This window comes from Haliotis cracherodii, unplaced genomic scaffold (assembly GCF_022045235.1).
Source record: "Haliotis cracherodii isolate W230 unplaced genomic scaffold, xgHalCrac1.p SCAF_8, whole genome shotgun sequence".
NCBI lineage: Eukaryota > Metazoa > Mollusca > Gastropoda > Lepetellida > Haliotidae > Haliotis > Haliotis cracherodii.
Genome location: NW_027266341.1, coordinates 46,153,369 through 46,297,547, shown reverse-complemented (window position 1 = coordinate 46,297,547; position 144,179 = coordinate 46,153,369). Strand labels below are relative to the sequence as shown.

At 40.4% G+C, this 144,179-nt stretch overlaps 2 protein-coding genes, 2 long non-coding RNA genes and 1 pseudogene across 4 annotated transcripts; 3 read left to right on the top strand and 2 right to left on the bottom strand.

The window, feature by feature from the left end:
- Positions 1–41,141: 41,141 nt before the first annotated feature.
- On the bottom strand, positions 41,142–46,161 carry LOC139450031 (uncharacterized). The gene is made up of 4 exons (XM_071231659.1): positions 46,113–46,161; positions 44,992–45,109; positions 43,971–44,140; positions 41,142–41,326 (listed from the first exon to the last, which is right to left on the bottom strand). The coding sequence occupies exons 1-4, from the start codon at positions 46,159–46,161 to the stop codon at positions 41,142–41,144; spliced, it is 522 nt and encodes a 173-aa protein (XP_071087760.1).
- Positions 46,162–53,971: 7,810 nt separating this feature from the next.
- Positions 53,972–115,512, top strand: LOC139449549 (uncharacterized). Its single transcript, XM_071230999.1, has 54 exons — positions 53,972–53,979; positions 60,461–60,565; positions 88,225–88,314; positions 88,587–88,657; positions 88,967–89,137; positions 89,316–89,456; positions 89,881–89,994; positions 90,184–90,435; positions 90,822–90,957; positions 91,864–92,068; positions 92,175–92,321; positions 92,620–92,968; positions 93,168–93,474; positions 93,704–93,830; positions 93,995–94,231; positions 94,351–94,560; positions 94,655–94,929; positions 95,016–95,175; positions 95,407–95,628; positions 96,056–96,200; positions 96,292–96,575; positions 98,232–98,429; positions 98,925–99,060; positions 99,467–99,501; positions 100,231–100,354; positions 100,721–100,953; positions 101,039–101,212; positions 101,315–101,486; positions 101,603–101,848; positions 101,947–102,167; positions 102,773–102,878; positions 103,108–103,224; positions 103,463–103,595; positions 104,429–104,603; positions 104,838–105,114; positions 105,195–105,384; positions 105,523–105,737; positions 105,835–106,064; positions 106,580–106,733; positions 107,167–107,345; positions 107,499–107,639; positions 107,726–107,891; positions 108,147–108,288; positions 108,405–108,526; positions 108,698–108,834; positions 108,935–109,082; positions 109,226–109,420; positions 109,799–110,002; positions 110,090–110,848; positions 111,200–111,415; positions 111,584–111,679; positions 113,982–114,310; positions 114,412–114,628; positions 114,897–115,512. The coding sequence occupies exons 1-54, from the start codon at positions 53,972–53,974 to the stop codon at positions 115,172–115,174; spliced, it is 10,221 nt and encodes a 3,406-aa protein (XP_071087100.1). The 3' UTR covers positions 115,175–115,512.
- Positions 70,114–72,363, bottom strand: LOC139450622 (uncharacterized). Its single transcript, XR_011652239.1, has 3 exons — positions 72,246–72,363; positions 71,375–71,465; positions 70,114–70,690 (listed from the first exon to the last, which is right to left on the bottom strand). It is a non-coding gene; the product is annotated as an uncharacterized lncRNA (long non-coding RNA).
- On the top strand, positions 72,731–79,565 carry LOC139450662 (uncharacterized). Its single transcript, XR_011652240.1, has 3 exons — positions 72,731–72,857; positions 73,155–73,238; positions 79,212–79,565. It is a non-coding gene; the product is annotated as an uncharacterized lncRNA (long non-coding RNA).
- Positions 115,513–118,106: 2,594 nt separating the features above from the next.
- On the top strand, positions 118,107–122,835 carry LOC139451012 (uncharacterized; annotated as a pseudogene).
- Positions 122,836–144,179: the final 21,344 nt, after the last annotated feature.

Below are 144,179 nucleotides of genomic sequence, written 5' to 3'. Positions count from 1 at the left end.
CCAACATCAGTCGGAGGCAATTTGTAGAGCTATTCGAACGTCAATTTTCGGATTTGTTTTACCCTGACAATATAATGATTGTGCAATGATTGATACTGGCGTTGGAAGGATGGATGAAGTTTGCTTAAACGTTATAAGGGTAACGGTCAAATTCCCCGGTGTATTCGATCTGTAATCTGTCGCGTGTGTACTGAATGAAAACGCTGTTCATCGAAACTTATCAGCAGTCTGTTCATGAGGTACTCACTAAATCACGTGAGTCGTCAGAACTATACCGACACATTCCGTCGCCACGTTTGTTTATGTTAATATGCAAATTAGTCATGACATCACATAGCAACTTGAATGATAATGGAATGTCGTTGGGCACAATGAGGGTATGATTCAATTACAATGACCCATACTTTGGCCACTTTTAGGTAACTCTGTCCATATTAGCTATACTGTCTATTTATTTATGCAATACCACATTTATCTGAATCTATGATAACAATCTCGTGACTTTGAAAAGTTGACACTCATGATTGCAATACTCATGATCATGAAAATAACACTCCATAACATTAACACGTTTTCCCTATATTTTTAAACTGGAAACCCATTGTGAAAAGTGTTCATGGCTTATAAATTCCTGGCAAATGTTAACTTAAAGTCAAATTGGGTGACTTCGACTTTACACTGTCCTATTGTTTTCTGGTATTGATATTTGAAGCGTGAACGACTGCATGGAACTCAATATACACAATGGGTAAAGAATATGTCTTTCGGTCCATTTTTCTGTTGCTTGGAAAGCGCATTCGTTTTTACAAAATTATCAGCACTTGCATCCCCATCCCAATCTCCCCCACCCGACTTCCTGCCAAAATCTCATTTTCACGTCTCCATCTCAGCCAGTCCCCCTCACCTGCACCTATCATCATCCCAATTTCCATCCCCAACACCTTCACCCGCATTACCCACACCTATCCCATTTCCTCATCCTAATCACCATCTCCCCCTACACGCTTTACCATAATTCACATCTCCATCTCCCCCCTCCCACAATCCTTATCTGCACCTATCACATTCCCCCCATCCCGTTCACCATCTCCACTACCCGTCTCACCTATACCTATCACATTTCCCCCATTCCTATCTCCCCCACCCGCCTCACCAATACCTGTCACATTCCCCCCACCCCCCACCCCCATTCCCATCTCCCAAACCCGCCTCACCTACACCTATCACCCCCTCCCCCCCTACCCCCCACCCCCATTCCCATCATCCTCATCGTCTCACCTGCACCTATCACACTTCATCTTTGTCACATACTTACTTGTGATCCATGTAGATCGGTGCTGTTCCAGTTACTGTGGCCGCAGTCTCCAGGACATTCACATCTTAACTTGGACGGCAGGTAACGCATACATCGCCCCTCACCTAATCTTGAGCACCGCGGGACACACATCTGATAGCCGTATGGCTCATATGTTCGATGCGTTGCCGAAGACAATACAGCATTACGAAGGTAATTCAACAAAATAAGCAGGTGAACCTTCTTCAAGCACACACGTGAAACCATGTTGGTCAGCTTGAACATACGCTCGTCACTCTGATTTTAATGTTCTCAAAGGATTATTTCATCCGGGGCCTTGATCCCTTTAACTTAATATTGAATGGTCCGTTCACGTTTCGCCTGATGAAATTACACGTAAGTAGCAGATACCCCATTTTAAATGCAGTCGATTGTTTTCTTTTATTGGTTAAGTGGATAGTAAAGAGGATTGAAGTCGTGTCTGTAGAGACGTTAACGAATAGAAGAGTTTTTACTGAATAGAATTTCAGATTTTAAGTATTTTCCCATTATGAGATACATTAACACAGCACCATATTTATTTCATCTGTAATTTTATATGATGGGATAAGTGACATGTTAATTGCAAAAAGTTTGCATCTCAAATTGGTTGAAAGAAACAAGATCAGGTAATAAGATAGGCAATCATTTGTTCTGTATTGTTTGTGTCAGACAATTCTGTACACTTCAGCTTTATTTTTCTATTTTCTTCAACGAGAAATTCAAGTCAAGTTTTTGTAATTTGTTGTTAAAAAAAGCACACAATATAAAAGTATAATTTCCTGAAGAAAGTGATTAAATACACTCACTCAAAATGAAACCAAAATGTTAAATGTTTCAGTATACATGGGGGTAGGTTAATATTCCCCTGGACCCTAAGATCCGGGTTAGAAATGGTCTTCAGCAACTCGTGTTTGTCGTAATCTGAAATGTTTGATAAATAGTTTCAAAAGTAATGAGAACCCCATTCCGACTTTCTTCTTACAACAAGTTTCACATTCTCCTTTCCCTCCCACTAATCAGATTGTGCACGATTCAGTTTTATGTGATACATTGTGAAACATGAATACTTTATTCCAACTGCAATCTCACATACACACGATTACATGTACATGTATACAAGAACCAGAGTTGATTACAGTAGTCATGGGAAGTGCTGATGCATCGTGTGATACTTCGTGTGTTGCATCCAGATAACAGGCGCAGTGAACCGGCAATGCTCATTGGTACCATTCCTTTGACTGTCAGCAATGTGATACTTTGCAACTGGACACTGACTTCAGTACTATAAGTGCTGACTACAGTGATCAACATATAGGTCTTTTCTGTGAGATCCACCATATCTGCCTTTGATAACATCACAATGTCGACTGTCACACTGACATAAGCATCTGACCCAACAAGCACGATCGGCAATAACTGCCTAAACTTCAAGTTTCGAAAGGTAGCGATTTTAATGTGAGTGTTTTGTTCATAGATGTATATATTTCCATTTACATCAACCAAAATAGAAACTTTTATAATACCCCTTAAGTTATGGGAATCCTTAAAACGGCTCAGGTCTTCCCTTGAATATCGGAATTTGTTTATACGTTTACCCGTTTGGTAAAATTCAATTCAAATGCAGTATTTGCTTCTCGCTGTATCCTCTCTAGTGTAGGCTATTTTTCTATTCTTACACAAAGCAAATCCCAACATCGGAACGAACCGTTTAAATTCTTGAATCTTGAAACGAAGTGTCAAGACACAAGTTTGGTTCCTTTTAGTTACAGGCTTTGTTGTCATTGCCCCATTGTCTTTTATAACCTTGTGCTGTGACCTAAGTCTCTTCCTATCTGAGTCTTTTCTTCTCCTTAAACGACCGTTTGAATTCACAGAGCATTGTCCAGACAAAGATGTTCTGTCAAACGCCATGGGCAAACCTTAAACAGAAGGCATTGCTGTGTCATTACAGATAATTGGACATTAAAAGAAAAGAACAAATACAGCTCGTACTTTCACTTTGAAATTCTTTGTGTTCATTCTGCCATATGTCATGCGAATAATTCAGGTTATTATGACATATTTGATCTTGAAGACAGATAATTACAATTGCAAACAATAACAAATAGAATGTTGAGCTTAAGACTTGTTGTCTTTAAGACTCAATTAATAATAGTCCATCATTATGGCTGTTAGCAAAATCTCATATTTCTTAGGATTTTTGTATGTTTGTTGTTTAACACCTCACAGCATTATTTCAGCTCCATGACGGTGGTCTGTAAATAATCGAATCTTGACCAGACAATCCAGCGATTGACATCATGATCATCAATCCACTCAATAGGGATACGATGCATTGTCAGGAAGCTGTGCTTCAATGATCAGGGGTGTCATTAAAAAAATGAAGTAATAATGAAAACGTGGTAATAGTTTCACAGGTTTATTAATAACAACTAATGTACCAATAGATGACAATAAAAAGATCAAATACGCTCAATCTGAGCTGACAAAGATCACCGATTAATTACATCACAGTAATAATAAAGTACATGCATTACAATAATGAAATTAGAGCCGCCAAAACAACACTTTGACAAGCTAAAGACAGGAAGCCTCGACAGTCAATTAACCAATTAACACCTGAGTTATAATTAATTAGCCCAATTAGCCCACCTCGGCTGAGTTTAATGACTGGAACTAAACACAAAGAGCCTGTCCCTGAAATAAGTCACTTGGTTAATAAAATAGACGAGAACGTCTGAATATCAAACTAGTCTATTTGACTAAAGAATCAGTCACTTTGACTAAGCAAGGAAATACTAATCACGGGAGGGTTTCTTATCCTCGGATTACTAAGAAAACTGAGTATTGGAAACCCCAATTCTTAAGTTTAGCTCAATACATCCAGAGAAATTAAGTACCAGATCAACAGTGCCCCGTAATCACTTACTAACGAAACCTGAGTTTCGAGCGACCACACTGTAGCAAGCCGACCCGTAAAACGGCCTAACGAATCTTGGGGGTAAAGACACAAAATTCTGAGAGAAGTACATATTCACTGTGCGCGGTCCTCAGGGAGGGCAATCTCCCCTGGACGACCAGGGAACACGATAGTTTAAGGCGCTTGGCTAAACTGTGTTTTTCAACATTGGGAAAACACGAATAGCAAACTAACTACTGTATCCATACTGAAGATATATCAGAAATAAAGCGCTGAACATAAGCTTTCCAACGGTATCATTAAAGTTTACAACAAGCTATGTACAATTATTGAGGAGGCAAATATGATACTTATTACATGAAAAATATCTGACTGTCCGTATAAACTCCCTTAATGTTTGAAAATGAATGTTACAAAAACATTTTCAATACATGAATAAGGTAGCAAACATATAGAAAACAACAAACGTCAAGTCAATACATGGTATGAGCCAGCCATTAAATCACAAGAGGATGAAATAGTCCGGTCACTAATTATAATTCTCTCAATTAGAATGCAATGAAACTGAACAACGACGACCGTCGGACTTTGCCAAGCGGTGTCGGGAATACAGCGGGGGAGCGGTGAGGTCACTTGACCGTTAAAAGCGTCGATTAACCACCCGGTGACAGGATCAACAAAGTAAGCGAGTCTGACCAACGGATCCCGTCAGTCACCTCTTACCATAAGCATAGTAGCATTTAATGGCAATTGATTGCTGAAGACCCGTAATTTCTTGGGTGTTCTTGAGATTTACTTCCATTTACTGTTGTAACCAAATAATACACAACCGATTGTCTGACAGAGGTAACTGTGCTTACCTGTGGATGTATATCTGATCTCAATAAACACGGTTTGGCGTACTTGAAATTCCAATGATAGATTATAAGTGACTTATCAGCATATCTCGCTGCACTGCACACGTCAGATACGAGGGAAAAGCATTCCACCGCAGCCAGAAATACACCTAATGCTTCCTACATCACGGAGGTTCTCGAAGTCCGCATGTTTTTAGGGTTATGAACAAATAACATTCAATTATGTGACGTTCTGTTTCCTTTCTTCAAAACCGCTCTTTTATTAAATCAAGTGCAATTTAGTAACTTATTCATTTCAGTAGAATTAAGTCTGTATAATTTTGACATATATTCGGTTCATATCGGTTTCCCAAACTTAGTTGATATCTAGTATACACAACAAAACTAAGTTTTGAAACAATTCATTAATAGGAATTCTATGTGTCTATTGAAACTTTAAGATCATCCACCACGTGTGTTTACCCGTGCACGGTAATGACAGCATACTTACGTCTGATGTTAACTTTTCCACACGAAAGGGACAGCGTCACCACCTTGGACTCCATTGCTTGGGGAAGTCTATGTCCGCGCCATGAATGATCAGCAGGGATACAGCGCCAAATCCCTTTTCTTGTCATCACAGAAACTTCCTGTTCCAAACAGACTCTATCTTGTATTACCTGTAAGGACGCAATTACACCGTTCAAGCTACTTCGTATTCAAAACCTCAATTCAATTAACATTCCCATTCCCATTTCCCCCACCGGCCTCACCTGCCCCTGTCACAATGCCTCAATTCCCATCTCCCCCACCCGCCTCACCTGCCACACCCGACCATTTCCATCTTCCCCACCGGCCTCACCGGCCCCTGTCACAATGCCCCCATTCCCATCTTCCCCACCCGCCTCACCTGCCATATCCCCCCATTCCCATCTTCTCCACCCGTCTCACCTGCCACATCCCCCCATTCCCATCTCCCTCGCCTGCCTCACCTGCCACATACCCCCATTCCCATCTCCCCCCACCCGCCTCACCTGCGCCTGTCACAATGCCCCCATTCCTATCTTCCCCACCCGCCACGCCTGCACCTGTCACAATGCCCCCATTCCCATCTTCCCCACCCGCCTCACCTGCCACATCCCCCCATTCCCATCTCCCCCACCCGCCTCACCTGCACCTGTCACAATGCCCAATTCCCTTTTTCCTCACCCGCCTCGCCTGCACCTGTCACAATGCCCCCATTCCTATCTTCCCCACCCGCCACGCCTGCACCTATCACAATGCCCCAATTCCCATCTCCCCCACCCGCCTCACCTGCCACATCCTCCCATTCCGATCTCCCCGACCCACCTCACCTGCACCTATCACATTCCCCCATCCCCATCTCCACGACCCGCCTCCCCTGCACCTGTCACAATGCCCCCATTCTTCCTCACCCGCCTGCACCTATCACATTCCACCATTCCCATCTCACCCACCCGCCTCGCCTGCACCTGTCACTGCAAACACGAAAACGTCGTTTTTTCCCGTATATGGTCACTGGACGGAAAAACGACGTTATTTGGACGTTTTCAAACCATCGTTTTTCCGTCCAAATAACGTCGTTATTTGACATCGGAATTTACTGGGAGAGAACGATACCGTTAAGCTGCTCCCTTTCTTGATTGACATTGTCAATCAAGCAACAGCGTCTACCGGTATTTCTACCTTCTCTGATTCCATTGGTCAGTCCCCGCGTGTTAAATTACAGGCCCGCGTTTGACGCTGCACTCGAAGCGCTGAGCGGAAGTACTGAAATCAATCGTTCTGCGCATGCGGATTACTAAATCCCTTGCCCAAATTTTCCGTTCTGTGCATGCGCGATTTCGCATATTGTTTCCTTGATTTAATGTCACCACTATTTGACAATGATTCATAAATTCAGTCTCGTGAAGGTTCGGAATCGTAACAAGTAACTCCATTTAAATTGAAGAGGAGCCCCAGTGATATGGGAGATTCCGAGATGAAACTATTCTATGGGTATCTAGGCTGCCACCCAAACCGATCTAAACGGGACCCGAAAGCTTATTGTATGCTATATAGTCCATGATATGGAAAAGAATGATTTTAACAACAAGTTTTTATGGATGTGAATTACATTCCCCCACTGATGCCACTATTGCTAATCTAGGACTTTGGAGCATGGTTGGCTATATAGATAAATGTAGACTACAGCTGCTGGGGCGTCTCTGCAATAACTCATGTGTCTCAATTTGTAAAACTGTTTTCTGTGCATCAACTTCACTCTATTTCTTTCATAACAATGATTTACACAGTTTATGTGGAGTGTTGCTTTCAACAGCCAAGAAATATAACCTACTTCATCATGTATTTCACTACGTTCGAACAGGGGAATTCCCCGCGAAGACTAAGTGGAGAAAGATTGTGTTAAATGAAATATCTACCCACGAGGAAGAAGTATGGAAATATAAACTCTCATGTAGAGCTGACCTATCTCGATATTCTAAAATTCACACAACACTTACTCCTCATGTGTTATACAGCATTGTCATGTTATATCCAGAATGGAGAGAAAAAATACAGTATGTAATAAGGATTGGTTCCAGAAGCAAAATATCAAAAGAATGTACAAAATGTAATACTTTTGCTCATGATTCTTATCACCATGTCATCTTAAACTGTGAATGTCTACTTTCAGAGAGAGATTTATTCTTTTCAACTCTAATTGATAATCTTGATGTTGAAATGTATGTTAAAATAGAGATGATGGAAGACCACGATATGTTAGCATTCTTTCTTGGTGCAGACAACAATGACATTGATGAAAAAACGTGGCATTTCACAATTATTGAATTTTCAAAATATTTATATCAAATTAAACATATTCTAAACAACGTGTGGTAACCTTACCAATATTTTTCACTGTTTATAGCCTGTAAATATGCGGGACATTGATATGTATATATATATGTGTATATATGTTTGATTATTGTGCTATTTGATTATTTAATTACATAATCTTGATGTTTTGAGAATCTTCGGATTTATCTGGAGGAAATAAAGACATTCATTCATTCATTCATTCATATGGAAGTGGACAAAAATTATACATTGTATTCCGGCCGATTGTGTTCTTGCATTTACTTATAAGTCAGGAAAAATTACTTAAAAGGGGAGCTGTTGAATGAAATTATTTTAATTATTAAATGTTGCCTACACACTAATCTGGAGGTACTACTCATTGATTTATGTCATCCTATATATATATATATATATATATATATATATATATATATATATATATATATATATATATATATATATATATATATATATATATATATAGTATGTTACCGTTCTAAAGACATCCTCTCATATAACATTATGTTGTTCATAGTATCAAAGTTTAATCAACAATATCAAGAGCAGCGATTTAAACCACTGAAACACCCAAACACAAGGCTGTTATCAAGCGCTAGTGCAGACGTGATACATCGTAAAAACTGTATCGTGATCTCTTCAGAAGTACAATATCGCTAATACAGATATAACGTTTCTGAATGTTAATACTAAAGACAAACACTCATTATTTTTGCAGTGGCGATATAACACTTACATGTATACACGTTTATTGGTAACTTTCATCAGTTTTGCTCTTCATTTTAATAACTTGGTTTTCACATATACATGTTGCAATACCCGACAAGCATGTCATACATAATTATGGGGCAGTTTTCAATTTTGTCCTGACTTATTCTGGTGTTAATGAACGAAGTTTATTGGCTTGTGTGTAAAACCCCGTTTTTCTGGTAATCCTATTATTACTTAGTTTATTTCAATCTAATGACACCCTGTTCTCTGGATCATGGCTCCGTGACTATCCATAACAATTAAGATGAACATTCAGTTCAAGTAAATGAATGAGTTTGTTTTGACGCCACAATCAGTCAAAAACCAATGCTGCTAGGTTTGATTACACACTTCTACCAGGTCGAACATCGTGAGTCCGCATTTTCTACCTTAAGAGAATCATAGTTCATATGCTATACCATCTGCGAATACCGTCCCACTCAAGATGACCTTACTTGTTGCTAAATCTATCATCTATCCCCCCACTCTCACCCCCACGCCCCCCCACGCCCCCCCCCCCCCCCCCCCAGCCCCACCCCACGTGTTCATTAATGACAATTAAGATGAACATTCAATTTCCGATACAAGTAAATGAATAAGTGTGTTTTACGTCACAATCAGTCAAAAACCAACGTTGTCTGGTCTGATGACACACAATCTACCAGGTAGAACATTGTATACACCCTAACCCCATTGAAGTCTCCACTGTGGGTATTCCTGGTGACGAAAAGGCCCCATGTACCTAGGAATCTCATTAATACATTCATGCGCGGCATTCTCTACCTCAAGAAGATCATATAGTTAACATGCTAATCCAACTCGAACTACCATCCCGCTCAAGATGAATATTTTATGTAAATTCCAACAGGCCGACATTTACACACGCACGCACGCACGCACGCACGCACGCACGCACGCACGCACGCGCACACACGCACACATTTTGATTTACCAATCCCTGAATTTAGAAGACGTGCGTTACGAAACTCTTCCAAGTCATCATCAATATCCGTAAATGCCTGTGATATTATTACCCATCCAAAGCCGAATATACATTTATTGTGCTTTCTTGCCAACAAATGTTATAATTGGAATAACACTTTCTGAGTAAAGTACAGATTCTCGTACTGTTTTGGGTTGAGTCCCGTCCGGGGTTTGAACCCACTCTGTGAGTGAGGCACCCAATCGCCAGCACACAAAGTCAGCGATCTAACCCAGCCACCGAACCAAAAATGTTAGTCCAGATGACATACTTTGTGTACTCCTCTGACAAGTGAAAAATGGCACGGCTTCTATGGCCGAAAGCTTTGAAAGCCACAATGCCATTAAGAAGTGGTCGACAGTAACACATATTATATTTGGATAACACTTTCTCAGTAAACTACATATTCTCGTTCTTTTAAGGGTTGAGATAATAGACGTTGATGGTTGATTATCGATGGACAAATTAAAGCCAAAACTTAACTTATGAATGATTTGTAATGGGAAATCGACAATGGGCAAACGGGAGGCGGGGTAATCAGCCCCAGTTATCTGTTGACTTCCCTTGTTGCGTTTCCTTCTTTGCTATCGTTTTACTTTTGTTGTTCTTACAGGTACATATATATGTTCTCTGCCTCATAGCATTTAATAATATTCGCCTGATGAAGGAGTAAGTATATACTCCGAAACGCTGTGTTCCTCCGTTGAAATCCATAAATATTTTTCCTTATGTGTATCAGTTCTTAATGCCCTTCAAAGCTTCAAATCTAGCTTTGTTTTTAAATGAGGTGATATTTGCGTAGAATATAATATGGTCATGCCTATATACATTTGGGTCTTTGTCTACATGAACATTTAGACATAAAATTTTGAGCTAAGGACCTTGCTAATTCTGCAGGAATGCAGTACACGCCATAGCAAGCTGTGATCTTTATTCATACTTTAGATATTCGTAATGGAGATCTGTAAGTGAAGTTTATCGTTATCTTCCGCAACTCTCACCACCTGACCAGTTGACCTTCTTAGTGCATTCTGATGCCATTGTAAAATTCCAGGCTGCCCCTCTTTCTGTGATGTTTTGACGGATGAAATCTATTGCGTTATAATAATCTCTGTTTGCTGATATTTAATATGTACATGTTGTAAAATATTTACGATATTTAAACGTGTAATTCGATGCATATGCAATGCAATGTGAACATAAGAGCGGATGCACGAAAGCGGTTGTAGCCATAGGTATAGTGCGATGGATGTAGGGGAATGGTAGGAGGGTGTATTTGTGTAAGCACGAATACCGACACATGACGGCGGATATAGTTACAGTTCGATGAATGGTGGGAGGATGGATTATGTAGAATAGAATATAATAGAATTTTTATTGTACTGAACACCCTCATAGGGCAGGGTACAGACTATCTACATATGAACATGTATATAATTATAGATATGACAGGTATATGTATATGATGTACATTATGTATAGAGGCATTATTTCATTTACATCATATAAACATTTATGTATATTAGGTTATTGCTGGCAGCGTACACTTAATTGAATTGAATATAATAGAATTTTCTTATGGCCTCAGCTTGAACATGTGGTATATAGTCCGGGCAACAAGACTTGACCATTCTTTTGGTGGATTCATAAAGTGTTTTAAGAGGTTGGTTTTATCGGTCTGGGAAGGGACGCCTATTTCTACCAGTGCCATCAGATTTCTCCTAAGGTCTGTATGTATGAAGGCATGCGCATGGATCCATGATGGCTGACGTAGACATAATGGTGGGGAAAGAAGAATGTGATGTGTGTGTGCGTGCGTGCATGCGTGCATGCGTGCATGCGTGCATGCGTTTTGATACGAGGGTTGGCGAACATGTTGTGAGATGAATGTGTGAGTAAGTTAAGTGGTTGAGGATGTGGCAGGTATGAGTATTGATACATGCAGACTTTGGGTTGGGCAAAGACGTATATAGAATATTCGTCCGTGGGTTGGGGGATTGGGTGTGCATGTACTGAGGTCTCACTCACTTATAGTGTTTTCTTTCACTCAAATACTGTTTCACTCATTTGAAACTGTAAACTGTAGTGACTCAAAGGTCGGGCATTCTACATATCTACCAGAACTACGTAGCCATTTTTAGGCTGTACAATTCTTCTTCTTCCTCACACAAGCACACACACACACACACACACACACACACACACACACACACACACACACACACACACACACACACACACACACACACACACACACACACACACACACACACACACACACACACACACACACACACAGAAACTAGAAACAACTGCCTTTGTTCTGTAAACCTCACCAAGTTTCAGCTTTCGCCTCTTCCTTTGTGGAGTAAGGTTTCATATTCGTAAACCGATCTCTCTTATCTGTCTGTACCATCAACTTAACTGACCTCACCCCCTTCAGTTTTCCCGTCCCATATTGCCAAGCAGGTGACCCACAAGGAGGAATACCGCCCTCCCTCAGTCCAGTTATACTGTGCCTAGCACAATATGTTAGGAATATGTAAGTGCTATATGAACAGCAAATATAATTCAGTTTTATTTCAACAAAAAAGGAAAAAATCGGATCCCACTTATTTTGTGGATACCATAACAATAAACCAAACCAATAGATCGTTTGAGCCAGCATGAATATAAAAAAATAATTAGCAAGTCGATAGTCATAATTCCCTCCGTTGGTCCCACGTGAAATGTTCTTCATGAATAGAATAGATGGCTGATAGACGTTCGACCGAATAATATCATTTGCTAACTTCAACTGTTCATCTAATTTCCATTAATGTATGTTACACAGTTAATATGTTCATGGGGTTCTTCACTGAATGTATAGTGTGGAGGACTACTTCACTTGAGGATAAGTAACATAAATAATGATGATAATTATGATAGTATTGCTATTATTATTCCTTCAGATTATTAAAAAAAAGTTATTATGTTTTCATAATAAACAGAGAGAAAGGGGTATGGAGATTGTGAGATTATTCTTAGCATCGGAAATGTTAACATAATTCTTAAAGATATTAGGTTTTGTTTGCTTGTTGTTTAATGCCGCACTCAGCAGCGTAAGGATATTACAACATACATACATTTAGGTTCAGTTGTATTTTTAAATTTGTATCATTTTGCAAATGTTACAGAGACCTGATAAGGGATATAATAATGTATAGTCGCTATTCTTAAAAGTAAGAATATGTTAGATTTATCAACCAGAAATATTGCACACCAAAGGATAATCATATTTCATGACACTATTCTACGTCGAAGTCATCGATATTCGTGTATGTTATTGCTACATGACTGGTTATGACACGGAAACGTCATGATAAAGCAATGAGAAATTGACATTTGATGATATAAGATAGCTACGCGATAAATCGCAAAGAACAAAGAAGGAAGCGATATTTATTTCACGATAAAACATTGTTCTATCATGACGTCATTTATGGAGATTCGAACATGCACTCGCATGTACAGATAATCGACGAGAAAATTGTGAGAATATGCGGGAAAAACCAAACTCAAATCCTAAAATGGATTTATCTAGCATAGCCGCTGTCGGATTCTATTCAAGGAGTCATCATTATTTAAGTACGGGTAAATATTTTTAAGCGTGTATTTTTTCCTAATTTAACACCCTCAAAGAGGCTGTAAGTAATGTTGATATTTCATATAGAAATAAACGAGTCGTGGTCGTTGTTTATCGTACAATAAACAACTCTCACTCGTCGTTTGTTTCTTAATTACCTGACCATATACACTAACATTATATCTTTTCATGTTTATCAGTCAACAAAAGCGACATTAGCATTTCCATTATCATGAGAAACCCTTGCCAAAAGTAGCGCCAACTGCACGATTACGACAACATCAGGAGCATGTTTCATGATTCATCATAATAAATGATCACACTTGGTGCTCGCAAAAACGCGAGCTCATTCCGATCCACTAGTGGCACCCGCCACAAACACATGCAAAGGCAAGCCAATTGTTCACCCGAAAAGGCAGATAATTGCATCAGACATCATTTTGGTCATTGATACGTCAAACCTGGAAATGCCGTCTACACGTCCAACGCAAAGCCCAAGCCAGGACCCAAATCCTTTAAACCCGGCCAAAGTTCTGTTAATTACATACATTTCCCCCTAACCTTAGGTAATCTATACTAGTTCTGAAGTAAATCGTATTTACACCGTATGAATCGTCTTATGTTATTTATTGCCGATAAACAGAATATGCACACTTTCTGAAAGTACTGTGTTATAAGTCACGCACCAAACATATACTCTCGATATACATGTTGCTCTTACTTAAAAAAGACTATTGGGTTAACAAGATACGTATATTAAAGTGCCATGCTTTCCTGATGTGCTATCATTCTAATTTGAAATAATGATATAAATAGTTACCCCTCATCTTTCAATATTTTTCAAGGTTGGGTTAATCACAAACACATTTGAAAATATACAACAGCTAGACTTACTTATCTTTATACTTAAAGGCATCAGGTTTGTCTGTCATACAGACCCCGAAACAAATATGTCCAATACAGCCCAATATTTGGCAAAATGAAGAAAGTCTCTTGGCTCCTTGTTATTATATTTTATAACTATTGTTTAACAACTGTTTTTTTTCTGTAAAATATGTTCATTTCAGAAATTAGATGTTATTCTAGCATCAGGTCTGTGGTACGTTCACTGCATCAGCATTACATTAAAACGATATTTTCATATATAAATACATACAGAGGAAATGCTTAGCATTTCTCTTTTAAGGAAGAGTGCAGGACGACTTGCTTTATACATATATATGTGGACATATATGTATGGACATTTGGATGATAGATATACCTCCTTAAAGATAGTGTTCGTAGATGACTGTAGAAAATGGAATAATTATTTGAGTAATCGGGTTAATACCACGTTTAGCAATATTCAGCCATATTGCGATATTGGTTTCCAACATACAAGACAGACCATGAAATTATGACTTGAATTTGGACCTTGCTTTCTGGTGTGATGTAACACCCCAGAATCTCCGGTAGAAAAAGAGCTTAAAGCACGAATAAAAATGACGAGATGATACTGATGTATACATCTGGACATATATTTGCGTAGTATTACTACGTTAATTCATCAGTATATATGTATTTTGCATAAAAGGATATTGTAGGAACGACGCTGAACTGCGCATATAACCTATTCACCAGTGCTGTAATATTTAATTCATTTCTTTTGACACATATCGACACGAGAAACTATATCTAAATTTAAAAGGAGCCCAAGTGGGATGGAAATTTCAGCCTGAACCTGTTGAACATCTAGGCTTGTTTCATTTTTGGCTATAGCATTGCCGTGTAAGGCCTGGCCGGAAGGGAACACCTGTTTGCACCCATCAGATACCAATCACAACTTCTCTCTCCAAACAAAAACAAAATACGAAAAATGTCGGCAGTGTATCCTTCTAATTTTCTATTTAGATACATGTTTTAACTTTAAAGTAATTATATGGATCTCATGTATTATTGGTATCTGTGATGCTGGTACCGTTTTGTCGCCATTGTGTAGCTTTTGTGGAGTTATTATGAATATCAAATACATGTCTTGAAATATGGACTTGTGAAAGAACTCATCATTGAACCATATGCAGTCTAACCCATTTAATTGGCGTGTATGGACATATCATCCATCTACTAATACACACTTATTATGGACATATACAGAATTTTATTGTACCTTATTATTAAAAAAAATACCCGTGAAGATCCGGGTTAGAATAGGCCTTCAACAACCCATGCTTGTACGAAGGCGACTAACATGATCAGGTGGTTAGGCTCGCTGACTTGGTTGATGCATGTCATCGTATCCCAATTGCGTAGATCGGTGCTCGTGGTGATAATAACTGGATTGTCTGGTCCAGACTGGATTATTTACGAACCACCATCATATAGCTGGTATATTGCTGAGTGCGGCGTTAAACAACAACAATGAAACAAAAACTATTATTGAACACCTTCCAACAATGAGAAATTAAACTTATATTTTCTATATATTCTGTTATATTTATAACATAATTTGATTCATAATTTAATTATTACATTGTAGTTCTCATTTTTTTTGGATAATTCAAAAAGCAACATAGAAAATATATATGCTACCATGACGAAAGAATACAGAGTATACATAACTCGCAATTCTCCAAAAGAGATTTCAAATAACAATAATATATCTGATATAAAGAGAGGTGGTAATGATTTAATCTCTACATTGTGCCCTTGTTCATGAGCCCTTGACTATTCAGCAAACAGCCCCAAACCGAAACTCCACAACATATCCGATTACACTGATTAAGGCTGTCCCAGTTCTCCATGCGATACTGACGCCCGTTCGTCTCCCAGACCATAGAGAATAAATTTAAAAGGAATCCAGCTCAAATCTAGAACGATTTGGCAAGCCTAGATTGCCTCATTTCTATCCATGAAAGTAAGCATTAATAAAAAAAATATTGTTCTTGTCTGCTTCAGATTATATTTTTTGTACATACATATTTTTAACCAGGAAAATTGTACTGACACCGGCGCTGTCCCTATTGAAACTATTAATAAGAATTTCGAATTGTCGTCCATTGTTCGATGTCAATACATCGATGACAAGTGAGGATATCATAAAGTAATCGTTGATGCCGCGCTACACTATAATAAAAATTATAATCAAGTTGACTGGTGTGTACATTACTATAGTGAACATGTACATGATCCTGCTCTATTAATCAAATGCCGTAATGTCAAATACTAATATATTATTCTGTGATGAATTTAACTGGATCAGTGGTAACATGTGATATTAATATTCCATCAATATCTTTCCTGGTTGGTCCATCCATGTCTCCAAAATAAAAATAATATATATAAAATGGAGCATAGAACAATTCTTAATTTCAGGCTAGAGCTGTGGAAATCTAGACTTTCCCAATCATTATAGACTTGAGTTAGTCTCATTTTTTACATTATTCTCTTGGGTCAACGTCACAGCTCATACCATACACTAACAAGACCAGTTTGCCCCCCGCCGGAGCTCCTGGATTTTGGTTATATCATCTAACATGGGCAACTCTGCTCTTAAGTAAACAAAAAACTAATCACGAGGGGTCCTTTATCATCCCTATGTGACTGCTTATAAAAATCTGATATCTCTTCCCAAAGACCTGGTTAATAATATATTTTCTGCTGAATATTCGAAACAGAGTGAGTGAGTTGGTACTACATATGTATACGGTTCTATTTTAGATGACTGCAGCGCTCCACTATGAAAACAAATTGTTTTAACGCCGCTCTCAGCAGTATTCCAGTGATATATGACGGCGGTCTGTTGTATATGAAATAAATGCAAATTGAATCTTGAATCTTGAAAGTTGTAACATTTCCGCAAATAGGTATCACATGCAGTATACAGTATATCAACTGCAATATACTGTATACAACATTCTGCATACAGTGTGTCGCGAGCTCTGCGCTGGGCTGGAGCACACATTTCCTACCCCTCTCCCTTCGGCAAACACCTCATGAGGTTTGCAACGAGGTCACAGGTCAGGCGTGCACTCGTCAGTTGTCTCATACGGTCAAGAGTAAGATCTTCCGGAAGACCGCTGCACTAGAGGTATGTGGATTGTTGATGAGGTACTACGTGTTTGGAACTGGGAGTTGAACACTAAGCACTTTTAGAGAAGAGCTCACAATAAAACGTTATGGACTCGCGGGCGGACTTGTGTTTTCATTTCAAGAAGTACATGTATCAGGTTGAACTTCTACGACAGATGTAACTTGGTTACCGCTTCCTAACTGTAACATTAACTGAACTTTACGCCTTTAATACACACTTGTGGGGCGACAATGCGACATATTTTGACCTTGAAATTGTCGCGTTACGGCATCGTCGCCCTTTTGTAAAATATAGAAAAGGATTATTCAAAGAGCGACAATGTGATCACGCGACAATGCGACAAATGGCCAATTGTCGCGCTTTTGTTAATTTTGACACGTTTTGCTTGTTTTTGTAAGGGTTTCAATGCGTCAATGCGAGAAAGCATATTCAATTATCCAATTGATTTGAATAGAATATAATCGCGTCAGTGTATTTTTTAACGCCCCAAACCGTAATTTAAACACATATATTAACAGATCATATACACGCATGGTGCCTTGACTTACTACTAGCTTTAATAGGCCATCCCGGAATAAAATAGTTCCCCCAAAGCGAGGAACATATGTTTTAGTATGTTTACAAGAAATATATTCCAAACAATATCCTCATTAGATGAGAAGATCTTTTACAGAATTACCTCAGTAAGTCAATTACAATGACAGGGCGTCGTAATTCATTTACATCAAAAGTACAATACGTCAAAATGGCCGACACGATAAACGTGTTAATTAACCTGTGGCTATTTCAAGCCTTTGTCATCACTGATCAATTGGCCGATCGTTGAAAGGTGATTATAAGATGTGTCAAAAAGATTCTCAGGTAAATTCATAGATTGCTGTAGATTGTCACTACGATAGTTTGGATTTTTTTTCCGTTTTTTTTTCTCTGGGATGGGTTGTAGCGAGGGTATCCTTAAACGGGCATGCAACCACGCTTCTGTATGAATTCGTACCAGGGAATTCCAAGGGTTTTCCCCAGGAATGTTGAAGTAGTCAGTGTTTACGCCATTTCAAGAATACAGTCACGTGAAGAACGTCATGTGACCGACCTCTCGTCCAAGCCGTATATCTTGTAAACTTCACATTAAAAAATTAGTTATTGTTATAACCAAATGAAACACAACCCATTATCCGATAGGGGTAACTGTTCATAGCCGAGGGATATGTTACCACAATAAACTTGGTAACATTGTTTGGTTTGACTTCTTGGCGCGTGTCTGAATTCCATTAACATGTTACATATCCTAAAACTGGCTTATCTGCAAATCTCGCTGCACTGCGCGCGACAGATACTAGAGCAAGGCATGCCAGAACTACGAAACCTAAAGCTTCCGAAAGGAAGCCTTAGGAATCACGTGCGTCGGGGGACCAGCGCCATCTGATTGGCCGTTAACAGTTGTACAAGGCGGAGCAAAAAGCATCGTTTTTCCATCCATTTTACGCTTGAAAAACTCGACCCTTTTCTGGACACTTTCTAGACGCTCACCAATTAATCAATTTTAATGAATATTTAGTCGTTTTTCCGTCCAATGACCATATACGGAAAAAACGACGTTTTCGTGTTTGCAGTGTGTCACAATGCCCCCATTCCCATCTTCCCCACCCGCCTCACCTGCCACATCCCCCCATTCCCATCTCCCTCACATGCCTTACCTGCACCTATCACCACCCCACCCCCCTTTCCCATCTTCCCCACCCGCCTCGCCCGCACCTATCACATTTCCATCTTCCCCACCCGCCTCACCTGCCACATCCTCCCATTCCCATCTCCCCGACCCGCCTCACCTGCACCTATCACATTCCCCCATTCCCATCGCCCCCACCCGCCTCGCCTTCACCTATCGCATTAGCCCCAACTATCACATTTCCATCTTCCCCACCCGCCTCACCTGCCACATCCTCCCATTCCCATCTCCCCGACCCGCCTCACCTGCACCTATCACATCCCCCCATTCCCATCTTCCCCACCCGCCTCACCTGCCACATCCCCCCATTTCCATCTCCCTCTTATGCCTTACCTGCACCTATCACATTCCCTCATCCCTTTCTTCCCCACCCGCCTCGCCTGCACCTATCACAATCCCCCCCTTTCCCATCTTCCCCACCCGCCTCACCTGCCACATCCCCCCATTCCCATCTTCCCCACCCGCCTTACCTGCACCTATCACAATCCCCCCCCTTTCCCATCTTCCCCACCCGCCTTACCTACACCTATCACATCCCCCCATTCCCATCTCCCCAACCCGCCTCACCTGCCACATCCCCCCATTCCCATCTCCCTCACATACCTTACCTGCACCTATCACAATCCCCCCCCTTTCCCATCTTCCCCATCCGCCTCGCCTGCACCTATCACATTTCCATCTTCCCCACCCGTCTCTCCTGCCACATCCTCCCATTCCCATCTCCCCGACCCGCCTCACCTGCACCTATCACATTCCCCCATTCCCATCTCCCCCAACCGTCTCATCAATACCTGTCACATTCCCCCCATTACTATCTCCCAAACCCGCCTCACCTACACCTATCACGCCCCCCCCCCCCCCCCCCTCATCCCCCACCCCCATTCCCATCATCCTCGCCGCCTCACCTGCACCTTTCACACTTCATCTTTGTCACATACTTACTTGTGATCCATGTAGATCGGCGCTGTTCCAGTTACTGTGGCCGCAGTCTCCAGGACATTCACATCTTAACTTGGACGGCAGGTAACGCATACATCGCCCCTTACCTAATCTTGAGCACCGCAGGAAACACATCTGATAGCCGTATGGCTCATATGTTCGATGCGTTGCCGAAGACAATACAGCATTATCAACGTAATTCAACAAAATAAGCAGATGAACCATCTTAAAGCACAGACGTGGAACCATGTTGGTCAGCTTGAACATACGCCCGTCACTCTGATCTTTATGTTCTCAAAATAATGGTTTCATCCGGGGCCTTGATCCTTTTAACTTTACTTTCTGTTAAAAATGGTCAATTCGCATTTTGCCTGATGAAATTACACGTAAGTAGCAGATACCCCATTTTAAATGCAGTCGATTGTTTTTTATATTGCTTTAAGTGGACAGTAAAGAGAATTGAAGTCGTGCCCATAGAGACTTTATATTTATAACGAATAGAAGAGCTTTACTGAAAAGAATTTCAGATTAAGAAGTATTTTCGTATTATCTGAGACATTAACACAGCACCATGTTTATTTCATCTGTAATTTTATATGATGGGATAAGTGATGTTAATTGCAGATCGTTTTTATCTCAAATTCGTTGAAAAAATCAAGATCATGTGAATAGGCAATAATCTATTCTGTGAAGTTTGTGTCAGACAATTCCGTAAACGTTTTATTATTCTATTATCTTCAGTTTAGAATATCTTCAACGAGAAATTCTAGTATTTTTTTGTAATTTCTTGTTGAAAAAAACTACACAAAATAAATGTGTCAAATTTCCCGAAGAAAAAGATAAAAATCATTCACTCAAAATGAAACCAAAACGTTGCGTGTTTCAGCTTACGCGCTTGTTGGTTAATATTCTCCTGGACCCCCCAAGATCCAGGTTAGAATTGATCTTCAGCAACCCATGTTTGTCTTAGGAGGCAACTTTGCTTGTCGTTAGAGGCGAACCAATCGGATAGGATGGTCAGGCTCACTAACTTGGTGGATGCATGTCAGCGTATCCCAGTTGCGTAGATCGATGCTCATGATGTCAATCATTGGATTGTCTGGTCCAGACTCGATAGTTGACTGGTGTGTACATTACTACAGTGAACATGTACATGATCCTGCTCTATTAATCAAATGCCGTAATGTCAAATACTAATATATTATTCTGTGATGAATTTAACTGGATCAGTGGTAACATGTGATATTAATATTCCATCAATATCTTTCCTGGTTGGTCCATCCATGTCTCCAAAATAAAAATAATATATATAAAATGGAGCATAGAACAATTCTTAATTTCAGGCTAGAGCTGTGGAAATCTAGACTTTCCCAATCATTATAGACTTGAGTTAGTCTCATTTTTTACATTATTCTCTTGGGTCAACGTCACAGCTCATACCATACACTAACAAGACCAGTTTGCCCCCCGCCGGAGCTCCTGGATTTTGGTTATATCATCTAACATGGGCAACTCTGCTCTTAAGTAAACAAAAAACTAATCACGAGGGGTCCTTTATCATCCCTATGTGACTGCTTATAAAAATCTGATATCTCTTCCCAAAGACCTGGTTAATAATATATTTTCTGCTGAATATTCGAAACAGAGTGAGTGAGTTGGTACTACATATGTATACGGTTCTATTTTAGATGACTGCAGCGCTCCACTATGAAAACAAATTGTTTTAACGCCGCTCTCAGCAGTATTCCAGTGATATATGACGGCGGTCTGTTGTATATGAAATAAATGCAAATTGAATCTTGAATCTTGAAAGTTGTAACATTTCCGCAAATAGGTATCACATGCAGTATACAGTATATCAACTGCAATATACTGTATACAACATTCTGCATACAGTGTGTCGCGAGCTCTGCGCTGGGCTGGAGCACACATTTCCTACCCCTCTCCCTTCGGCAAACACCTCATGAGGTTTGCAACGAGGTCACAGGTCAGGCGTGCACTCGTCAGTTGTCTCATACGGTCAAGAGTAAGATCTTCCGGAAGACCGCTGCACTAGAGGTATGTGGATTGTTGATGAGGTACTACGTGTTTGGAACTGGGAGTTGAACACTAAGCACTTTTAGAGAAGAGCTCACAATAAAACGTTATGGACTCGCGGGCGGACTTGTGTTTTCATTTCAAGAAGTACATGTATCAGGTTGAACTTCTACGACAGATGTAACTTGGTTACCGCTTCCTAACTGTAACATTAACTGAACTTTACGCCTTTAATACACATTTGTGGGGCGACAATGCGACATATTTTGACCTTGAAATTGTCGCGTTACGGCATCGTCGCCCTTTTGTAAAATAAAGAAAAGGATTATTCAAAGAGCGACAATGTGATCACGCGACAATGCGACAAATGGCCAATTGTCGCGCTTTTGTTAATTTTGACACGTTTTGCTTGTTTTTGTAAGGGTTTCAATGCGTCAATGCGAGAAAGCATATTCAATTATCCAATTGATTTGAATAGAATATAATCGCGTCAGTGTATTTTTTAACGCCCCAAACCGTAATTTAAACACATATATTAACAGATCATATACACGCATGGTGCCTTGACTTACTACTAGCTTTAATAGGCCATCCCGGAATAAAATAGTTCCCCCAAAGCGAGGAACATATGTTTTAGTATGTTTACAAGAAATATATTCCAAACAATATCCTCATTAGATGAGAAGATCTTTTACAGAATTACCTCAGTAAGTCAATTACAATGACAGGGCGTCGTAATACATTTACATCAAAAGTACAATACGTCAAAATGGCCGACACGATAAACGTGTTAATTAACCTGTGGCTATTTCAAGCCTTTGTCATCACTGATCAATTGGCCGATCGTTGAAAGGTGATTATAAGATGTGTCAAAAAGATTCTCAGGTAAATTCATAGATTGCTGTAGATTGTCACTACGATAGTTTGGATTTTTTTCCGTTTTTTTTTTTTCTCTGGGATGGGTTGTAGCGAGGGTATCCTTAAACGGGCATGCAACCACGCTTCTGTATGAATTCGTACCAGGGAATTCCAAGGGTTTTCCCCAGGAATGTTGAAGTAGTCAGTGTTTACGCCATTTCAAGAATACAGTCACGTGAAGAACGTCATGTGACCGACCTCTCGTCCAAGCCGTATATCTTGTAAACTTCACATTAAAAAATTAGTTATTGTTATAACCAAATGAAACACAACCCATTATCCGATAGGGGTAACTGTTCATAGCCGAGGGATATGTTACCACAATAAACTTGGTAACATTGTTTGGTTTGACTTCTTGGCGCGTGTCTGAATTCCATTAACATGTTACATATCCTAAAACTGGCTTATCTGCAAATCTCGCTGCACTGCGCGCGACAGATACTAGAGCAAGGCATGCCAGAACTACGAAACCTAAAGCTTCCGAAAGGAAGCCTTAGGAATCACGTGCGTCGGGGGACCAGCGCCATCTGATTGGCCGTTAACAGTTGTACAAGGCGGAGCAAAAAGCATCGTTTTTCCATCCATTTTACGCTTGAAAAACTCGACCCTTTTCTGGACACTTTCTAGACGCTCACCAATTAATCAATTTTAATGAATATTTAGTCGTTTTTCCGTCCAATGACCATATACGGAAAAAACGACGTTTTCGTGTTTGCAGTGTGTCACAATGCCCCCATTCCCATCTTCCCCACCCGCCTCACCTGCCACATCCCCCCATTCCCATCTCCCTCACATGCCTTACCTGCACCTATCACCACCCCCCCCCCCCTTTCCCATCTTCCCCATCCGCCTCGCCCGCACCTATCACATTTCCATCTTCCCCACCCGCCTCACCTGCCACATCCTCCCATTCCCATCTCCCCGACCCGCCTCACCTGCACCTATCACATTCCCCCATTCCCATCGCCCCCACCCGCCTCGCCTTCACCTATCGCATTAGCCCCAACTATCACATTTCCATCTTCCCCACCCGCCTCACCTGCCACATCCTCCCATTCCCATCTCCCCGACCCGCCTCACCTGCACCTATCACATCCCCCCATTCCCATCTTCCCCACCCGCCTCACCTGCCACATCCCCCCATTTCCATCTCCCTCTTATGCCTTACCTGCACCTATCACATTCCCTCATCCCTTTCTTCCCCACCCGCCTCGCCTGCACCTATCACAATCCCCCCCTTTCCCATCTTCCCCACCCGCCTCACCTGCCACATCCCCCCATTCCCATCTTCCCCACCCGCCTTACCTGCACCTATCACAATCCCCCCCCCTTTCCCATCTTCCCAAACCCGCCTTACCTACACCTATCACATCCCCCCATTCCCATCTCCCCAACCCGCCTCACCTGCCACATCCCCCCATTCCCATCTCCCTCACATACCTTACCTGCACCTATCACAATCCCCCCCTTTCCCATCTTCCCCATCCGCCTCGCCTGCACCTATCACATTTCCATCTTCCCCACCCGTCTCTCCTGCCACATCCTCCCATTCCCATCTCCCCGACCCGCCTCACCTGCACCTATCACATTCCCCCATTCCCATCTCCCCCACCCGCCTCGCCTGCACCTATCGCATTAGCCCCATTCCCAACTCCCCAACCCTCCTCACCTGCAAATTCCCCCATTCCCATCTCCCCCACCCGCCTCACCTATACCTATCATATTCCCCCATTCCCATCTCCAACACCCGCCTCACCTATACCTATCATATTCCCCCATTCTTATCTCCCCCACCCGCCTCACCTATACCTATCATATTCCCCCATTGCTATCTCCCCCACCCGCCTCACCTATACCTATCATATTCCCCCATTCCCATCTCCAACACCCGCCTCACCTATACCTATCATATTCCCCCATTCTTATCTCCCCCACCCGCCTCACCTATACCTATCATATTCCCCCATTGCTATCTCCCCCACCCGCCTCACCTATACCTATCATATTCCCCCATTACCATCTCCCCCAACCGTCTCATCAATACCTGTCACATTCCCCCCATTACTATCTCCCAAACCCGCCTCACCTACACCTATCACGCCCCCCCCCCCCCCCCCCCCCCCTCATCCCCCACCCCCATTCCCATCATCCTCGCCGCCTCACCTGCACCTTTCACACTTCATCTTTGTCACATACTTACTTGTGATCCATGTAGATCGGCGCTGTTCCAGTTACTGTGGCCGCAGTCTCCAGGACATTCACATCTTAACTTGGACGGCAGGTAACGCATACATCGCCCCTTACCTAATCTTGAGCACCGCAGGAAACACATCTGATAGCCGTATGGCTCATATGTTCGATGCGTTGCCGAAGACAATACAGCATTATCAACGTAATTCAACAAAATAAGCAGATGAACCATCTTAAAGCACAGACGTGGAACCATGTTGGTCAGCTTGAACATACGCCCGTCACTCTGATCTTTATGTTCTCAAAATAATGGTTTCATCCGGGGCCTTGATCCTTTTAACTTTACTTTCTGTTAAAAATGGTCAATTCGCATTTTGCCTGATGAAATTACACGTAAGTAGCAGATACCCCATTTTAAATGCAGTCGATTGTTTTTTATATTGCTTTAAGTGGACAGTAAAGAGAATTGAAGTCGTGCCCATAGAGACTTTATATTTATAACGAATAGAAGAGCTTTACTGAAAAGAATTTCAGATTAAGAAGTATTTTCGTATTATCTGAGACATTAACACAGCACCATGTTTATTTCATCTGTAATTTTATATGATGGGATAAGTGATGTTAATTGCAGATCGTTTTTATCTCAAATTCGTTGAAAAAATCAAGATCATGTGAATAGGCAATAATCTATTCTGTGAAGTTTGTGTCAGACAATTCCGTAAACGTTTTATTATTCTATTATCTTCAGTTTAGAATATCTTCAACGAGAAATTCTAGTATTTTTTTGTAATTTCTTGTTGAAAAAAACTACACAAAATAAATGTGTCAAATTTCCCGAAGAAAAAGATAAAAATCATTCACTCAAAATGAAACTAAAACGTTGCGTGTTTCAGCTTACGCGCTTGTTGGTTAATATTCTCCTGGACCCCCCAAGATCCAGGTTAGAATTGATCTTCAGCAACCCATGTTTGTCTTAGGAGGCAACTTTGCTTGTCGTTAGAGGCGAACCAATCGGATAGGATGGTCAGGCTCACTAACTTGGTGGATGCATGTCAGCGTATCCCAGTTGCGTAGATCGATGCTCATGATGTCAATCATTGGATTGTCTGGTCCAGACTCGATTGTTTACAGACCAGTCATATAGCTGGAATACTGATGGATGTAATTGTGGCGTTAAACAACACAAAACCTTGAACTGATTGTCTTGATTAGCCACGAGTAATACTATGGGTTTTTTTATACCTTATTTAACCTTTTTCTATCATATAATTGATCTAATTTTGACAAACCATATCGTATCAATATCTCGATGTTGCTCCACGCTTGACTATAATCAATTCATAAATGATGGTTATTCGTTGCCCTATATTTAAGGACGATGCCACATTGCACTGTTTCGCTGTCACATGGTTTAGGCGCTGGACTGTACGGGAGTTTGCTCGTTTCACAACTTAAAATCCTTGCTAATAGATGCTATCATTTGGCACACGTAGGCAACAATTGGTCAAAAGGCGTATCCTCAACACAACAGGGTCATCAGAAAAATCAATATGTCTTCATAATTGCAAAGTTCATTTTGCAAAAGTACACCATAATATGGTGAGTTATTATCAAATGTATTTGAGACTGAACCTGTTTAAGAGATTGTCACATATTGTATGCGTCTATTCATGAATGTCCTAAGTTTCTTCATTGTAAGTGCCGTTGGCAAATACCATTGTTCCGTGTACAAGCACATACGGTACAGTATCTACCAGATGGTTGATGGAGCTTTCCTATTATATATATTTGTATACTTTAGTGGCCCAACTGACCGCCCTCCATGGTCGAATGGTAGAGCGTCCGCCCAGTGGGGCGGAAGATCCTAGGTTCGAATTCCGGCCGCGTCATTCCAAAAGACGTTTAAAGATGGTGCTTGTTGTTACCCTGCCTGCCGCTCGGCATTAAGGGGCTAAAACAAGGACTGCGCGGAGTCAGTATTCTGTGTGTGAGCAGGGTATTCATGTTAAACTGCGGCATGGTGTAAAATTGAGATAAGTCCGGACTTGTACAATCAGCCACATACACAATATACACATACACACATACACACACAAGCACGAATGTCATTATATATAAGTTCAATAATCTTGGCCAAGACGTTATTAAACCCCATTTCATCCCACCTCAGCGGTCCAGCCAGATGTGTCCCTTGATATTTGTTAGAAAAGGCTAGATTCACTCGATTGCTTGCCGCAAGAATCGACTAATTTGGATGGGGTGACTCTCCTCCATGACGTGCTATCGTACACCTGGCGTGGGACGTTGCTCGTAATACGAACCACTAGTTTGTCAGAATCAGTCTCACTTATAATTAGTCACAAGTCGCTTCAACAAGTTCGCCTCAGCGAAATATTTCTGATCTAGTCCTAAACTATAACAAAAATTAAAATAAACCTTGGTGATAATGGTAAATTTTTAAACTTATCCTATCTCACACTATGCATCTCTCTTTCTCCTTTCGATTCTGAGTGGAAACGTATCTGAAATAAAAGTTTCCAGCTTCTAAAGTTAATTAACCCTGTCATACCTCACATCGTCACGGTCATCTCCCAGATCTGGGTCATGCGCGCTATGCATGCTGGTTGACCTTCTTGCACTGATCACGTGTCTATTCCAGTCAACTCATTCTCTTTCAAATCGCCACGCAGTGGTGACGTGTTGTTATTACAGGAATCCATTTTGGGTTTTTCTTTTCGCTTGCAAGCGATCTACATATTTTTGTCGTCTAATTGCCTGCAATTTTACTTATATCCCTGTTTGGGATAGTTATTCATCATAATGGACGAGCAGTCCACACGGAGACCTGTCTGCACTTTGTGCCGACGTGTTTTCTCTCCGTCTGACCCTCATGCCCAATGTTCGGATTGTCGTGGATTTTGCAGTTTTTTAGAGCGTTGCGAGCTCTGCTCCGATCTACCAGATGAATCCTTCAAACTGTACCTGCATAAATGTCCGCGTCGGGTGTCAGATCGTCTCTCTAAGACTGCAGAAAAATCCACGAAAGCCAAGAAAACACCGGTCAAGAAAGCGAGATCGGCCCGATCACCCTCACAGGCGGGCCAGAATACTAGGGATCAAACTGGTCCCATGATCTCGTTAGACGATGAGGGGGTCTCTGACTCTTTTCTCACAGACGACATGTCTAAGGTATCCACGAATCCACCTTCAAAGCCGAACCTACCCTCCACATCCCGAGACTCGGACATTCGACGAGTCCTCTCGTTAGACACGAGTTTGGATGACCGGCTTACGTCAGCCAACGTATCCAACCCGACCGAGGTTCGTACTTTCGACTCGTCGTGTTCTACGACTAACATGGAGCTCGCTCCTGTTTTACCTTCGGAGGGTACACATGGTACTGGTACCTCGGTCGACCCTATAAGTTTGGTCCGTCGTTCGAAATCTCCCATACGACGATCTTCGCAGGATCGATCCTCTCAAGACCAGGAGTCGTATGACGACTCATTGGATCAAGGTTCACGAACCTCCCATTCCCGAGAGGATTCACAAGACGATAGACATTCGTCCCGGGATCGACTAGCATCGACAGTCAGTGCACTTTATTCAGTGCAATCATCGGGGGATCGGCATTCAGACTGGGACCAACGGACTTCTCACTCTCGACACCGAGATGATTCACCGAACATCCCACCATCTAAGGTTCCTCGTACTTCCGAACCTCGAACCTCCGAACACCGAACCTCCGAACACCGAACCTCCGAACACCGAACCTCCGAACACCGAACCTCCGAACTTGGACCCCCGAACCTACGAACCTCCGAACCTCGAACCTCCGAACCTCGAACCTCCGAACCTCATCGAACCTCCGAACATAACCGACCCTACGAACCTCGTCAAACATCCGAACCTCGTCGAACATTCGAACATCGTCGAACCTCCGAACGTCGCTGTACTCCCGAGGTGCGACAGTCACGTTCGAATCGTACATCTTCGGACAAACAAAAGAGATTCGAGCCTCGTCGAACCTCTGAGGTTCAACGAACATCATCGAACCGAACTTCGAAGGACATACAGACTCCTAAGTATCGACACACTTCAAAGGAGGTTCAACGGGACACGAGAGTTCATAAAACCTCCAAGGAACGGAGACATTCGAGAGACTCGAATATGCGACGTTCACCTACAGATCGTTACTCGTCTTATGACAGGCGAGCGGATTATCGCTCATCCCCTTATCATGTCTCACGAAGAGACTATTCAGACCCATCACGTCTAGGCTCGGAGGATGAACGCTACAACGAGTCTATTAGCCATTCATCCTACATGTCTCGATCTTCTCCTTCACTCACCCATCCGGAGTTTCGACTAAGAGATTACCCTCACACTTTTGATTTTCATCAACGTGGTGATTACCCATGGAACACTACTTCATATAGTGCCTACGCACATGAGTTGGAACGACACCCACACTACAGGGATCCCCACCCTCCATGGCATGGGTATCCTCATGACCCGGATTACAGACCTTATCGGTCAAGCTACATTTCCTCTTCTCGTCATGAGGATTCTCCTCGGCGACATAGAGATAGACCACTCAGATCAGCTATAGTTAGTAGATGTCCTTCACCTAAAGATAGGCAGAGACTTCACCTACTCGTCGTACCGGCTCCCCATCGCCACCTCCGGTTCGACGCCCTCCTGTTTCCTCTGAATCACAGACTCCTGCAACATCACAAGCTCCATCTCAAGCTATCCCTACATCATGGATCCCTAGCGAACTTTCTGCTATTCCAGCAGAACAGATTCGTTCTCTGTTACAGGCTGTAACAGCAGTATGTCTTCCCCAACAGGCACCTGCTGTACCAACTACGGTACCTCTATCTGCATCGACACCCACTACATCCCTTTCAGTGGATCAACCACCAGAATCAGAGTCATCAGACCACTATACCTCCCCAGCTTCGTCTTCTGGGAGCTTCGACATAGCGGATCCGATCACTGTTCTTATCTGGATAGCAGATAAGTTACAATTGTTAAAAAGCACTTCAACGGAGGACACTTTATCATCATTTGTTGTGCCTTCAGCCTCGTCGCCGAACATCACACTCCCTCCGAGACCAGTCCTACAGGATATGGCCACCAATTTAGACAAAGCATTTGGATCCTTTCGCCGTCTTCGTGATCGGCTTCAATCTCCACGCTTTGTATTGGCGGATGCAGGGACTCATGGCTTGTCCACGATTTCTCCCGAACTAGATGATGACATTGCAACATTAGCTCCTAAGCGTCCGTACTCAGCTTCTTCAGTGGATGACAGGGACCTCGTTCACCTCGACACCACTGTTCGAAGGACCCTCCCGTTGGTCTCCACTATTTTATCAGCAACTGAAGCACTTTCGTCGGCTCTAGCTCATGCATCTTCCTCAGAAGAATCCTGTATTCGAGGTGCTGTGACCCTCATCCAGGATAAAACGACAGCTATACTAGACCTCCTTGCCCACCATGCGGGATCTATCACTTCTCTTCGTAGACGGGGGGTGTTACAACATTGCTCATGGGATGATCAATTTAAGAACAGGCTGTACCAAATGCCATGGTCAACACCCTCCCTTTTTGCTGGGCGCATACAGGAGGTCGCCCATGAAGTCCAAAGAGGCACTTCCCTGCAAGTCACTGTTGACTTACTTCGTCTCCAGAAAAATCAACTGGAAGAACAAAGGAAAGACCGAAGACGACCAACCTTTACTCCTTCTCAACAAGACCTTAGAGAAGTTTTGAGTAATAGGTCTGCTTCTTTTCGTGGCCGTGGCCGAGCACGCCAACATCAGCGAGGAGGGAAATCAGGCGGACGCACCGTCTCCTTTTCAGGGACTAAAGGAAACACTAACTCTCCTAAGCCAGGAGACACTAACCACAAATGACTCACTACAACAGCAGGACGACTGGGACCTTCCGACTCCAGCCATTCCGATTTTCTCGTCTCCCGTAGGCGGAAGACTAGGCACGTTCGCTTTCAACTGGACCATCCTAGACGACACATATGTGTCTCGTCTCCTACAAACAGGTTATCCTCTACCTCTTGCCACCACACCTCCGACGACGTGCAAACCGCCTCAACATCTGTATCCAGCCAAACAACTTCCAGTTCTCAAAGACACCATAAACACGTTACTTGTAAAGAACGCAATAGAGTGTCTGGGCACTCTGCCAATGACACCAGGGTTCTATTCTCCAACTTTTCTGGTTCCCAAGAAAAACAGTCCTCAACTACGTCTCATCTTCAACATGAAAACCTTCAACAAACTATACCTAGAGACTCCTCCACACTTTCACATGACATCAATCGCTCTACTACGAACGATTATTCATCCCGGCGACTTCATGATCAGCCTAGATATACAAGACGCGTACTTACACGTCCCTATCCTGCCAGAGCACCGCCATTTTCTTCGGTTTGTGTTCCTAGGCCAACACTACCAATGGCGAGTGCTCCCAATTGGAATTTCTTCGGCCCCGTGGCTATTTACTCGCCTCACAAAACCCATCGTCAAGTTCCTACACACTCGAGGCATCGTCTTCGAAACGTTCATCGACGACTGCATTCAAGCCAACAAGGATTCGAACACTCTACTTCATCACCTCGATTTCTCTCAACGCCTACTTCATCAACTAGGTTGGATCATCAACCCAAAAAAGTCCGAAACTATTCCAACACAACGTCTCCAGTTCATCGGAGCCCTCTTCGACACGAGTATGGGCAAGATGTTTGTACCCCAAGATCGTTGGGAGAAAATCCAACGCCTCGTTCCATTGGCACTCAAACAGCCAATTTCCTTACTTCTCGGTCTCCTAACATCAGCACAAGCCCTCACCAAGAGAAGTCAACTTCACTTACGGCCAATCCAGTGCTTCCTCAAGCCCTTCCTTCAGGACGACGATTGTCAGGTTCTAATATCTCTTCCAAACCATCTACACCCACACCTCAAATGGTGGTTAACTCCATCAAATGTCTGCGAAGGAGTCTCCTTGCAACCATTCAGCCCGACCCTCCACCTGTTCGGCGACGCCTCAACCGTCGGATGGGGAGCTCATTGCCAAGACCTACAAGTGGCAGGGCGGTGGTCATTAAAAGAAAGCCAGCTTCACATCAACAATCTAGAATTCAAAGCAGGGATTCTGGCAGTGTCTCATTGGTCAACACGCCTTCAGTCCTCCACACTAATGATTCAGTCAGACAACCTATCGGTCGTGTGGTACATAAACAAGATGGGATCCACCAAGTCAACGTCACTTCTATCTCTAGCACTCGACTTCTTCAAACTGATCGACTCACTCAACATTCAAGTTCGAGCGAGACATATTCCCGGCATCGCCAATGTCATAGCCGACTCCCTGTCCCGACCCGACAAACCATCTCCCACGGAATGGCGTCTACATCCCGTGATTTTTCAGTGGATTTGCCAGTTATTTCCGTGCCCAGACGTCGACCTCTTCGCAACCCGCTTCAATACTCAGCTATCCCGGTTCGTATCTCCTATCCCAGACCCCCTAGCCTGGGACCACGATGCGTTAGCAATCCCATGGGAAGGACTACATGCTTACGCCTTTCCCCCAACCGACATTCTACATCGGGTTCTACAGAAGATATCAACGACCAATCGCCTCACTCTACTTTTGGTCGCGCCCTTCTGGCCAACACGCAGTTGGTTCATAACGCTCATTCGCCTCGCAGACAGAAAGTTTTACCATCTACCTCTAAGGGACGATCTTCTGCATCAACCACACTCTCAGCTCCGTCATCCGTCGCCAACAACCCTCAATCTATGCGTTTGGCGCATTTACAGAAATCATTGATAGCTAAGGGCTATTCTGAACGAGTGGCCAAGACCATTGCGGGGGCGCACAGGTCATCTACTAAAGCACTATATGACCATAAATGGAAGGCATTTGAATCGTATTGTCATTCACATGACATTTCCACACCTGCCACGGCATCCCTGCAACCAATTACTGAATACCTTCACTATCTTCGATCATCTCGTAAACTAAAAGGTTCGACGCTAGCTACCTATTTAGCTGCGATCAATTCTGTCATCGCAACTACAACGGGCACTAAGATTTCAACAATCGCCGAATTACAATCATTGATCAGATCGTACAAGTTGGCGGACCAAACATCACGTTTTCGACCACCAACTTAGGATCTAAACATCATACTTCGCCATCTAACGTCGGCCGAGTACGAACCTCTCGCCGAGAAAGATTTCGAACACATTTCTTTGAAGACAGTTTTCCTTCTGGCCCTTGCAACGGCGGCTCGAGTGAGTGAAATTCATGCTTTAGACGTCAACAGAGTGCGTTTCGAACGAACTGCACATGGGAAAGTATTTTTGGGACTACGATGGGATTTCATCGCCAAAAATGAACTCCCTGGTCAACCCGATCGACTATTCAGTATCCCACCATTGACCGCCCTCTTAAACCCTGACGAAGACATATCGTTGTGTCCGGTACGTGCACTTCAAATCTATCTGGAAGCGGCGAAACCACTTCGTCGATTTCGTAAGAGGTTATTCATCCCGCTCTCTGCGGCAGCTACCACGCGTACGGAGGTATCCTGTACCACAATCTCGTTTTGGATACGCTCAGTGATCCTTCGAGCCTACACCTTCGCTGGCCTACCTGCTCCAGTCGCATCTAATCCTCACGAAACCCGTGCTGTCGCTACCACCATTGCACTTCACAGTAATTGCTCCTTGACCGCAATTATGGAGGGATGTTTTTGGAAATCCGATACCGTGTTCGCATCCCATTACCTCCGAGACATCTCAGTGACGGACGTTCAAGGCCTTCACCAGTTTGGACCCTTGGTACTCGCACAACAGATCTCCAAGACACACCTGCGCAGATAGGGAGATGTATAACCAGATTTTCATTACATTACATCCATCTCTATTTATAATAAACATTTGTCATGATTATTGGTGTTTATTGTATTCATTCGGGCTTCCCAGACTGAGTATCCGGTTGGAGGGTATAATCACTCGTCTGTAGAGACCTTGGTCTTCAACTTGAAGTCGTCATTAGACGCGGCCGATTTCGGTGTCCCGATCCCTTATTTCAAACACCTCTACTTTAGGTATGTGTGTTGAGTAACGGATCGATGATCCTTTTCTGGATATTGTTGATCGTTTCCTCTTCTCGTTTTTTACCCATCGATTCAATCACTGACATGATTGACGGTTTGACGAAGCGATAAAAGAGATGCCGAGCGGGTCCAACCTATCGTCCTCTGGAGATAGGAATACCCCGTCTTGTAGATTCGACGACTGGATGTATACTCTCTCGAATATAAGTCGTACTCGTTCGTTTTAGACATGCGATTACGCTTGATTACGTTTGAAAATGTTACACATGTTGTACCCGACTTATTGTGTTTCAGTTGTTCACGTATCAGGATCTCAACATTCTTTGAGAGTGTTCCTCTTATCCTGTCTACGAGTTGTTGTTTTTGTGTTGTTTTTTTTGTTTTTTTTGTTTTTTGTCTTACGACACTTAACTGTGTTACTGTATTAAGTATTGTACCACTGTTAAGTTCCAGCTTCCTCGTAAATATCCTACGGTTGTGATCTATAGACATGTGAGTTGCGCCCCACCATCCAACCGTGGGATAAAATGCATAGTGTGAGATAGGATAAGTTTAAAAATTTGAAAATTTTATTATAAATTGTATATTTATATACTTATCCTATCTCACACGTTATATGCCCACCCGTCCATCCCCACATCGCAATTCCTTAGTCTATATGCTCTTGAAAGAGAATGAGTTGACTGGGATAGACACGTCATCAGTGCAAGAAGGTCAACCAGCATGCATAGCGCGCATGACCCAGATCTGGGAGATGACCGTGACGATGTGAGGTATGACAGGGTTAATTAACTTTAGAAGCTGGAAACTTTTATTTCAGATACGTTTCCACTTAGAATCGAAAGAAGAAAGAGAGATGCATAGTGTGAGATAGGATAAGTATATAAATATACAATTTATAATAAAATTTTCAATATTCTCAAACCTTGCGGCTGGATCCAGTCGCGAGTTGTGTAACTTAGGCAAGTCAGGATCCGTGGATTCTAGGTTAGAATCACCTGCTTAGTACACTTGGTTTCACCAAGGTGGTTAACCTTTTCCATAGTTACCGGACACACAGTATTAAGTATACTGTATTTTTTAAAGAGACACACATTCCCAGGAAGCCCATGTACTTAGTGTCATGTACTCTGGAACACTTTTACATGACCAATTAGAAGTCTGAATCTTATTTTATAAACAATTAACACTTGGAACTGTGTATTTATTGGTGAAAATGATGTGTTATCCTTAGAATTATAGTGATGTCACACAAACTTTATGCTGAGTTAGACTCATTTTGATTTGAGTTAGTGTGTCCTAATTGTCTGAACAAAGCGGCACTCCATTGGGATGTACATTCTCTTAGAGTGGGTATGTAAAATGGTTCACGAATTGAGAGGTCCACTTATATATGCTGACGAAGGTTGATAATGCCGGTTCCTTTCAGTCTCACTGGCGAGAAATACGACTGTCATCGCAATCTAAGTGTTTGGTTGTGAACAAGGTTTGATTCCCCACGAGGCTGTGAAGAAACAATCGATATACCAATTGACAGTGTGGCAGTCCATGGCAGGCAGAAAAGGTAATACGACTTCACAAAGCCCAGCGCCTCGCGATATTGCTCTGATTGAAAGAGGGCTTATCAGCATCATCAATAATGCCATCATGACTAGTTCGTCAATAACAAGGAATAATTCAGTAATAGTCACTCACCACACACAACACCCTGTGATATATCTAAACGCAGTAGTATTACCTTATAGTAAGCTTACTCTGAACTATAGTCTAATACGAATACAAGATTACGGTAAGGAATAAATTAAGCCCTGCTGATTTTAGTAGGTTACACCTGACATCATTTGTTTGAAGTATATTGTATTAGTCACCGTTCTACCATGAATTGGGAAATTACTCGATTCTGATTGGTCAATCAGAGGCTATTAAATCACAATATACCCCCTCTGATTGAAGCAGCTGTATCACCTAATATTGATGAAAATAGTACTTTTTTCAGTCTTGTCGGTAGGCATACTTATATAATTTATAAATTATATTTTCAATTATAGGTTACAAGATGCGAAGTTGCGGTTACAACAATTTTCAAAGGATGTGTAGCAATACATTTCATGCAAAACAACACGACATAAACCTACAAAGAGAATGTATTTTACGTTTTGGGAACAACAGACAGCTTGACATTTGAGGCGTTTCTATATACGACTGTGACATCGTTTTGCGTCTCAATATGCCGTCATAATGGTGACGTGCGGTGTATAACGAAAGCGTTGCAAATTTGCTTAGTTTTCGTTAGGTGTGCCCACCTCATCTTAGTTTCCAAGTTGCCATGCTTATATGCTTTCAATGCCTGTCATATGATCGAGTGAAGAATTACGGTGTAAACAAACTGCTTGAACATATACAGCGTCATATTTTGTTTCAAGGATGTCGGTGACACTGGACGCTTCACTCAATATATTTGCTAGCACCAATGAGTTCGCGTTTTATTTAGTCATGGTGGATGGATATAAGCACATTGTGTTTTTCCATGTAGAGCTAGATTACCTGTAGATTTCACCGATCTAAAATATAATTTTGAAACCTCACTCTGCGCGGTGTGTTCCAATTTCAATATAGCGCCTTTAAATCTACAGGTAACCTAGCTCTAAACTGAAAACACAGTATGTTTATCTCCTAATTATCATGTGTGCATTTGAATCTTTATGTTTAAATATATCGGCCGTTATTTACCTTTTCATGTTCCTACTCGGACTTTCGTGTACGTACGTGTGTTTATGTACATGTGTATCTTGGTATACTTATATCTATATACGGATACCTCTACTTAGCTACGTGTACAGATGTGCATCTACGCGTACTTATTTCTATCTGCGAGATTTACAGTTACTTAAATATATCTACGATTACATATATCTATATGCGTGTACTTTTATGGATCTACTTGTACATTTATGCATTTCCGTGTGCGTATATATTTACGTGTACTTATTTCTATCAACGTGTACGTATATGGATCTACGCGTGCTATTTTCTATCAACGCGTACTTATATATATCTACGTGTGCTTATATACATCTACTTGAACTAATATGCATCTCCTTGTGCGTATATATCTACTTGCACTTATATCTACCAACGTGTACATTTATGGATCTACGTGTATGTATATCTTTTCACGTGTACTTATATCTATCTATCAAAAACATGAGTTTTGAGGGAAGGAAAATATTCTCGACCATGGGCAACATAGTTTGAATTTTGAGTTTTCGAAACATTGTTTTTTCATTTTTTCTTCTTCAGTACGAGGGGCGTTCAATAAGTTTTGCAACTTGGGTTTACACAAACAATGTCAACTTGTGGCAGGTGTGACACTAGTCATAATTCAGGTTGACACGTGTCATAATAAGTTCCAGACACAACAATAAATTAGATGTGATGGCTTCATTCACCTTAGGGTGGTCACAATCATGGATGCTCTCAAACATGAACTCAAGCTGTAATAAAGTTCCTTACCAGGGAGGGATGCAAAGTGAAAAGATCCATGATCGCATGTGTAAAGTGATGGGTAAGGATGCTCCTGACTATTCCACAGTTTGCCGTTGGTCTCTACAGTTTAAAAGGGGTAGTGAGTCCATAGACGATGACCCAAAGTCAGGCAGGCCTTCAGATGCCTTCGGAAACCATTGCCGCTATAGAAAGAAGAATTTTGTCTGACCGACGAGTGAAAGTATCTGAACTTTCACGGGAATTCCAAATATCATCAGTTGGAACTGTTGTAACCATTATTCATCTTGGTATGTCCAAGGTATATGCAAGATGGGTACCTAGAAACCTTAGAGCTTATGGTCGCCATCAGAGAACTGAAAGTTGTTGAGACCTCCTGGATCTCTATACTGCTGATGAAGCCGGATTTCTTTCTCGTCTAGTGGCAACTGATGAAACATGGATCCACCACTGGGACCCAGAAACTAAACTGGAATCCATGCAATGGAAGCACCCAAAATCTATGCCTCCGAGGAAGTTTCGCATTCAACCATCGGCTGGCAAGGTAATGGCCACCATATTTTGGGACGCAAGAGGCATATCACTGATAGATTACATGCCACCAAAATCTACAATCAATGGACAGTATATATATATATATATATATATATATATATATATATTATGCTAATGTAATGAAAGAATTGCGAAAATCTATTCGCCAGAAACGCCGTGGGATGTTAACACGTGGTATTCTACTTTTTCATCACAACGCTCCGGTGCACAAGTCGAGAATTGCACAGGCCGCCATATGTCAATGTGGATTCAAACAGTTAAATCTGCCACCCTACAGCTCAGACTTAGCCCACAGTGACAAATTCCTGTTCCGGCAAATGAGATCTGCCCTACGGGGAAGACGCTTCCAGGATGACGAGGACATAAAGGCTGCCACAGAGTTGTCGTTAGAGGGCCAATCTGCGGATTTCTATAAAAGTGGTATAAAAAGCTTGAAGGACAAATGGAATAAGTGTATTGAGGTGAACGGAGATTATATTGAAAAATAAAAGTGCGACTTCGACTTATATTGAAGTTGCAAAATTTATTGAACGCCCCGTATGTATCTATGAAAACAGCATGTTGATTCATGGAAATGCCTTTGACCGAGACTGGCCACGGCAGGGAGAGTTTCTGGACAAATGGGTACCCAGAATTAAGATGGGACGTGTTGTGTACTTTTTCGATCTAAGTGTACTTATATGGATTGGCGTGTACTTGTATGTATCTAAGTGTACTTATATCTATCTGCGTCTACTTATAATGTATCTATGCGTATTTAAAATTTATATCTATTTATACGTACTTTTATGGATCTACGTGTGCTTATATATCTTTCTAGGTGTAGTTTTATGGATCTACGTGTACTTATATATCTTCCTACGTATACTTTAATGGATCTACGTGTACTTACATGTATATATATCTTTCTACGTGTACTATTATGGATCTACGTGTACTTATATATCTATCTACATGTACTTATATATCTATCTACATGCACTTATATGTATCTACGTGTACTTATATCTATCTACATGCACTTACATGTATCTACGTGTACTCATATCTATCTACATGTACTTATGTGTATCTACGTGTACTTATATATCTATCTACATGCACTTATATGTATCTACGTGTACTTATATCTATCTCCGTATGCTTTTATGGATCCACGTGTACTCATATCTATCTGCGTGTACTTTCATAGACTTACGTGTACTCATATCTATCTGCGTGTACTTTCACAGACTTACGTGTACTTATATCTATCTGCGTGTACTTTCATAGACTTACGTGTACTTATATATCTTACTTCCTATATATATACTTATGTATCTCCCACATTAAGCTGACACGCCGTGATATAACTTGAATAGTGTTAAAAGCGGCGTTAAACCCAACTAACCCACCCACATATATGTATGCCTGTACCGTCGAGTAGTTACTGTATATGTACGGGTAATACCATGCTATTCTAATACATTCGTGTCCCTACGCATTCCACGTGTACCTACTGGTATCTTGGTGTACATTTGTAGACTTACCAATCTTGTGATTAGATTTACGACTGTAGCTGCACTTCCGTATATTTACAGTTACCGAAGTATTACCTGCTGCACCCAACGTGAACCTATGTGTACCTACGCGATTATACGTACGTGTACGTCTTCCTACGCATACGTTTGTGTAATTGCTCACATTAATTAATAAATACGTGACCTCTGTTATACCTAAGAGCACCGACGTATACTTACGTGACTCCACATATTCTAGAATTTTTTTAATACTTGAATGAATCAGTACGCCTCACAATTTACAAGCCTAAAACATAATCGACCGTATACTGGAATATATGCCTTATACAAAATGGTTTCAAGGATGCACATTGCCAATACTGGTGATGCATTATATCCAACCCTTTCTGTTGTCTACAATAAACGTACAGCCAATCTTAAATGATGGACTAATCCTAGTTAGACGATGTATTAGAGTGGTCAGTCTATTGTAGCAGGGCAACCCATCACAACTTTACTTTTCTTATATGAATATGTCGGGCAGAGATAGAGATCATTGTGTACACAGCTATCTGTGTCACTGATACTACGAGCTAACATTCAACAGTACTTGATCAGAATCGCAGAAGCGCCTTCACTAAAACCACAGTGTAGAAACTTTCCGTTGGTGTCCAAGCGATTGTTTCAACAGAGAACACGATAATTGTAGGTAATTAACGGAACACATTATCTTAAAAATGAACACAAATTTGAGGATAAACGTTTATTGCAGATGAAATAAAGTCTGATGTCGTTGGTTGGACTTGGACTTCATAACTATTCAACTGGTAATTATAATTCTTTTTCAAATCGACATAAACCCAATATTATACCAAACTACTTTGATTTAAAGATCCGTCAGAGCTTCCCCGTACAGAAAAAAACTACACTAGATATTTTAGGAGATTTCAGACAGAGCCAGACACCTAACAATACTAACGTGTAATTATAACGACTCTCAAACGTCTCAATCTATCATCAGAACAGGTTAGAAGAGTGGATAATCCCGTCGTTTACACAGCTTGTACATGGCGTGCTGACATGGTAACCATGTGGGAATCGAACCTTGATTCTCTCTGACCAGTAGGCTACCTCAACCTCCCGCAGCATATACAAGCTGGTGGATACTGTTGTGTATAGTGCTGGACCTGTGGTCTATGAAATAAATGGTTTCTTGTCTGGTCATCAGTTAACTGGCACAATAGCAGTGTTATTATAGGCTGTAGAGACATTATATGGCGGAGGGAGTGCGTTGTAGGATCGTGGGTAGGCGGGGACTACAGGCCCAGTGTGAACGCCACCCCCGGGGTAGGATAAAGGGGGCTGATACTCGGCTTGGCCAGTCTGTGGCTTCAAGGTGTACTCAGTATCTGAAACGTAATGATATATTGTCACCTTCGTGATGTCACTGAACTCTACACCATTGTAACGTACTACGAATACCAATGTTGGCCTCATGCCAACACAATTGTAAAGGTAATGCTTAATGAAGTCACAACGCATCATTGTTGTCAAGGTGACCCTATAAACTCTAGATACCACGAGGTAGTGTGTGGCTACCAATGAGCTTAATACACGTGTGTGCATCGTGCAAGTACATATTTATATTTCTCGAGCGACAAGTCAACGTCTCAAACATAAGCATTGTCTTCTGGGAATAATACCTTTTGTGTCTTGCTCATTTGTTAGTTACGGCCTAGTTTTCATTTGATTTGATGAGATATGTATTTGACAAATCTTCTTGACCATCCTGACGTTATATCACAGCCTTGTCACAAATATTAGAAAATGGCGTCACTCATCGTCCATGACGTCACAAATATGCTACGGTCGATACACCCATTAACTTCTTGTGGTTATCAACAGCATTTTTGTATATACATTCCGAAATAATGGATCGATATTAAACAGAAAACCACTAGCCAAGTCTTAGAATATTAATAATTATCGGGACAGATCGTTTTTAATTCCTCGTAGCTTGTAAGTTGTCCTAGTATTCTATCGGCTACGCTTTATTATGCTATATATGAAAATACCTCAATACATTGAATCCAATACTGAACCAGACTTCAAGTATTACCGACTCCCGAATCGATCGTTTTATCAATACATTGTCTGATCACTTCCCATTAGCGGAAGTAACAAAATCTTAAAGTAAAAGCTGCCAGGAATAACTCCGAGAAAGTGACGATATATTCGGTGTTACGGAAACCGTTTTTTACTGCCGGTTACAATAACATGTCTGAGCCTAGCTAGAACGGTCTATTGAAATCTTAAACAATAAATGAATATATCTATTTGTTTCACATAAAACGCTACATACTGTGCCTTAACCAATATCTTAAAATAGAAGATTGTACAGACAACGAAGTGATCATGAGAGTTGGGACACAGGGGCTCATCATAAGCAAAGTCAGCAAAGATATAATTACAAGCTCATGGCAGCTGACGCCTATTCTCTATCTGTAACATGACTATATACATATCTGTTATCAGGAATGTACATACTGCTTAATTAATGTCAATGTTTGTACTCTCCGATACTAATGGAGGAAATAAACATTATTCAAATCTTCTAAAACTTTGTGGAATGTGTTCGACTCAGATTTGTCAATCAAAGGCTACCACTCAGTGAGTAGCAATGGCAAAGAGGACAGTTTGAAAACCCCTCATTCTTTTCCATTCTCGATTGCAGGTACAGTTAGTGTACCGTACGCATTGCGAATAAAATGTATAGACTATAGCATCCCCTCAATCCCAACAAAAGTACTAGAATCTGTACTTGACTAAGAAAGTGTTATCTCAAATATATCACTTGTTTATATAGTGTATACTACGAAGTAAGATATTTTCCATAAAATTGGACATTACTATTTTTTTATGATACAAAGGTATGAACATCTCATTTAAGTCTCTTATGTGTTATAAGTTTTGCATTTAGTTGAATCACGAAGTAGTCTTGGTATATATTCATGTGTCAGGACATATAAGTCTTAAACTGACGTCAAATATATTTTCTTAAGCTTGGCAGTGAATGGAAGTGCATCGGTTGAAATTTGCATAGTGACATCGGAAGATGATTGTGCCATAAAGTCTGTGCTATAGAGATTACTAAACGAGTGTCTGTCAGATACTATTTATCTTACAACTCGAAAACGTATAGAAAACGAAACAAAGAGGAACTGCTGTAAGATACATGTGAATGGTATCTGACAGGCACGATTGGAGTAATCTGTTTTCTTACACATCCTAACACCGCATCACTTTAGTATCGAATCAATGCCTTTTGTGTATTCTCATGGTCGCAGTGGCGCATTATGATTAATACTTATCAGGACGGTCATGAGTGACGTCATCCGACCTACTGCTTATACTACTCACAGATACTACACAAAATGATTTCCGACACATCTTAGTAATCCAATCATCAAATGCAATAATGCATACTAGATAAGGTAAAAAAAACATGTATTTTTGACGCCGTGAATGGTGATTTATAATTTAGTCATGTATACCAAAATGGCGAGATTTGCGATGTACCTAATTTTCAAAGGTCACTGTGTCTAAAATGACAGCTGGGGATATAACACAGAACAGGGAATTTCCCACAGAATTCAAAACTGTGAACTGTATTACTATGCGTAATCTATTTTCAATTGTATTCGACTTCGAAGTGAGGGTTGATGAGTAGGCACATATATGTCACTAAGGCATCCAGGGGGTTAAAATCATGACGTTCAACACAGACGTAGGTGAATTCGTCTGAAGCATGAGTAACTTATCAATGACTTACGATCAGGAATAGTCCGTCATAATCTGACCTTATTAGGCCATCTAGATGGAGTAGCCATTCACGGGTCTGGAATTCGGTCTCACACACATGTTTGATACCAGTTACCTCTAATGGGTTTCTCACCCACGGGTGTGTAAGAATGCCGACTGCTAAACAGGTATGTGGTGGCAATGGAATAGTAACAACGCATGTTGATATTGGAGTAACAGAACTTTACTCACCTGACAGAGGAATGGTTGAAGTTCTCACGTTTGCATTCTGAGGAATGACCAGCGCCCTCGTACGTGGCGTCTTCTTCTTACACATAAAGACGACGATAAGTACTATGACAACTACAACCACGACTACGCCTACTCCAATCCCTGCCTTGACAACCTCGATTGGGAACGCCCTTGAACAAAACAAGATTGATTAGTATAATAATATCAGAATTATAGTACATGTGTGTTCATACATTGAAGAAACATTAAAACAGGTGTTTGTGTTAAAATGAAGTCAGCAGTATTCCAGATACATCATCCTTGTGTGGATAATCAGGTCACGACAAGTAAACCATTGTCGGATGCACATCCCATTCCACGACGTCATACAACCAACAAAGCCACAGAACCTGATCATATAATCTCCACTTAGTTCCCTCCGTTCCTCTAAGGTGAACTCCAATACTTTAACACAGGCTTACGATAGTCGTAGCGCCATGGTCGCTTTGCTGGACGGGGTCCTGGTGACCAACTCTGTCACGAGGACATAGAAGAAATTAATTTATTTTCGCAGACATATATATCACTTAACTAGAACTTAGACGCGTGTAACGACTTCCATGTGATTGTTCACATGTACACAACCAGATGTAGAAAGTAGATTATTGTCATAACGATTAGTGGCATCTGTACTTGCTACATAATACTTACATGAGTTGCGTTTAACATTGTTTACGTTATATCACATGTACTTTTAATTTTTGGGGGGAAGACCGAAGTGATGGTTATCTCATGATGAGACGTTCACGACTTCATTGCATCCCACAGGCAAGTGTATGGTGCTGGTAAAAACAAAATGATAATCAGGTTGAATACTATATTCGAACCCTCGTCGATCCTTGGATTCAGAAACGTCAAAAAGGACGTACGTCTGCAAAGCGATTGGACAAACGCTGATCCTAAGCAATACTGTTTCATGAACCAAAGTTGACAATGCGTTATACATGTACATGACGTTTGTAATGGACATTGAGCGACTTACTCTTCGTCACTTGTACAGCAATATCGCTGATATATTTCTCCACAACATCCGTACAAACACGAGAAGGACCGAGAGCCAGAAGTAAGCGAGGTTTCACGACATTCCACGCAGTACACACCTGTCATTGAGGCAAATACAGAGTCAATTAGACACGGGTAAGAATAGTTTAATTTGTCTAATCCACTTGGATGCATTTAACCCATACATCTTTCATCACAGAGCGTTTCAACAGATACGTAAGAACTACTCTTCTGTGTGTGCGTTACACGCCTCTGAAAGCTATGTTTTAGCTGCATGCGTTTACTTAATGCGTTAGGAAGGAACAATGTTACTTATGTCTTAAACGGTTACCACTTTAATGTTATGAACATGAGTGTGACAAAGGATGTGTGTGTGTGTGTGTGCGTGTGCGTGTGCGTGCGTGTGTGTGTGTGTGTGTGTGTGTGTGTGTGTGTGTGTGTGTGTGTGTGTGTGTGTGTGTGTGTGTGTGTGTGTGTGTGTGTGTGTGTGTGTGTGTGACTGTGTGTGTGTGTGAGTGTGTGTGTGTGTGCAAATAATTACATATCAAATGGATGGAAACACATAATCAGTTGTGTTATGTTATCCCATTCCTGCAATACTAACATACGTCAGATGGCTGTTCTACTGTTGGAAACGGCTACCCGTATCTCGAAGCAGTTATTTATGCCCTGTACACCGCATCTTCATATCCGGTGTTTGAGACCAAAGATGTTGTGATATTTGATAGGATATCAGTATATCACTGGAATGAAACTGATAGCGTAACAGTATAACAGTGAACTTAGGTCGTACCTTTGTCCGCGGTACCAGTGGCGCTAAACACATAGACTTGTGACCTATCGACTTCTTCATGAGAGGGGTCATATAACTGTACCAGCTAATTTAATGAAATTTTCTGTAAAAGCAATTCATCTCCCAAGGTTCATCTATTTTTTCTTTACATCTTCAACGTGTTATCTTGCGTCAGTCAAAATATATTTTACCACTGGCCATAGTAGTCTTTTAGCAACCTTGTCAACCCATTTAAAATCTATTTTCACTAGTCATCATAATAAACTAGTCCTCATTGCTACTATTATATTTACCTTTTATAGACTTACCTGTAAGTTTGAATATAACCAGTATTGAAAAGAGTAAAATAGTTTCCATCTTTCAAGTCACACCATTGTTGCTGACATGTCCACACCGTGAGAATATACATGAGATAAATAAACAGAGGGTTGTGCTCGAAGCAGTTATTTGTATTGATCCTTATTGGTCCCTACCAGGATGTTTGAACTGATCTACCGCTTGCAGCTAATGGCTTTCAGATTCATGCTCAAGTATACCTGGGCAAAGAGGTTTCAGCATGAAAGAAACTGAACTCGTGAATCGATTAAAGAGCTTTGCAGTCCTATACAATGACCATGGACAACACGAGAGGTTATATATGTAATTTCCATTACTAAAACAACCTTATAGTGATTGCAAACACACCAAGAACCAAACAGAAGAAGGTATTGTTTCACTTCATATGAGATTGTTTTGAAATAAGCCCAAATTGCTTTTATCTGTATAATCTAGATAATTACAGACCACCGATATCGACCGTTTTCATATGAAAATATAAGGCAATGAGTTCACTTGCTATGATTACTGTCAATATAATAAGCACATACAAAGTAAGCATCGGTATGTTTTCCATAGTGTTAGCTCATAGTCAGTTCGTCTACATTTCTTTTTCAGCTTTGATGAATATTAAACTTTAAGATAATTTCAGAGCATCGCATTATGCTACAAGGTGTCCTGAGAGTGGGATCGTCTGGACGATGCATGATACGTGCATAAGTATTAAGAGGCAGGGTTTGGTGAAAAGTTAATATCTGGCACATTCCTTCTGCATGATATTTAGAATGTGGCCGATTTTTCGAACATAATGCAATAAGGATCTGTATTTAAAACCCCCCAAATCTATTGATCATCTTAGTACAAGGGCCCCAAATCTGAAATAATACATCAACGAGTTTATCGAGAAACTGAGATGCTTCGTGTACAACAACACTGCATGTTGCATGCTCTGAGTGATAATGAATCAGACAAAAACCGTCAATTTATGTCAACAAACGTCGTACTGTTGGAGGCATGGCGACACTCTAATAGGCGTTAATGTGCTTGTGTTTGTGTATAAGTGTTCGTGTGTTCGTTGCTAAATTGAGGTTTCAAATCTGTTTAATTGATATATGTGACTACATACTTAAATTTTATTTATGCCTGATCGTCGGATATTATGTACATATTGTCGATCTAGGTTTGTGTCTGTGTTATTTATTGTTGTACATGCATGATCGACCCGTGAAGATCCGGCGTAGAATAGGTCGTCAGCAACCCATGCTTGCCGTAAAAGGCGACTATGCTTGTCGTAAGAGTGCGGCGTTAAACAACAAACAAATCAAACCAAAACATGCATGATCGCTCAACCACGTATACCTAGATGGGAGACGGATAATATACGAGAGAAATCGAGAAAATCCAACAAAGGTGGAGTGAAATTTTCCTTTTTTATCATCTCATTACTTCCGAACCATCGGTATTATTGATATCGTTACGTTTCAAAATGATGAACGCATTCATCTGTATATTATATTTAAGGCACTAGTTTCTTTGTCCTACACATGACAAAAGATATCATGAAACGTGTATTGTCAGCGTGTATTAATATCTCTCCATGCTCCTACGTACATTGCTCACATGCCCATTCACGGTGCAAAATATAGAGGTGTAATGTGTTATAGTAACAGTGACAAATTTCCCGGATCAAAATGATTGTGAAAGGGGACTTTTATATTTATAATTATTCAATGAAAGCAAATGACTCATTGATTACGAATTGCCAATGGATTTTACGTATTTCTTTCTTCAGGAAAATGACGGATGTATTTTCAATTTTCAACGAAGCATGTACAAGATCTATTTTCGTTTCAGAATATTTTATTCAGTTGCACGGTTATACAACCTCACTTGAGTCACATTCTTTTTACTTCCGAGTTGGGCGCTATTGAGAAACACTTAACCAGTGACATGGCGTGTCAGTACGGAAACGTAGTAGGGCCATGGTGATTTCCAACGTAGGGCATATTATCTCCTACGGGCTTCTTGCAATTGGACAAAACAAAATTTCACCGTGGCCATACTACGCTTTCGTATGTGAGGACGTCGATATGAACTCTAAACATCCTTTGTTCTGAATCTCTCCATGCTCCTACATTGCTCACTCGACCATTCACATTTAAAAAAGAAAGAAACGCAATACAGATAAGATAATTTTGGCAATAAAAGCAAAACTAGCTGACCAATAGGTGCTACATGAGGAGGTTTGGTGTGTTTTAGCGTCAGTGACATATTTCCCAGATCCCAATAAGGAACATGCAAACCATTCGTTTGGAAAAACGTACGATTCTGAAAAACGCACAGTGCATTAACAAAAGGGTCATGGAGCTGCATGTACTGCACGTGCAGCAGCACTTTGAACGGTATTAAAGTGCAGGGTGTTTTATTGCCTTGCATCTGCGTCAATCGAACAGTGACAGTTCAACAACATGCCTAGATTAACAGAAGTGTAAAGAAACAACGTCATAGGCCGCTTGCAGGCAGGGTAATCACGATCAGCTGTCGCCAGGTTTTTCAATCTAGCATCATCACAAGGCTATGGGTTCGGTTTCATCAGCATGGGTCAACACGTGATCAGCCAAGATCGGGACGACCAAGTGTAACCACCCCCGCTCAAGATCGCTACATCCGACTGCGCCACAAAAGAGAAAGGACGACCACAGTCACCTCAACCGCATCCCAAATACCCTGACAACGCAGAATCTCCGGCCAGACCGTACCAAACCGTTTAAGAGCAAGACGACCTGTTCGACGAGACAACAACGACTGCATTGGTGTCATCAACACAGGGTATCGCCTCAACTGCGATGGAAAGATGTATGGTTCAGCGACGAATCAAGATTTCTCGAGGGGATGGAAGAGCACGGGTTTTCAGACGTCGGGGAGAATGTTACGCCGGGAACTGCGTACAGGAAGTAGACATGTTTGGTGGGGGTAGCGTTATGATGTTGGCCACTGTCTCCCATCATGGCGGGACAGGTTGGTCCATATCAAGGGCAATGTTACGGCTCAACGATAAATCAGCGAAATTCTCCTACCACACGTCCTCCCAATTGCAGCCAACGGCAACGGTGTATTCCAGCAGGACGACGCTTGACAGCATACAACACGGATTACAAGAGCCTGTCTACACAACAACAACGTTGGTGTGCTCACATGGCCCTCCAGATCCCCGGATTTGAACCTGATAGAGCACTTGTGGGATGAATTAGATAGACGGCTACGCCGACGTCAACCAAAACCCAAGACGTTGCAGCAGTTGGCTTTGCGTTGCAGGCCGAGTGGGCTACCATTCCCCAGGATGTGATTCGCATACTCGTCTCTTCCATGGGCAGGAGATGTCAGGCCGCTATCGATGTCAACGGGGGACATACGCGTTATTGATTGAAGCTGACCTTCACCTTGGGCTTTTCCTATGTACCGATAACTGAGATGACTACAAACACCAAGAGTTCTCTCCAAACATTTTGGCTCAATACCTTGTACGGTTACTCGTATAAATGTAGTTTCCCTCCTCACACAAATCTTTGCGTTTTTTAAGAGCATATGTAGGGAATCGTTGGCAAGATTGAGAAAGGGGACTTTTATATTTATTCAGTGAATGAAAATGACTCCTTCTTCAAGAAAATGACAAATGTATTTTCAATTTTCAACGAAGCATGCACATAATGAGATTCTATTTTCGTTCAGAAAACGTTTTTCAATTGAACGGTTATACAACGCTCAAAAGAAACTTGAGTCACATTCTTTTAACTTCCTACTTGGTTGGCGCTTTTGAAAAGCACAGAACCAGTGACATGGCGTGTCAAGACGTCGATATGAACTCTAAGCATCCTTTGTTCTGTTATCGTTCACTTCCTGACAACGACACTTGTAAAAGGTATTATAATCATGTTGTACAGTAATATTTATAGGCAACCTGAAGACCGCAGTAAGCTGCATAACCTGCTGCTATGAAACAGTTGGAGTCTGAACTAGAAAACCAGAGAATTATAAAATGTGCAACGCCCCACGCTGTCGGGATAGGAAGTCACACAATGATTCAAAGCACCGGGCTTCACCACCCGTATAATTATGTCTCCTCTAGCGATAAGCATATGTCAATCATGCTATGCCTCGGGTTAGAATAGGTCCCCAGGAACATAGGCTGGTCGTAAGAGATAACCATAAGGATGCTTGGGAACGAGGTCGATGGTATGTGAACGTACCCCGATGCGGTATATATACTGAACAACAAAAGTTTCCATGACATTGAATAAGATTTAATGCAAAGTTATGTTTTTTACCAAATCTGAAACAATTTCGGTTTGCAACGGATAAAACTCCTGTAAGTGTTCAAATATTTCTTAAATATGAAAAGTATTGACATTACACAGATTTTACCAGTAAGCAAGGCTGCATCCATCATGTTCACTAAAACAGTATTCAATATCCAGAGCTACGTCCCCTGAGAGCTATGATTGTGGGTCCGAATACCGGTAGGCTCCGATTATCTTTCTAGGTTTGTAAGCACCATTAAACCCAACTCACTCACTCACGAAAACAGTTTATTTCTGTGCGGTATAGTGTATCTTCCTGTAGCAGTTGTAATCACAGAACCAACAATGGTGTTTTCTTACCAGAAATATATCCGAGTATTCGCTAGCCGATAACTACGGAATACCCGGATTCTGGAAGGCTTGGTATCCGCCATCATAGTCTGCATCGACGTGCGTCCCCTCTGAAGTCCACACACTTCTGCCAACGATGTTTGAGTGCCTGAATTCCACTGGTGTAGAATGCTTCCTTCTGGTGGTGTAAAAAACAGCAGAAATGACGTCATCGTCATTTGCATAATGCTTCCTAGACAGTACTTTATTCAAGTGCTGGAAGAGGTGGAAATAGGACTGTAGCGACTCCCGTGAATAAGGAGTTCAAAACCAGTCATGCACCGCAGCCATGACGACAACAGACGCGTGCATAAATGCATTGTCCTTAAGTACTAGTGCAACACACCTTTTGTTATTTTCCAACGACGCTTTAGAAAAAGTATTTGATTTCCTCCGAGAATGAAACATTAGATGTTTTCATTGTTTAGTCTCTGGTTGATAGTGGTGAATCCAGGACCCATCCATTGATACAAACCGCTCAGCATAATGAGTGTTGATTCATTTTGATTGGGCCTCTAGATCGTGTTATTCATTGGTGAACATGCAGTACTACTCAAACATACATTCTCCCACAGCAAGAGATGACATGTATGTACAGTTGCATGTAGGCTTGGTCACCATCTCTGGTCCAGTGCATATTCGCCAACTTACCATGAAGTTTTGAAAAAAGGTTAAAGAATTAGACTTTCAATACTGCATCGATTTTCAAAGAAATGATATATTCATTGAATTATGCACATATATATCTTTTCGTAAATCCAAATCTTCCTCCAGAAGATAACAATAGTGGTCGCAGTGCACCTGCAACATATTTATCTGATCATGTTCAAGAAATCAGCGAAGCAAGTAATTCACCCTTAATGCATTTCTCTAAACTTCCTTGTTGGTGTTGTTTGGCTGTAAAGAATTCTCGGGGAAATATTTCACTGACAGCGATACTGAATCTTTTGTGGCCATCGCACAATGGTTGATTGTTGCGGAATGACGGTGCTGACATTTTATCCAGTGTATTAACAGCGTCTTGCGTGATGTGTTTGGGTGTCCCTCACGCTTCTTTTGAAAAATCGAAGTTTTCTTCCACTTTGGGTATTTGGGTGCAAACATCTCAGTTTGCTGTTACAAAATGTGAGTGTTACCGCTTGTGTTGAAAAATACGGATATGCCATTATATCCTGCAATATACCCTGTACAATTAAAATGATGAATCACTATAATCACTTATATAAGTTCAACACCAGTGACTACCAGATAAGTTCGACTGTGCCACAGTGAATGCCAGATAAGTGAGACTGTGCCACAGTGACAGCCAGATAAGTGCGACTGTGCCACAGTGACTGCCAGATAAGCGCGACTGTGCCATAGTGAATGCCAGATAAGTGCGACTGTGTCCCATTGACTACCAGATAAGTGCGAATGTGCCACGGTGACTGCCAGATAAGTGCGACTGTGTCCCAGTGACTACCAGATAAGTGCGACTGTGTCCCAGTGACTACCAGATAAGTGCAAATGTGCCACAGTGACTACCAGATAAGTGCAACTGTGTCCCAGTGACTGCCAGATAAGTACAACTGTGTCCCAATGACTACCAGATAAGTGCAACTGTGTCCCAGTGACTACCAGATAAGTGCGACCGTGCCCCAGTGACTGCCAGATAAGTGCGACCCTGTCCCAGTGACTACCAGATAAGTACAACTGTGTCCCAGTGACTACCAGATAAGTGCGACCCTGTCCCAGTGACTGCCAGATAAGTGCGACCCTGTCCCAGTGACTACCAGATAAGTACAACTGTGTCCCAGTGACTACCAGATAAGTGCGACCCTGTCCCAGTGACTGCCAGATAAGTGCGACCCTGTCCCAGTGACTACCAGATAAGTACAACTGTGTCACAGTGACATCCAGATAAGTGCGACCGTGCCCCAGTGACTGCCAGATAAGTGCGACCCTGTCCCAGTGACTACCAGATAAGTACAACTGTGTCCCAGTGACTACCAGATAAGTACAACTGTGTCCCAGTGACTACCAGATAAGTGCAACTGTGTCCCAGTGACTACCAGATAAGTGCAACTGTGTTCCAGTGACTGCCAGATAAGTGCAACTGTGTTCCAGTGACTGCCAGATAAGGTTGACTGTGTCCCAGTGACTACCAGATAAGTGCAACTTTGTCCCATTGACTGCCAGATAAGTGCAACTATGTCCCAGTGACTGCCAGATAAGTGCAACTGTGTCCCAGTGACTACCAGATAAGTGCAACTTTGTCCCATTGACTGCCAGATAAGTGCAACTATGTCCCAGTGACTGCCAGATAAGTGCAACTGTGTCCCAGTGACTACCAGATAAGTGCAACTTTGTCCCAGTGACTGCCAGATAAGTGCAACTGTGTCCCAGTGACTACCAGATAAGTGCAACTGTGTCCCAGTGATTGCCAGATAAGTGCAACTGTGTCCCAGTGACTGCCAGATAAGTGCAACTGTGTTCCAGTGACTGCCAGATAAGGTTGACTGTGTCCCAGTGACTACCAGATAAGTGCAACTTTGTCCCAGTGACTTCCAGATAAGTGCAACTATGTCCCAGTGACTGCCAGATAAGTGCAACTGTGTCCCAGTGTATGCCAGATAAGTGCAACTGTGTCCCAGTGACTACCAGATAAGTGCAACTGTGTCCCAGTGACTACCAGATAAGTGCAACTGTGTTCCAGTGACTACCAGATAAGTTGAGAGTTTCTTTACAAATGGGTGTCCAGAATTAGAATGTTTTCACTGATTGTGTTTTTTAAAATATGAGACCCCGTTAAATTCCCTTTCTAAAATAAACCTTTTAGATTAGATGTCTGTATAGTATGTAGACATGAAGCCCTTTTTATCCATGGGTTGAATGAGAGAACAAATACCTGTTGAGAAAGTATACGGGTAGATACTAGTATGTGTTCTCGGCCTCCTCGCATAACATCTGTTAACGGTCGTTTGTCATGCATTTGCCAAACACTTCCTGGTACAGCTGATTTGCATAGGGAGCCTCATCGGTGGAAAGACCTGTTCATACTCAGGGTATCGTTTCCCTGAATAGAACACTCCCGTCGTAGGGACACAGTCCACAGGTGGGATAAGACTGTCTCGTCCCAGACAGTATTTGGATGTATATAAAGGACAAGAACGATACAATTACAGATGGAAACGTAAGTATGTATGCTTTGTTTGTTTGTTTGTTTGTTTGTTGATCAAAGCCACACTCAGCAATATTCCAGCTATATCACGACGGTCTGTAAATAATTGAGTCTGGGCCAGACCATCCACTGACTGACATAAAGACCATCGATCTACGCAAATGGGATACTATGTAGAGGGGAATGTCCGAGTAACTCTCCATTCCTTAAAAATAATGGAGCAGAGGCCCCGCAGGGGCCGAGGCCCATTATTTTTAAGGAATGGAGAGTTACGAGGATATTCCCCTACTTAAAATTCATCCCTACTTTTAAACTTTGACAAAATATTTTGTAGTTGAAAATATTTGAAAAATAAACCAGAACTCTTTGTTGTCCGTATTTATACTTGTGAGTCGACCTTGCGTGATGCACGAGGAATGCGTTCTCTGCCGCTTTTGGACGTGCGCCAAGCTCCGTGGCGAGTTGACATTTACAATGCATGGTACACGGCTCTTCATAATTGTGTTGGGTCCTAAACTAGTATTTATCAATCGCTTGCACATTGTTAATACATGCTGATGGGTATAATTGGAAATATAGAGCCCCAAACAAGCGATATTTATGTTACCTTATTTGTTTTTTCTCGTCAAAGGTTTATCTAACTATCTATAAATATGAACATTGTTGTGGGTAACGTGCTCTAACACAAACTATATACATATTATTTTGAGCTTTTAAGCATTATGCAAAATTGTGAAAAATATTTAATAGTTAATTTCACTTCATGCCTTCATGTGCCGCAGTAGCTGAGGTTGACAATTACACGTTTTCAAATCTAACGATACGGGTTCGTACCCCGCTTGCGACACATGTTTTCGGAAAAAAATTAAAATATTCACTTGTAAATAAATGTAAAAAAATAGTTCCGTCTGTTCCAAGTGGAAATTAATTCAAATGTTGCTTCAAGATAATGTACAGTTGACAAGCAACTCTCCAATCCTGAAAAATAATGGAGCGTTCAAACAATGGAATGACGTCACAGATGTGTTTTAAGACAGGCCTTACGACAAGCCTAGGTTGCTGAAGATCCATTCTAACCCGGATCTTCACTAACAGTGTCACAATTAGAAGCGTACAGTACGATGTACCGTGACACTATAAAGTGGTATATAAGTAGATTTAGTACTAGTCTATAGATATAAACACATTTGATTTTGAAAGCCCAGGCCAAGTAGGATCGAACACAAGCCAAACACTTCTGATAGAGACTATGTTGAGAATGTAGTGGGAAAAGGGCTTCACTTTGAGCACCTTGTTTTCTTTTAATACCGCGATCTGAGACACTATAAAGTGGTATATAGGTAGATATTATACCGGTCCAGAGATGTGAATCCATTTGATGATACATATGTGAGATTTAAGTTGATTTTGTGAGCCCAGGCCAAGTCGGACCGCGCACAGCACAAACACTTCTGATAGAGACACTGTTGAAAATGTACAAGGAAAAGGGCTTCACTTTGAGCACCGTATTTTCTGTAAATACTATAAAGTGGTATAAAGGTAGATAAGATACCGGTCTTTAGATGTGAATCCATTTGATGATAATAAATGTGAGGTTTAAGTTGATTTTGAAAAGGGACAAGAGCTCAACTTTAACCAACGTGTCTGTTTTAAATACGATGAACAGTAACATTATAAAGTGGTATTTACTTAGATATAGTACTATCCTATAAATGCAAACGCTATGCCGACAGGTGGAAATTTGTATCACAATACCTAGAAGTATTTGATACGTTTTAAATCCTTTTTCGTTTAACGATTGCTCTTTTACGTGTTACCTAGATCAGCGACGCTTACACTCTTTGTGATTTTCAAGCGATTTACTCGCAATCACTTAACTATGGTGGACGTGTTTGCTTTGTGATTGTTCATTAATGTCATGTGTTTATGTTGCATCAATAATATGTAGGTATGGTCGTCGATAATGAAGTAATTAGCCAATAACATTTTGTCCCGTCTTGCTCCGGCCCGACTTTTAGGCAATCCCGTATTTATCAATAAATTGTGCGTCATTCTGTTTTATGAATATATATCTGCATTGACGTTTTTCTCAATGTGTCCTTATAGCATAGCGTAGAAATAATTTGTTGGTGGGGACTGTAACCTAACATTGAAAACAAGACAGAATATATTCCAAAAAGGCAAGACTTGCACATGTACAAAACAATTTAGCCGACCTTACTGACAGTCATGGCGTCAATCCTCAGTCGTTCTGAACTGCTCAGGAACATCAGGCCCAATATTTTGTTAATGAAGTTGGAATTTCTCACGCTTGTTTTAACCAATGACCGCTCCTGAGTTTGTCCAAGAGTGCCCAATCCAATTTGCAAAAATAGAACTCACTGCAGTCATACTGGCAAAAACGTTTACGTCCATAACTCGGTTATGTTTCAACCAATAGTAATAACATTTGGTGCATGTGTACTTAGCAATGGAGTCTAATATATATAATCCATCTTTTGCGATAGACCTTTTGAATGCGACCTTCGCATTTTATCACGCCCTTACTACTCCCAAAAGGCATTCTTGACGCATCCTCCCATGCGAAACTGCGTTACTGACAAAGCTGAAATTCTAAAGATTATTCCATATGTTATTCAAATCATTGTAGGTTTTTTGTATTTCACACTATTTTATTGTACAGCTGCATCCCAAAAGTTTGTTCACCTCAGTAAGATATTGTAATCAACCAACTTTGGAGTGGAATACAGAGAAAACAAGAAACATTTTTATCATTTGATCATTTTATTCTGACAGTACGTTCAATAATGAGTGTGTCCACCTTTAGCAGTGACTACTGCATTCACTCTCTGGGTCATGGATCGGTATAACCGTTGGAACACCTCTTTTGGCAAAGAAAACCAATGATTTTGGACGGACTTCCAGAGCTCCTCACTCGATGTTGGCGTGTCCTTGGCAACACGTTTTCCGATCAGGTCCCAGATATTTTCAATAGGATTCATGTCTGGGGAGTTCCCAGGCCATGGTAATACTTGTACTCCCTTTCTTGCCAGGAAATGTTGGGTAGATCTTGAATTGTGTGCTGGAGCGTTGTCATGTTGAAATATGAAGCCCTTGTCTGGAAACATGAGACAGTTGCCATGTTCTACAATATCATTGATGATGTAGTTTTGATAACGTTCACTATTCAATGTCCCGGGGACTTTCTTGAGGATTCCTGGACCATTTTGTGAAATAACCCCCCAAACATGAACCTGGGGTGGGTGTTTGACGGTGGACTGAACACATTGATTACTGAATCTTTCATGAATAAATCTACGAACCTTCATACGTCTCCGATTACTGAAACACCTGAAGATGGATTCATCCGAAAATAACACCTTCTTCAACTGTGGCAGACCAAAACGTCGAACCTGTTTTGCCCATATAAATCTCTTTTTACGTTGACGTTTATTCAAGAGGGGTTTACGGCAAGGCACATAGCATTTTAGACCGAAGAGCATAAGTCGTCTTGAGATTGTCATCCTACTGATTGTTCTACCCAGTGATTGCTTTAATTTTCCATGAAGAATGTTGAGCGTTGCATACCTATCTCTTAGACATGCTTTGCGGATTATTCTGTCTTCTCGTACAGAAGTACATTTCGGTCTGCCAGACCTTACACGGTCGTTAACGCTGCCTGTTGTCTTGTACTTTTGATAGAGTTTTATCATTCCTCTAATTGACACCCTACATTCGTATTCTCTTCTCATTCTTCTTTTCACAGTCTTCCATGAAAACCCCAAATCTCTCATGGTTACAATTTGCCTCCTCTCATCTAAAGTCAGGTTACGTCTCTTTCTCGCTGCCATCCTTCATTACAAATTCAATCAAATAACATATGACATAATTAACTAGAAGTTGAAATGATTTGCAGAGTCTTATCTCTTAAACATTGATTTTGGCAGATATTATTTTCGCAAAAAGCACATTGTATCGAACAACCAATTCAATTGCATTCAAAGTTCACTTTTATCTCATTATCATTTAGTCAGACACATAATTAGAGGCCAACGGTTACCTACATAGATTACTGGTTAGAATAGATGTTAACTTACCCTTTGATGCATCATACAATCCTCTCCGAACTTCTGACGACTGATAAGTGACCTCAGAATGGAATGTGAATACAAAACTAAATATAAATGTAAAGTTGGCAAATTTCGGTTCAGTTTGTCACATTTGCATATAAAGTTAGTATGCATATCTAAAAAAACAATAGATTGGAAAATAAAATAATCTAAGGTATTCAAACACAGTACTTAAACTTTAAGAAAGTGAAGTGAACAAACTTTTGGGATGCAGCTGTATATATTATTTTATACTCCAGAACTACAGGGCGTAGAAAGTTAAACCTGTTAAAGGCCATACATAAATTGAAATGTGTTGAAGACATGTGAATCAGCAGTAGCCATAACAGTGTTTTCTTCTTTTGGGCAGAATGTATTGCATCACACGTTCTCAAACAGAAGACGGACTTGTAATTTATGTTTTTCCTTTCATGTACTGCTCTACATGTGTTGAGTGTTGATGTTCATCACTATAAAAAAGTTGACTTAATATAATATAATAAAGTTGTATTCAACAAATTGCCTTTAGAAGTTATATAGACAAGAGAATGTAAACATTATGTCAATGATAAGGACGCTTAATAATGCCATTAGTTCAGAGGTTAAGGTAACTAGATAGAATCTGCTCACTAAAGTATCTTATTACATTTTGACTTCTGTTATTGATGTTTTGATCACAAAACTTGGTAGATGACTTCTTAGTGAACTTGAATAACTTCCCATATGAAAAAGGTTTCGGTAACGTATAACGGAAAGGCTTTGGGGTTGATGTCATATCTTCATATATGTATTCTACCAAGTCATTGAAGAATTCTTGATTCTATTTGGCTAATAATTGTGAATCGGGGAAATCAATAATTATGCTTCTTTTATCACCGCTTCCACGAAAACACGTTAACGAATCAGATCTGATGTTGTATATGCTCACAGAGGAAAATAAATGTTTCAGCAATGTTAAAATCCATGTCAAAGGAATAACACTTGTCTAAACTTTCCACCAATTGCTGCGTCAGGCCTAGGGCTCCTTCGGTCGCGCTGTTTTCCCGCGCCGGTGGTGAAATCAATAGCTTCTCGCTTGCTTTAACATGGACTCGTCCTTTGATCAGAAACAAAAATATCGGGCATTCTGCAGACTGGGGTGAATCATTTTTATCTTACTTCATATTAAAACACTAGCCTATGATTGATTAAGGATGCGGCATGTAGCCCGCTCACGGGATCATGAAATATATATGTTAATACCAAGCATTCGAACAAAGAAAACATAACACCAAAACACATCCTACTGTTTCAAAGTACCACACACGTGTGTAGGGGGTCAATCCTGATTTTAACACTTTCAAGGATGGTTGATTAATCTCTGTGGACCATGTGTTCAAAGTTACACAGTCGGTGATCAGCACACAATGCACAGGTTCTAACAAACCCAACATGTTGACGATCAACCCCGTCCAGGGCGTCCAAGATCACCGACAGGAGTACAGGATCGATTGATCCGTAACCGGTTTCCACGAAATCTAGCTCAAACGGCGAATCAATTTGCTGCAAACCTTCATCAACTACTGGATAACGAGTTACGGGTCTGACGATTTATTAGAAATGGTCTTCATGCTACTCATCTCCATGCTTGACGGCTACATTTTGTGCCACCCAAAACTAAGCGTTATATTGTCAACAGAGGTAAACAACGCCGGAACAGTTGTAATCGTCGCTGCTCACGTGTCATTGTTTTCAGATGAGTCCCGAATCGCTTTGTACTTCCTTGATAGGCGTGGTCGTGTCTGGTGACATCAAAATAAACGTCAAGCCAATGTCAACCTTAGACCTCAAGACATTGTGAGATTCAAACACATTATGCCTCGTCGAGTGAATGAACATTTTACAAACCGTGGCGGTATTACGCACTACTGATCCAAACACGTCAAATTTCCCATCTTACCCCTATCGTCCTCCAAGATCGTTGGCGATGAAAACCTCTACTATTGTAATGTGTTTCCAACTGGTTAATTATTATCATACAACTAAATTTATTAGTAGAAACTAAAATCTCTGGACATCTTAAGTTATTTCCGAGTACCCTCATCTGTTTTAAGACTATATTTGGATTATATACCAACGATTTGGACTCAGTAAAAACATGGGAATATATTCTTTAATATTTGCGATATTACTATATTCTAGTATATTAATATGGTATTCCTTATATGTTAAAACACGTTTAGAATGGTTTCAAACGTAAAACAATTGTCCAATTTTGACAACAGTCTAAGGTTTCTCACTGGATTGCTTTGTTCAATAAACAGTCTCTTGGTTGTGTTGAGACATTTTGTTATGTTTCTACCATGTGGGTATATGAACACGAACGCTTTTTTGTTTTCTTTCAGTGGAAGTTGGCCGAACAGAGGCGCGATTTCTGCACAATGCAGTATCATGTTCCTGGTCTGTACATTTGCTGTGTGGGATTTAAGCACAGGATTACAGGAAAATGCGTAAGTATACAAATTTGATTCTTTTTCATCACTGTAATATATGACTGTAATATATTAATCAGCACATGCTGTGCCTGCATCTGAACCACTATTTCAAATGTAGATAGAGAAAAGTTGACTTTTGAAAAGTCATAAAATATACTAAGTCTTGATATCTACTTCGGCAGTTTTGATTGTTATGTGTACAGGGAGATTATATTTGTTGGTTTGCAAACGTATTGGTTGTTTTCAAACAATGCCAATCAAGCTTTCTCCCACTTGTTGAACTGTACATCCTGTGTCACACTACAGATGCGTGTGATAGTGCCAGATCGTAGCAACGCCAGTCTTAAGTCTAAGTTAAAGTATGGGACTTAAGATAACTCTTACGACAGCTTTGTGGAACGTATCATTGAATTCTGAAAGTAGGCCGTTTTATTGAATTAAATTAATACATGTTTACTATTAACGTGTTTAATCTGTTGAACTCAATTGGATTAGTCTGTGGATCGCGTTGACGTCAGCCCTTTTACAGGCAAGTAATAAATAAAATACTGAACTCGCTATCGTGTAATGGAACTCGTGAAACTATTTACGTGTTTCATAACATTGGTATTACACCGGAGAGAGTTTAGTATTCCAAATGTGTCATCCACTTGGTTGAGCAGTACTTTGCCCTCCATGTCAAACCGGAATCAGATATATCAAGAACTCGATATGTATCAGTTACACAAGATACAAGATATAGAGGATATTCCATGTGTCGAGTGTAATATCCCGTTTCTCTCATTGAATGACGAGGGGGAAGGAGATATTTTTACAAGTGGCGTAGTCACTCGTGAACATATCTCCCTCCTCCCGTCTCGAGATGAGAGAAAAGTGATAGTTCACGAGAATATACTCTTTGTGTAGTTGTCTGCCGGAACATTATGATAAACCTTGAAACGCAAATTATCTCTACCCATCACTCACAGACGTTTCACCACCCCTTGTAATTGCAACTTAAGTCTTATGTTTGCAATCTAAAAAAATATAAACAAATGTAGCCAAGAATATATGTCACTAAAAAAAATTATCATACATTTGAATATGATCATTTACAAAATCTAACAAAACATATTCTTGAAATATATGAGACTGTTGTTGAAAGCGAAAGAACACACGTGGGTCAAGTAACAAAACATTCTCGGTTGACGAGTTAAATGGGACATATATTTTATTACGAAAAATATTCAAGAGGTTGACAAACAGCAAGAAGCGATATAAACTCCATCAATGACCATCTGTCATCATTTTGCCATGTCAGTTTGGAACTAACGTAGGCGCTAGACACTTAGATAAAGGGGAGACAGTTTGTGGGAAGGTAAGTTTTGTAAGACAATAGTTCAGTCAAAGTGTTATGTTCACTGCAATGAAGTATCAAGTGTTATGTTCACTGCCATGAAAATAACACTTTTCACAACTTACAAAAACCCTCAGACATTTACACCGAAATATAATATTTATTCAACATCGATTATGGGGTAAACAAATACATTAGCTCTTACGGGCTATTTTTCCGAGATAACATTCATATAAAAATAACATGGACAGAAAATGTGCACGAAATATGGAATATGATACAGTAATTTACATAGATGTTTTACATTCTGTAATATAAGCAAATTAACATGTTTGAATACAGAAGGTTCTTTCCAATATATATGATCTTATATATGTTTTTTAAATTCCAAATGTAAATGATATTTCAGTATAAAATACAACTTATCTTCAACATCCAAACAAATACGGTATTTCCTTTCAGTAATATTTAAACATATATATGTATATTCCAGTTCCTATATTGTCAAATTCTGGATTAAAATCTCTTTAATCATTGGCATGATAGTGACAGGTAGCCACTGAATAGTGTTTGAATGACCTGCCTCCGGAACCAAGTTTCTTGTATGTCTATATTGATAATCAAAAATAGTAAATGCAACATTATTTACTAATATTTAGGCTATCTTTTAATGTATAAACACGCGGAAGTATTTAAGAGATCTTTATGCATATGAATGGTTCTCCCCGTATAACATATTAAAAAGAGATCCAACAGAAAAATGTGAATTCCCAACTCTAAACACTCTCGTGTTGGTGACAGTTTTCATACATGTACATGTCATCGACACAACACATGATCACAACAGACAATACACATGCCACGTATTATGTAAGACTTGTTCAGAATTCTTTTATATATTACGCCCCCAAAATACGAAAACGTCTACATTGTTTATATTTTCTCACCACATGTACGTCGATAGTATGGTGATCTCCCTTCAGTGACTGACGATCTCTAGCCCATTTTTATATTGTGTTGTTCATTAATACTAACTGCTCTTTAATATTCTCAACTAGTTTTAAAACAAATCTGTGATATTCTAGTTATTGTACTGTCCATCGTCGACAGCTTTTTATTTAGTCTAAATATATGTATCATTAATGTATAAGTTCTCGTCACGATATGGCTGAAATACTGCCGATGTGACGTTAAATATAAACTCACTCACTCACTCACTCACCACATGTACACCACGTAGTAGCGGTACGATCGAAATAGAATTAATTGGCATTGGAATATGTTTGAAAAGAGTTGGGCTTTGTGGTAAATTTGTATTTCATGCCGTAATTTCATTTCTAATTTCACTACAATGAATGATCACAACACACGATACACAGGCCACGCATTTTATTATGTTGGGCTTGTTAAGAATTGCTTTTAGCGTTTCCAAAATAGAAAAACACAAACTTTAGTGAAGAGTTAGGCTTTTGTAAATTAGAATGTCAATGTATTTGAAAATTTAAAGTTCTTTTGTTTACAATCATCTGCCTGTTTAGTAAACAGAGACTATCGAAAAATATTTAATAAAACTCCCCGTGTTTGTATCGTCTTATAAAGCCATAACGCGTGTTAAATAGTTTCATAAGCGGCATGTGTGAGTGAGTGAGTGAGTGAATAAGTGATGTCACTCATATAATCAATTCACGATTCCTTCAAAATTGAATGTATTAGTCACTGGTTTAAAGCCAATTAATCAGATCAGCCATTTTAATCGCAAATGGATTAATCACTTTTTCGTGTGTGTACATTCAGTAAACCAATCATTTGTCGCAAAGATATAATGTACACAGGCGCAGGAAAATAAAAAGAACCTCCATTTAATTATAAGCACCTCTTGTAAGCGTCCCGGTCTCTGACGGGATATCAATTATTCTTTTCATTAGTTATCAGCTCAAATAAATGTGATCGACTGAAAATATTGCTGCCACAAATTATTTGTTCTGTCCATCTATGGAAGAGCTTTTACCAGAACTTGTAGCAGTGTTTCTTAATTTCTGTCTAATAGGCCTCATGGCCTACAGTACAAAGGATCCATTCATATTTTATAGAACAAATGTAAAATTTCATCCATTAGAACATGCATGCATGCGTGGAACAAGATGTCATGCAAAGATTTGTTTGTTCAGTTTCAAACTATAAAGAAATTAAATTTCTCTTAAGGAACAGAGCAATTCTTTTTTGTACATGTACATCACTAGTTGCCATTAACAATTTAAACTTATAATCCGAAGGAAATTTATGAAACTATGATGGAATAAATTGTTGGCGACTATTTCTGTATGCCAGGCATATCAATAAAATATGATACTCATCTTCTTTAACTGCCAAATCACATTTTTCACATAAATCTCAAGATACATTTGAGGAAATAAAATCATTTGAGGATCGTAATTTTTGAATATTCAAGTGGTAAGAAGAGCATCTAAATTTACACAAAAGTCTAATCAAACCCTTGTGTTGTAAATGTAGAATATAGGATTTTGGAGTTAACAGTGTCTTAAAACTAGAATAATTTTCTAAAAAAAAGATAATTTTCTACTTTGCTATGCCAATTTTGAATTCCAATATCCTTACACCGTTGTTTGAACTGCTGCAGAAATGCATCCACGTCCCCATACGATTGCATAATCCAAACATATGAAAAACCTGTATTGAACAAAAGTTCCCGAACGTGACTGACCCAGTTTACTCTTCCTAACTCATCATGTGATTTCAACATGGCATAACAAGCCCGGGGATATCTACCACAATCTAAGGTTAAACGTTTACACCAATATTTAATAACTTTTGTGAAACACTCAACATATATATAATTTCTTCCACAGTCTCCGAGAACCGCATTGCTGGAAGAATATTTAGATAAACCTATGAATTTTTAAAAATACAACTTTGAACCTTTTCTATTTTATCGTTATATTTGAATCCCCAAATCTCGGAACCATATGTAAAAATCGGTAATATTTTAGTATCGAAAATTCTACATGCAACAGAAAATGAAATATTTGGAAACTTATAAAATACTCGAATGACAGAAAAAGCAGCTTTTCTAGCCTGGATCGCCAATGTTTCATATGCCTTTGACCAAACTAAACGAGAAGAGAAAACAATTCCTAAATAATTATTATATGTAACAGCCGATAACTGAATTCCTTTATAGAACCATTTTTCACAGGCTCTGAGAGTGTCTCCATTACTAAACACAACAGCATTTGACTTACCTAAATTAACTTCTAACCCCCATTTCTAAGTGAACTTTTCTAAACTATTTAACCGCTTTTGAAGATTAATAACTGAATCCGCTACCAACACCACATCATCTGCAAATAAAAGCAGTAAAATGTCTTCAATATGCTGATTTACAAATATTCCCCTGTCTGAATCTTCCTTCATATCATCAATCAACTGGTTTATAAAAAGTATAAACAATATGGGACTTATCATGCACCCTTGTCCAACACCAGATGTAATACAAAATGTTTCGGTATACTTACTACCGACTTTAACACATGCCATTACACGGCTATACATACTTTGTAGAACATTATATAATTTACCATGAAATCCATTTTAATAATAACCTATATAATAACTTTTCTCTATCAACTAAATCAAATGCCTTTTTGAAATCAATGAAAACTGCATAAAATCTGTGATTTGCTTTACTAAGGTACTTTTGCCATAGTGACTGAAAAACAAACATATTATCCACAGTTGCATATCCCTTTCTAAAACCGACCTGTGATTCATCAACTTTATCAAATAATTCTACCCATTTCCTAATTCTTGATTCAACAATATTTGTAAAAGCTGTCCCTATAACACCTAACAACGAAATACCTCTAAAGTTGCTTGGGTCTCGACGGCTCCCCTTCTTATACAAGGGAATAATTGCACCAATATTCCAAGTTTCGGGGAAAACTCCACTATCTAAGACTACATTAAATAATAAAACAAAATCTGATACCAATATTTTGGCATTCTTAAGAAACTCAGCTGGAATACCATCTATATCTGGGACTTTATCAGCTTTTAACTTCTTAATTGAAGTAATTGCCTCCTCTTCTACTACTTGATAAAAAATCAGTTGATTCATCCCTACACAACTGACAATTTTCAACATTATGACTTACCACTAGAACTTGTAGCAGAAACTTCATAACAGGATGTAGTTGATTCGGCGTTTAATACTGGACTATGGTCCTGCCTCGTGTATCGGTTCCATGAGTTGTTCGGATCATCTGTCCGATCAGGCAGGCGCATTAATGCTACATTCATCTGACATGGTGAAATAGCATTTTGGCAGTTAGCGGACTTATATGTTCAATGAGTAATGAACTGTACTCTGTTATGACAGGTTTGGTGGTGGGGTTGTTATCTGTTATCTGGTGTGGGTAATGGGGTGGGGTTGAGATGATTCAATTGTCTATTTATTCATTTTTATTGAAATAGCCAAACTGGACGTGTAAGTAAGTGAGTGCGTGTAAGGCTATTTCAAATAGTATTGAAGGTAACTATATAACTATGTGGGAGGAAAGCCTACAGTGATACAATTGTTCGTTATTTACAACTTCGGTTAAAACAACGAGCGTGGATATTAAGCTGACAAACCTGGAAACAAAATCATCGATCTGGAATTAAGAACCAAAGATAACAGCTTCCTGGCAAGACTAATATAAGGGAAGCAGCTCCGCACAACATGCTGGCGGGGTATTGTAAAGATTCAATCTACCAGGAAAGCAGACAGGGCTGTGCAGTAAGAAATTAAACGTTTGAGATGGTTTGATCAATAATGGAACGTGTCCCCTCGATTGGTCAAACATGTATTTATTCCGAATCAGTCTAGCAATGAGTATTTGTAGAAGATTTGGCTGTATTTTATTATGTTACTCGAGTCTAGTATCAGCTTCCACGTCTGTTGATGCAAACTTATTAATTATAATTTATTCAGGTGACAGTTCAGTATTTGATAACAGTCAAGAACATGTGATAGTACAAAACACACAATGTAAAGTAAAATAAATGTGTAGCTCAAAAAGCGGACAAAATAATTCACTTGTCACTCAATAGATGAAGTTATGCTCACGTAAATTTTGACTCTCGCTCACAACAAATTGCCACTTGTACGTTTGACAAATTACTTACGTGCTATAGTTAAGTCATAATAGTGAAGACGATCTGCATCATCTATGCACCATTGATGCACCATCTGTGCAGCATAAGTCTATATGCATAGAACCCCTTGAAATTCCTTGAAAGGACTGGTCTTCAGCAACTCCTGCATGTCGTAAAGGGGGACTAAATGGGTCGAGTGGCCAGTCTCGTTTATGCATATCATCTTATCCCAATTGCGTAATTCTATGCTCATGATGCCAACCACTGGATTGACATGTACAGACTAGTTTTTTACGGATTGGATTATTACTGAGTGCGGCGATCAGCAACAAATACCGACGAATAACCAGAACGTGAAAAGAATATTTCGGGTTCACTTGGGTTCTGTATGAGAGCATTTGGCGGAATATATAACAACACTGCAGTGTTACACATGATTGCAAGATACACGTTAAATATAGGCTCTACTGGTTATGTATGCTACAACAAAATCCTGATATGATCAACACGTATTGAACATCACAAACGCTGTACTTAGCTGTGGTAAAATCGCGAGTTGAAATTATATATGCAGTTAGTTCCTATAATAGGTGAGAAACCATATGTTATCATTTTGGAATAAGTTTGTCAAACTCAATATCAATATATAACGTATATAAAGATTGTTCATGCAGATCAATAATAAACCCATAAAATAACTTTATGTTAGTTATCAATTATTTACAACAATGTTTACTTCCGTATGACATCACTGCCAGTGACTGACTTTTACAAAATAGCGTGTTCACTGACAACAGTACGCGGGATTTCCAGAGGAGGATTTTCGTTGATTGAGGGATCGTATATACATAAATGTGTCATGTAAGTAATCAAAAACATTCTGACAACCTGCGAACTGCTATTTGTTTACAATGTTTTCCAATGTAACAAAGAGAATTAGTCAGAAATGACAATAACTACCGTCGTCGTCATGGCGTCGCAAAGAACAGAAAACGGCTTCTGTTGAATTGACCACATCATTGTAATGTATATAAGTTTAATTCAATACTTAGTGCAACGATACTCTTCCCATGAATATTCTCAAACGCGTGCTTGAGCCAATGTATGCAACAATAAGACGAAAGTACCTCTAAAAATGCTACACCGTGTAAAATCTGAATTTTGCTTTGTTTACATTTCAGCAAGTAGTTTTTCGAGCACAGTTTTCGTTTCCATACCTAATTTATTTCGCATGATTTCATCTAGATAATTTGCATTGGTGACAAAGACCACTTGTCATTTGTTTCTAAAATGTATGAGGAATTCAGAAATGCGTGCAAAGCAGCATAGTTTCACAGCAAAAAAAAATGCAGTTTCCGGTATCCGGATACCTGCCGGATACCTCCGGACACTTACCCAAAACGCGTCCAGGTATCCGGTGGCAGATACCAGGCCGGATACCAGATCCGTGGTATCCGGCATGGACACCTCACCTGAAAGTATGCCACCTGGAATCCGGGTATCCGGCACCGGATACCTCACCGGATACCTCAATCTGGGTGTCCAAGGATCCGGCACCGGATACCTCATTCTGAGTTTCCAAAAACATGTCACAATTTGGGGGTGCATTTTGTTCAATTAAGTGTGAAACACCTAAATATATATTGGAAACTAACCATGAAAATTAAACATTGCTGAAGGAATCCGGCAGGTATCCGGATGCAATTTTTCGAGATGTCTTAATCCTGGTAAATAATGTTAGCCTGGGCATATCAGATAGCTGTAGTAACATTCTGTGTCATTTTGGTTGTAAATATCCCCTTAAAGTTGAGATCTATGGGCATGTACTTTTGGAGAAGACAATCGTTTTAGATGTTAAGCTGTTTAATGAACAAACATCAGTTCTAATACATGTATGATGATATCCTTAAATTTCATGTTCAGACTTCCAGATAGTTCTGAGTGAAAGTATAAACTCATCGACTGTGTGCTCACTTGGGCCTTTGGTCCTAGTGAGATGATAATATGATTATTTGTAAAGGTACAAGTACTTGTTACGAACATACCAGCTTCATTTAAGTTTGAAACACAATATGCCTCACTGTGAGGGTGACATGTACCAGATTTCATCACACTACAGAGAGATGTTCCTCAGTTACTGTGAACATTTTTACTGAAAGACATTGAAAGCTAATTTGACCTTCAATATCAGTTGCGACTATTTCAAAAAACATTGTAAATTGCTTCATTCAGTATAACATTGACAAACATATGACAATGATATACAACTATATGTATAAGAGTTATTTAGACTTCTGCAGGAAAAGGCACATTAGAGAACAAGAGTCATCAGAAAGATCACATAACCCCCCGGCAGCTGTCTGTAAAGTAACCACTAGTAAATGTGCAATTCTGTATGTAATGAGTCAACAGTTTAAAGTTCTTTAAGAAGCACACATTGTTTACCCACAAAAGATCCACCATGGTCGCATACATATGAATGCCAAGTTTCGATCAAATACATTGAATGGTTTTCGAATTCTGCCCCAGAAACGAACCTCATCCCCATTTGAGTCTATGTCCAACTTCATTCCATAAAAATTTAAAAAAATAAAAATTAGAAAAATCCCAAAAGATCAAAAGGCACCACTTCAGTATGTGCCTGACAGATTTGCCAAGTTTCGATCAAATACACTGAATGGTTTGGGAATCCTGCCCCAGAAAAGGAAATGATTACGGATGGACGGACGGACGGACAGACAGACTGGCTGATCGCTATATCACCCCGTATTATATGCCGGGGGGGGGGGGGGGGGGGGGGGTATAAAAAGTAAGTGTATGACCTGTTGCCAACTTCTATCCCTGCCCTAAGGAAGAGTTTGGCCATTTACAATTTTTTTGTCTTGCTATGACATTGACCTTTGACATAGCAGATCAATGTGTTATTCCAAAAATGTCCAAGCAATGCATGGTTTCATACGATAAATGTGGCTATCAAACTGAGGCAAAATATTGGAAAATCCCCATTTACACACCTGGCTAAAGAAACATAAACAACAAACAAATTATCAATTTCTTTTATTTATATGCCTATATCACACACTGAACATGTTCACATGATGGTTCCTGATGCAGTATGCAATTTCCTCCTATTCTTCAATACTTATAACAGAGTGGGATAACTGTTCGCTTGAAAGCATAAGCAGACCATGTTCACCAGTTCAGAGTTACTTGCCCTCAAATATCCTTTTCCTTCTATATTGCCATGGAAAAACAGGAACCAGGATGAGGAGAGGCCAGATCGGCTCTATCCCTGTTGCATTGTGTTAGTAGAATTGTGAACATTCTATTTGGTGTTTGGGTCCACATTTATAGACAAGTAGTCGCAAACATCATTCCTTTCAAGTGATTACCACATGGCCAAAGACAATAATTTCGTCAACGTCCTTGAAGGGTCCCACTCTGACTTGGCATTGGTTGGTCTTCTCACATTAGCCAGACCAGCCTTTGTGAGTGTGTCCCAGTGTCAATTGGGATATAACTTCTTGGTAGGCCCCCATTGAAATAACAGGATTCTCCTCATCACTGTCTGCCTATCACTTCTGATATCTGGAAGGGTCCTTCCAGACTGTCAACCAGTCATCCGGGTATCTCAAGCTGGACTTCAGTTTCTGCAAAATTATGTATAAAGATTGTAGCAATAGAAAAGAATTGTTGCAACATGTACTTACAGATAAAAGGCAGCAAATTCACTTAATTTATCATCTTTGAGTTTTGTTATGTACCAAACATTTGAGATATATATTGTTCCATGCTGATGAGTTGAAACAATTGTTAACTGACATCTCTTGAAAATGCTTGCCATACAAGCCAAAGTAATAGATGAGGTAGCAAGTGGGCTCAATGATCGCTCGTAATCGTACCCAATAACGTGGGATGTTGTCCATAACAGTCATCATCGGTGCGTCTGGATCGAGCTCATAACATTAATCACTGGTTTGCCTAGTTGAGATTTGAGATTTGATTATTTATAATCCTTGTCATTTAGCTGAACTATTGTTGGATGTGGTGTTAAATGAGTGAAATGGGAAGAAAGCCTGAAGTGATGCAGGTCTTACATGTTTACCACTTTGATGAAACCCACAAGCAAGTATATGATGCTACCCTCGATTCAAACCCACGACCATCGGTTTCTGTCAAGCCCAAGAGATGCAACTATGCACAGCAAGTTGTGGTGCCTTTGATAATTAGGCCATCCATGCCAACAGGTGATAAAGAACAAGCAAACTGAAGAAATATTTGCAGAATAGCTACATGAACATGATGAACCAAACAGAATAATTTCAAATATTTACCACTCACTGCTACTCTTCTCTTGTTCCTCATTGCTTCCCTTTTTCCATTGATGCTGTGCAGATGACTGACTCATTCATTCATCCAGACATTCTGCAAATATAAGTAGCATTCACATTACAGAAATATCCAAACTGTACATGCTGTACATTGAATTCAATTGAAAAGGCCCCAGTTGAGTTTCCAACTTAGAACTGTCCTTATAAAAATATTTCATCCGGAACATTCAGAGATAAAACATAATCCCATATTTAACAACTGTCAAACAATTATTTGACAACAAAGCCAGGGTCATTCAACACACACTTTACATAGGGAATAACTTGTTGCAAAAAGGATCCTCGCCAAGGTCAGAGTCATTCCATGAAATATTGAATTATTTAGTTATGAAGCTTATACAAAACAAGGACATAACAGTGTAATTATAAAAATATGTTAAGCGTAAAAAAAGTAAAGTCTTTGGTGGCCATTATTGTAAATTATAGTCTGTATTAGCATCCCACAAAAGTTTAGAGTTAATAATCGTTCCTAGATCTTTGTACATTTCTTCATTATCTATAAAAGCGGATCTAATTTGGATCATCTTGTTTTGATCCATTACGCCCCTTATGCAAATCCTTGTCGTCATAAACAGTGAGGCACGGTAACGGTATAACGAGACAGCGGTGGCACTATAGCGCGGTAATTGAGCGGATGGTATAGCTCGGGCTGCGCCCGGTAAACTGCATTGTTGCCCAAACAGTTGACCATAATACTAAAAAAAGGACCCTTGGCGTTTACGGTAAAGTATGTAGAGCAGGAAAATATCTAAATCAATCCGTTCCATAAGATCTCTGCACGGAAATCATAAGGTCACGAAGCCCTGCTACGTACCTGGCATCCGCATTTGCTGCCAATCGCCTTTCCAAATACTGTTGACTTCCGCGTTGTGGATGGCTCAGAGGAACTTTGGCCGGCATTTCCGTGGTGGAGGTGAATGAGAACAATGTATCAATACACGAGGTAAGCTTATCGTAATCAAGCAGTGTATATCGATACACGAGGTTTGTTTACATCCATGTTCTAAAATGGCGCCCTGGGCACCGTTCCTCAAAGTGATCTTTGCGCTAAGGTGATCGTAAGTCCCCTACTTTAACATAGGCTTACGATCAGCGTAGCGCTAAGATCGCTTTGAGGAACGGGGCCCTGGACCGCAGGGGAATATGGGTAAATTGGCTTGTTCCGGGTTAACACAAAGCTGGGCCCCCGTCTCTAATATCAAAATATTGTTTGGCGCAAATTGACGACGCGCATAGGGAGCCGGGAACCAGTTTAACACGACTTAAGCTGGTTCCTGGCTCTCTATGCGCGACGTCAACTTGCGCCAAGTTATATTAGAGACGAGGCCCAGCTTATACACTGAACACGATCGGTCATTTCGTCAAAATTGGCCAAATATTGAGATTGCAGTTGAGGTAATGCTGGCAGCTGAAGTGACACATTAAGGTAAGGAATATGTGAATATTACAATGATCACGTATTAAAGTAATTTACCACATGTAAGCCTGTCATATGTGACACATTAACTTTTATAGCCAACATGTAAGTAAATGTATCAGGATATAATCATATTTTTATATAACAAGTAGCCTGTCTATCATATGTTAGTATTTGCTTATGTATATAATGAAGAAATATGTTTACTTTAACTGGATAATTTGTATGCTAATGTGACTCACTGTCTTATTTCATATACTCCCTTTACTCTGTGAGATGATTAATAGCCTCAACATATTTTTCCAGATGTGAAGAATCAAGAACAGCTTTAATGACATGGAAGTTTTGCATCAGAGATCATCGTGAAGTGGAAGATAAGACATTTTAAGGGTATGAACATTTTCACTTGAACTAGCTGAACAATAACCATGATGACAACTTTATCATGGGGAAATTTTGGATGGTGGGGTAGCCTAGTTCACTATTCGTGCTGAAGACCCATGCAGGTTTGATTCCTGCCACATAGCTGCGATATTGCTGAGTGTGGCGTTAAACATCAAACAAAGCTAACAGCCGCATACATACTCACATGGGGATTCCAGGTTGAAGTTAGTCCCCATCAACATGATCAACCTATGCTAATTGTAAGAGATAACTTAATGGATCGGCTGATCAGGCTCACTGACTTGGTTGATCCATGTCATTGTATCCCAATTGTGTGGATGGATGCTCATGATGTCAATCAATGGATAGTCTGGTCCAGACTTGATTATTTACAGACCGCCGTCATTTAGCTGGAATATGGCTGAGTGCAGAGTTAAACAACAAACACCAACATGATTCTACAACCTGCTCTTGTGGATACCATTTTGAGGATCCTACACATAACTTCTTTTTGGGTCTTAACTATTGCAATATGTTCTACTACATGTGTTTTAAACATATATTTTTTTCATTGGCTTATCTAAATGATGCTCAAATACAAAATAATAAGATACTAATTCTATACTATTGCAAACTATCAGTTGAGCAATAATGTAATCATCTGATTATAATTAGATAATGAAGGAGAAGTCCTTATTGATCAAATCTACCAGATTCTGAGATAAATGCACGTATTGATTGATTTATTTCAATGTTTTCCTGTACATAATTTTCAACAATTCCATATGAGGCTTTCTTATATCCATGCTGTATAATAATACCTATTATTTCTAATAATAGCATAATTTGGACACACAAATAAGTAATGAATGGTATTTTTATAACAGGTGCCACACATGCGGGATAGGTCATTTCACATGAATCATTTTTATGTGAATTTAAATCACTACAAGCTGATCTGAGTCCTGAAAGGATATGCCTTCGATTCTGTGAAAATGAAAATGCTTAAACATCTCCCAATATTAACTGTGCTATTACAGAATCTGTTCACTTGTTTGTGTATGTAAAATATTTTTGAACGATTACATCCATCTAATGATTGTTTGTATGTGTGATGTGCCAGTAGAGGTATATATGTACAAGCATGTGCATGCGTGTATAAAAAATATGTATGTTTGGCTAGGTACCAGTATATGAATTAGTTGTTTTGTGCGACTTGTATATTAGCATCATCATAGTTTCAACAGACAGTTTATGTATATCAAATGTTAAATGTCTTTGTAGGGAGAATTGCATATCAAAACTGTCATTATTTTATTACTTATGAGTAGAACTTTTTAAGTATCTGGCAAGATACATTTCCTTGGTCCACAGAAACATGTTACCAGTAAACTGTAAACTGACTTGTCTTACTTACTTACTTACTTTGGAGATTTAACGTGCGCTTTCCGACTGATGCGTATTTCGCACACGGGCCCGGCCAGGCCATTTAATGTGTTTCCGAAAGGGGCGAGGGTGGTCTGTGCAACCCAAGAGGGGGCTTTAGGGGTTGCTTATATAGAATTTGGGAATTTTGAGATTTGGAATAGATGCTGATGGGGTTGGGGAGGAGAACTAAGGGAGCTGGGTATGGTGGATGATTGTTTATGTGGTTTTGATTGTTTGATTTGGTAGGTTATTATGGTTTTAGATGCGTTTTATTAGTTCCGTTTTGATTAAGAATACGCCTAAGGCCTTGAAGTTTTCTAGTTTATTTTGTGGGTTTAGTATTGCTTCTAGAGTGAGAGCCTTGTTTAGATTGAGGGTGGTTTGTAATGCGGTTCGATGTGTTAGGTAGTGTGTGCAGTGGATGAGTGCGTGTTCTGGGGTTTCTGGTTGTTTGCAGTGTGGGCAGTTACCTGTAGTGTGTTTTTTAAATTTTTTTAGGTGGTTATTTAGGTTGGTGTGTCCTGTTTGGAGTTTAGTGATTACTCTGTCGATTTTTTTTGATGGATGGAGAATTTTTGGTTTGGTTAGTGGTTTGCTGAGCACTCTTTTGATTTTGCTATTTGAGTTTAGATATAGGTTATGCCATTTTTTTGTGATTTTTTGTTTGTTTACACTTTTAATTTCTGATTTTGAGATGGGTAAGTTTAAGCTTATTTCTGGGATTTTAAGGGATAGTTTAGCTGCTTTATCGGCGTTTTCATTACCGTATATTCCTACGTGGGCGGGTATCCACAAGAAGGTTATTTGTTTGCCTGCTTTTGTTAGGTCGTTGGAGCTTTTAAGTATTTGATTTATTAATTTAGGTCGGTTTTTGGTATTTTTGTTTTGGAGGGCTTGTAGTCCACTTAGGGAGTCAGTAAGTATTAGGATTTTTTGGTTGTTTTTGGATTCTTGATTGTGGAGGGCTGAGGCCATGCCCATTAGTTCGGCCGTGAATATTGATTGGTTATTTGGGAGTCGGAAGGATTGTGTGGTTTTAGTTGGTTGTGTGGTATGGACTCCGAAACCCGTGTGTTTGGAGGTTGGATCTGAGGATCCGTCCGTGTAAATGTGACACCAATTTGGCCAATTTTTGTGTATGTATGCTAGTGTGGTAGTTTTAGCTATGTTTGGGTCGGTTTGTTTATTTATTTGGCTAGCTAGTGTTGTGTCTATTTTGGGTATTTTAAGTTTAGGGGTGAAGATATTTGATTGTTTGCAGTTTTGTTTAAGATTTTTAATTTGGTGTTCATTTAGGTAGTTTGTTATTCTTTGGGATATTGGGGTAAGTAAGGGGTGTTTACGAGCTAGAGCTTGGTTTTTAGGGCTGATGTTTTGGTTTATTAAGTTTTGGATGAGAGGGTTTGATTGGGACGCGGCCCAGAAATTTAAGCTTAGCTGTTCCCTGCGTAGACTTAGTGGCATTTCTCCTGTTAAGGCCTGAAGTGAGGTGTAGGAGGTGCCATGTTGGGTGCGTGTAATGAGTTTGAGAGCCTGATATTGTATTGAGTCAAGTTTTTTGGATAGAGAGTTGTTTAGGGTGTTGTATATGGCGCAGCCGTAGTCTAGTTTTGATCTAATTAGGGATATGTAGAGAGAGAGGAGAGTATCTTTGGAGGCTCCCCAGTTAGAGCCAGTTAGGCATCTTAGGGTGTTTAGGTCTTTACTGCATTTAGTTGTTAGGTTTTGGATGTGAGCATCCCAGGTGAGATGTTCATCGAAAATAAGTCCTAAGAATTTGGTTTGTTTTTGAAATTTGATTGTTTGGTTGTTTAGCTGGAGGATTGGGGAGGCGGGTTTCATGTTTTTATGTTTGAATACTATTCCTGTTGTTTTTTCTGAGTTAAGGGAGAAGCCCCATTTGTCAGCCCATTGTTGTATTTTATTAAGAGATTTTTGGAGTAGATTTGTGGCCATTTTCATGCTTTTAGTGCGGATCCAGATGGCTCCATCATCCGCGAATTTTGATGTGTTTACTTTAGGGGATAGACCCTCGAATAGATCGTTTATCATTATATTGAAGAGGGTGGGGCTGAGGATACTGCCCTGTGGAGTGCCATTTTCTAGGGGACATTGGTCCGATAGAGTTTGGTCTATACACACGGTTATTTTACGATTGTTTAGGAAGTCCTGGATGTAGTTTATTATCTGACCTTTGAGTCCTATTTTTTTAAGTTTTTGTATTAGCCCATCGTGCCATGCCATGTCGAAAGCTTTAGAGAAGTCTAAGAAGATGCCTGTGGTATATTGTTTATTTAGTTGTCCTGTCTTAATATCTTGTTCTAGTCGGGCGAGGTTATCTAGGGTTGAGCGGCCAGGAGTGAAACCGCTTTGATCTGGGTTTATGGTGTTATTTTGGGTTAAGTAATGTTGTAATCTATTTTTAGCCATTGATTCCATTACTTTACATAAGTTTGAAGTTAGGGATATTGGTCTATATGAGTTAGCTTGATTAGCTGGTTTATTAGGTTTAGGGACTAACTGACTTGTCAGTGTGGTTGGAAACTAACTAAGCCGTCACTACTCAATTAAGTAATTAACAGATAATTGCAAGTGATAATACCCACCTGACACTAATTGCCCTGTTAATCCCTAATCCACCATGAGTTGACATTGAGTTCATCTTGCTAATGAGCTGTTGTGAGCATAACAAGATGATAAACATCAAAGGTGGGGCAGGCTTTGATCAAGTGTTCTGTAGAAGAGATTATGTCATTTGTTTAATGTTTATTTAGGATTAGCTACATCCCTTGATCCTACCAAGACCATACTTGAGATTATCAGACAGTTTGTCTAGATACAACCTGATGTCTCAACTGTACTTATTGGATTCTGCCTTGTAACAAACTATGTGTGTGACAAGGACTTTGACCACTCTGTGCAGATGCATAACAATGCACTTGGGGTATGATTCAATTATGTCACACAAGTCAAAGATGGGTTCCACTGTATTTAGAAACAGACGATAGATGCAATACTGTGTAACTTTATAACAATCAAACGAGTATTCAAATAGGAATACACATATATTTACAATGACCCTTGAAAAGTTCCAAAACCAAATAGAACTACTTAAATTATGATTACACTTGACCAATATATTTGTCAGTTTTTCCCGTTATTGTTAATCTTAATTAAAGATAGGATAAATGATAAAAATATGATAATGATTTTACTCTTGACTAATCATGGGCGGATACAACTTTTTTTACAGCTATTTATTGTCTTTGGTGGTAATTTATACAGAAATAAAGATTTATTTTCGAAATATAAAGGGGGGTGCGCAACACAGCACCCCCCTCTGTATCCGCCCATGCTATTGCCAGCAGCCGAAATAAGGTCCCCTAAATGTAATATACATCGTTTTTAGTCGATTGTTCAGGTGGTTCTTTTCAGTTGATTTTTTGTATCAGTGTCTATTTTGGCCTACCAATTAATGGTAGATATTAATTATCAATGATAAGTGAGATAATTATTTTCAATGTGGCTCCCATTGCAACTGAAGCAAGGAACGATTCAAATTAAGCCTGATTCAGCTGCTACATTTATATGTACTTGCTTCTCTAATCAGTAATTCAATCAGTTGGATAGTGACTTGATATTTGGTGAAAATATCTGTTGTATGAAATCCTAATGTTACTTACTTTTGTATTTGAGATGATATTTGTATTTGGTAGCCTAGTGGGTAATGCGTTCTCCGAAGCACTGGGTTCTGTTCCCCACGTGGGTACTGTGTGAAAAGCCCATTTCTGGTGTCCCCGCAGATATATTGCTGGAATATTGCTAAAAGCTGTGTGGAACTATACTAACTTGCACACTCATTATATAATATTTTGAGATCACTTACATGACTTGTGTGATTGAAAGATTTGATAATTATGAATACCATATTAGACAGAATAAACGCCTAGGGCGCTCTCAAAATTTCGTGGTTTATGCTGGCAGCCTGAAATGTTAATGTACGACAAATATATTTTTTCAGAATGAAATTCCCCATAATTAAGGGTGCATATCACACACGAATGTGTATTATATGCAAATAAATAAGTCTTGTATACATTGATCAATTGGAAAGGGTGCTAATTGGGATTGTTAACTAGCCAATATATTAGCAAATATTCCTGTGGGCGCTTATTAGAGCGAGGCGCTTATTACATCAAATACGGTAGTTCTGTTTTTATGTATAAGAACCTATTTTATGCAATTTGCATTGCCTTGTTTACCCCACCTTATGTTTTGATGTAATGCAAACATTTGAGAAAAATTCAGGTGAGCCTGTCTATGGCACTACAGGAATTGTTTTCAGAAGATCAATTACAATTTTGTATTTTCTGTAAAATTTACTGTTTGCTATGGCTTTTTTACATTGGTTAACATGGTTTGGTTAACAGTTGCTTGATAAACTGTCATTACCTTACTCATTGAGAAAACAACTTTTTACCCTTTGTCAGTATATGTGTGTTTCTTATATTTTTAATAACAACATTTTAAAGATGTTATAAATTGTTTCAGGCACCTGGATTTCACAATGACACCAGATCAGACAAGTCATACAAAGGACTCTCAGGTTGATGAATAATCTTCCCCAGAACAACTAGCAGGTTCACCTCAGAAAGTGATGATTCTGAATGAATAATGCCACATCAGTGTGATTCTGTAGGTTGTTTTATTACAACATTAATCAAGTCTAAAGGAATTAATACCAAAGCAGTGAGACTATGTTTATGTGGTGTACACTGACGCTGACTATGCAAATCTGAATGACTTTTGTGGTTTACTGCACAAACATAATTGACTTTAGATATTCTTCTCCCTTGAAATTCTTCTGAGATTTGACTGATTTGTTTATTTAGAAAATGGCATTGAAGCATCTGTTTCTGTTTTTGAATGTTCTTGCAAACACCTTTGGTTACTGAACCAATGAAATGTCATAAAATCAATAAATATGAATTGTTATCTTAACAATTTTTTTTGTTTTGCTTCTTTAAAGAAATATGATATTGATCATTCATAACATAGGTGCTAACATATATCAAATATACTAATGCCCTGAATGTTTTCCTACAATTAATACAGCTCACTGAATGAAGTTTTTAGTTCCATGTCAGTAGAAAAATTACATTGATATTTTTATGTACCGGTACTTTATTAGGTGTTTTCTGTGGATGCACCCATTTGGGTTAATGATATTCTGTTTCAAACTCGTCTGTCAAGATGTAACAAGTACTGATACAGTTCCAAAATAATCTTTTAATCTCACCAGGAACAAAGGCCCAAGTGAGCACATAGCCAATGACTTTCATTTTTTTTGTCAGAGTGAATATGGTGTTATGTCACTTTATGAGCAAAATTCCAACAATATCATGATGGGTGACACCAAGCAATGTACCGATGTGGTGAATCGAGCGCTTCAACCACGAGAAGCTAGAACAAACTGGGAATATGAAGATGAAATGTAAGGATACCATCATACCAGGACTGAATGCTTTTCATTTAATACGCTGAACATCTAAAATGAAATATATATGAATTTGAAAAATGTTTTCACCAAAAGTACCTGCCCATAGATCTCAACTTTAAGGGGATATTTACAACCAAAATAACACAGAATATTACTACAGCTATCTGCTATGCTCAGGCTAACATTATTTACTAGGAGAAAGACATCTCGAAAAATTGCATCCGGATACCTGCCGGATTCCTTCAGCAATGTTCAATTTTCATGGTTAGTTTCCAATATATTTTTAGGTGTTTCACACTTAATTGAACAAAATGCACCCCCCAAATTGTGACATGTTTTTGGAAACTCAGAATGAGGTATCCGGTGCCGGATCCCTGGACACCCAGATTGAGGTATCCGGTGAGGTATCCGGTGCCGGATACCCGGATTCCAGGTGACATACTTTCAGGTGAGGTGTCCATGCCGGATACCACGGATCTGGTATCCGGCAAGGTATCTGCCACCGGATACCCGGACGCGTTTTGGGTAAGTGTCCGGTGGTATCCGGCAGGTATCCGGATACCGGAAACTGCATTTTTTTTGCTGTGAATTTGAAATATACCTGATCGAATAGGCGTCTCATAACCGTCATTTTCGTAAACACAATCCAATATGGCGGAATGTATACTTCGGCGTTTGTGAATGCGTATTTTCCAAAACATTCTAAACGATTCAAGGCTTATCAGCGACGTTTCAGAATTATCATTAGTGATAAAAAAGCGCAGTGAATTGTGATTTGAAGAGATTTACAATGTACCTAATTTTCAAAATTCACTTTCAATAATTTTGCTTCGCCCAAAATGACAGAAGGGGGAATTCAAAACTGTGAAGTGTATTAGTTTTGAATTTTATTTGACTTCGAAGTGAGGGTTGGAGAGTAGGGACATATGTGTCGCTGTGGCATCCAGGGGGTTTACACTCTGAAAAACGACAACGTAAACATAACAACAGATAATGTAACTGATAATGAAAACAAGTAAACTCGCAGACGAGGACGAGTTTATTTATTTTTATTATTAATTAAACGGTCCTGTGGTTCAATACAGACGTAAGTGAACATTTGACTTAAGCTCGAGCAACTTATGAATGACTTAGACTCAGGAAAGTAGTCCGGGCCTGGAATTCGATCTCATACATGTTTGATACCAGTTATCTCAAAAAGGTTTGTCACCCAGAGGTGTGTAAGAAATGGGCATCACACACTGTACCCATTTTGGAAATCGAAACCGAGCCTGAGGTGTGGTGAGCGAACTCTGTGACTCCTGAGTTAATCAACTCAACAATCAAATGAGTGAATGACCTCGGTTGGGTAAAATAACGGGAAATAAGCACAAAGGGCATATCCCTAAAATAAGTCACTTAGACTATAAAATAGACGAGTACGTCTGAATATCAAACTAGTCTTATAAACTGAAGATTCAGTTACTTTGACTGTACAAGAAAATACTTAAATGTCCCAAAAGCAAGACAATCACGGGAAGGTTGGTTATCCACGGATTTCTAGCAAAAAAAAATAGTATTACAAATCCTAGCTACTACGCTTAGCTCAATACAACCAGAGTAATTATAATTACGGCCTAACGGGACACACGATCTTACAAAAGTACATACATACTGCGCGGTCCTCAAAGTGGACAATCTCTCGTGGACGATAGTCTGAGGCGTTTCCACATGAATAGCAAGCTAATTGTTATATCCATACTGAAGATGTAACTATCAAATTAAAGCGCTGAACATAAGCTATCCAACGGCATTATTAAAAATATACAACAAGCTATGTATATTTATTGAGAAGGAAAAAATGACCATAAATACTAGAGAAATATCTGAGCGTTCAAAAATGTCCCCTAAAGTTTGAAAATCATAGTTACAAAAACATTTCTAATACAAGAATAAGGCAGCGAACATATAGGAGATAACACACATCAAGGGAATGCATGGTATGAGATTGCCATTGAGTCAAAAGAGAATGAAAGAGTCGGGCCACTAAATCTCTGATTTGCAATGCATTGACACTGTTCAACGACGACGGCCGGACTTTGCCGAGAGGTGTCGGAAATAAAGCTAGGAGGACGGAGAGGTCACAAGACCATGACACGAACTGATTCGAGACACGGTGACAATTATTAATCCAACACAATTCAAACTTAATGTACTTAGATTTTACATGTATTTAAAATACATGACATGGATAACAGATCGCAACAAGCGCTGAAAAGGAGGCGGCGCTAAAGATCAAATGATTGTTTACCATTAGAAAGGTAAACATAGGTTACAAATGTGTTATAAGAATGCCCGAACGCCTAGGACGTTTGAATAGGGTAGTCGTAACTATTGTAAAGAAATTCATATTTTAAATGCAACACTCGCCGACAGACACGTATGCCTCCGCCTCTATGATTCTTTAAATAAGAAATCACATGGGCTATCTTTGATCTTATTGGATAACTGCTCAACTTCTCCGTTGGTAAGCTACACACAGTTGCACGGTGGAGTTCACCGGTAATGTCCTATTTGTCCTGGGTTCTATATACGAAATGCCAGGATTTACAGTAATGATTGTGATCTCCCTGATGTTCATCAACTCAGCAAAAGGTCTTGTGGAAAATGGGTCAGTATACTAGCCAATTCTGAAAATGTGAATGTTATGGTTTTGTTATTGTGGAAACAGGTTTGTAAATCAGTGCTCATTTACGGTAGTCAGTTGTGCCTCTCAAACCTTGTAAATCGGTGTCGGTAGAAATGGCAAAGTAGTAAACGACTGTGATTCATATGCTATTATCTAATTGATATATACACTACTGACAAAAATATGGGAACTGATGATTTGAATGAAGCTATCGTTGATGTGTACATTTACCGTATCGTTGCATCTGAACATCAAACCACACTAAACCTTTACATCATGCATGAACAGCATGTGACGCACGTGCACACAGAAGTCTAGTTTTAGTGTGTGCGCCTTTAGAGGAACCCAACATCGCTAATGCAGTTGAGCTAATCCTCTGAGACAGTATCTCAATGAGAAGACAAAATGGCGAATTGTGGGTACGATGAATGAGGGGACGTGATTATCGCAAGTATCATTATCAAAATGTTTGGCAATCAAAAAGAGTAATGTCTCAACTGTGGGCAAAGTACCGTCAAATGGGTGGGGTTACAATGAAACCTGGACGTGGCAGACCTAAAAAACGACACCTGTCCAATATCGTCTCATTACATTAATTGCACTACGCAATAGTTTCAAATCTCCCCCTGTTATCAATTGACACTTCCCTACAATATATTATAACACGAAGGCCGTTTAAACACAGCTCTATGTAGCCCGCCCGAATGCAAGACGTCCTGTGATGGGTAAGTTTACCATAGGCGGCAAATATTGGGATGGGCTAGGCATCACCAAGGATAGGTTGTGCACCATGCTTACAGACGAATAAGGTTTTTCCTCCGATACACAAATGGCAGAAAACGTCGTTGGCGACGTAGCGGTGACTCTTGACCATGATCGGTATGGGGGCGGTAATGTCATGGTTGAGGACGGTATCACACATGACAGGCGAACTGATTTGGTTATTGTGAACTCGACTGGCCAACGACATGTTGACATTTTGCGGAATGTCGTTGTTCCATTCGCTGGAAATTTAGGCAGACATTTTGAACTGCAAGGTGACAATACCAGACCACATAGTGCCTAGGTCATATCTCCAAAGGCATATGGACATTGGATTGGTCCGCTAAGTCCCCTAACCTTTGTGCATAGTTGGGATGTTCTCGTGCGGAGAGGGTATGCCAGAAACGCAGCACCCGCCAACGTGGCCCAGCTCTTCAGGAGGAATGGCAAGCGATACTAAGAGCAACTGTAATGAAAAGTATGACATCAAGGCGTCGTGCATGTATGACACACCAGATATTGATCTTCACGCCCAATATTAATTTTGCGTCAGTCATCGTCCAAACACACTTGCTAAACTGACGTCCAAAAGAAACTTTACCAGAGTTTGAAATCACTCTTGCTCAAAAACAACAAAACATACATGCATGAAGTAAAGTGTATTGAGATCAATATATCAGCATAATCAACACTGAAACTGACAATCATACTGCGACCGTGAATGACGTCAGTAGCGTGTGTGACCACCAAATGCCTCAATACACGCAAAAACTCTTCTACGCACAGAAAAAGTCACGTGGGATTTGTCGACATTCTTCTTGGAAGTCCAAGATCAGTTCTTGCCGGTTGGCTGGAGAGTGTGGTCTTCGTCGAACACGACGATCCATCAAGTCCCAGTGGTGTTCTATGGGGGACATGTCGGGTGAGCGTGCAGGCCAAGACAGGACGTTGATGTTGTTGGCTGCGAGGAAGTGACAATTCTGACTGTATGGGCTCTAGCGTTGTCATGCTGATAAATGACACCACGTGGCTGCTGTTTGAGAAATGGTAGGACGACTGGACGAAGAATGCTATCCACGTAACGCTGAGCTGTCAAGTTTCGGTCAACGATGACCAGCGGTGTCCTTCCCTGCCCACAGATCCCTCCCCACACCATGACACTCCCTCCACCATATGATACGACCTCATGCACGCAACACGCCGCCGTTCGTTCACCCTTCGGCGGTAAACACGTTGTCTTCCATCAGCCCTAAACATACAGAATCGACTTTCGTCAGTGAAGACAACCCTCTGCCAGTCACGTCGTTGCCAACGTCGTACAGTCCGGGCCCATTTCAGTCGCAGTCGACGATGTTGCGCTGTCAATAGCTGTCCTTTGTATGGTCTAAAAGCTCTGATTCCATGAGCCCTGAGTCTCCTGGCCACTGTCTGTCGACTAACCCTGTGACCTAAGGCATTTGTCGCCGATGACGTCACTGCCAGGAAGCGATTTCGGAGGTGCAAGGTACGCAAGTACCGGTCATCATTGGGCGTGGTCACCCTTGGTCTGCCTGTTCTTTGCCTGTCAGCGGTCGGCCCTGTCTGTCTGTAACGTTGCATCAAGTTAGTAACGGCAACACGGGAGCAACCGAAGGTTCGTGCAATATGGGCGTGGGTGGCTCCCATCTGTACCATACCCAAGGCTCGTTGACGTTGTCCTACTGTGAGTCGTGGCATTTCTTTTGTGTGTTATTTTTATCACTGTGGATGTCTGACTTGCCGTTGCAATCGTTTTATACCCTTACCCGCACGTGCATTTGCAGTTTTCCGAGGTGCAGGTGTTTTTCACTTTTTCGCGTGTTATCTCGCAAACATGCAACAGACGATTAATATTTTCTGCATACACTATTGTTGTATCTAGGTTATGTGTTTTAGATAGACTTCATCGAAAACTTTTTTATACTTTGTCTGAAATTTATATTTTCAGTTGGTAAAGTTTCTTTTGGACGTCAGTTTATTACATCAGTTCCCGGCAGTGGTGTATGTTTATATATATGTAACTTTTCGGTGTATCCATATTCCAAAGCAACTGGATGGAGAAATTGCAATTGATCCCTGTATTCTTCAGCGTTGAGATCATCAGTCTTGTTTCTGGTCTATTTTTGTATTTGACACTGACCACTGCCATCATATTATATATTGCCATTGAACATTGTTCAAACATTCTATTGTTTACTGCCATTGTAATTGTTGTGCAGTAATTCGTGGTTATTTGTAATACCATTGTTAATTGTATACCATTTGTTGGTTGTTTGTTGGTTGCACACTACGTCCCTATACGTACAAAATTATTGGTTAACATATTGTTTCAATTTGGGAATCGCGACAGGTGACAAAGATACGAAAGAAATATGTTAAGTCCCAACTCGTCACACATGTTTGAGAAAGTGTTCACGTATGTTCATGTCATCACTACATCGTAAACGTATGAGAACGACAACAGACAGTACGCAGGCCAAACATTCAGTATATTATATTTGGATTGTTCACAATTATTGTTTCATGTTGCTAAAGAAAAAAGATATGAACATTCTTTTACATATTGTACTTTACCTTTCTAACCAATGGAATAAAATGATTTTTGAAGATACACACTTTTACTTATATCTGTCTCTGGTAAGAAACACTTGTACACAAAAAATGTCTGTCCTGTTACCAGAATGAATCAAAACTGAAAAATGAATTTATAGAAAATGAACATTGTTTATATTTTCTCATAACACGTAGCATCGGGTCGGTCGAAATATATTGTTATGCCATTGAAGTATGTTTAAAAGAGTTGGGCATTGTTGGATTAGATCTGGATTTCATGCCCTTATTTATGCTAATTCTATTAGATACTTCAATGTTTGTTTTGTTCTCAATCGTATGCCTGTTGGAAAACCTAGATTGACGTATATTACATAACACTCACCATATTTGTGTTGTCTCATAAAGGCATAACCTGTGTTAAATATGTTTACAAGTAAAGATTATTATATTATATATAGAAGTATGCATCGGAAGCGGTTGGTACGTTTGCGGCAGCAACTAGCCATAACAGGCCATAAAAGTGACTACCAGTCGACATTGCTTCGAAATACTGTAACCTGATAATACAACTTTAGGAAAAGAACATTAATTACTTGCAATGCATTTTCACTTACCTGTTTGTGAACATTTAAAACCAATATGTGCACATGTAACTTCAATGAAAGTACCTTTATAATGATTCAGATAGCAGGAAGACACTTCTGTATTTGACAAGATTTCAAAATATATAGTTTGTAATTGTGTTGATGAACATGCTGACAACATAATTTTACTCGTCACACTGTTGCAGAAAACTATGTTGACGTAATTATTCAATCACTGACAACAAATTACTATTTGTTCGAAGTCACGAAATAATTAATTCATATTGGTGAAGGCGTTGTCCATCATATTTGCGACATTTAAAGTATAGATTTGGTTAACGAACATGAATATATATGCATTTTCGTATAGACACCCGTGAGGGCGGTCGGGTAGCCTAGTGGTTAAAGCGTTAGCTCGTCACGCCGAAAACCCGGGTTCGATCCCCGACATGGGTACAACGTTTGAAGCCCATTTCTGGTGTTCCCCGCCGTGAAATTGCTGGAATATTGCTAAAAGCGGCGTAAAACCACACTAACTCGCTCACTATAGACCCCCGTGAAAATCCCGTTCAGAATTAGTCTTCAGCAACGCCTGCTTGTCGACTAACGGGATCTGGTGTATCGTTCTTGCTGCCTTCGTTGATGAATGTCATCGTATTCAAATTGCGTACATCCATGCGCATAATGCTAATCACAGGATGATCTGGTCTAGACTGGACTATTGTTGAGTGCGGCAATAACCAAACAGTAACAAAAATCAACGAAACCAACGACTAACCAGAAGGTGTAAAGAAAAGTCCGGGTTCACTTGGATTTATTATCAGGACATTTTTTACTTTGGAGATCTTGAGGAACCTTGGTCTTATGACGAGTCAAACCATTTACTTGATTGCTCTTGTATAAGTAGGGGCTGTCGGGTAGCCTAGTGGTTTAAGCGTTCGCTCGTCACGCCGAAGACTCGGCTACGATTCCCGACATGGGCACAATGTGTGAAGCCCATTTCTGGTTTCCCCCGCCGTGATATTGCTGGAATATTGCTAAAAGCGGCGTATAACCATACTCACTCACTATTGTATAAGTGGGTATTTCACCATAAAGATATTAAATCTATGTTTGAGGCAGGATTTTAAGATAATACCAAGTTATATTACCTACGAGGGCAAACATATTACGGTTATACAAATGATATGTGCCCGAGGGTTATCACGTCACACGAGATTACAGTGTATTGTTTCCGTCATCCGGACGGAATTGCTGACGTCATTCGAATCTTATTGTAACGTGAGGTCACACTAGAAACGGCGTCATAGCCGAAAATTGTTGACGTCATTCGACAAATTGAGATCCCGCTGCTGTTACGACTTGCTGTCCTTATAGGTAAACGCTAAAATTCGTCTCTGTATGTAGACATTTTCTTCGGTGATAAATGGAACATTTTATTCGTGTTCATGTCATATCGTCTTTGTACTTTCCTTTCAGTGAAAATGTAGAAACGATTACAACGTACAGGTCATCGCGTTACACAGTGAAGTGTGATTTTTGGGATTGGGGTCGGTGCACAAGATACAGGTAAACAACTACATTACTTAAACACAATTGGTATTATTCATAATGTTTTTTTGGTAGGAATATATGTATGATTTATATCTTCCGGATCTTACTAGGCTTCCTTGTTAAATGATCTTTAACAGTAATCTTTTGCAGAAATATTAATTAGAATGTTAAACAATATGATGTTAACACTGTTAACACTTAGACACTAATTGTATAGATATGATGTGCATATGTATGTTGACAGTAGCAGCAACACTCATCTAAAGATAACATGTTTTTACGACCAGGCATCGGACAGACAAGAGGTTTGAGTGCAAAACAGGGTACAAAACAACAGATGACAGAAGTTGCCCCCATCGTAAGCGAATTATGCTATTTTGAATAAGCAACGTCTGACCTCACTGCAATTGTAATCTAAATGATGATATGTAAACCTTGGCAATTAAGTTTGGACAGATCGTCGAACGTATTTTAAACACAAAATGTCAATTGTTATTTACAATTGTTTGTCCTAAGACTCACTAAATTCACTAATGCAATTTGCTCAAGTTACAACCTTTCACTTATTCTAATCCTAGATAAGCACATATTACCATAAAGGATACATCTGGTTTCATGTTCAATGACAAATAATGCAACAATAAATCTTTTAAATTTCATATTGCAGCTATATGTGACAATCAGATCAACCCCGATGCTTGCAACATCGACTACAGGACTTCGCACATCGTATACAACAATGGCAGGACACAGTACAAGAGTGGGGGGAGCTGTACTTCCCCGGGGATCTGTACCAACTGTTATGAAGGCTTTTTCCCAAGCAATGAAAGATGCAGAAGTAAGTATGTGTTATAGTTTTACCCAATCCAGTCATGTAGGATCTCGCGATGACTTCAACGCATATTTGTGTTTGAATTCATGAATCATATTTCCCCCAAACAAAATTATTGCATGTCGCCTTTGCCATTGTCTAATTCACATCACGCACGTGATAACGATACTCTTCCTATCTCTAGTGTGCACCGCCATCAGCAACTGCGACCTGGAGACGTGCACCAGCAGCAGCAACCAGGTGTGTAGTCGCTGTGAGGGGGTCGTGTCGGAGCAGGCAGGACACAGGGCATATGTGAAATCTTCTGACAGTAGATCATGCATACGTGAGTAAATACGAGAACCTGTTGGGAAACATGTTTTAGAGGTTGCATTGCAATTTTGGATCTACTGTTAATATTTGTCGTTTCAATGAAACATACTCGCAACCTGTAGGAATCTTCTCGGGGATCATCTAAAGTCATTCTGTAAAACTTGCATACACTTTTACCTGAGCACTTTCATATCCTTTAATGCGCATAGACTTTCAAACAAATACAATCCTACCCAATTAACACTAGTGAGTGAAAAAACGTAGTTTTACGCCGCTTGATATCGGACATATTTGTTTTCCTCTTACCAGAAATCCTGTTTCAGTGAGTAAATTCTATGACTTGCCTTAATACATCCCACCATTCACGTTCACGAAGCTGTTGAGATATATATGAAAAATGCCAAAGTCTATCATAAACCCTGCATTTGTTTGCGCAGAGGCGTGTTCCTGGCGGAGTGACAGCACCTGGTGTTATCCCGGGACCTGCAGGAACGAGTACGCCAGTAACTGTGCCTGCTCCAGTGGATTCACAGGAAGACACTGCCAGACAAGTGAGATCTACCTGACACTTCATGGATTGACTGATGTGGTTTCATGCGATTTTGTCTCTGGCGTTTTGCCACCGAGCATTGACCCTGTAAATATCAAAGACATTGTAAATTAAGAGGAACATAGCTTATGATATAATTGCTGTTATAGACGTGGATATATGTTCGTATATTTGTACACGTATGTTACAGTTACAGTGAAGCCGACAATAAACTCCAACCTCCTGCGACTGACCGCCAGCAACGGGGACGTGGCCGAGGCACCTCCCAACATCAACAGTGGTCCATCTCAGTCCACCAGCTGGTCCAACATTAACTCCCCATCCAGCATGTACTACAAGTTTACAGCCGCGTACATAACTGTTCCTCCTGCCAGCCATGGTTTCATTGAAGGCTTTAGAGTGGGCATTGTCAGTGCTTCCGCTACATTCAAACTAAAGAGAGGTTTGTCGGAGATCACAAAACAGGATCATTTCTCTCCAAAATACATCACAGAGTGAAAACATCTGTTCGTAGATTAACTACTACTTGTCCAACAATAGAGAGGATGCAATGGAAAATATGTAACTGCTTACGAATTTGAACAGTAATGAAAATCAGGTCGCAATCTGTAAGAAACATATTGCTATTGGACGTCTTTCTCGATGAATACAGTGACGTCACTGACCACTATTTCAGCTGCCCCCTCACTTCGTCCTCCTCTCGACGTCCTCCCACTGTCCCCACCCGATATGTTATTGGGTTTATCTCCTGCTCTGATAAGTGCCAACGCACACGTTTCTGAATTGTATTATTGTCTCCTCCTCTGACTCATCTGTTGGTGTACCTAGGTGGAGGTGTTGTCTCCACTAAAGTAGTAACCTGTGGAGGAGTCAGCAGAAGCAGCCCGGACACAGACCTGTACACCTGTGAAGGAACCTCATCAGGGACGTCTGTACTACCTCTACCCTTCCAACACAGAGACGTGTGAGTAGGGGGAGAAACATGTAGTTAGAGTGAGTGAGTGACTGAGTGAGCTGGGTTTAGCGCCGCTTTTAACATTATTCCAGTTATATCGCGGGGTGTCAGCTTAATGTGGGAGGAAAGCCCGAAGTGATGCAGGTCTCAGATGTTTACCATTTTGGTGAAACCCACGAGCACTGGTGTGGTGCTGACAAACCTAGAAACATAATCGGGGCGACTCATAGGTTTCTGGCGTGACTAAGGGACGCAATTCTGCACAGCGAATCGCAGCGCCTTAGACGACTGGACCACCCGTGCCCCCCATTTGATTAGAAAACATTTGTACGTTACTACATACAGTTTAGACTGTGATCCATCGAATGGGCATTCAGACATTTTTACCTTGACTTTTGTGTACACCTATTTCAACACATGCCTTACAGTTTCCATGAGGATCCTGATCCTGATATAAGTGTTATTAATGGTGCTCTGGATCTACGTTCTGCCCGAGATCCCCACGGGAAAGCTAGACCTTCGGCTCCATATGAATGGGATGTGTTGGACAGTAATGATTGGTTGTAGTAAAAGTCATAAGCTAACCCAGATCTTTGAAACCACAATGCCAATATAATGACCATGTGTTATACCTAGTTTATGCATTCGGAATCTGTGGGCATCATACAGATCTTTTAAATTTTATAATTATACGTTGGTGAGCTACAGTGCTACTGTTTCCAATTGAATTAAGTTTTCAGCATTTATAGCTTTTTCAAACAAGTGTGTTATAAAACATTTCAGCCTGGAAATCTCTTACGCAACAAGTAAAGGAGGGTATGTGAAACTCTGGAACAAGGAGAGTAGCACACTAGCAACCCACTACTACAGCGGTGCTACACAGACCCATATAATAACTGGGATTTTGTATTTCAGTATCGATTTCTCTTACGCAACAAGTAATGGCGGGTATGTTAATGTCCGGAACAAGGAGACTAAAACCCTGGCAACCCACTTCTACATCGGTGCTACACAGACCCACAAATTTACTCTGACCATAGACCTGGTGGACCCCTATCACTGTACTGGTAGTACTGCCTGTGTTGGTAGCATGTTGACTGCTCCCAATGCCATCAAGTCTGTAAGTATAATTTTATGACAAAAAAAGAAACTTTATTCTGTATATGATCACATTGTACTACCCAAGTTCCTTATACAACCGAGAAAGACTCAATGAATTGTTTCAGCCAACTGTGAACCTCCGCTGGAGTGGCTGGGTAGATGATGATGCGGGTGTTGACCACTTTGTGAGGGAGGTGTATGAACTCCACGCTGTTGGGGATGTACTCAGAGATAAACGCCGGATTGACACTACCACTTTGACCAGCTCATCGGTGAGGGATTCATTGTTGTAGATCAGTTTAAATCATGGGTGATTAGTTACATTCGCAATGTAAATCCAAGCATATAGTCGCGTGAGTGTGAGTATTCCTGTGCGTGTTCCTGTGTTTCCAGGACCTGTCTTGGCGATGATAATTAGCATGATTTTTCAGCTGCATAATTCGATTTCGAAACTCATTAACTTAACACCAACATTATATCAAAGATATTGTTCACTTGTAAGTTGAACGTCGTTGTATGGTGTTTACTTGTTGAAGTTACAGATATATGTTTCACATGTTTATGTTTCAGACGGCCAACAACTACACACTAACGAAGGCGGGCGTGTACTCAGTTGTCCTGTCTGCCTATGACAAGGCAGGTAATCACAGAAGTGCCAGACGGATACTGATATATGATGGTACGTCGACTGTCACAACTCAGGCAAATAAACAACTCCGTGTGACGACAGCATCTTCAGCAACGTCGGAGTGGCAAACGACGTCATCAACAGTGACAGTAGACTGGACCAACAGATACATCAACACAGTACATCACAACAACAAGTGGCTCCATGGGGTGGCTTCCAGTGGTGGTGTCGGCTCAGACTATGATGACAACGAGGGTGACAGAAGTGTGGCTGTCATCAACAATGTTCAGGGTAAGTTCATATTACAAGCTTGTTAATATAGAACAGATGGGTTCTATTGAAATGTTTCCAACACAGCTATGGTACCCTATATTTGTACCTAGAGGTTTATCTTATGCAATATGTCATTATTATACTGTCAATCATGAATTCATTCTGATTCTGTCAGTTTACATTTAATGGTAAAACAAATCACAGTTTTATTCAACAGGTGTAACACGGTTCTTGTCGTCATACAAAGTTGACCATAAAGGAGGATGGTCCATCACCAGTCCCCCAGTTAATAACGAGTTCGTTAGTCAAGGTCTGAGTCAGTCACAAACTATAACACCCTCACTTGCCGATGGTGACACTGTGCGCTTCTGGATTCGAGCTTATGACATCAAGTCGGACTTGAAAGAAGAGAATGTGACAGTCCATATCGACACATCACCACCAGTCATAGAGAACCTGTGGCTCACCAGAGGAGACAGACTCAACATCAGTGTTCACAGAGTAGAGGAATTCACCGAAATGACGCATGTTTCTTTTCTTATTATTACAGCATTCGCTATTCAATGTCGTCTTATTTTTTACATATAAAAGTATCGGGGACACAGGTCCCCTCCCTCATCAATCTGGCATGTCATGGTATCTATAAATTAATATTCAACATGGTAAACATGCTTCCAACTCCTTCGTGCACTGCACAATTATATCAGAACAATCATGAAGTGTTTTCATGGTAATGGGTCCATACAATTACAGAATGGAGTGGGTCGCATACGATGAGCACAGCGGCCTGGAGGCGGTGTCGTGGCGGATTGTAGATAAATACCGGGGTCGAGACATCGTGCATGGAGTGCAGCACATCACGGCGCAAGGGGAAACAAGCGTAAGGCAATTTGTGTCTACCTAGCTGTGTCGCCCGAGTACTGCATATAGTTGTTAACTCATATCTAACATTGCAGGCTAACTTGAATTTTGAAACATACACATCTATAGGTGTCAAAATGATAATTACAAACGTATTATTGATATCATTTTTTTATTAATCAGTCAGTTTCTGACTGCAAGAACACCTACGCTGGTGCCGCCAGGGGAGCTAACTGTTACTGCACGCCAGCCAAAGGCTGCTACCATCGTCACTTCCAAGTGAAGCCCACCATAGTAGTCAGCAGTCTCTCACATGGAGGAATATTTAGTGACAAGAGCAAGGGGTCCCACGACTCTGACTACCATCTAGAGGTCACTGTAACAAACCACGCCAAACTTACAACAAAGAAGGAGTTTAAAGTAAGTGGAAGGTTTGGATGACTCATGCGTATCAGTTATGTATATACTGTATAGCATTTGCTTTTGATCACAATGTCCATCATCTAGCTCCTATCATCCTCCTTCACGTTCTTGTCCAGGTGACCATAGACGCAAGTCCCCCTCACCCTGGCACTGTTCACGATGGTCACTCGGGGAACCCAGAGGTGGACTACCAGCACAACCTTGAATTCCATGCACACTGGGACGGATTCTTTGATACAGAGAGTGGAGTCAAGTTCTATCAATATAGATTTAGCCCAAACTGTTTCCAAGAAAGCGACTTTGGATTAAATAAATCTTCATTGGAGGTAAACAATGAAATAGTATTGCCCTTGCTTGTAAATATCGCATTTTCGGAATAATGAATGCTTCGAATTATGTTCATATAACCTTTGTATGCAGGTTACTGAAACCTATTCCACATACGCCTCCTGGACAGCGCCCTCTGTCGGCAAGTACCACGTGACAGTGGTGGCCTACAACCGAGCACTGGAAGCATCCGACCCTGTGTGTTCTGACGGAGTGACTGTAGACACAACCCCACCCAGTGTCAGGGAGGTGGCAGTGAGAGACTCCAGAGTGGTGGAGGGCCTCGTCAAGTCATCAGCTGGTGATGTGTGGTTGATCGACACCCACAGAAGACGTACCCTGATAGTCACTCTAAATAAGAGCTGCAGGTACATATATGCTGTTTACTGTTTGGCTGGCACATGGTGATTTGTTATATATTCGAGAATGTGTTTCAATGTTGGTATCTCCACAGCGCCAAGGCCACGCCAGTAGATCACGGGAAGCTTTTCCTGTTTCCAATACATCGCTACAACAACGGAAGTGGGATGCAAATCTACAACACTGACTGTGAATCTCTCCCCGCTTTGCCCGCCACCTTCATCAACTCTCTCTACGTCTACAGAGAACACCATGTGAGTACCTTATGTCATCAGGTGGGCAGTCATGAAGTTCGTGCACAAACGGTACACTTATTTATCTCAGGACTGATTTGTTGTATACAGTAAAAGTGTTTTCCTGCGCTTCTCACTTAAGTATTTCATTATTTGCATTCAGCAGAAATGGTTAGGTATTTCATTATATCTGTGCAGTAACAATACTTTTCTCCGCATCGCATCGCACTTCAGTATTTGTTTCTTTGCCAGCTCTTTGTAAACTGGACTGGCAGTGACACAGAGAGCGGTATTTATGACTACGAGCTGGGGCTGATGTCAGATCCTTCTGGTGAAGCAGCTCCCGATATCCTGCCCTACACGTCCACTCATCATCATCCTCAGTATCAGGGCTACCATCCTCGTCTCAGTGAGGGACAACAGTTCTACATAGCCGTCAAGGCCATCAACAAAGCGGGTGCCTCAACCATCAGAGTAAGGACACACACATGTCATCCATGGTATTGTTTAGAAAGAATAAATATTGTTTTATAAAGAATATATACTTTCTATGTTCTTTAAGCTTATGCCGTCAAGTGTAAATATATATGTTAAAATGGTTGGATGGTTGGTTTGTTGTTTTACGCCGCACTCAGCAATATTCAAGCTGTATGAGGGCGATCTGTAAATAATCGAGTCTGGACCAGACAACCCAGTGATTGATATCATGAACATCGATCGACACAATTGAGATATGATGACATGCATCAACCAAGTCAGCGAGCCTGATCACCCGATCCCGTTAGTCGCCTCCTACGACAAGCATAGTTGCCTTTTAGGGCAAGCATGGGTCGCTGAAGACCTTTTCTACCTCGGATCTTCACGGAATAGTCTCATACATGTATTTCTTGTTCCGTTAAAGGTTGTGGGCCCCGTAATTGTACATACAACATACCCTCTGTTTTCTGGATCAATGACTATGACGTTGAGACACAACTACTTGATAGTACGTTGGCCAGTGACGGCCATCACCGATACTGAGTATCTACAATATGAAGTTGCAGTAGGTATGTAGGTCTGTCATTATCTCTCCAGTATCATTCATCTTATGTAAACTTTTCTATTAAACTGCCATTAAACTTCTATTATGTATGTCAGGATCTCAGAACGGTCAGTCGACACTCATCCCCTTCACGGCGCTGCAGCCGGGAGGAGGCTGTACACTGACGTCTCCATCCACGTGTACAGCTGTAGCCCTCACAGACCTCCACTGGGATCTCCACCACAGCCACACCTACTTTGTGTCAGTCAGAGTCACCAACATAGCAGGGCTGTCCACAGTGGCAGTGTCTGAGCCCTACGTCCACGACGTCATGCTGCCGTTACGTGGTGTAGTTGAAGACGTCATTCCAGTTGGAGAAGAATCCTTGTTTGAAATAAACGTATGTGTATCTATTTTCACGTTATTGGTTACATACAGGATGAACGAACGTGGGTGTGAGTTTACATATTAGATTATACCAAACGTAAAGGTGTCCTTTAATGAACTTGTTAAGTCCTTTTAATCTGTTTGGGAAAAAACAGGTTGATACTATGTGTTGTTAATACATGATTTTAAATAGTATGCATGAATCCATAATCTAAATGATATGTGGAAAATACTTACAGCTTTCATTGTATCGATGATGGACATTTTATGTATAACGTCAGTGATTATAGCTGTGGAGAAGTCATTTCACGAGAGGCCTGATTGTAAGCTTGTGTAACAAAAGCCTTGGACACAACACTGTGTACTCCACTAATTGGTTGTTTTGTGGGATTATTTTACTGACGAAAGGGCACTGCATCTTGATTATTGGAGAAATCATCGTTTTAGTTCTTTCATCCATTAGTATGACTCTTGATATTTTTAAAGGACATTGTAGGTTACGTCAAATGCATTGCTATTCACACTTCCTGTATTAAAGTACATATATTTAATTCCATTATTTTCCGTTTGCATTTCTTGTATTTCCCATATTTATACACATTTGTAGATTGTTCAAAACGTCAAATACAAAGACGAAAATGTATCACAAGTACAACTTTGACTGATGTATGTTTTGTGTTATGCTAAGCAGCGGCCCCGTTCCACAAAGCGATCTTTGGGCTTAGCTCATTGTAACTACGTACGCGATCTTAAATTGTTTGTTACGATCGACCGCCCGTCCCACAAAGTAATCTTAACGAAGAGAGTTTAAGTTAAAATCAAAATGGTCAACCCTCATGGTGCCTGGTCGTCAACTGGCTTTGTTTACCGCGCAATGCCGCACTGTGATGACGTCACGGTTTCATAAACGTAGACAGTGTATGCAAAGTGTTACACCGTTCTTATTTCTGCACACAGTGTAACCAAATCGGATAACATTCATAATTTTAAGATTGTAATATTGATGCACCCGAATGTGGCAATTGCAAGTAAACTCAGGCGAACGCCCTTGTTTGAGAACTGGCCCTGAGTTTCACAGGCCACAAAGAAAACTACAAGGGGCCGCTAGCATCAGGAGACACCAGCCAGCCATGAACCGTAAGGCAAGGGGCGTTTTTCCGTTGAGTTGGGCGACGTTTACGGGACTGCGTTGACCCATACGCTGCCTTTCAGCTTATAGTTACGGTAGAGCCGATGAAGCTCTACTGTAGTGTGATGAACAGCCACCTCATCAACCAGGACAGCGATCTCGCATGCTAGGAAGTTGCTGCGACGAACACGTTTGACGCCGACACAGGTCTGCGATTCGGGCATTTTCGATAATGGGTCGTCGACTAAACTTGATGAAGAGAGGCCACTCCAGTGGCAACTTTCGTATCTTCAGTTGTTGAAGATTCCGATCTTAGTTAAGATCCGCTACTTAAGAACTAGTAAAGTTGTAATCTCCCTAAGATCGCTTTGTGGAACTGGCGAAAACTTTAGCTGAGACGATTTTAGAATAGACGTATGTCACTAAGATTGATTGTTGTTAGAAAATGGCTACAAGTTTTTTATGTTTGTTTTATATTATCTTGAAAACATCAGTGTATGTTGTTTGTGTGCCATGGCATATATATATCTTTGCTTTCAGGGTATGGACGACACTGACTACCAAATATCAACACAAACCTTAAGAGCTAGATGGTATGGGTTCGACAATGGAATAACTGCCATCACGTACAAACTTGGAATTGGGTCTCAACCTTTTGCAACAGACATTCAGGAACATGTGGACGTTGGAAACACAACCTTTCATTCTTTCACTGGCTTGGGCCTACATGAAAAAAAGGTTGGTAAAGTCACAATATCAATATGATGTATTTCATTGAAACACCTGGACATTGCTTTTTCTGTTTTATACAGGATTGCAACATGTACATGTGTTATAGTCAATGTGTAAACTGACTGAAACCGTAGGCAATTTTTACATTTTACATTTCTTTGTTCATGTGTTATATTATTTAAGTACATTCCAAATATTTTAAGCACTATTTCATCACCCAGTGAACGAAGCTGATAGGATTAAAACAAAACGTAAGTCAATGTATATTTATATTTTATTTGGCTTCTTCCCCTACCATAACTAATCTATTGTGATGTGTTTAAAGCCCATTTGATTTCCTTAATAACTTTTAGTCATTTTGACGGGAAAATAATTGTAAACTGACAATTGCGTTTGTGTTGATTGAATAAGTGAAAATGTTAGTCATGTTTTACATTGACTGATTTTTGTACATTGACTGTAATATATGTACGTGAAAATGGTGCATCTGGAAAATTTCAGAAGTATTTTGTGACTGTCGTGGCGGCTGGAGGTGGAGGAGAGATGACGGTGTCCTCTGACGGTGTGACGATCATCAGGCGAGATGCTGATGTCACAGATGTCACTATCAGAGACGGGCCAGGATGCGGTGATTCTGGTATTAGTTATCATGGATTACGAAAAGTTGTGTTCAAAATGTCGCATGTATCGATATATATATAATATTAATTCAGAAATGTAGTATTGCAGATTGTTACTTCTAATGCATCAACTATATTATCATGATAACGGTCAGGAATATGAAGTCAAAACTAATAACATACATTTAATATGTAATTCTAACCTTTTCGAGGAGAAATGAATAAAGCCATGACTGTTTTTAAGCTGCAGAAAATATTTATAAACTAGTAAACGCATGATGTTTTACAGATCTCGAATAGTTTGGGAGATAAAATCCACTGGAACCTCAAGCTTTACACACAATTCTCTATCAGTTGAATTTGCAAATATAAGGGTACTTAACAAACCACACACACATAATATTTTGTCTTCTTTCATTTCAGTTAAGGTTGCTTTGCGAAATGCAGTGAACCAGACGGTGCGTACACAGTGATATTCTCTTTACTGATTCTGTTGTGTGTAAAATCTACATAGGACAGGACAGAGCTTGCAGTGCCCGAGCTCAGCTGCTAAAATGATGTTACTATGCCTATGACTCGATGTAAGCGAGGTGAAATATGCAAGATTCCATACCAATCGCATATGTAATTAAAGATTTTATGCGCCACATATTTTTAACACGCCACAGTCTGTCATCGTTGACGTTATGTCAACACGTTAGCTTATCAACACGACACTAAATGTTGAAGGCACTATATCCCTCCGAATAAAAGCGATACAACCCTTTTCGCATTCATAAGAAATATCTACCAAAAGCAGAGTCGATTGAACAACTCCGACTATATCATGAGTATGCATATATGAATTACTATCAAATAGCGATGATACCAGGTGTTCGCGAATAGCACCAGCGAACAGTGTCACTATAGAGGGTATTGTGATATGTGTCTACTACTGATTTTACGGAACTTGAGTCAGTATTAACTTTGCGTATTTCCCCCGGTCTCTTTGAAAATGCAAACTGGTGCGTTTTTCACACTCATGTAATTATCTCGTTGTTCAAAATATTGTTTGGATAGCTTGACAGCTATATAGCTGATATAAATATTGCTGATGAGATATAAAACTGAACGCCTCTCATCCCCGTCGTCACCACACTTGTAATATTATTTGTGACAAGACAAATGTGTCCATGTTGTTTACACAGAATTGTTCACGAGATGATATATATCAAGTGTCCACATCAACATATGCGGCCCGCTGGAACGGAAGCAACTGGCTCAGTTATCCTGATGCCAAGTGGAGTTTGCAAAAGAAAGTTGCTCGAACTGGTAAATAATGATCGCAACATAACTATGGCATCACATACACTGTCGCGGTTGACATTAGGTCTATTACTATAAAAAACAGTTTCACTTCTTAATTTACCCGCTTAACGCTTTAAACTGTATCAAATGTAGGCAGTATTGAAATGGACATTATTTATGTATGATATACTTTCTTCTACACCGGAGAGCTTGCAAATCAACATTGTAAATGTCAAAACGGACTTATTGTAAGTGAACAGCCACTAAACATTCAGTGCATGCATCTTATAAAATATGGTGATTAATGTTATGATTTTCAAGTACATGCATAACGAATATCTGAATAGTACATACCATTATCCTTATACCATTCTGTTTTTATTCTCACAGAAGACTTATGGGACACGGAACGAGCCTTTGAGCCTCTTGGATCATCTGAGATGGTTGTAATTGGCGGTTTATCTCTAGAAGCAGGGAATACATACAGAGCTGCTGTCAAGTTCTGTGTTGTTAATGTATGTTCTAAAACCATCTACAGTGACGGCGTGACTGTCATACCGCATCCCCCAACACCAGGCAATATATCTCTGACGTACCGTGAATCTGTAGATGGACAAGCGCAGGCAAGTTACACATGCTACTAGTGTTCCGTTTCTTTCAACCCTGACAGTGCTATTTTAATATGCTGTATATTTTATCCATTTTTAGATCCAGGTGACGATGTCTCGGTTCCGTGATCCGGACATACCGGTTCTATCAGAAGCCTATGACGTCATGGACAGATACGAGTGGGGACTCACAGATAACAGCCACAACAACAAAATGTTCATCAACTGGCAGGAGGTGGATGAACAAACCATTTTCAGCGTAGGCACTGATAAGGTACACACTGATTTTCAGTTTGTGTGGACAGTATTTCATTACTTGAAATTAACTAATTATCTTTATATGAACATGCATCTTCATTTGATTTGTTTTCCTCAGATCAAGTTCCAGATAACCCTACCCCAGTATCTCGATTTTACCAAGTGCAGAAGAGTGTCAGTGAGGGGCTACAATCAAGCTGATTTATACACGATCGTGTCAGCGGATGTCAAAGACTGTACAGCATATGATCCTCCAAATATCGTGCCCGCAATTGTCCTAGATGTTATCGGTAAGTAGTTATGCTGAGTTTCCAGAAAATTGTGGTACTAATATATAATTTATGGCCAATAAATTGTATATTTGGTCAGTGTAACATCGCATGAGTACCTTAATTATTGATTACAGGGGAGCTCAAAGAAGATGTCGGTCATGGAATAAGCCTAGAACAGAATAGTCACTGGCATGATGCTGACTACACACCCTACAAGAACATCCTGTCTGCTGTGTGGCCGACTCTACGTCACAGGAACTACACATGGGCAGTGGTGTCAGGTGACCAGGTGGACCCCTCATCTCACTACAAGAGAGAAAGTCTGATGACCGTCACCGACCCCTGTAGCATGCCAGATGTCATCAGGTGTGGACACACAGGTGAGTGTGTGTATTAACGATTATTCATACACGGGCAGTGTTGATGTTTAAGATAATTCTGTTTTTCACTCAAACCTTTGTCGTTCGCTTTATACCAGTCAACGAGTTCATCAACGTCGAGTTTGCAGAGCTGTCCTACCTCAAACATGGCAAGAGATTTTATGTGTGCATCCACGCCGATGAGAAGAACTCTCGTTTCGAGAAGTGGACGTCATATCTGACTGAAGTGAACGCCTGCAGTAACGGCATCACAGTCGATCTTACTCCACCTATACCGGGGACAGTGAAGGTTGAAAACCTTACAGAGGGGACTTTCCAGGTATGGTGCCTTTCATTTTGACTGTGCGTTAGCAAACTGAATTGTTAGAGTGAGACCACTTGGCAATATTGGAACATCTTTCTAACAAATGCCGTGATACCAGAACAATTTCACGGAAAACACCTGTCGCCAGCAGGATTCGAAAACATCACCGAGAACTTGAGAACGAATGTATTCTTCTCCCATGGGGACATAGAGGAGCAATTATATGGAGGTACATGGAAGTTTCAATGGCTTAGTTACCAACAAGATTAACAGTTAATCCGTTTATGAGCGTTTTTTTTGTAAATTGAAAGTAATTTGGCAGTTACAATTACTCTTTTCTCGAGAAATAGGGCAATCGATAAAGGCAAATAGTAATTAAATTATATATTTGCTGGAATTTGAATACATACATTTCATTACCCTTATCGCCAAAGAGCGATGTGCTAATGTTTTTATTAAAAATATGTAGTTCAAAAGAGTCAGGTGCTTGGGACCCCTGGTTAAACTACTCGGCTAAATGGTGATGATCATTTAAACCCCACTGAGCGGGCATCCAGGCGTTCTACCCGCACCTATACTCTGACATAGCATTGGTATTCAATAGCATTTAACATGTTCAGGTCAGCCGGACAGAAGTTACGATCAGATGGACACGTTTTACTGATGTGGAAGAGGACAGTTTCTCTGCTCACACTTCTGGGATTGCCTATTACGAAGTTGCTATAGGTAATAAACCAACCAATCCAGTGAACTCATTTCCGTTTTATTAATGCCTCCAACATCAAAAACACACACACACAGACAGACACACACACAGACAGACACACACATATATATATATATATATATATATATATATATATATATATATATATATATATTCCCAAACTAACTTAACTACCAGGGATTACATTCCTGATAGAGTAGATAAATGTCTTTCATTCTCTATCTCCAGGTACCATCTCTGGTGGACAAGATGTGGTCAACCACACTACTGTTGGATCTGTAAACAAGTATATTCTAGACAGACTTAATCTGCAGACCGGAAGTACATACTATGCCTCTGTGAGAGGTATGTTGACAGTAGACAAAGTATAACCTTGTTTATCTGGTTTGAAAAAAAATGAATATGTGGTTATTGCGACAATATTGACAACTATCACTCAAACTCTAACAAGGGTGACACCAGTGAATCAATACGTGTCACCTTCACTCATGGGATGACCTATCAATAACCAATTTTGGGAATACATTGAGTGAATTCTGTGTGTGAAACATGCTGTCTTATCTGTTTACAATATTTCTTTCAGCAACAGATTTTGTGAACAAAACAACAGTTGCTGTATCAGGGGCTTTCCTTGTCGACTCCACACCTCCAGTACTAACTGGACAACACATACAAGTGGAGGAACGATACATTACATCACATCTTGTACATGTTTGGTACTGTTGACAGAGTAAACTACAAGTATTTTCAATGAACACATAGAAGGAAAACAGGATCAGTTGATAGTATCATGTTGTTTTATAAGAAAATTATCTTCATTTATGAGGATATGTCTAATAATTGTTTTCTCTAATTGTCAAGAATTACATTTGTAATATATTCGTACACTACATGTATAAGCTGCATGTGTTCTTGATAGGTCTATTGTGATTTGTTTAACATTATCCAAATTAACAGAAACTACAATGTCTGTGAAATACTAAGGATTGAGGTACAACTGCCATTTTCTACAACTTTGCATTAGTTAAGAAGGCCGTCGTTTTGATACTGCTATGGCAACATGATCGTACAGACACGATTAACATTTAATAAACATATTACATGAGTGTTTGACCAGATCAATGCAATAACATTGATATGAAATCCTCACTGCAAGTGTCTTTTCTTTTTCAATCTTGGATACGTACATTGTTAATGAACACAAGACATAACAATAACTATGCTTGTATATACATAAAAACATTTGCCTTACATGCATAACTCTTGATTTGTAAAAACATACAGTACAGAATAATAATTTTACAAAACATTTCAACTTCCTTTTTGGCATGATATATATTCACCAATAGTTATGTATAAGACCAATCAACATTAAATTGAAAACAATCAGATTCTAATTTAACTTTAATGAAGGACAAAGCATGCAATAAAGATGACGCAAGTTTTGCCTTTCACATCCAGTACGAGGTAAATATTGATCGATTGCAGTAATCTTTGACATTGGACATCTATTTCCTGAAACTTGTATAGCGTTATTTATATCCCACAGTTGGAACAACGTTTTCTCAGACGAAGAAAGTGGAACTGAGGCATACACTGTTGCTATGGGTACCAGACATGCGTATGCAGATGTTTCCGAGTACATAACGACCGATCAGGAGTGTTTGGACATTAACACACTTAACAAAATAGAGGATGGCCACTCTTATTATATAACTGTGAAGGTAGCTTTTGAACGTTTCTATTCTCTATAAAGCATGAATATCGAAGTCGAATATATAAATAAAAATTCATGAGATAAATCCATTGCCGGATTGTAGCTTCATCATCTGTCTCATTTAAGAACAGATCTAGACATTCTTCTTTGATTAAAGTACAAGTGAAAACTTGTTAATATTAAAAAAGAAATGATCGGAAGGCCTCAACCACTAATTTATTCACTTATTTCCTCCTCCCAGGCCTTCAACGGTGCAGGTCTGTACACACTGTCCTCGTCACGTCCTGTGGTTGTGGACACCACGCCTCCATCTACTGGCCACGTCTTTGACGGAGTGCAGTCAGCTGCCACACCTGGTGACAAAGACAAGGATTACATCACCAGTACCTCGGAGATGGGGGCCTACTGGGAAGGCTTTGATGACCCACACTCAAGTGTTGCCACGTACACGGTCAAGGTCGGGACCTGCGCAGGCTGTGATGACACAATGAATGAGTCCAAGACAGGATTAAAGCAATGTGAGGGCTGTTCATAATTCCTGTTAAATTATGGCTATTTTGAAATCTGAGGAATATATATCGCCATGATTCAATTTCAGACATCAGCCTCCAGCACGTACTCCTCTCCCCCGGAGTGAAGTATTTCACCACAGTGACAGCCTGTAACACGGCAGGCCTCTGCAGCAGCTCCTCCACCTCAGACGGTGTCATCCTGGACAGCTCCCCTCCAGTTACTGGCACAGTGCAGGATGGCACAGGCGACGTGGACATACAGTTCCAGGCGGCCAGGTGAGAAGGAACATTAGTTTTTTAGAATAAAGCATCTTTTCCAGATTACTGTAGATAATCTAGTTCTGCATTGCCCGGTTGTATCAATGATTTTCAATGAGCTATGCAGTGTCTGCAGAAAGTTGTTATGCATTGAAGGACGTTCATTGGGTGCAAGTGGCGAGGCTTTAGCGACCCTGAATCAGGATTAGACCACTACGAATGGCTTGTAGGGACAGAACCTGGAGCTGACGATATTCTTGCAGCCAGGAATGCAGCCTTGGGCGAGGTCATCTTTCACACCATACCACATAATCAACAGCTGCCCGTAGGACTGACATTGTACAACACTGTCCGGGCGTTCAACAAAGCAGGTATGATGATTTAGTTTCAAATAAGCAGTCGATTCTGTAGTTGTTGCAGGGTGTCTTATAATCTTGGCACACATAATTATAATACATCATGTTTCAGGACTGTACTCAGAGGCGACGTCTAATGGGGTACTAGTGGATGATAGTGCCCCCATTGTAGTCACGCGACCGGCAGTGAAAAGTTTAATGTCCCTTGTTCCGAACACCACAGTCAGTCGGACAGTTCTGGGTTTACACTGGGAGTTCCAGGATGCTGATTCCTTCATAAAGCGCCATTACCTCTCCTTATTATCGCACCAGTTTGGAGAGATAAATAGTTCTAATTTAGAGGTAAGATTATCTTCTACACATTATTAACTGATTTGACAAAAATGCCATCCAGTGATGTTTCTGATTTCTCGCTCTGTTTTTTTCAATTTGACTTGGGTAAGATAAGACTCTTTGATCGGATGTTTATGTTCTTGAGAAAACATGTTCTATATACACAGCGTTTGTATATGAATTGCTTGTGAGATGAAGACATTTATGGAAAAAGAACATAGAGATATAATTTGAAACATGATTGCAAATTGCACATGTTTGTTGATATTTGGAACCAATTGAAAACAGAAAACTATTTTCAGTGTGCTTGATATCATTAGACACATAAATAACACATTAGTATAAACATAACGCTGTATTTGTCATGCACATATTTGCCATTCAGCTATGGTATACAGTGTGTCGTCTATAGCTTATCATCACGTCCTGTGGGAATGCCAAGTTGAGTGGTGACCAGCACATAATGTCTTTCAACACAGAAATGCTACATGTTTATATATTCATCCATGTTCGTTTTAATCCAGGTACCAGGTTTACTTCGAGAATACACCTTCGTGAACCTGGACTTGCATGATGGCAGTAGATACACGGTGAAGGTTACTGCATGCAATATGGCGGGTCTCTGTGCATCAGCAAATACAAATAACATTTTGGTTGACAGCTCTAAACCAAAAACAGGTATGACTGTGCTACAGACACAATGAACAGATCACTAATCTTATTGCAATAAGAAATCGTATAGGTAAGGTGAAATGGGGTTTAACATCACGATTCAGATTATTGCACTTGTGTGGCTGCTTGTGCTAGTCCGGACAAATGCCGATTTCATAGCGCTCGCCCATTGAAATACCATGCCGTATTTTAACATAAATACCTCACTCACAGTAGTACACTGACTCCGAGCCGACCAGTCCTTGTGTTTGCGCCTTCATGCCGAGCGCCAGACAGGGGTTCAACGGGTACCATATGTAAACGTCTTTTGGTGATCGAAGCCCCGACCTTCCGCTCTCCGGGCAGACGCTCTACCACAGGAGCACGGAGGCGGTCGTAAAATTGTATAATGATGCTGCTTGTGATGATGATGAAAGTGTAGCTATTATTTCCTCTGCAGGTACATTTGCCGCAGAAACTGACCACGCAGTGAAACTCTCACGTCATCATCCAGATTGGATGACATGGAACAGGACCAGTCTAAAGCTTGCCTGGCTTGGCTTCTCTGATCTACATTCTGGAATAGACCATTACCTTGTATCAGTAGGATCTCAAGCATTCGGAACAGACTTCAATACCGTGAGATACTTCTTAACACTAAAAATATGACTGCATGATGCATAAATAGAAGTTGGTAGTTGTTCTTCACACACACAGTGTCGTATGGTGCCATTATGCAAGGTGAAAAGAATTGATATGCCTTGTACATGCATAAACGTGTATTTATTGTAGGGCAAACTACCAGAAAAGGTCTTCCACAGTACCACGGGCGAGAACAGGGGCGATGAAGGAATTCTTCAAAGTTTTACAATACCCACTCTGAGCCTACCGTCGTCAGGATCTGTGTTTTTAGCTATCTGGGGTGTAAACGGGGTAGGTACTTTGATACTATCCTAAGACATTTTTGAAGTGAAGATATGCCATAATCAATGCATGATTGTATGCACTGTTGCTCCTAGGTTGGCCTACAGAGCGATGCCTACCACGCTGAGCTGGTCCTGGAGGCGGACTCTTCTCTGTGGCTGGTGAGGAGGTGCCAGGCCTACAACTGTGAGGGGCACTGTGTCTGTGCTGTGCAGGGCGGTACTTGTTCACACAGTAAAGCATGTACACAACACAAAACAGGTTTGTCAACAGCAATTGGACTGAATGTTTCACTTTACTCATTTGGTAGTAGAACTATCACCTTTCACACTATTCCATTGCATTCAGGGCTCTAGTAGCTATATGTCCAGTGACGAGTGTACACAACACGTAACATGTTTACAGAAAAAGGAGGATGGGGGATGAAATAAATGTGTTAACTGCTAAAATCCTACATTTTCTTCACCTACCTCTTTTGTTAGGAAATGAATGGATTTTAATCCTTTTTGCATGTAGGTGGAGCAAAGATAAACATCACTATCAACGACGTTGTTGACCTCATGTCCCCGGGGGGTTCCAATGACGTCGACGTCAGTCTGTTCAACACTGTGATGGCCGCCACCTGGTCTGACTCGTCACGAGGATCGCCTGTTACGCTGTAATTGGTGTTTCCAGACATACATGATTCATACTGTGTAAAGTAAATAAATATGTGGATCAGAAAATACATCCTAGTAGATATAATATATTTTATATAATGTTCCTTTTGTACAGATATGAATACAGTATAGGAGAGAGTGGTGGTTCGTTGCCAGGCGGTGTGTTTTATACCGCGACAGAAAGAGTTTGGTTCGATGCAGGTCAACAAACATCTGCTATTTTGCCATTACCTACAGGTGAGAATGCATCGTATATTTATTTTGGTAGTTATTTACACGACAAAGACGTGCTCGTGTTTAAGGTATATTGGCATTCAAGTGTGTATCTATGTGTTTAATACATCATTTATTATATCATTTCAACAGGCAAATTCAATAATTATTTGTATAATAAACAATGATTTTCAGGCAGGTTTCTGACATCTGGAGTGAAATATTCCTTCTTTGTGAGGGCGTGGTATAACGAAACCTACAGCATCTTCAAATCGGATGGCGTCCTCATCCAAATAGCACCACCTACAGTAACAGTTAAAACGGGGAACGCTGTAAGTAATTGTTTTATTCCTTTATATCTACAGTTGGGCGTGGCTATAACTTTGCAGTGAGTGAATGGATGTATTGTGGTTGAACACTGCTTTACCACAGGTAAAGGAGCTTGTACAACCAACTGACACCAAAGATGCAGACTTCCAGACACAGAATGGAACTCTATTTATCCAGTGGAGAGGCAAGTTCCTTCAGGGCCAGAGCGGCATCAACAGATACAGAATCTTCATCAGCACAGTACCGGGAGGTATTGGATCATTACATTTCCACATTATTGATTTGTTCGTATAATTGTATTCAACTGATTTAATAGTGAAATTGAATTGAACGAAGAGAAAGGCTTTATTCTTACAAGGTGAATAACATATTGTTATAAACTATACAATTCAGGTCACAGTATTCATGCGTCTGGGGACCTGACTTCCACCAGCTACACAGCTACAGGCCTCAGTCTACATCCAAACACAGTCTACTACTCCAGTGTCCTGGCTTACAACAAGGCTGGTCTGGTCAGCTGGGCCTACTCTGATGGTGTACAGGTGGACGTTCTGCCTCCAGTGACAGGCAGAGTGAATGATGGACCAGGTTCGTAGTATGAGAAAACATTTGTTCACTCCAAGTGAGTGAGTGAGTGAGTTGGGTTTAACGCCGCTTTTAACATCATTCCAGTTATATCACGGCGTGTCAGCTTAATGTGGAAGGAAAGCCCGAGGAGTCTCAGACGCTTACCATTTCGGGGAAACCCACGAGCACGGGTATAGTGCTGACAAACCTAGAAACATAATCGGGGTGAACACAATCATAGGTTTCTGGCGTGCCCAAGGGACGCAACTCTGCAGAGAGAATCACGGCGCCTTAGACGACTGGGCCACCTGTGCCCCCTCACTCCAAGTATGTTATTAATGCATGATATAAATTGTATCATTTACAAGAAAGTTTACAAGCTGTTGAATATTGATGTAGATGTTCATGACTTGGACTACCAGAGATCTCCTGATGAAATCTCCGCCTCCTGGTACGGATTCTCTGACACAGACTCCACCATTGCCAGGTATTTCTGGTGTGTGGGAACAGTCAACGACACAACAGACTGCAGTGTGATGGACTGGATTGATGTTGGACTGCACACATCTTCTAGGAGGTCGCTTTCTTCTATATTCGTAAATGGTTAGTGAATATGCATAGGAACATTATATTTAAATGACACTTATGTTAGATATACGGTAATACTGATCACATCATCTATAGTTTCAGCTTCAAGATTATGGAACAAGGTGTATGCTGTGGATGCTGTAGGTTACACCTCAGATATAGTTGTATCTGATGGAGTCGTTATTGATGCATCTCCACCTGAACGTCAGGCTCTGGCGTATCTGGGTGACAACCTGGTGAAGAACCCATCATTCGAGCTTGAGGAGATTCCTGGTAATTCCACACGCTGCAACCTTGTTATACCGACATCGTGGGAAACTGACACAACGTCCTGTGTAAAGGTTATGGCGCCTGGATCACCTTTAGCTAAAGACGGACATATGTTTGTGTCCATCAGTGGGAGAATTCACCAAAGGATCTCTGGTCTTGAGACTGGGAGGCAGTACAAGCTGACTCTGCATGCTGGATACCCAGAAAGTGTTTCCAACAACCACAGGTCGGTTGATGCAATAGTTACAATAGGCAGTGAAGTCTTCAGCTTTACACTTGACCCTAACCTCTGTAGATCCATCTGCAGTACCGGAGATCACTCAGTCGTCCTCTGGAACAAACACACATACAGGTTCACAGCCGTAGATACCAGTGCAGTACTGAAGATAGAGTCATCGTCCAGGATGATGGAGTTTGTGCTGGACCATGTGAGTGTTCAGACTGTGGACTATGTTGCTGGTCCGGACAGTGTGGATACAGAGGAGCATCTGGTGGTCCACTCTGTGTTCCTGTCTCACTGGTCATCTCTACATGCTTCCTGGCACTTTGTGGACCAACAGTCTCCAATTACACAGTACAAGTGGGCGATCGGTAATTAGAGTTCTTTTCCTTACGTAAATAGATTTTGAAATATAATATGTACCACAGTGTAATGATGACATGATGACATATGTTGACACTGTCAGTGATGCACGGGAACTGTCTTTCAGCTTAGCTTATATCTTTCATTGGTGTGTAATAACTCGAATTGGAATAATAATAATAATGATGTCACATCATAATAGTTATGCGCTGATGATCTAAAAGGAGAGAACATTCTTCTCATATATAGAAGTGTATTTGCCATCATAGCATCATATACTAGTATATCATTACATATATATAAACACTTATCATATCACATTCTAAATACATTTAGGTCAAAAGGTCATGATCTTTCAGGCACAGTTCCAGGTGGTACACATGTACAGGGCTACACGGACGTAGGGAGAGAAACCCAGGGAACGCTATCTAACTTGCAACTGTCCCATGGTGCTACTGTTTACATTACTGTCATGGCAACGAATGCTGCTGGGCTGTCCACGGTTACATTCTCTGACACCATCACAGTAGACATGACCGCACCGCAGTTCGACTTCATCAGTGATGGGCTTGATGGTAAACTTGAAATTGTAGTTAATAAAATAACCTGCAGGTGTACATCCTCTCTTGAGGGATTGAAATTGCATTAAATACAAGAATTAGACGATTTTATCGTGATATAGTAATTCAACTACTTCATGGTAAAACGCATTGTCATGAGTGTTATCGGTTTGCTTTCTGTAGGATCAGATGAAGACTATCAGACATCAGCTGTGGTAGGTGTCTACTGGCAAGCAAGAGATGAAGAATCAGGTGTAGAACACTGCGACTGGGCTATCGGTATGTCGTTGATGTCACTGGCAACAAATTACAAGTTTGCGTTTTTATGTATTGTTTGACGCGTGGTGGATGGAATGAAAGATCCTTGGTAGTGGCTCATGCACTGGCATTTCGTCAGGTCATTTTCTGATAGAAAATATCATGTTGTCACAATGCAGACAATACAAAGTTTATTACGACTGCTATATTCTGGGATAAATATTTGAGCTTAACCCTGATATTTGCAGATCACAATGATAATAAGCAGGTGTTTTGCACCAACCAGTATCTCCGGTTAAATTTACATTGTACTTCATAGATCTGCCGTGTATTCAGATCCCAATAACTTTACAAAATCACAATTTGTGTTTTGGATCTGATTTATTACAATGTTATATTCATTATATCCAAACAAATTGCATTTTGTATTTATGATACGACTCTTATTTACGAACAAGGGAGAACACGAAGCAGCTGTGAGATAAGTAGATATGTTTCTTCGATTCCAAAATCACCCTTCTTCAGTTATTATCGTTATACACTCTTCAGAAAAAGAAACGCATAGGTGTTTTGAGAATTCCAATTAGATTATTTTTTTCCCAGCAATCGTCATAAAGACAATTCTTATGTTTGATTCCCGTTAATCATGTCAGGTTTGTTGTGCATTGCGCGCAAACACATTTCAAAATGTTTTTTGTAAACGTTTATCAGCAAAAATGCAAAGGATGCATGGAAATTGCTTTCAGAAAAAGTTTTCAGCACAATACACGTGCAAAGTGTCGGAGTGAGTGAGTTTGGTTTTACGCCGTTTTTAGCAATATTCCAGCAATATCACGGCGGGGGACACCAGAAATGGGCTTCACACATTGTACCCATATCTGGATTCGAACCCGGGTCTTCGGCGTGACGAGCGAACGCTTTAACCACTAGGCTATCCGAAACAAGAGTAGAGACACTGACTATAAAAGTCCGTACAAAATTCATCAGTTCATTACGAATTTTCTGACGTGAACGGAGATCGAAAAATGCCAAGATTAACTGCCGCTGACCGAAATATCGCCATTGGACGTTTGGAAGCAGGGGAGTCCCAGTCTGCCGTTGCAAGACATTTCAACGTTCACCAAAGCACCATATCTCGACTATGGGATCGATATACCCGCACTAATTCGAATCAAGATCATTAAGTGGAAGACTTAAGAGAGACCACCCCTGCTCAGGATCGGGACATCCGGTTGCATCACCTTCGGAATCGATTTGCTACAGCAACGGACACTGTAGGACAAGTGCCTTCTATGCGAAGAATTTCCGACCCAACCATAAGAAATCGTCTGAGGGAAGTGGGAAATCGAGCAAGACGACCAAAAGTTGGACTTGTCTTGCGACGTCTACACCGTCAACGACGTGTCCGGTGGTGCAACAGAGTACAGGCATGGGATCTCAGGAACTGGCGACGCGTTTGGTACAGCGATGATACACGTTTTCTTCTTCAACGACGGGATGGAAGACAACCTGCATACCGACGTCGACATGAACGTTTTGCGCCGAACTGCGTTCGACTGGTGAACCGATATGGTGGAGGGAGTGTCATGTTGTGGGGAGCCATATCCTACACGGGTAGATTACAGTTGGTGGTTGTCCAGGGCAACCTTACAGCAAACCGATACATAGACCAAATTCTGCGTCCTCGCCTCCTCCCAACTTTGGACAACGCTCGGCCCCACACAGCACGTGCAACAGTTAATTTCCTTGTTAATGAGAACATCATTGTCCTCCCATGGCCGTCCAAATCGCCTGATCTCAACCCGATTGAACATTTGTGGGACGAACTTGATCGACGCGTCCGCCAACGTCCCCACACACTGGCACAACTCGCCAAGGCCTTACATGAGGAATGTCGAAGAATTCCCCACGAAAAATTCCGACGACTTGTGCAATCTGTGCCAAAGAGGTGTCGAGCAGAGACGGTTGCAAGAGGTGGTGTGACCAGATACTGACCATGACGCCCCCTTGTGGCTACACATGTGCAATGACTGAACTAAATCAATGCTGACAATGACGACAATGCATTTGTCGATCACTGTGTCTAATTTCATTTGATTGTGTTCACGCATATTCTGTGTAGATACTTTTACATCCGCTTAATAAATATCCTTATTTTTTAACTATGCGTTTCTTTTTTTGAAGAGTGTACTTTTATTATAGATGATGGCACGGCGAAAACCCTGTAGGGTACAATGTGTGAAGACCATTTATGGTGTCCCAGTCGTAATATTACTGGACTATTAATTAAGGCGTCAAACCATACTGACTTCGTATGTTAAAGGGAGAACACGAGGCAGCAGTGACGTAAAACAGTTTGAGAGGGTGTCCACAGGTCAGTCCACAGCTCAACATGACATCAGCTCTATGCTCTACACATCGTCCATGACAGTCTACACAACAGTCCGGTGCTTCAACAAGGCAGGACTGGTGGCGGCCATGACGTCAGATGGAGTTGAGGTGATCCAGGCGAGGAACCAGACATCAGTTCCAGGCTTCAGCATCCTGAGAGAAAGTCAATCGGTGTACAGTGAGAGGGATGTGTGTCACCAGAGTCAGGAGAAAGTCAGGCTCCGGTGGGATAAAGCAGGCAGCAATTTCAAAACAGTTGTGGTATGTGAAATGTCATCTCGAGATCGGAATACATGAAAACGAAAACCGTCAATAATGGCACCTGTGTACATGTGTAGTTGCTCCATTAGAACTGTTCAAAGTTGCTGATGTTTCAGATTGGTATTGAGGGAGAGAAGCGGACACAGCAGAGTGTTGTCCCCGTCCATCTGGACTACACCTTTGCCACACTGTCGGGTGTAACACTAAAGAGTGGATCGACATATCATGTCCTCAGCTTTCCTGTTGATGTACTTGGAACAAAAGGAGAAACAACTATGTTGAACTTCACAATGCATGAGGTTTCACCACTGGTTGCAGGTGTGTGTGTTGAGCTGTAAAGTATCTTCTCATGTCTCAAACAATTGCATTTGTGAACTTGTCTCACATTATATTTCTCGAAAACCGTCGTGAGGCGCATCATCTGACCAAATGGCTTATCACATTTCGTTCGTATTAGTAATTGAATTCAATGCTGTAGGACTTCAATAAAATATATGTTGTTAATAAGTTGATACCCTATAACTTCAAGTTTGCTTTGTGGGTTGTTACTGACAATATATATACAATATTTTACATATTCCAACAGCTTCTGGTCATTTGTCTGTGGTCAAAACTGGAGTCCAACTGACCGTCTCCTGGCGGAATTTGTTCGCCTCACCCTGGGACGACCTCAAGTATGAAGTTCACGTTGGAACAGTTCTTGGGGGCGCCGATATTGTCGACAGGCTGTTAACAGAAGACGACGAGATGACTCTGACTTTGAATTCCAAATATCGGAAATTTGATGCTATATATGTTACTCTAAGCGCTATTGATACATGTGGTCTACCGACTCAGTACACACAAACAATAAGTTTGAACTGAATGCAAGAGGATGTTTTTTTATTCGAAATAATGCTTCAGTATATAGCTACACCCGCTGCCCTGCTGCAATTGATAACCTTGGTTGATGTTATAACTGACGCCGACGTTTTGATGGCCTTCCACATACTACAATTATATAATTTGAATAGTATTTTTCATTGAATAAACAATTATGCTTATACGAACACATATATTCATTTGGTGTAATGCAAATGGCACACATAATATGCCGCTCCGGTGAAATGTTTCTTGGCTTCTTTCGGGTGCAGATTCTGACACATAATGAGACCAGAGACGGGGGATGATGAACAGTGGATATTTATGGTGGATTATTATGTTTCTATACTTACATGGCATGTTATTTGTATTCTATTACATTTTTATTGCAATAAAACTTCTTTCATTGAAGCTCGATGTTTACAGTTTACAGTATCGATCCCATACACATATTCGCTCACTTCATGTACTCATGATGACGTAAGACACCAAACACATACCCTATGTTTCACTAAATGTCCGAGTAACTCTACCATTCCTTACAAGTAATTGAACCGAGGCCCCTCAGAGGACGAGAACAATTATTTCTAAGGAATAGTTACGAGGATAGTCCCTTACTTAAAACGGGGCGGTCGTGGAGCCTAGTGGTTAAAGCGTTCGCTCGTCACGCCGAAGACCCGGGTTCGATTCCCGACATGGGTACATTGTGTGAAGTCCATTTCTGGTGTGCCCCGCCATGATATTGCTGGAATATGGCTAAAAGCGGCGTAAAACCATACTCACCCACTCACTTACTTAAAACACCTCCCTACTTTCATACTTAACAAAGATTCTCTTTTTGAAAATATTTGAAAGCAAAAATAAACCAGAACTCTTTGTAATCTGTAATTATATTGTGTGAGTCACGTTGAATGTTACACGTGTGTCATGATCAAGCTTCATCGCAAGGTTTTCTTGACAATGCACAGTTGCGTGGGTGCCTCAACGAATATTGTATCAATCGTTGTATAGGATAAATAGATCCATGAACAAAGATGAATGAATGAATGAATGGTTTAGTTTAGATGTAGCACTACTTAACATATAATATCGTTTAAGATTTTAAGTATTATACAAATATTTAACCATATTATTTTACAACTATTAATCTGAAGGAAGCGGCTATACCGTCAAAGAAGAATGTCTAGCATATATCACTGAATTGGTATACTTATATACATATAGATACACCATTACAACGTTATTCTGTAGAACCAGGACAGGTTACCATGATGATGATCCATTATCATTGCTTCCTTGATGTTTATGGGATCAACTCCATATTTTTTGTAAAAGGAAGAATAGGTTCCCAAAGTCTTCACTTGCTGAATATGCACTGTCATCACCTGACGTCATTGATGTGACAACAGATTTAAAGGTAGTATAACACTCCCCTATATATTCTGCCCTGCACTCACATTTAACATTAAGCGATACATTGAGAACGAAAGCATAATTTGAGGAAATAATATAGTTTGACGTTTCATTTCAGATAAAATATACTGAAAACAATACAGATCACGACATATTTGATGAGCCCGTTTTCACATGTTACCAGTGTAGGTCATGTTGACCTAACTGATATTGTCAACAGTACCGCTGGAAAGGTTAATAGTAACCTGACACCTTTGGCAGAAAAAGCATTTGGTGTTATGTCCAGAACCTAACGGAAAAGTAGCAGACATAAGTTCAGTTACTGACGAGGATGTCTGTAGAAACGCAATACATTTTATCATGCACGAAGACAATCAAAATACGTACAACAAATGTAAAGAAACACTTTATGTTGTTTGACGAACAACACATAAGAGATTACCAAAATTATAACATCTAACATTTGTCCAACACATGCTAAGTGTCAATAAGCGACGAGAAAAATAACTGGTTTAGATTACGAAACAGTTTAGCAACGTGTAACTACATGGTGTAAAGACAAAAAAAAACATATTCTACAGTAAAGGCATGACACACTGATAAGGCTGTTGAAAGTTGGATGCATATCAATATTTCTTCATTATATAATTATAGCTGATTACATTAAGGATGTTTGTGATCGTCTTCTGTAAACTTGAGTGAGTACAGCAATTGTGACCTAGCTGGAGGAGGGCATCAGTATCCCCAGTGTTTCATATAATCGCTGTTAGGGTGTTCCTGTTTGGAACATGCTAGATACTGGCCACACTCAAATAACTCTGCCAGCAAATTGTGAACAATTGATTATGCTAGTTAACGTGTTTGTAAATATTGTATATACATATTTAACTTTGTCTTGAGAATAGATCCAATTAAGAACATATCATCCCATATGTGGCCGATTGGAGGAAAGAAAGTTTGAATAGATCCAAAGGGAATTGGTACAGTATTATCAACGTTGACAAACGTATTTACATGCTATTTACTGCCAGTATGAAGTTTTGAGTTGACTCATGAATCACCCTGCTTCCAAACACGGGTAACACCCAGTCCGTTAAAAGTATCTGTCACACAAATCCTGATGAGAAGAAGCAAGCATCATTTCAGGAATCACTCGGAAAATCACGTTTGAATCTGAAATTTTCTATGTTTTAGGTTGTGTCAATACTATGTTTGCTGGCCATAAACTGACAATAATATTACAAATAAACTTGTAAAAGCTGGTCAGGCATTAATATCTCCGAAGCACTACTGGTAAGCACGGGAAATAATCTCGACCTGACGATTGACCATGAATATGAATAAGCAGGATAGTCCAGTTATATTCTGGTGGTGAGGGTAGTGATCACATTTTGTTCGTCCTCTACATCAATATTACAACCAAACCTCATATTTATCCGCAGACGCAACCTCTGCATGTGCCTACGAGTTGGAAACTCTGCTCTCGACACAACATGTTCAGTCGTACTTTTACATTGAAGTAATGTCAAGTGAGTGAGTGAGTAAGTGAGTGTGGTTTCACGACGCTTTTGATAATTTTCCAGCAATATCACGGCCAGGGACAGGAGTAATGGGCTTCACGACGCCAAAGATCAATTTATTCTTTTTACCTTTAGAAAAGTAAACAAAGGTGACGGATCTGTTACAAGTACCCGAACTCCCGCTACGATAAAATAGGGCAGTTGTAACTTATGTGGTCATATTCATGCCTACGCGTCTACGGTTCTTCAAAAAAGAAGTCACATGGAGTGTCTTGGCTCTTATTGTATAACTGGCCAACTTCCTTGTACGTAGCATTAAGATGCAAACACATGAACGAGCCGGGGGTTGTGTTCAGGTGACAACGTGCGGCACTATCTGTTCGATATGTCAATTCTGTTTCGTGAAACTAAACCAACTAGAAAAACAGTAACTCACCCTAATCCCCCATTCATGAAGTCATTACATGCCACTAAACATGATACGGTTACCGTCGGTTTGATGAATGCCTACGACAACGTCATACCAGATTAAGGTACATTGCCTCCAGCTTACATAGTGGGAATCTAAAGGCATTTTCACAGTAGTGACATTACGTCTAGTTTTGGGAAAGCCACGTGCCTCTGGTTTCATTAACAAGAAACTTCAGTTAAACGCATTTCCCTTTTGTTACTCCACTTCTAATTGGAAGTGTTATTCACTTAATGGATATCAATACGAGTCCTTCAATGGCATTTAGAAGGGATACACATAAAAAGAGAATTAATGGATGTCCATTTGTCCTCTGCTATTCCCATCCTATTACTTATCAGTGCTAATAAACCCCGGCCCCCCGCTTGCTCTATGTCCACTGCCCATTGCTAATCAGTAATAATGTAAGTCCTGGCTTACAATTGTCGATCCCTATCAACTATCAGCGCTAAATTAACTGTCAATTGTAGGCTTCCATTTGTCCATTGCTGGTCGTGACAACGTGGACAGGGTTCACGGATGTTAAAGAAGAAAGGAGGGCACTGCATTCTACAGGGATCTCAAATTATGCAGTTGCTTTAGGTTCTGAACGCTTCTCCGAAAAGCTTTTCCGGTTACTTCTTTTAGAGATATTTAATTTGAACAGTTCAACCTGATCATTTACTCCTGAAGTCATGTTCATTTCCATCGTCAATCCTGCAATAAGAGGAAATTAACATTGTTCGTGTGTTCTCATTTTCAGGCTCGACGCCCAGGGGAGAGGATGTTGAAGTATTCACGAATGTTGGTTCAGCAGATCACGTTACATTACACAGTTTGCACCTAAACACTGGAAGCACATACTATGTGACAGTCAAAGGTAAAGTCATTATATATTATGCTAGTCATTTTATCATGCCCTTTTACCATGCTATATAAGTTATTGTGTGCGTTCAACATGTTTTGACGTTTGTGCTAAAGGCATGTGCAGTCGTTTAACATTTAATCTATTTTCAGCAACAGATTTTGTGAACAAAACAACAGTTGCTGTATCAGAGGGTTTCCTTGTCGACTCCACACCTCCAGTACTAACTGGACAACACATACAAGTGGAGGAACGATACATTACATCTACTTTTATAAATGTCTGGTAAAAGTGATATTTCATTTGTTCAGCACCATATCTTAATGTTCTGAATAATTCTACAAGTCATTCGAAAGTTACCCAAAATTCGTAAGTTTCTGGAAGTAGGGCAGTGGTATACATGTTTCCAAGAAAACAACATAAACTAATCTTGAATGTTAAACAGAAACTTATACCTATAACTGATTACATTACACTTGAACAAGCTACAAAAACATGTTAATATATGTGTATATATGTATGTATCCACTACTTCCAAAGAAGTAAATTACATATGAAGCAGTCACATACTATTTAGAATCGTGATCTTGAGTGAAATAATAATCTACAAGAAGAAAATGCATCTGGATTGTAAGTGTCCCAGTTATCCCCAAGGTCTTTATTGAACATCTTATTTTGGAAAATAATAGTTTAAAGAAAATGTGTATCCTTCTTCATCTCCTTAATGAAAGCTAATCATCAGTGAATTTTTTTAAAGGCATTGTTGCTGGTATATTTCTAATTTACACAGCTGGAAGAATGTGTTCTCTGACCAGGAACGTGGCGTGAAAGAATACCGTGTTGCTATGGGTACCAGACCTGCATACACAGATGTGTCAGATTTTGTGCTGACAGAGCAGCAATGTTTGGGAGTTGATACGTCCCACAACGTCGAGGACAGACTATCATACTATGTATCTGTTAAGGTGTTAATTTAAATGCAGCATTTGTTTGTTACCCATGTTGTAACATTTATACATAATGTAACACAGTCGTTAACTATAATATTGTAAATATCCTTGTACATGGGTAATCTATTAACTTAAGGGGTACACTGATTTATTTGAAAAAAATATGTTCCACAAACAATAGGAGAGAATAAATTGTCCTCAGTTTTTAATCCATAAATTCACTGTTCGATGGATCTGATGGATAGCCCGAAGAAATGGGCTGTGAAAAATATGGTCTTCGGCTTTTCCTTTCACAGCAAAGTCATTACGTGACCACAAACACACTGTCTCTATTCCCCACATCTCAGAATAATAAATGGTGGGTGCCTAAGATTGATATATTACATCCTGAATAAGGATATTAGGATATGTTTTATTCCAAACCCAAAAGCCACAGGCCCATAGTACAATTCTATTTTCATATTTCCTATGCTTGCATATATGTCTTAAAGTCCTTATTCTAATTAACATGCCATGATCAGTTGTTGAAATTATAACAATGATATTTATAATAGTTAACCCCCTGTACACGAAACGGTATATTCTTTATGTTAATGTGTTTCACTTGCATAGACGATGTCTGTGTGCCATATGCACATATTACATATGTATCTTCCTTTATCAAGGCCTTCAACGGTGCAGGTCTGTACACACTGTCCTCGTCACGGCCTGTGGTTGTGGACACCACGCCTCCATCTACTGGCCACGTCTTTGACGGAGTACAATCAGCTGCCACACCTGGTGACAAAGACAAGGATTACATCACCAGTACCTCGGAGATGGGGGCCTACTGGGAAGGCTTTGATGACCCACACTCCCCGATAGCTGTGTGCAAGGTGAATGTCGGGACCTGTACAGGATGCGATGATATCCTGGAGGAGATAGAATATGGATTAACTCCCAGTAAGCAGAGTATATTCACTTAACCATGTTTACATCGTTTTCACTCTGGACTATTATTCCGAACGTCATTTGATGCTTTGTTAGATGAAGCCAATAATACATCTTCGTGTTCACAGACATCAGCCTCCAGCACAAACAGCACTCCCCCGGAGTGAAGTACTTCACCACAGTGACAGCCTGTAACACGGCAGGCCTCTGCAGCAGCACCTCCACCTCAGACGGTGTCATCCTGGACAGCTCCCCGCCAGTTACTGGCACAGTGCAGGATGGCACAGATGGCGTGGACATACAGTTCCAGGCGGCCAGGTGAAAAAGGCTTGATTCAACGGGTGTTTACAATATCATTGTGTATTCTTTTAGTATAATGTTTGATCAATGGGAAGGTGATATGTGACTGGTGTAGATATTTAAACTATTAAAGAACAGCCAAGAACAATATGTTTCAGGACATTCCTCGGTTGTAAGTGGCGAGGCTTTCAAGATCCTGAGTCTGGGTTAGATCACTATGAATGGCGTGTAGGGACAACACCAGGGGGTGGCGAGATTCTCGCGACAAGGAATGCAGGCCTGGAGGAGGTCAACTTCCACACCATGCCACCTGATCAGCAGCCCAGTGGGCCAGAGGTACTGTCCGAGCTTTTAACAAAGTAGGTACCGATGATAATTATATATCCAAATATTCTGAAAACGTTCTATCGTTTATGTACGTCAGCAGCACGATGCCAATTGATTTGGGTTTAACATATTTCAAAGATCTTATGTGGAGGTTACGTCCAATGGGTTTGTGGTTGATGACAGCGCCCCAACAGTTGTAACTATTCCAACGATGAAGGTAAGCCTTGCGTCGGCAGTATTGAACACTACAGTCAGCCCTGAGTTTACACTGGAAATTTAACGACACAGAGTCATCAATAGAAACACAATACCTTTCCCTGTCATCACAAAGCTTCAAGCATACCATTTTAGGGGTAAGTGTGCACAGGTGAAAACAGCAAATGTTTACAGTCAGATAAGTTAAAGGAGCGCTGGGTTCTGATCAACATTAACAATCCAACCAAGCAAAGATGCTTACATTTCGTCATTAATTTGAAGACAAAGTTCCTTAATGTCTTCTTCTTCGCTCCGGTTGACGTCACCATAAGAAATAAACAAACGATGGACTCCGTCCATACAATATAGCCTAGTTATTCGTTAATTCTTGGAAGTTTAAGTTGTCACTGGCAGGTATAAACCTTTGGGCGTTCGGGTATACGAGACTTCGAGAAATGCTGAAATTGTAATATGAAAATTTACCCGTTTCTTTCGACCGGTAACGGTATACTTAACAACTACTTATGATAAATCTACAATCAATTGTCTGTTACGTAATAAAGTAAACATCTCCACCACAGGTTCCAGGTTCGATGGAAGAATACACTTACACTGGACTTGTTTTACATGATGGGAGCAGATACAAGGTGGTAGTCACTGCTTGCAATATGGCGGGCCTCTGCATATCGGCGGACACAGGCGACATATTGGAATAGACCATTACCTTGTATCAGTAGTATCTCAGGAGTTCAAGACAGATCTCAATAAGGTATTTGCTTATGGTTGTGACGGTAACCATATGAGTTTAACATGCATCAGATATACCGTAGCTCATAGTACGTTCTCTACCACCTCTTGCCAAAATCTATCTACTCTGGAAGAGACAAGCAAAGCGGTTGCATGAACGAAAACATAGAGTACATATACACATACATGACCACACACATGCACACACACGTGCAAACACACTTTCACACACAAATACACGCACGAACTCATACACACACACGCTCTCTCACAGTCAAACACAAACAAACATACTCAAACACACACACGCACACTCACACACAAACACACACATACACACAAACACACACTCACCAAAAAGAAAAGATAATATTGGACGACAACACATTCTGGCCCGAGAACGTGAACTGTAGAGAATGGGTTCCCCGTAAACTCATGGTACTCTAATGATAAACAAGGCGAGAGTGAGTATTAACTGTGATGCCTCATCCTGCAACTCTAGCCATCAACGTATGTACACTGATGACCCTACTCAACCTAGCTACATGGAACATTCGTGGGATCAAACATGGAACGGCTGAGCTGTGCAATAAACTCGACATATGTGACGTCGTGCTTGTTACAGAGCACTGGCTAGGCAGGGAAAACTTACAGTTTCTGGAAACATTCCACGACAATCTTAATGTGTATTCGAAATCCAGCTGTGACTCTAACCAGCATCAGCGAGGTTCTGGAGGTGTAGCCATGTTTGTACGGAAAGGTGACTGGTGCAAAGTTACTCCTATTGGAACCCACTACAGTCGCCACGTACTGTGCATTAAACTACACATCGGCACTAGCCATGTGTATGTACTTGGGACTAGATTGCCATCAACAAATGTCCTAGACAGTGTGTACTATGAAGAACTGTACTATGTTATGGAACTTTATGATATTCTCTCTCAAGAATATCCAACCTACCTTCTAGGAGACTTTAATACTGATATCAGTCATGATATCAATATGAAACCCAGGGCTAGGTGCCTATTACGACTGCTTAGCGAACGTCACCTTTATTCGGTGGTTCCACTTGATGAATACAGGTACACTTTCCATAGTAAATGTAACAAAGTAAAAACATTAATTGACTACGTCTTTATAGATATTGATTCACTAAGCAGTGTTACTGGATATGCCATAGGCACTAGCATTCCGTATAACATCTCAGATCACCTACCAATACTTTGTATTCGTCTCCCTGTAAATATTGGGAATTATCATGGAGAAAACCTAAACTGGACTAAGGCAAGTGAAATTGACCTAATGCTATATCGATACGAAACGGAAAACTACTTCCGCGACACTCAAATTAACAACGCTCACTTTGATAGCAATGCAGAATATATAGAATACTACTGTGACTTTATCACAGGTTCTCTACATGCCTCTGCCGCCGGTAGTATTCCATCCACACGCTTTAGACCCTATCTCAAACCTTACTGGAAGAAAGATGGTCTTAATAATTTACATAAAGAAATGCGAAATTATCGCCGACAATGGGTTACGAGTGGTAAAGTTAGAGTCAAAAACGATGCTGCCTATCCAAAATATAAAGAAAGTAAACGTCTCTTCCGTAAGAAACATCGCCATGCAAAACACCAGTTATCTAAAGATAAATTTAATGAAATATACGCGGCAGCAGAAGTAGATGTCAAAGAATTCTACAAAACGACAAAACGCTACAAACGCTATAAAGGTAATACTGAAAAGCTTGTCTATGGCACTCAAACTTGTTACGAGGGAAAGGATATTTGCAATCTGTTTGGACTGTATTTTCATACACTAGCTACTCCTTGCCCTGATGTTAAATGTGACTATGCACATGCTCAGAATGTTAAAGAGCGAGTTGCTAATATTGAAACAATAGAGGATATAGATAACGACACCAGATCTCCACTGCATTATCCATTCACTAAAGATGAAATCCATTGTGCAGTAAAACGACTTTAAGTTCGAAAGTCGCCTGGTCCTGACGGTATTGTAAATGAGCATATAAAGAAGGCTGGTAGATCTCTGATGTATCATATTGCCTTACTATTCAATGCCATGATCAACTTTGAATACATTCCAAAATCATTTTCTATAGGTCAATACACAAAGGCCATGGTAAACCAAAATATGACCCTGCCAATTATAGAGGAATAACAATGACGCCTGTATTAAGCAAACTCTTTGAAAGACTTCTTCTCAACAGAATAGAGTCGTGGGTAGATAATAACATAGAATTTCCACATCCTTTGCAATTTGGATTTAGACGTCACTATGGTGCTGAAACGGCTGTACTTACGCTAACAGAAAATATTGCATATTACAATGAAAGGATGTCGCCCGTATACTGTGCATTCTTAGATAACGAAAAAGCATTTGATCGGGTATGGCTTGATGGATTATTTATTAAACTGTATGATATAGGAATAACGGGTAAACTATGGAGAATATTAAGGCTTTCCTACAGCTCTATGAAATCATTTGTATGTTTTGAAGGATTTAAGTCGGATGCCTTCCCCGTGAATCAAGGAGTGGGTCAAGGTAGAGTAATGTCCGCCTGGCTTTTCACGCTATTTATTAATGACCTCCTATATGAACTTGAAAACTCAGATTCTGGCTTAATTCTCCCATGGGGTAAATGCCCTGGGATCCTTCTTGCTGACGACACTACTTTATTGAGTATCTCAAATAAAGGCCTGCAAAATCTTCTTGATGTCGTTCAAAACTATGCTCATATGTGGCAGCTAAAATATAATGTAAGCAAGAGTGCAGTTCTATACTTTGGATGTCCAAACAATAAGGTTCAAACCACTAATGTATCAATTGGCGATATGCATGTTCCACAAATGAAATCTATTAAATATACAGGTGTATATCTTAGTACAGATAAATCATCACTTGAACGTACAAAATCTGCATGCGAAAAGTTACGAGTACTCATCAACACTAACCATAATAATGGGCTGTACTTTAGTGGTCTGAATCCTTTATCTGCAGCACGTATCTGGGAGAGGGTAATCTTATCATGTGGCCTCTATGGATGCAGCGTATGGGGTAAACTTCCTCTTAAAGAGTATGAAATGCTTGAAGTTGTACAACGTCAATTCTGTAAAAAAGTTCAGGGACTACACAGGCGCACTCCCAGTATTGTTGTATTGGATGCTATCGGCATCATGCCACTACAGTATTACATAGATAAAAGAGCACTCTACTTCGTAGGAAAGCTATGCAATGCAAAGTGTAACTGTGTTTTTAAAGTTATGTTTCTAGTTCGCCTGGGTCAATTTATGTGTACAGATAGTTTTACATGCAATGTATGGAGTAGAAAATCTCCGATATATAATATGCTACAACTTGTACAGAAGTATAACCTAAGTAATACACTTGTTAACTATGTCAATAATTGTCAATTTATTAAAAAGAAATGCTGGTCCAAGGCCGTGAATGATGCTATTAAATCTCATCGAGATGATGTATTTTATGTCCATCTTAATAAAAGACTCAGTCTGTCAAGATATGTTGGAATAAGATCAAGTAATGAACACTATCTCTGGAAACTAGCCCTGGAGAAGTATGACCATTTAACTAATATTGCAAGGCTTTTATTCTATGGATCAGCTGAAATTGTCTTTAGAGAATGCTATTGTAAAACTGTTGCCAGTGATATTGTAAAGCACGTGTTTATGTCCTGCACGATCAATATGAATGACCGAAATCTACTTTTTAACACCATATGTGATATCATGGATGTAAATGTTTTTGTTAAGATTTGGGAGAAAGATGATGATATTATTCTTGCGTTCTTACTTGGTGGGTGTCCAATAGAATGTATTATGGAGCTAGAAAGAGATGTGTGGGCAGAAGTAATAATTAATGTAAGCCGCTTTATAAGGAAATGGCAACACCTGCTAGAAAACTTGTATGTTTATGCACATGTGTAATTATACCCCCAATTCATGTTAAACATGTAACATAATCATACCTGCATATTGTAATCTTCATTCAATTGGAGGAAATAAAGAATATCTATCTTTCTATCTATCTACACACACACTCTCTCTCACATTCAAACACAAACAAACATACTCAAACACACACACGCACACTCACACACAAACACACACATACACACAAACACACACTAACACACGCACACAAACACACACGCACCCATACACACTCGCACACATACACACACACATACACACTCACACACACAAACACATACACTCACACACTGACGAACTGTGACAAGACACAAACATTTGTATACTTCAGGGCGGCGGTGCTGCAGAGACTGCTCACGCTACATCAGGCACAGACAGAGGAGACGCAGGAGTTGTCCAGTACTTCACGCTATCTACTGAGAACATGCCAGGTGTCGGGAATGTGTTTATAGCTATCTGGGCTGTGAATGGGGTATGTTGCAATGGACTGAAACTGAAACATTGTTAACATTTGTATATATTGCGCTTTAACCGGCATTTGTTATCTATGTTATTCCCACGTGCTGACACTGCGATTCCTCACAAATACACATTGGGTAGTTGATGCAATCATGTAATGAATGTTTGTTAACACAGACCCATATCATCAGTGAGTGATGGATGATACCATCGAGCGTAATGTTTTAGAGAATGAGTAAATGTGACATGTATATTGTCATTATTAAATTATTACTTTAAAAGGAATGTCACGTGAGGTTTGTTTCAGTGTTTCCATCCTTAGATACTAGTACCTCTATGAAGTGTGTGATAATGTATATAATAAGATGCATCGGATTCACAACAATTTCCTGTCAGATCTTACACCATTATATAATCGAAATAAAATACAAGGTATTATCAAAGTATTATGTTGTGTGTAAATTACAATGAATTGTACATATATATTTTTTCGATGTGATCTGAAATACACGACCTGTACAGATAGTTATTTCTTGCAACACCATCTTCATCAGTGTGACCCAGCGCAAATATATCAAATGTATTGTCAAGTTTAAACTTAGTATAAACAATACAAAATATAGTTAAGACATCATCATGAAGAATTTAAGTGTTCTTCTGATGTTGTTCCTAGGTTGGCCTACAGAGTGATGCCTACCACGCTGAGCTGGTCCTGGAGGCGGACTCTTCTCTGTGGCTGGTGAGGAGGTGCCAGGCCTACAACTGCGAGGGACACTGTGTCTGTGCTGTGCAGGGTGGTATTTGTTCACACAGTAAAGCTTGTAAACAACACCCAGCAGGTTTGTGTATCTTTTGGAAATTTTGTCAAATATACCACTATCTTTCAACTTTTCCTCCTCAAATTAATAATACTGGCAAAAAATGCATCCTTTTTGTGACTACCTGTAACTATATTTTGAACGATTAATCAAATGTGGGTAATGTTGAATTCATATGAATATAATTAGTATCTATGTATATTATAACAGGGTCAAACAACAGTATCATCACTGTAATTGACGTCACTGACGTCACGTTTCTAACTGACTCTACTGACGTAGACGTTTCTCCGTGCAACACTTTCATGGCTGCGGCCTGGTCTGTCACGTCACAGGGTTTGCCTGTTACACGGTACACTGTCGTCTGTTGTTTATCTGCCTTGATACTTTTAAATATATAATATCAAACTTGCAATATTATAATATGATTTATCGCAATAATTTCAAGCTGAGTGGACCCTCTTATACTATGATGCTCATACATGCTTACTACAATCGGGACGGCCTCCGTGGTCTAGTGGTAGAGCGTCCGCCCGACCGCGTCATACCAAAAGACGTTAAACAATGGTACTTGTTGTTACTCTGTCTGGCGCTCGCCTTTAAGGGGATAAAACAAGGACTGGTCCGCTCGGAATCAGTATACTGTGTCTGAGACCTGATCGTGGATTGTGGTCAAGCAGCTGAGCTGCCTGGTATGGATTCTGGTATGGTTATTTACGGACCGCTGCTATGTAGGTGTTATCCAAGAAACAACATTCAACATTCTTTCAATGTCACGTAGATATGAATACAGCATTGGTGAAAGTGATCAACACACACCGGAAGGAGTATTTGACGTCACAACTGAGGTAGTTTGGTTTGATGCAGGGCAACAAACAACAGCTATTCTATCTTTAGAATCAGGTAGGCAGCCTCCTTTATTATCTTAAAACACGTTTGTATTAGCCCACATACTCATTTGTCTACGAAGTCATTGCAGGAAAATTTCTGGTGCCTGGGATGAACTATTCCTTCTATGTGAGAGTCTGGTATGATGATGAAACATACAACATCTTCAGGTCAGATGGCCTAACTATCGATACATCGCCTCCTACTGTGACACACAAGACAGGAATCGCTGTAAGTAACATGTTCTATAATTGAGAAAAGGTCACAATTAATCATGTTTATATATATGTTCATGCATATATGTTTAAATAAGCATCCACAGTATTGTTATATCTCAGGTAACAGAATTGAGAGAGGCAGGTGAAACCAAAGACATCGACTTCCAGAAACGGAGAGACAAAGTTTCCATCAGCTGGATTAACAAGTTCCTTGAGAGTCAGGATGGTATCTGGGAATACAAATCCTACATCAGCACCACGCCAGGGGGTAACATAGATACTATCAACTAGCATAGTTTAGCTACTGAATAAGGTTCTTTGCAATGTCCTTTCCAGTCGTTATCCACAACACACACCAGACATGATGAGTCGTGTTCGTGAAGCTCATTTCTTTCCGCAGCTACCATACTTCGCCTTTTGAAGTGTCTGCCACCTGGTACGGCTTCTCTGACAAACACTCCACAATTATGAAGTATTTCTGGTGTGGGGGAACAGTCAACGACACTACAGACTGCAGTGTGACGGAATGGCTGAATACTGGACTGCACACATTCATGAAGATGCCACCGACGTCTCCAGTCCCAGGCGGTTAGTACACTAATACCATGATGTTTTATTTCGAAAAGTAAGTTCAGCTGGAGGCTGACAGTTAAAATTCTATTCTGTGAACAATGTAATGATCATCGCATTTTGATGTCCTTACAGGTACAAGAGTTTGGAGCAAGGTGTATGATGTAGATGCTGTTGGTCATGCCTCTGATGTAGCTGTGTCTGATGGAGTTGTCATCGACACTTCTCCACCTGAACCTAAGGCTATGGCATATCTGGGAGACAACCTGGGGATGAACCCATCATTCGAGGTAGACGATATTACTGGTCGTACCACACACTGCAACCTTGTCATACCGACATCGTGGAAAACTGACACAACGTCTGGTATCAAGGTACTTGCGCCCGAATCACCTTTAGCTAAAGACGGACATATGTTTGTGTCCATCAGTGGGAAAATTCACCAAAGGATCTCTGGTCTTTAGACTGGGAGGCAGTACAAGCTGACTCTGCATGCTGGATACCCAGAAAGTGTTTCCAACAACCACAGGTCGGTTGATGCAATAGTTACAATAGGCAGTGAAGTCTTCAGCTTTACACTTGACCCTAACCTCTGTAGAGGCATCCGCAGTACCGGAGATCACTCAGTCGTCCTCTGGAACAAACACACATACAGGTTCACAGCCGTAGATACCAGTGCAGTACTGAAGACAGAGTCATCGTCCAGGATGATGGAGTTTGTGCTGGACCATGTGAGTGTTCAGACTGTGGACTATGTTGCTGGTCCGGACAGTGTGGATACAGAGGAGCATCTGGTGGTCCACTCTGTGTTCCTGTCTCACTGGTCATCTCTACATGCTTCCTGGTACTTTGTGGACCAACAGTTTCCAATTACACAGTACAAGTTGGCGATCGGTAAGACTCGTCTGAGATATTTAGAAAATAATTTGAATTCATATACATGTATAGTACACAATTGTCGCTATAACGTCATTAATATAGAGTTGTTGTGAAGTACTAGCCACAACATACCCCATAGCCCAATACGCAGTGACCTGTTTGAGTCATTATGATGGATGTCAATCCTTACCAACATATACGAACAATAATAGTTTATATATGTGTACTTCTTTCGATTGTCCAGGCACTGTTCCCGGAAGAACACAGCTTCAAACATACCAACATGTAGGCAGACAATTTTAAGCCACTGTGACTGGTTTGCAACTGACCCACAAGTTAAGGTGATCCAGGCGAGGAACCAGACATCAGTTCCAGGCTTCAGCATCCTGAGAGAAAGTCAATCGGTGTACAGTGAGAGGGATGTGTGTCACCAGAGTCAGGAGAAAGTCAGGCTCCGGTGGGGTGAAGCAGGCAGCAGAGTAAAGTTGATTGTAGTAAGTCAAACATTTCTGCTCTGACAAAGAATACTTGTACCATAATGGTAAATGTTGCTACTATGTATGTGTGCTATTTTGTAACAACAATACAAAATAAATAAAGAAATATATTAACGTTCACATTTCAGGTTGGTGTCGAAGGAGAGAATTTTGCAAGAATGAGTGCTGTTCCCGCTCATCTGGACTACAGCTTTGTTACCTTGGCAGGTTTAAGCCTACAAATGGGTTTGTCCTATCAGGCTACCGGTTTCCCAGTGGACGAACTTGATACCGTTGGGGAAACAACAACTTTAAACTTCACAGTACATGGCGAACCACCAGCAGCATCAGGTGAGTATTCAACAAGCACTCAAACTGTCAAATAGTCAAAAAGTGTTTCTTGGGTCTACTTATTTTGCTGCTCCCTTCGTAAAGTGTATCTATAAAAGGGGACGATCGAGTGCCTAATTTACTACGTCGTTGCTTATAAATGAGCAGGGTTGCCTCCCTTAGCAATGCCAGGATCCGATCTCCATAGGTTCGAATGCCAGATTCGTCTCGACTATCATCATTGGTTATATTAGCCTTATACCCAGCATACACAGTTTAGGCTTTCATCTCATAATATGCTGCCATACCATGATGCAATTGAAATCCCGAGCAAACAGCGCTGAACCAAATTTCCTAAGGCTCAGTTACATATTGGTTAAATGTATCACAATGTGACTGTGTCTTCCCTTTTCGCCATGAATATTACTCGCATATACATTACTTAAGTTGTGGCAAGAGGGTTTAAAAAGACGGCATATGTTAAACATTGAGCCTTTATTTTGTCATGAAGCTGTGTCTAAAATATACTTAAACGATATTCAATCTATCTTATGATGAACACTGTTAAAGAAAACTGGGGGTTCCAGGCTGGAAGGGATCCCGAGCAACATCGGATAGTTAGGAACGGTGGCGAGGTTGGTATCTTGACGTCATCGTTGCTCATTTTATCAATCATGTCGATCAATAGTTATCGATTATTAAAAGGTTGCAAAGAAATAGCTCCAATGTCGTGTGTCGTCGTTACTTACTGTAACAGGAACTGGACACTTGTCTGTGACCCGCAGTGGATACCGACTGACCGTGTCTTGGCTGGACCTGTTTACGTCACCCCAGGCGGGCCTTCTGTATGTTGTACACATAGGAACTGAACTAGGAAGCGCCAATGTCGTTGACCAGCTGCTGACGGGGAGATATGAGATACAATGTAACACTGAGTTTTACATCACAGCACAGCACATTTCATAACCTGTTTATTACCATATCTGCTGTTGACCAGTATGGCCTGTCCGGATATCTTACTAAAAGAATCAATCTGAACTAGATTTGATAAATCTACAATAAATCTACTTTTAATCAAGTGTTGACGATCACTATGTCTTCCATATTGGGTGCCAAAATGCTCTTGCATGCTGCATATGTTTAATACATATATGTTTACCGATGTTGACAGGACACCAAGCCTGAATTATCTGCACTCATTTGTGTTTTATATCCTGACATATTGACATTATATAATTGATCATCGTAAAAACTGACGACGGGTATAACATGCTGTGATCATGGGGATGAATGATTTGAGGTAAAGGACAATATTGGTTGCATGTATAGCATATTTTGTATGATAATAAATCAACTGTACTAAGAGTTCCTTTGAATATTGAAGGCACAAATAAGATTGGGTGTCACTCAATAATTTCTTCGTTATCACAAAAGCCTTTTATCTGATCGTATATTTGTATTTGTGTATGTGTATGTCGAAGATGCAACAAAACTACATATGTATGTATGTATATAAGACACAGAATATAGATTGTACTGAAACCAATAAACTATGTTTTATGTGCAGTGTAAACCGATGATCAAAAGAAAGGGTACCGTATGTATACAATGTAGAAAACAGTGGCAGTTTCGAAACATGATTGCATGCTATATATGTTCATATGCATTGGAGTGTTTGTATCAATTATTTTAAAAAGTAACGTGTACTAGTTTTATGTTTCAGCGCGTGAGTGAGTTTCAGAAGGCATACACACGTTCTCGTATACAGTGAACATGTTGCTATTCAAAGTCAGTTCTAAAGTAGGTTGCGGTTTCCACTGACGCTATTCACAGGTTTACCATTCATTTGGGCGGTGGGTTGGTTGTCGTTTTCGGAATAACACAAGCGAGCAGCCTACTTACTCCTTCACTGCATTGATCAGCTTGTCGGCATATATATAATGCGGTGGCAAATCTATGTCACGTAAAGAGGACACAGGATTTGAATTCTTACTGTGAATAGTTTTACTTCTGGTAGCCGCTTTACTCAATAGTATGTGTCATAAACGTGATATTTTTTAACTCTTTTTGTGCTACTGATTGAGTCTACTGATTTATTATTATAAGAACACTAGCCTGCGCACACAAGTATGAAGTAAGACAACTGTTTCACATTGTTTAGTGTATAGAATTAGTTATCGGTTATAATGTAATTCCAGAAGGTATTTTTGCATTGTTCTATGCGGCAGTCAGACGTGTTCCACCTATTTCAACCCCCTGTAAATAATCGAGGTTGGACCAAGCAACCCAGTGATTAATATTATGAACAATGCCCAATGCCGTCGGGGTACGATGGTACACAATAAAATATATTACCGAGTCTGTACACCCGATCTAATTAGTTGCCTAGTAACAAGCATAGGTGACCTGGGAATTCCAAAGCGGACATGGTACATGGACATGGGTTGTACATGATTTATATTCACACATTGAATGGGTAATAAAATTACCAACATGAAAATTCTAAACACATTGCTAGCGAAATACTTACACTTTTTAAATCGATATCCTGGTATTTCTTTATGATGCAATAATTTCATAGAAAGCAATAGCTTTAACATGAATAACACGATATCTCAAGAGAAACATATAGGTAATGTACGATATGCGAAAGTGAATTACATGTTTTCCATGTACATCCACATCAGCATACGTCTTGATCCATTGCACTGTGTAATGTTCAAATCGATTAAAGCGCCACCCCTGCTCCCCACCACCACGAAACACCATCATTATCATTCAGAATATGACCTTCGTGAAGCCCTGTGCCATCTTATAAATGTTTTAGACATGCCAATATCTTAACAACACGAGAACAGTACGTGTACAGAAGGAACTCAGTCAGTTCATTGGTTTGTGAAGAGGTTAGCTGAAATGGGGTTTAACGTCGCGTCCAAGATTTTCCCACTTAAATAGCGATGTGCATGTGCACGTGCGTGTGTGTGCGAAGTTGCTTGTACTAGACTGGACTAAGGCCGATTTTATAGTGCTAAACCACGGAAATACTATGCCGCAGTTTCACACGAAAAAAAACACTTAGACACAGTATACTAACTCCGAGACGAACTTCCTTGTCTTACCCTTTAATGTCTTGCGCCAGGCAGGGAAACAACAAGTTAGATTTTGTAACGTCTTTTGGTATCGAATCCCCGACCTTCCGCTTAAAGGTTTCACTCTACCACTAAACCACGCGGGCGGTCAACACATTGGAGAACACACCTGGTAGTAGCATATGTTTATCACCCTAGCCCAAGACGGGTTAACATATACAATGTACTTTGGTACATACGTGATTCTCTTTTCGTCTTGACAGGAACATAAAATGACTGTTGAGAAATTTCCATAAAATGTTCCGCCTGAATTTCTCTTCCTGGTACTATATATGGCGGTCGTCGTGTGCATGATCAGACTGTGACACGTAGCCATTCACTCTGTCAGTGAGCTGATGTATTATGATGAGGGTTTTGCAGAACGGATGACAGGAATACAGTACGTAGTGTGATTAATCCAGCTTCACAGTAAGCTTTTGAAATGTCACCATGTGTTGTGAGATTCTTTACAGTCCTGATACTGCATAGCGTGTCATCTGAACTCCAAAAAAATGGGTAAGTTCATGTATTTGTTTTTATGTAGTAATAAACCTTTGAATCATTTCCGTTGCATTGTACGGATTATACTTCATTTCTATACATGTGGATGCTTATGAATATAATAATATTGCTCTAAATATAGTCTTGTATACAAGCTAAAGCGTAACATGTACAGTATAAGACAACATAAGACATGAAATGTTCTAGGGAATAATGGAGACGGGTGTCCAGTCGCCCGAGGCGCCGAAATAAGCTGTGTACAGTTGCTTCCATTACGTTGCCTGTGTCGAGGTTTTGAATCCAACATCCGCGCTTCTTTTGCGTCTATGTTTGGGTGTGGGTTGCTCCAGAGTGATAAATGTCTAAGATATGTATCATGTTGGGCTGTCTTCACACATCAATTTGAAATATGTTCAAGCAGATTTAAACACATTCATTATCACTCATTGAACACTGTGAGAATATTGTGGCATGTATGATCATTCTGTTACAAGATTACTTTCTGTTACATTAACTGGTGTTTTCTTCCTTCAGATCGTCAATGACAAATGTGGAGGTTTGGGTTTAATACAATTGTAACCATGTTTAATGCGTCCGTGTGAATGGGGTCAAGGCACAAAGCACAAGTGGTTGAACTGGATTATTAGCGTTCAATCCATGTGTGACTTTATCATTCGACAATTTGTATACTAGCATTATATGAGGGACACCGTTGATTTACGTAATACTTTTTCTGTCAACAAGGTTAACATTATCTGAAATATGTCTGCTGGGATGCGTACCCTGATCACTTATCGTTATTTAGGAATCATTCAACTGCAACATGTATGCAGCACAATCGTATGGAGTACAATTGACAGTTATAAACTCAACGGACATATGTCTGTCATATATGCAATTCATTCTCCTTTTACTTCAACCCGACGTTAAACCCCATTTCAACCTCAGAATCTTTAGTAAAAAGTGATATTGAAGATAAACATGCGTACATCAGGTTAAGTGTATAGTTGTTGTACCGACATTATTTCTCCCTTTTCACATTCAGGGTGAAAGTGCTGACCTACAGAAAGGAGCGTCGTTTTTTCCCGTATATGGTCATTGGACGGAAAAACGACGTTATTTGGACGCTTTCAAACCATCGTTTTTCCATCCAAATAACGTCGTTATTTGACATCGGAATTTACTGGGAAAAAACGATATCATCAAACTCCTCCCTTTCTTGATTGACATTGTCAATCAAGCAACAGCGTCTACCGGTATTCCTACTTCTCAGATTTCATTGGTCAGTTCTCGCGTGTTAGATTACACTCCCGAGTTTGACGCTGTACCCGAAGCGCTTAGCGGAAGTTCTGAAATCAATCGTTCTGCGCATGCGGATTGCTTGATGCCTTGTCCAAATTTTCGTTCTGTGGATGCGTGATTTCGCGTATTGTTTCCACTATGTCACCACTATTTGACAATGATTCATAAACACAGTCTCGTGATAAGTTCTGAATCGTACAATGTCGCTTTAATTTATGGCACGTACTTGATGGGCACGCATTTCCCATTAACTAATACAATGATAACGGTAATAATTTTCGTCAAAATAATTAGGAAAGCGCAAGGCTCAGGAACGTCTGAGTATAGGAAAAGGATTTATACTTTCGAAAGTACGCCAACGAATATCAAGCGTCTTTTAAAACTTACTTTTGTAGAGGGTGGTCGTGGTGTATATTGCCAGATATTATATGCGTATACATTTTTTCCGATATTGCTTATTTTAATGTTTATTAATTGTTTTAAGGTTCGTCCGCCTAATTGACTGGATTCCACTTTCTCATTTGTACATGACACTTAAGCAGTGTCCTGTTACTGTAAACAGATTAGTTTCAAATTCCAAACTGGTGATGTCTGTTCAGACTAATGCTTAGTCTCTAAAACTGTATAGTTTTGAAAGAAACAAGTAACTCCATTTAAATTGAAGAGGAGCCCCAGTTATATGGGAGATTCCGAGATGAACCTATTCTATGGATATCAAAGCTGCCACCCAAACCGATCCAAACGGGACCCGAAAGCTTAGTGTATGCTATATAGTCACATTGAAGTGCACCAGAATTATACATTGTATTCTTAAAAGAAGAGTTGTTGAATTTAATTATCAAATGTTGCCTATGCACTAATCTGGACGTACTACTCATTGTTCTATTTATGTCATCCTATATATACTAGTATATCAGATATACATAAACGCATGTTGCCGTTCTAAAGTCATACTCTCATATTCCCTTATATTGTTCATAGTATCAAAGTTTAATCAACAATATCAAGAGCAGCAATTCACACTACTGAAACACCCAAACACAAGGTTGTTATCAGGCGCTAGTGCAGACGTGATGCATCGTAAAAACTGTATCGTGACGTCTTCGGGATTACAATTTCTTGCAACATTTATACTACGAGATAGTAAGCCTAACGCTTACTCACCGGTGGAACGAAGACAATATCGCTTATGCAGATATCACGTATTTGAATGTTGATACTAAAGACAAACACACATTATTTTTGCAGTGACGATATAACACTTATACACGTTTATTGGTGACTTTCATCAGTTTTCCTGTTCATTTTAATACCTTTGTTTTCACATATACAAGTGGCAATACCCGATCCGACAAGCCTGTCATACATAATTATGGGGCAGTTTTCAATCTTGTACTGACTTACTCTGATGTTCATGAGGGGAGGTTATTGGCTTGGGTGTTATACCCCGTTTTCCTGGTAATCCTGTTATTACTTCGATTTTATCTAATAACACCCTGTTCTCTGGATCACTGCTCCGTGACTATCCATAACAATTAAGGTGAACATTCAGATGAAGTACATGAATGAGTTTGTTTTGACGCCACAGCCAGTCGAAGAGCAATGCTGTGCGGTTTGATTACACACTTCTCCCAGGGCGAACATCGAGAATCTTTATTTTCTACCTCAAGAGAATCATAGTTCATATGCTAATCAATCTACGAAAACCATCCCGCTCAAGATGACCTTACTTTTTATTAAGTCCATCATCTATACCCCCACTCTCACCCCCCCCCCCCCTCCCCCCCCCCCCTGCACACACACACACACGCACATACACGCACGCACGCACACACAACACGCAACACCGCCGCGCTATCACAGAATGTTCGTCCAACTCTGCAGGGGGCATTCTCAATAGCTTCAAACGCGCTTCCAAATGTTTTCGCCTTGCATCCAAAATGGTGGACAAGTGAAATCGTATGATATTTGCCTATTTTAGGTCGCTATGTCTTTTGGGTTTACCCAATAAAGTCAATTCATGGTTACACGGTTGTGAGTGAGTGAGTGAGTGAGTATGGTTTTACGCCGCTTTTGGCAATATTCCAGCAATATCACGGCGGGCGACACCAGAAATGGGCTTCACACATTGTACCCATGTCGGGAATAAGAACCCGGGTCTTCGGCGTGACGAGCCAACGCTTTAACCACGAGGCTACCCGACCGCCCCGCCAACTTTATAACACTTATTTATCTCCATATCCAACAGAGCTACTCGTACTCACATAAAGTTGTAGTCACATGTCACATTATGTCACTGTTTTTATTTCTTGAAAAATATATTACGTGTTCATCAATAAACATTCAATTTCCGATACAAGTAAATGAATAAGTGTGTTTTATGCCACAATCAGTCAAAGACCAAAGTTGTCCGGTTTGATGACATACAATCTACCAGGAACCACATCATGTTCACCCGATCCCCATTTAAGTCTCCTCTGTGTGGATATTCCTGCCAAAAAGGCCCCATGTACATGGGAATTTCATTAATACATTCATGAGCGGCATTCTCTACCTCCTATCATAGTTAACATGTATATCCAACTCGAACTACCATCCCGCTCAAGATGAATGTTTTATGTAATATCCAACAGACCCACATTTACACACACACACAAACACACACACACACACACACACACACACACACACACACACACACACACACACACACACACACACACACACACACACACACACACACACACACACACACGTGCATGCACATCGCTATAAAAGTGCAATAATCGTGGACGCGACGTTAAACCCCATTTCACCTCGCCTCACTGTGCAATTTGTAATTGCGACCACCATGTTCGAATCGTCTCAGTGATCGAAAGATTGGGAAGTAATTGTAACGTGTGTAAACTGCCGGACAAAAGTAAGTATACACCCATGTTTGATGGTGGTTAAAAATGAAACAAACAAGAGAAGGAGATATATTTGTTTCGTGTATCTTAGCCATACAACATGCATCATATCAATTAGTGTCTCACAACAGGTGACGTGCACATGACGTCTTAAGGAGCACGGGGGTCAAAATTTCACAGTACACAGGAGTGATATTAGAATGGAAGGCATTTTCTTTTGCCCGGGTGTGTATATATATCCTGGGAATATAATTTCAAACAGTTTGAGAATTGGTGTCGTTCTTTTTTGTTTTTACTGTTCTAATATATTTGATACTGTACAGCAGTTTAATAATAGTTTCCTAGACAGAAAGCATGATTTATGAAACGGTTTCTGGTAGTTCGTAACACTGTTTGGACGGCATCTACCTCGTGTCTGCAATCCGACTATCCCCTCTCCCTGGTAAGTTACTTCATGTCAAGAGATCTTTGTGTGTCAAGGACGTAAGAAAATCAGCTGATGCCCGATGCTGAAGAACCGTGTTCACAGCCGACCGACATGGTATTTTTCTGCACTGATAGAAACTGGATATACTGACACACAGCTATTATGGATATTGAAATACCCCCTGATCAAATAGATGCCCTTCGTTAATATTTTTGTGGAGTCTCGTATATACCTCTGATAACGATACCGGTGGCGATGCTGATGGTGGTGATGATAATGATGGTGACGACGATGATGATGGTGATGGTGATGATGGTGATGGTGATAGTGATGGTATGCTAATATCCTTGCATTTTACAGTGGTGATAAACATTATCTGTGATTGCAAACTTTAACATTTGAAAAATGAAAACAAATATGGTTGATCATATGATCAAGGCCGCTGGCGTTGCCTAGTGGTAAAGGCGTTCGATCCTAGTGCCGATAGTCCAGGTTCTATTCTCTGCATATCATAGGCACAATGTGGGAATCCTGCGCCTTGATATTGCCGGAATTTTGCTAAGGCGGCGTAAAATCCGACTCACTCACAAACTCTCATAAATCACTGTGCCATTGCTAACCAAGTTTCTGCAGATGGCACCGGAGTATGTCAAGATTCAACTCTCGGTTGGTCTTCTTCCATTATATCTCACTATGTGGTGCTACTGGCCTCACTAGGTCGTTCATTCATCCACAGGGCTGTGTACACGAATGGCGGCACTTTCTTAACGCTGTTGTCAAGTAGGGATTTATGCCACGGGAAGTTGACCTCAACCGATTCCAGCAGCCCTGCTTTTATCTGATCCATTGAACTAAGTTTGTGGCTCTGTGACAACACGTACAAAAGAAAGTCTTTGTGCAGGAGATTGGGGGACTGGGTCTGGGTGTGCCTGTACTGATGTCTTCTGTTTCACTCACGTATAGTGTTTTCTTTTACTCAATAAATATTCAACGCATTTTAATGACTGTGGTGTCTCAAAGGTCATACTGGCCGGGCATTCTATATATCTAACCGAATATTTTTTCTTCTTCTCTGTTATCTGTCTGTACCATCAACTTAACTGCCCTCACCCCCTGCAGGTTTCCCGTCCCATATTGCCAAGCAGATGACTCACAAGGAGGAATACGGCCCTCCCTGAGTCCAGAATCATGACTTATACTTTGCCTAGCACAATAAGTTGTGAATACGTAGCCTTGCAGTGGCAAAACATTTTGTAACAATTTGGAAAACTTTGATATGTAAACAGCACATATAATTCAGTTTTATTTCATCTTAATATATCAGTTGAATCCCACTTGACCTTTGAAGATCCGGGTTAGAATAGGTCTTCAGCAACCCATTCTTGCCGTTATAGGCGACTATGCTTGTCGTAAGAGGCGTCTGAAGGGATCGGGTGGTCAGGCTCGCTGACCTGGTTGATGCATGTCATTGTGTCTCAATTGCGTGGATCGATGCTCGTGATATCAATCACTGGATTGTCTGGTCCAGACTCGATTATTTACAGACAATCGTCATATAGCTGGAATATTGCGGCGTGTGGCGTAAAACAAAGAACAACAAAAAAACGGGTCCTACTTATTTTGTGGATACCATAACAATAAAGCAAACCAATAAATCGTTAACTAAATATAAAATATAGTCGATAGTCATAATTCCCTCTGTTGATCCCACGTGAAATGTTCTTCATGAATACCGTAAATTATGAAATTAACGCAATAATAAGTCAGCACATTAATGCGAGTATAGAACCCTGGCCTAAAATGCGCCATGACATTTATGAGAGTAGCCTTGCAAAAATCATTGTAGACTCAGAATTTAATAATGTAGTACTGGCTGATAGACGTTCGACCGAATAATATCATTTGATAATTTCAACTGTTCATCTAATTTCCATTAATGTATGTTACATAGATAATATGTTCATGGGTTTCTTCACTGAATGTATAGTGTGGAGGACTACATCAGTTGACGAATGCAGTCAGAGAAAACCCTCGGAGTGGCAAGCCACGCGTAACCAATAATCGACCAGACAACTCGATTCGATCAATCGATTCAAGCCAGCAACAGTGACTGCAAGAAGCATCCCTGGCCTTCGACGAATATCTTCACAAACCGTACGTCGTCGCCTCAGATGTGCAGGGATTGTCGCCAGAAGACCAACCAGACCTCCCATTTTGACAGGAAACCACCGTCAAGCACGACTACAGTGGTGCAGACAGTGTCTACGCTGGACGGCCATGCACTGGTGACAAATTCTATTCACTGACGAGTTTCGTTTTCACCTCAGCCACAGCGATGGACGGATTCGAGTGTACCGACGTCAATCATTGTGTCATGAAATAAGATCGGTTCGGGGGCGGCAGCGTTATGGTGTGGGGTGGGATTACAGGAAGACAGACGACCCGTTTGATAGTGGTAAAAGGAAATCTCAATGGACAGCGCTACCGCGACGAGATTATCGGCCCTGTTGTTCTAACTTTTTTGCGTCGTCATGGCCCAGGAATTACCTTTCAACATGACAACTCATATTGCTCGACTTGTTCAGGAATCTCTTCAACTAAACAACGTGAATGTCATCAACTGGCCGGCTCGCTCCCCTGATCTCTCACCAATCGAGCACATGTGGGGTGGAGATGGATCTGCGCCTTCGACGTCAACCACGTGTACCACAGACACTCCAGGAACTTCGAAAATGCTCCAGCAAATATGGACAAATATCCCACAGGACTTTTTGCGACGCCTGGTCCATTCCATGAATCGCAGCCAGAGGTGGACACACACGCTATTGGTTTGTTAATTGACATTTTGTTCATGTTTTTTAATGAAATCACGCATTTTTTAAGTCAGTATGGCAAATTAAACCTTTTGTCTTTTATCTGTTGCAAACCGACATTGTTTCAGATTTGGTAAAAAACATAACTTTGCATTAAATCTTATTCTGTGTCACAGGAACTTTTGTTGTTCGGTATATATCATGACACTATTCTATGTCGATATCAACGATATTTATGTATGCTATTGCTACATGACTGGTTATGACACCGATACGTCATGATAAAGCAATGCGAAATTGACATTTGATGATATAAGACAGCTACGCGATAAATCGCAAAGAATAAAGAAGGAGGTAGCGACATTTATTTTATGATAAAACATTGTTCGATCATGACGTCATTTATGGAGATTCGAACATGCACTCGCAACTTGAGGACGTCGTAAATTTGACGTTGTTTTGTGAGAAGGAAGTGTCTTGTGAGTTGTTCCCAATAGATGTAGCTGGAGAAGGTAGATAAATGCAATGCCCGAACAATCGCACCCGAAAGTGAGAGCGAAATGACAATCGGTATTGAGAGAAAAGGTACAGATAACCGAAGAGAAAATTGTGAGAATAAGACCAAATTCAAACCCTCCTGTTCATAAAATGGATTTATCTGGCATTGCCGCGGTCGGATTCTATTCAGGGAGTCATAATTGTTTAAGTACGGGTGAATAATTTTAAAGCGTATACTTTTTCCTAATTTAACACCCTTAAATAGGCTGTACGTAATGTTGATATCACATATAAGAAATATACGAGTCGTGGTCGTTGTTTATCGTGCAATAAACAACACCCACTCGCGGTTTGTTTCTTAATTACACGACCATATACACTCACATTATATCTCATGTTTATCAGTTGACAAAAACGACATAAGCCGTTCCATCATCATAAGAAACCTTTGCCAAAAGTAGCTCCAACTGCACGATTCGGACAACACCAGGAGCATGTGTCATTATTCACCATAGAAAATGATGACACTGGGTGCTCGCAAAAAGGCGAACTCATCTCGATCCACTTGTGGCACCTGCCATAAACACATGCAAAGGCAAGCCAATTGTTCATCCGAAAAGGCTCGAAAACACACGGTACAAATCAAAATAGAGAATTGCATCAGACATCGTTTTGGTAATTGATACGTCAAACCTGGAAATGCCGTCTACACATCAAACACAAAGCCCAAGCCAGGACCCGAATCCTATAAACCCGCCCAAACAACCCCCTGAGCACGAAGCTTGCCGAAATCCAAAGTTCTTTTTAATTACATACATTATCCCCTAACCTTAAGTAATCTATACTAGTTAGTTCTGAAGTAAATTGTGTTTAGCCGCATGAATCGCCTTATGACATTTATTGCCGATGAACAGAATATGCACACTTTCTGACAGTAATGTGTCATAAGTCACGCACCAAACCTATACTCTCGATATACATGGTGCTGTTACTTAAAACACTATTGGGCTAACAAGATACGTATATTAAAGTGCCATGCTTTCCTGATGTGCTATCATTCTAATTTGAAATAATGACATAAATAGTTACCACTCATCCTTAAATATCTTTCAAGGTCGGGTTT

What these genes read in the sequence shown, in the direction of transcription:
- LOC139450031 (XM_071231659.1), bottom strand. Translation starts at nt 46,161, where the DNA reads ATGGAAACTATTTTACTCTTTTCAATACTGGTTATATTCAAACTTACA. An exon ending in TGCTGTACAAGTGACGAAGA is followed by an intron (nt 44,141 to 44,991) that starts GTAAGTCGCTCA and finishes GTTTTGTTCAAG; the next exon opens with GGCGTTCCCAATCGAGGTTG. An exon ending in TTCAACCATTCCTCTGTCAG is followed by an intron (nt 41,327 to 43,970) that starts GTGAGTAAAGTT and finishes ATTACGTTTCAG; the next exon opens with ATACTGAGTACACCTTGAAG.
- LOC139449549 (XM_071230999.1), top strand. An exon ending in TCAGCGTAGGCACTGATAAG is followed by an intron (nt 101,213 to 101,314) that starts GTACACACTGAT and finishes TGTTTTCCTCAG; the next exon opens with ATCAAGTTCCAGATAACCCT. An exon ending in ACACTGCGACTGGGCTATCG is followed by an intron (nt 111,680 to 113,981) that starts GTATGTCGTTGA and finishes CGTATGTTAAAG; the next exon opens with GGAGAACACGAGGCAGCAGT.